General features: G+C 36.7%; 1 protein-coding gene across 2 annotated transcripts; it reads right to left on the bottom strand.

Moving 5' to 3' along the window:
- Nucleotides 1-20356: 20356 nt before the first annotated feature.
- Nucleotides 20357-109281, bottom strand: LOC131052609 (actin-related protein 2/3 complex subunit 4). Of its 2 annotated transcripts, none has more exons than XM_057987207.2 (8): nt 109083-109281; nt 106434-106499; nt 103611-103663; nt 73034-73061; nt 32706-32780; nt 32381-32485; nt 21700-21789; nt 20357-20671 (listed from the first exon to the last, which is right to left on the bottom strand). In XM_057987207.2, exons 1-8 carry the CDS (start codon nt 109083-109085, stop codon nt 20582-20584), a joined length of 510 nt encoding a protein of 169 aa, XP_057843190.1. In that variant the 5' UTR covers nt 109086-109281; the 3' UTR covers nt 20357-20581. The 2 variants fall into 2 exon arrangements, with proteins under 2 accessions (XP_057843190.1, XP_057843191.1); XM_057987208.2 differs by lacking the exon at nt 109083-109281 and adding an exon at nt 108968-109002.
- Nucleotides 109282-144179: the final 34898 nt, after the last annotated feature.

Raw genomic sequence — 144179 nt, forward strand, 5'->3', positions numbered from 1 at the left:
AAATGGGTAAGTTTATTGTGAATGAATAGGATGTGAGTGTGTGCAAAGTGAAAGGATGAAATTGAATCCTGAAGGAGGGAGGAGCAATGTCTCTACGCATGGCGCTGGTGACCCAGTTTTCACCATGGTACTTGCCCAGGGCGCCACCGAAGTGGTTTTCACCATTGGATGAAATTATTTCTCTTTACTTTTTTCGATTTTTCAATGTTTTTGGTGTCACAAGGCGCCTGTTTGCCAGGTTTTCACCAAGTGACGATTTTTTTTTTGTTTTTAAATTTTTTTTTTTGTATTTTTTGATTTTTTTTGATTTTTTTTTTTTGTGTTTTCGAATTAGGATACTCTGATGAGCTATGTGTAGAACCTGCGAAGGTGCATGTTGTTGATAGGATCCTCCAAGGGTTCACCTTCTGTAGTTGAGAGCTGATATGCCCCAGATCCATATACCGCTGTGATGATGTAAGGACCAAGCCAGTTTGGTTCGAACTTGCCCTTCTTATCTCTGTCTTGCTGATTCTTGGGGTTCTCTCTGAGGACTAAGTCACCTACCTCAAATGCGTGAGGCTTGACTTTGTGATTGTAGCTGCGACTCATTCTTTGTTGGTAAGCCGTGAGATGATTAAAAGCAGTGTGTCTTCGTTCCTCCAGCAGTTCTAGTTTTTGTAAGCGAGAGACCCTGTAGTCTTCATCGTTGATTATGTTTCTCAAGGAGACCCGTAGAGAAGGTAACTCGACCTCAATAGGCAAGATGGCTTCAGCGCCGTAGACAAGTGAGTAGGGTGTAGCTCCTGTAGGTGTGCGGACACTTGTGCGGTAGGCCCAAAGTGCAGGATTAAGTTGGATATGCCAGTTACGGCCAGCGTCATCGACTGTCTTTTTAAGGATTTTAAGAATTGTTTTGTTAGACGCCTCAGCTTGGCCATTACCTTGGGGGTAATATGGTGTGGAGAAACGATGAGAGATATGGAAGCAGTCACAGAGTTCACGAACATCCTGATTTTTGAAGGGATGCCCGTTATCAGTAATAATGGAAGTAGGAATCCCGTATCGGCAAATGATGTAGTTCAAAATGAAGGTAGCGATTTGTTTCCCAGTAACTTGTGTGAGAGGCACGGCTTCAATCCACTTTGTGAAATACTCTGTGGCTGTGATAATGAATTTATGACCGTTGGAAGAAGAAGGGTGAATCTTGCCTATGAGATCGAGTCCCCACTGACAAAAGGGCCAAGGAGATGCAAGTGGTTGTAGTTCTTGTGCTGGTGCATGTATGAGGTCTCCATGAATTTGACACTGCTTACATTTCTTGACAAACTGATATGAGTCTTTTTCCATAGTAGGCCAGTAGTATCCAGTCCTGACGAGTTTCTTGGCCAAGGTAGGACCACTAGTATGCGGACCACATATCCCTTCATGCACTTCTCGTAACGCAATCTGAGCTTCGTCACTCTCTAAACATCTAAGAAGGGTGCCATCTAGACCTCGTTGGTATAGGATATCAGCTAAAATGACGTATCGAGAGGATTGGCGAATGAAAGTACGGCGTTGATTGTTCGATAGATCAGGAGGTAAGATATTGTCGCGAAGGTATGTGAATATGGAACCATATAACTGGGATTCAGGACCAACAACGCATATCATTTCTGTAGGAGTGATCTCATATGAGGGAACCAACAGGTTGTCTACCAGGAACTCATAGCAGGTCTCATTTTGTGGTAGATCAATGAGCGAAGCAATTGTAGCCATGGCATCTGCAGCATGATTCTGTTCTCTAGGTATCTGCTCAAACTCTATCTTTGCGAAGTGTTGTTTCAGATCATCTACCAGTTGTTTGTAAGGCATTAATTTTTCATCTTTTGTTTGGTAATCATCAGTTGCTTGACGGATGACAAGTTGAGAGTCCCCAAAAACGCGAAGTTCCTGGATCTTCCATTGAACTGCAATTCTTAATCCAGTTGTTAATGCCTCATATTCCGCTATATTGTTGGTGCAAGGAAATGATAAGCGGTATGATTTTGGTATAGAATCGCCTTGAGGAGTTATAAAGAGTATACCCGCTCCTGCCCCATGCTGTGTGTAAGAGCCGTCAAAGTATAATTGCCATGGCTTTGCAGGTGATATTGTTAGAATGGACTCATCTGGAAATTCTGACTGTAGAGGAACATCATCTATCATGGGAGCATCTGCCAATTGATCTGCAATTGCTTGTCCTTTGATTGCTTTTCTATCTACATATTCGATGTCAAATTCACTCAAATTCATTACCCACTTCGCCAGCCGTCCAGTAAGTGTAGCTTTGTTGAGAAGATATTTTAGTGGATCAATTCTGGCAATCAACTTAGTCTTGTGAGTGAGCATATAATGTCGTAATTTCTATGAAGCAAAGACCACAGCGAGACATGCACGTTTGATTGGTGTGTAGTTTAGCTCATATCCCACCAATGTGCGACTGATATAGTATACTGCTTTTTCCTTGCCGTCAGGTATTTGCTGTGCTAGGAGTACCCCCAGTGTCGTTGGAGTAGCTGATATGTAAAGTAGCAACGGTTGATCTGGAATTGGTGGCATCAAAACTGGTGGGTTCAAAAGATAGTCTTTGAGCGCCTGAAAAGCCTGTTGACAGTTCTCATCCCATTTGAACTTGATGTTTTTGTGTAGTAGGTGCTGGAAAGGATTACACTTATCTGCAAGTTGTGCTATGAATCTTCATATGGACTGGAGTCTCCCTTGTAAGGATCAAAGTTGACTGATATTCTTGGGTGGCGGCATGTCCAAGATAGCCTTGACCTTTGCTGGATCGGCTTCTATTCCTCTTTTAGACACAATGAATCCTAGGAGCTTCCGGAGGTTACTCCAAAGACACATTTCTTTGGATTTAGTCTTACCTTGTATTTTTCTAGCCGATCAAAGACAACTGAAAGTATGTCCAAGTGTGTATCTCTGTCTATTGATTTTCCCAAAAGATCGTCAACATAATCTTCTACGGTTATGTGCATGAGATCATGAAAGATAGTAGTCATCGCTCTTTGATAAGTAGCACCTGCATTTTTCAGCCCAAAGGGCATGACATTCCAACAGAAGGTTCCCCATGGACAAGTGAATGATGTTTTATGTTGATCCTCAGGTGCAATCCTGATTTGATTATATCCAGAAAATTTGTCCATTAAAGATAACATTTCATGACCTGTTGTAAGATCAACGATCAAGTCAATGTTTGGTAATGGGAAATCGTCCTTTGGACAAGCCTTGTTGATATCTCTGAAGTCTGTACATATTCGAATACTGCGATCTGGTTTGCTGACAGGTACTAAATTGGAAATCCATTCGGGATAATCAATAGGGCGTATGAATCCGACATCCAATAATTTCTCTAGCTCTGCCTTGACTAGTAATGCCACTTGTGGATGCATTTTCCTCAATTTCTGTTTTACGGGTTTTGCCCCCGGTTTGACTGTCAAATGATGCATTACCAAATCCGGATCTAGTCCAGGCATATCAGCGTATGACCATGCAAAGTTGATTTGTCGTTCCTTAAAGAAGCTTATGAATTTTGCCCTTTCCGACTCTGTCAATGATTGAGCCAAGAATATGTTGTGTGGAACCTCTTCTGTACCAATGTTTGTCTTTATAGTCTCCTCTACCAACATGGATGATTTTTCCTCATATGATGCTGGGAGAATGTCGAGCCTTCCATCTTCGGGTGCCTCAGAGAGGTTTTCGCCCTCAGATACGTCCTTTCTTTTTACTTTTTTAGAATCAGATAGTGCCACAATGTGGTTTTCGCCATAAGACCCTTGTTTTGTCTTTATTTTCACATTTTTGCGACTGGAAGGTCCGACACCCTCACCAAAGTATGCCATGTTGTTGAGTTCTATGGTGTATCCTGCCTTATGGTCTCCAGGGGGAAGATCATCTCGAATGCCAAGATAGTCGACAATAGCTTCGTCATTTTGAAATGTATCAAATTGTGCTGGTCCTTCATGATCCCAGTCAATGAGTTGGGGGTGAACAAGGGGAAGGTCTTTAGTGCTTTCAGGGTTTGCAGGACTAATAGTGAAGATGTGGTTATACTCGGGTATGTCAAGGCAATCGTCGAGGTCATCGATGGCACTCTCCTCATCAGTTTCGATCGTGAGCGAATCCAAATTGTCATCACTAGTAGCGCCTTCTGGGACAGGTGTCCTCATCCTATGCGATTTCAACCTAGGACCTTGAAACAAAGACTGTACGGGATCCTTATGGGTTGGTTCTTGACCAACTCTGAACTTTTTGTAAAATTCCTCCTCCTCTGTAGGTTCATCTGGCTCTCTGAATGTCTCGGTGAGCTCATAGTCACTGAAGGATTTGTCTGAACCCCATTCCCATTCATTGGAATCTGTAGAATAATAATCCTCTTGTTGAACTTCGGCCACTTTGATTCGCCATGCCTCTTTTGTTCTTTTATTGTGAATCTTGGAATTCAGAAAACCAAGTCCCTTTGAGCGTTCCCTTCTTGTAGTTAGCTCAGGTTGTAAGGGCTCCATGACACCTTCTTTGCGTAACCCGAGAGGGCTTTTTCCATCATACCCGAATCTTTGTAACATTTTGAAACCTTTGCCATAGTTCTCACAGAGTATAATAATCTGATCATGTGTGTCCTCTTCAATGTCTTTATAGAGCATTTTATATAAATTTTCCTCTTCTAGTTCACCCCACCTTTGAAAGATGGTAGGATCCCATTTGAGTATCATGATGGAGATTTGCTTGTTAGGATGTGGCCTCCCATATTCTTTTGGAGAGCTCATGACTTGTCGTAAAAACATCGTCTGATTCAAAGTGTATTCTCCCATGCCTTTGTCTTGAAACTTGCCTCTAAGTTCACCTTGTTTGGATGTCGAGGGTTTTAATGACTCAGGGTCAATGTATGTCGAAGAAGGAGTAGCCTCACGGTTACTGGGAATGATAGTCTCAGTATGTGATCTCAAGTTATTGCAATATATAAATGGATTTGGATCACCATTTACTGTTACCTCGACTCCATTATGAGGAAACTTAATGCATTGATGATATGTTGATGGGACTGCCCTCATTTCATGAATCCAAGGACGTCCTAGCAATATGTTATATGTGAGATCTAGATCTAGGACTTGACAAACCACATCCTTTGTGACTGGCCCGATTCTTAGTGGTAAGGTAACTGTGCCCTTGGATGAGCGCTCTTCATCATCATAAGCCTTGATGGTGATTTGGTTTGTATAATTCACAGCTTTATCAGAATATCCCAATTGTCTAATTGTGCTCAATGTACAAATGTTTAGACCTGCTCCTCCATCTATCAGGACTCGTTTGATTCTATGTTTGTGTATGAAGGCTTCAATGTGTAATGGTGCATTATGTGGCTGACTTATGGAGGCGTCATCAGCTTCTGTGAAGGTAAGGGAATGCGGAATGGATAGGTATCCCACCATGGCTTGGAACTGGTCCACGTTCAGATCAGTAGGGACAGCAGTGTCTCTCAAGATTTTGTCAAGGATGGCTTTATGTGCAGGGGATATACGTAAGAGCTCAAGAATGGAGATGAGAGCGGGTGTCTTCCCTAATTGTTCTACAAGGTCGTACTCAGGCTTGATTGATAAAGGATTGGTATTCTTAGTGGAGGCACCTGGCAACGTGATCTTACCTCGACGGGTTGTAACATGACACTCAGAGGTAGATCCAGACGAAGATCCAACACCCCTTAGGACAATCCTAGGTCGCTGAGGAGGATTCTCAGGATTTTTGTTTTTGATAGTAATAGTAGAAATATGATTGTCCATCGAGATGTGATTGATAGTAGAATCATAATTGTAAGGTGCTCTAGTGTAATTGGCTTGATCATCTGTGACTTTTCCTTTTCCTTTGTCATGTTTTGGGAATGGTTCCTTAAACATCTCATGCTCTTGATTAGATGAATGTCCCTCAATCTCGATGTCGCCTCTATCAATGAGATCTTGCACAATGTTTTTCAATCGATGGCAATTACTTGTCTTATGACCCTTGCTCTTATGAAACTCACAATACTCATCATCATTCCACCAATTTGGTTTGACCTTTGGTTCATATGGAGGAAAATCTGGAACTGTGATCACTTTGTTTGCCACAAGCTTTTTGAAGACTGATTCAAGTGGTTCTCCCAATGGGGTGTACTTCCTTCATGATCTGGAAGTTGTTTGAGTATATACTTGATTGTTTGTAGAACTTGATCCTAAAAAGACGAATTTGGATCTCACTGTGTTGGCATCAACAACACCATCATTAACTGTATTCTTGTTCTTATTCCAAAATCTTGGCTTGTCTTTTCCTTTAAAGTCATCTTTGTTTTCCTTGAATATCTTAATGACTCCTTGTTCAATTAAGACCTTTTCTGTTGCTAGGCCCTTTTCAATAACATCCTTGAATGTACACAAACAAGCTTTCCTGAGATCATATCCAATAGCCTTGTTAACATTTTGAGTGAACATTTCTACCATTTGTCTCTGTGGGATTTCGCAAGAGCATCTGCTAGCTAGATTTCTCCATCTTTGTAAAAATGTTGCGAAAGATTCTCCTTCCTTTTGTTTCGTATTGCACAAGGTAGTAACTGAGACATCTGTTTCTATGTTGTAAGAGAAATGCTGAATGAATGCCTCTGCTAAGTCGCCCCATGACTTAATACCAGGAGGTAGTTGAGAAAACCATTCCATAGCTTGATCGCCTAAGCTCTGCAAAACAACCTCATCAAGTATGTCTCTTCTGCGGCTACCTCAATGCATGTTGTGAAGAATTGTCTTATATGTGCCTTGGGGTCTCCTCTCCCTCTATATTTGTCAAATTTTGGCGTCACAAAGTGTGCAGGAAATGGGGGCATTGGAATGCTCTTATCAAAGGGATAAGGACATATATCTCTCATAGTGTATGTAGGTTTTGATGTACTCATGTCCTCCATTTTCTTTTGTAGATCCCTAATTTGTTGCTCCAAATTATTCTTGGGAGGAGATTGATTTCTTGTAGCATACCCCATGTTTGAAATGCCCATTTGAGGAGGAGCTTGTTGCATGTATGGATGATACTAATCGTAGACATGTCCATATGGAGGTCTATATTGTTGCGGTATATATGGAGCACTTGGCATAACTTCTTGTTGAGGGACCCCATATCTATTTTGTGTATATATACCATATTCAATAGGCCTTTCACTTTCCATTGTGTTGCCCCCAATTTTGACATGAGGTCTCCTTGTGTCAAAATTATGAGGATGTCCTTGAGTGTCCACTTGTTTTGATTGATCCATACCTTGAGCATGTGATTGAGCATATCTATCCACATAAGGCCTCCATGATGGTCTTTGAGTGTAAGTATCATATGTTTGAGCTTGTGTATGTGGGATCTCTGGTTTTTGAAGCAAAACTGATGGTGACTCAGGCATCATATTCGGTCCTCTATTTCCTCCACTATTTGGTCTCCTTTGATCCATGTTGGATTGAGTTTGTTGTGAGGGTCAACTTTCCATAAGTTGAGACATGTCAAAGTCATGAGGTATTTTAGCTCCACTTTGTGCCATCATGTGTAAAAAGTACTGTCGATCTCTCCTCATTATCTCTTCAACCAATCTATTGAAATGGGGATTCATTATGGATTCTTCTATGTCTGCTGATAGTATTGAAGAGTTGTCAACATTGTCATTGTGTGTAGCATTGTTGTTTATAGTATTTGCACTTTCCACATTTGGATTGTGTCTATAAACATTCATGTCTAGTAACGTAGTGTGCTCAGGATTGTAGAATAGATCATTGTCATACTCATAAGAACTCATGTTTGCGGATTTTTGAGCTTCTTTAGCTATTCTCCTAGATTTTTGAAGACGGGTTTCAACCATGAACTAGGTGTTTGACCAAGATGTGAGAGACTAGATGAAAAGTGAAAAGAGTATGGAAGACCAAGAGTTGTATGGAATGTAAATGAATCTTGAGGTGTACTTGCAATGCCCAAAGTGTAAGACCAAGTATGTAAGTAGTAGAGTAGGTGTGACTTCCAAAGAGAGGATAGTTTCTCTTGATGAGGTAAGTTGACCTTGACTCTAAGTAAGACCAAATGAGACCCAAAGGTAAGAAACCTTGATGAGGGACCACTTAGCAAAGTGTAGTTGTATGTAGTGTGTTGACAAAGTATGATGAGGACAAGCAAGTGACCTTTTGACTCAAGTTTAGACAATTGTGAATGTAATGAGAGATGTAAAGCAATGATGGACTGCGTGAAACCTTAGAACAGGTTGAATGCTAGATGAAACCTGAAGAGACAACCTAGGAAGCTCAAGTATGTCGAAACTGATTTTCTTTGTTTGCTGGACTGTTAAAGTTTTCAATTCCTGACACAGACGCCTCTGTATACTTCACAGACGCGATTCCCAGACACAGACGCTTCTCTGTTTTACACAGACGCTGTTAAAAGCACGGACGCTATTCTGCCCTTCACAGAAGTGATTATATGATGCAGACGCGGTTAAAACAGACACAGACGCGACCTTAATGCAATTTTTCCAATATGTGAAGTTGTTTTGTTGTGACCAAATCCGACTGTTTGACTGTTTTTCGTGACAAGAGGACACAATGTTGATGAGGACTCAATGTTTGCAAGTGTTTAGACTCCAAAATGACTCCAAGAAAAGCGTGTTGTTTGATGTAAAATTGTTTTGCATACACTTGAAAACACAAAAGACACAATGTTTTGTTGTTTTTTCTTGAATGTTTTGAATGTTTAACATAAGTCAAGCACAATTCTTATGGCTGGCCAAGACAATAGTTGTTGATCCCACATAGGGTTTTACCCCCGAGGCTACGCTATTCAGAGCGGATACTTAGATGCTTGACCTCACTGGCTCCACCCTCGGCACTCACTTCTTGGGTCAGCCAAGCATCAGTCCCCATGAAAACTCCCCATGGCGAACTTTGTATCTCTACTAAGAACCGTATGTGTGTGGGCCGCTACTAGAGGTCCGACCTCCTGCCCCAACAACTAGAAGGATTTGGGCCTCTAAAACAAAATGGTGCTAGTAAGGGCATCCGCTCGTGTGGCCATACATGCGGCACTTTCAGCTCTGTAAATACAGAAGGCTCCCAGCCGATAGGGGTTACGCCCTACAAATGATCAAATAAATTTGATCAAACGGGTTTATGGGGAGACATAGTGTCGGTATGAACTAATCAGCACACGTTATTCATAGTTTTCACCATGAATACATTTGATTATAGTGGTTCGGATGAGGTGGGTTTTCCTCGCTACCACTTGGGTCATCCTCTTCTCACTAGTAGTCCTAATGACCACACGGGAAGACAGGCCCTCTAAAGATTAAACAAAAAGAGCCTATTGCTCAAGACACAAAAGACAATGATTCAATTTTAGTGCACCAATGGAAGTGTTTGCTAATCTATGAAAACAAGGCACACAACAAAACCACAAAACCCTAGCTAAGGCCCTGCAACAAAATTGTTAGTAGTTTGGGTTGTTTCAAATGATAACCCCTTCCTGCAAGCACATAAGTTAGGTAAATTTTAGAAAACCCAAAAGACTTTGTGAAAAGGGGCCTTCAACAAAAACGTTTTTTTTTTTTTTTTTTTGCCTCCAAAGCAAGCTGCACAAACTTGGTTAGCTAGATCTGCAAGGGTTAGCCGAAAATAAACCAAATCTGAAACCCTAAGTACAAAATCCGAAAACCCGAATTAAAGAAAATTGAAAAATTTGCAAAACAGAAAACACAGACGCAGTTATACCAGACACAGACGCGTCTGTGCGACACAGACGCGGTTCTGTAATGCACAGATGCGCTTGGATACCGCAAACGCGTTTCCCGAACACAGACGCGATAAGATCAATCACAGACGCGGTTTAAATTCACAGACGCGGTTCCAGAAACCTGCAAAAATAAAATCTGGCAAAGACACAGACGTGATTCACGATATTGCAGACGCTTCTGAAACACAAAAACGCGATCCGAACGCTCGCAAACACGGAAAAACTTAAAATGTCATCGAAAATTGTCCGATCTGCAACTTCAAAACTGCGAAATCTACAACAAAAATGTTAAATGCAAAGGGACAAGAGTCCCACCGGGCGTGCCAAAATGTTTATGGTGAAAATGGATACAATAATAACAATATTGAAAGGCTAAATGAATTCAACCACAAAATCCTAGCCTAACAACAACAAAGATCCACCATAACATATGAAGATTACCTAAGACAATGCAAATCAAATGAAATCACAAAGATTATACCATCACATGTCCAATAGGGTTTGGATCTCCATTCTTCCTATCTCCATTGATCTTGCTTGATATATATTTGCTCTCAGATTTTTATATGCACAAGAGCTCAACAAAGAACGGAATGTGGTTGCAAGTAGGATCGTAGTGTAGTCGAGTCTTCCAAATTGTCGATTAGGCTGAGTGATTAGAATGCATAAAATGATTAGGATCATTAGGGTTTGATAATGAAGAAAGCATCTTCTTAAATAGAAGACACAATATGAAATGGAGGGTTAAGATTGAGAGGTGTAAAAAGAGAGGTCGGCTAGGATTAGAGGGTAGGTAAAAGAAATAATAAAATAATGAAAGGGGTAGGTAGTGTATGAATTAAGAGATGAATGATATGTGTCATGGGTAGAAAAGGTTATTGAATTAATTAAATAAATAAAGATTTATTTAATTAATAGAAGAAGTAAGATAATTAAATAAATAAGATATTTATTTAATTTAGGAAAAGGATAATTTAAATAAATAAATGTATTTATTTAAATGAGAAATAAGGCTAGAAGAGGATAAATGAATTAATTAAATAAATAAAGATTTATTTAATTAATAGAAGAATTAGGCTTAGATAATTAAATAAATAAAATATTTATTTAATTAGACATGACAATTTTGAGTGTCTACAGATACATATGATTGTATAAATTTCCTCTTGTTCAAGTATGTGATCCCCTCTTCTTCTCTCAGTACACTATCATCTAGGGTTTTTTGTTAGGGCTTAGAAACTTCATAGGGTTTTCCTTTCCTAAAAAACAACGCTATATTAAGGTTGTAAAGAGGACATATTTGGAACTTGTATCATTGATAAAATCCAATTACTTTATTAGAAAATGACTATACCATTTGATATTGATAGTAAAATAACTAGCTACAATATAAAGAATGAAAAAAAAAATGATAATGCATATTTCATTTGTTAGAGAAAAACCCTATTGAGGGCTTTCATTGTTAATAATCCCTTTGATTTGACCTTATCCGATAATTGTTTTCCCCATTGAGCCTCTAGAAAGCTTGTTGACTCAAATGAATGGCTCAAGAAATTTTTGAGATCATAGTATAGTGGCTATAGAAAATGGGGATTTCAATAAGATGTATATTATCTTTCCAATGATTTCATGTCTCTTACAAAGTTTACTATTGCTTCATGAACATTATTTATGTGTTTTGAAAACCTCAAACAAAATTTTATTGTAGACACTATCCCTCAATCTTTGTACAAATCAAGATGAAGCCTTCCTACGAGCCACAAGAATCTCCATACCACCCTTTCATTATGCAAACCTCATGAAAATACTCATAGGTACTTGTCTAGTAGATGTTAGGTAATATCATCATTCTAAAAGTATTATACATTAATAACTATGAACAAATCTTCACATTAATGGAATGATGTCAACAAATAAAAAATCTACTCATTACTTTGACTCTAACATGCATGTATTTACATGGTTGGAAGATGGTGTTTCCTTAAGATTCATACAACCATTTTTCAGCCTTATCTACTTTATTATTGATGTATTCTCATGTTACTTTTCCCTATATGATAACTTCCATGGCACTGCACTTGAAAAATGATGAAGAAAATATTGTATACATTATTCACTATTGAAACCGAATGTAAGGGTGTTAGATCCAACATGTTATCCCTTGCAAACCCTCCATTGCAACATTGATAATCTTGTATGTACCATAAAAAACTTGCAAATATTATGAAAAGAGACCCAAATGTGGAGAGAACCATAAAAATATTGACCTAATTATATTGAAACTCAAACTCCTCTCAAAACAAAAATCCCTCTAATATTCATGTATGTGAGACTTTACAAACGAAATAAGATTTCTTGGACACCTTTGTAAATGCTAAACCTATAGAAGGAATGTGTGAATCTTTTAAAAATAAAAATCCAAAACATCAAGATAAACCTATACCTTTGAAGATACTTTCAACCTCTTTTAAAACCTAGGACTAGACACAAGACTCCTGAAATTTCAAAAACACCTTGATAATGATCATTTAATCATGAGAGTAGACATACACTAACACCAACATAAGTAGATAAGGGACCTACACCCCATTAATAACTAGAAGTGTAAAATCCTCTAAAGCAAAATCATTTATGTTTGTTTACATAGTAAGGTGTTCATGAAGAGCATTCTTGAACCACCATAATAAATGTTGGGATTAAGGTGTCATCAACCAATTAAATCTTATGTTATTAAATTATTCCTAATATTATTTATAAAGCATTCACAAAAGATGGAAATTTTGACCAATAATGACATTTTTTTAAGTAGTATATCATAATTATTTTTTTTACTAGCTCCTAATAATTAAATTATTTATCAACAAGTTGTTATTAAGTTACTTTTATTTGTTATTAAGTTACTTTTATTTGTCAGACATCATGGTGAAGTTAGAATATCTAGGCATTTACTTTGAGAATATGACTTTTTTGTTATGACAATCTTCATGTTTTAAAAGCATCTGTGATAGCTATTACACTTTTCATAAGATTCTATAACTGCTATAATAGAATGTTGGCTATTTTGAAGTCTTAGGTGCTCATCCATGAGAGATGCCTTATGAGAGATGCCTAAAGGGGTCTATAAGAGGTAATTATGGGATGCATGTGGTGATACCAAGATGGTTTTATTGGTATTTGACCAATTTAGGCACCATTATTTTGGTAACTCATTTTTTATATTGTTAGTGCTTGAAAGTGAAATTTGAATAAGTTTTGTATAAAATTTATTTTATATGTACATAGATGTTCTTGGATTTGAATACAAGAATAGGGGAACTCCTTGGTGGAGGTTTTTACCTAAAAGGTTTTCTCTATGTTAATAAATATTTTATGTTTATGTCTTTTGAGTTGTGTTATTTCTTTGTAGTTTAAATTATTTCTACATTATTACTTTATAGTCTATAATTTATATTTAAAATTTAATAGCTTTACATATGGTATTCATTATCTTCATTAATAAAATGTGATGTCAAAGCTTGAGCAATGTTGTTTATCAAGTCTAGAAGTGTGAGGGTGTGTACTATGGTGGGAGTTCTATTTTGCATATTTTTGTATGTAACAATTATGGTTGCATCTGTATCTTGGTTGGGAATTGATAAGTTTGATGGATCTAACTATGAGTTATGGAAGCTAAAAATTTAGGATCTCCTTAAAGAAAGATGTCAATGGGTGGTTAAAAAAAAGGAATCTAATGTAATTGATCAAGATGACTGGAAGAATATTTACAAAACAACATGAAGTACTATTATATATTATATCCTCCTAAAAGTGTCTAAAAATTGAATGGATTTTAGTTGTAGAAATGAATGGATGATATTTATAAAGCCATGAGCCTCGTAAACAAATTGTACTTGAAAATATTTTTTTCACTTAAAATAAAGGAAGGTGAATCCATTTTCAAAAAATTAAATTCATTTGATTTGATTTTTAGTCAACTAGCATCTAGAGATGTTAAACTTGAAGAAGATGGAAAATTTATTATGACTTTTTTCTTTACCTGAGTCATGGGAAAATTTAATTCTTTCTATAATTTCTAATCTCGAAGACCCTAAGATGGATGCACTTGTAAATTTGTTTTCATAGGACGTGAGGAAGAAGGATATGGATAGCTTAGTGGATGCTCTCAATGTTAGGGTAGGCCTAAAGAAGGAGGACCAAAAGGATATCAAGGGAATACAAAAAAGTATAAGGGCCATTCTAAGACTCTTGGAAAGAAGAATAGAATAAAGTGTTGGAAATATGGGGGAAGTGGACATGTGAAGGAGTGTGGGAAAAAAAAAGAAACAATATAATTCCACCACAAAAATATACTCCAATGTAGGTGATTGTTTTTTACTTTTCTAATGTAATGTTATTGATAACGAAAATTGGTTGGTTGGTTTAGGATGCTCATATCACATGGATCCTCATAAGGAGAGGTTTTCCACATATAAGACATATGATAGAGGTAATGTCTACCTTGGATACAACACTGCATATCTAATTGTTGTATGAGGAAATGGATTGTTGTGTTTTAATCATGGGTGAAAACCTCCCTAGTGTTTATATAATATTTAAGAAGAATGATTGTAGCAAGGGGAACTTAGATGGGAAGTCTATTTAAATCAGATGTTACTACTATTTGGAAGTCCACCTTATGGCTGGAAATATTCAAAAATTGCATGCCCATTGTAGTACCATATATTGGGCCACAAAAGTAAAAATATTTTGAAAATTTTATAAATAAATATTGTTGTGTTGGAAACTTGACTTGTCGAGTTATTTTTTTATTATTAATGTGAACCTGCCTAGTGTTGTCATTGATGTCACTATGTGTTGTAGATGGTTTGAAAGTGAGTGTTTTGATATTGCTGAGTAGTTTGGTGGTGATGTTGAGGTGTTTCTAAACATCTGGTGTAGTGGAAGCTCCAATATGCAGGAAAGAGTATTTAATGTCCTAGTGGAAGAATGCTTTGCATTCCTCCAAATTGTGAAGATTATGGTTTGTGGTTCTAAATATAATTTTTATGATCTATGTATATTACACTATCAGGTTTTTAGGTCCTTTGTTGCTCAAATAGTAGAGTTGGTTGTTTTTTTCTAATAGTGAGATGTTTGTCAAAACTGTTTTGGAGAATTCTTGGTAGTTTTCTAGTATGTGGATTCAAGTGTTGTGTATTAAAGAACATGTCCGTTTGGTTTGTGCAGTGTTCTAGTACATTTTTCTAGTGTTGATTTGATTGAAAAGTGAATTTATGTTGTTCTATGTTCATTGTTGTTAGTCGGTTTATTTTTCGATTGATTTAGGTGGTGTATCTTATGTGGGTCATGTCTTTTTGGTTTGCGTATGCTTTGGAGGTTGTGTTTGGATGTTGATATCGGTCTTGTTGAGGTTTGTTTTGGCACTCTCATCAACATGTAGGTAGAACATCAAATTCACCACCTCTCCTGGAAGGAAACCAACCTCAAGAGATTGATAACCCCAAGGTCCCTTTGCATCAGGTCATGACAATGATGGATAATTCAGCGGCTTATGTATTTGTACCTATATCAGGGGTTGTTGGTAATCAAGTAAAGGACTAGTTAAATACACAAGGAGATTGGCAAATAAAATAAACAATGTATGAATAGGCTACTCCAATTATCTATTGCACAAAACTAAACACTTTCAGAACTATAACAACAATAGGAAAACTTGAAAACATGAAAAAATATGATTTATAATAGAAAGTTGTTGAAAAAATCCACTCCTAAACTAGTTAAATCTCCCAAAAAAAAAAAAAAAGATGAGGGTTTAGAGAAAAATAAACTGAAAATAAAATAGAACAACTTGCATTTGATTCACTATCATTTATCTTGGAAGATTCAATGCAATTTAATTAACCTACAATGTTATGACTAGTATTACACAATCATAAACATCATAGATGCAAGTCCTAAGGAATTTTATGAAAATGGTAGAGTAATTGCATAAACTACCATATTGCATGCACAAGTATTACACAAATTTTCTAACTTCACCATAAAAGATGTAAACATTCAACATTTATTGAATTCCATCAAATAATCTCAATTTCAAAACATAGCAAATATAAATGCATCATTATCCAAGGTGAAGAACCAACAAGTTATGGATATGTGATAGACTTTCAGCAAACGTGCGCACGAAAAATCCTCAATATCCTTGTCTTTATGATTTGAAAATTCTCTCTTACGTCCTACCTCTTCAAAATGATTAACATCTCTCCTTTTAAAGAAATGATCTTACACCTTGTTCCTTGATTAACTCAACCTAATCTCAAATTTAGATCCATCTTTTTAAAGTGGTCCCTAATTAAAATTTTAGTTACAATGAGATGAGGTGAGTCCTATTAGAACTTCCTATGAGTGAATTACAACTCAAATTCCAGCTCGCATTCTCTTTATTCTCCCCATGCAACTCTAGTTCTCCATCCATCAAGCAAAAGTGAACTTGGTATTAAAGAAGATCCATTTGTGCAAGTGTAGTATGCCTTCCTCACATCTTGATATATCTCCATATTGTTTTTTAGTATCATACTCCAACAAAAAAAAGAGCATAAAATTATTCTTCATAAAATCAAATCAATACAATCATTAAGTCAATGAATTCCAAATTCTGGGTAGACTTGTTGTAATTGGCAACTTCAAAAAATTCTTATAATCCAAGGTCTTCATCCTTGGAAATTCATCTTAAACTCATATTATCATTAATCCTGTTATTCATCCAAATCAAGTTTTTATAATAATGCAACTAAAACTCAAAAGATGGCTATGGCTGACCTAGAGTTTTTAAGCATGTCAATATGCATCTCTAGGATAAAAGTATGAAGATTTTGAGGAAATAATAATTGTTCCCTACACTCAAACCAAAATTTAATATCATTTTGTACCTCCAATATTGTACCTTCAATATTGAATCTACAATTCTTTTGTACAATAATATAGAATTATTTGGCTATTATAGAGCATACAATCTTAGCTTGATCTCTTTTCTGTGATAGGTGTTTTGTTTGCAGACGATTCTTGGCTCTTGTGGTTGATCATCAACTCCTACACCCTTTGCCTTGGAAAGTGATACTTTTTGAGAGACAATCGGAGTTGTGCTTATGCAAAGAAAGCACCCCATGTCCTTGAGAATAAAAAACGTAAGGACATGGAAATGAATCTCTCAATCTACAATAAAGAGATACTTGCCATAATGCATATATTCACAAAGTTTAGGCAATAACTAGTTGGGGGTATATTCAACTATGGTCAAGTTGAATCACAACAATTTGAAAAAATCCTTAGACAAAGGGACTTGAATGAGAGATACCAAAAATAGGTGAGCAAACTTCATAAATTTGATTTTGATATTGATAAAGTTAATGGAAAAAGAAAGATAATTGTTGATGCCTAATCTAAATAGCCCACCTTGAACTAATGATTGACATCTTCATAGCTTATAAGATCGATAGCATAACAAATTACATCAAGAATGCCTTCACTCCTAATTAATTGATAAGAAAGCACTGAGATGGTCAATACTCGGTATCCAATGAACTCATTCTCTTTAAGGGCAAGATTTATTTAGTACTAAGATCCAAGATGAAGGCAAAAAAATTTAGGGCAAAGCATGACTTACCATTGGTGAACCACTAGGGGTATTTCTCTTCACTTGAAAAGGGCTCAAAGGTAATGTACATGAAAATGTTGAGGAATGTACCATTTGCCAATGAAACAATAGAGACCGATCTTTCCCAATAGGCCTATTACAAACCATACCAATCCCTAAGTAGAAATGGGACAATATCTTGATGGACTCATCATGGGGCTCCCTAACAAGGCAAGAACTATATATACATGGTTAGGGATTGTCTCACCAGTATGCACACTTGTTGACCATTCCCACCAATAAAGTGCCAAGTTGTTGAGGTGTCCTTTTAAGGAAGTGTTTAGGCTTCATAGATTGCCTAAAAGCATTATGAGCAACAAGGGTCATTGTTTCTTGAGCTTGTTCTAGTAAGAATTCTTCCAACAAGCAAGAATCAAAATCACACCCAACACAATTTATCAACCCCAAACAAATGGACAAATGGAAATGGTAAATAAATGGGTGGAAGGCTACCTAAAGAAACTATAGCAAACCAACAAAAGCCATGGAACAAAAGGATTCACCTAGGAAAGAATCGCTACAACCCTCATCGCATCTCCATTGACATGACTCCCTTCATGCCATTGTATGGATATGAAGCAAATACAGTGTTTGACCTACTCTATTCCAAAAAAAGGGTTCCAGAGGTGAGTGACCTAATCCAACAAGGTCAAAAGATCTTGAAATTGCTCAAAAACAACATCCAATAGGCACAAAATCATAAAAAGATGTATGTTAATAGCCATCAAATGGAGCAGACTTTTGGAGTGTTGTTGTTTGTCCAATTGCAACCTTACAAGAAATCCTCTCTAAAGGGAAGCATATTTGAAAAATTCAAACCTCATTTTTACAAGCTCTACAAGGTTCTTAAACATATGAGTTGGAACTACTAGACGAAAAAAAAATCCATAGCATTTTCCATGTCTCTTGCTTTAAGGCATTGAGAAAACACATCAAACCATCCCCAAAGCTACCTCCCCTAAACAATGAAGAAAAAGTCATCTTGATACCTAAGACAATCATAAAACTAGATTGAGGAAATTGAGGGGAAGAAGCATAACTAAGTACTAATTAGATTGAAGAATCTTCCTACTAAGGATGTGCCTTGGGAAGGCCTAGAAATTCTAAAACACCCAAGTTTGAGGTTGCTTGAGGGCAAGCAAATCTAGCCGCAACGGATTTGTCATGTCACTTTTCCATGTAATTCATGCCATGAACCATAATGCCCTAAATTATGACTTGTGCTTTTTTGTAATCCCATTCCACATGCAAGCCCTCCCCTTCATCTCTCAAACATTGACTTAAATCCTCCATGGATTCAAAAAGTGAAAGTACAACAAGGCTAATGAGTCTATATAAGTGGTTGAAGTAGTTAGGTTATCCTTTGGCAAGACTCCTTTCTCAAGTCTGCCTCTCTACCAATTCTCATTGGGATTTAAGACTTACCTCCACTCTCACACCACCTAACCATTTCTTGCTTCCACTATCCGATACTTTGGAGTTCTACATACCACCATGCCCCATTCCCAACCTTAACCTTCAAAATCATGCATTACCACATATTTTCATTGTCCTCCTTCTCTGCCTACCACCCTATCTAATGAGAGTACCATTAATGCACAGAATGCTGACATGGCTCCTCGTCATTGCCATTCATCCTAGGATAGTTGAAATGAACCACATTGACTTCCATCAAACCAGCAACAAGAGAGCCAACAATTGCCATTAATATGGCAGATAGGGTTTAAACCCCAACAGGTTTCCTTGCCATGCTAAAGGATAATTGCAGGTTGCAAGGGACCCTCTTTCACACCTATCAACCTCATTTTCCCACAAAAAGAGAAAATGGCTAGCTTGAGGCAAAGGAAAACAATGACCAATGAGTATGAGAAGCCATTCCCAAGTACTAGACACAACAAGGAGAGCATTGTGAGGATTTCAACATTATCTAGCTGTCTTAAGGTTGCAAAGATGGCAAAAAAAAAGGCATCTTTGAACAAAGATCCAAAACCCCAATACAAAATCACTACAATTGTTGGTCCAGCATTCAGGTCTAAGAATGAAAAACTTGTGAATTTGGTAGGTCATGTGTCAATGACGAAACCCTTTCAGTGGGTAGTGTGTGCTCACACAAAGGATGCATTCAACCTTTCATGGTGGCTGATAATAGTGATAGTGACTCCACATGGCACTTCCAATTGTTGTAAGTTTTATATTGTAACTGCCATCAAGGCAATAACCAGTCAGTGTAATACTAAATAACTTTGTTCTAATTAAGGGGTATTTTATAATCAAAGCTTTCCTATACTTAGGGCTGGTGATTATCACTATTAACAGCCTCTGTTAATAACATTTTGGAAGGATATCTCAAGCTTGTTAAGAAATACTATAATGCGCCCCTCCTTTCTCACGCGATTCCCTTAAGGACTATAAAAGGGAGAATATTTTGTATTAGAAAAAAAAAAAAAAACTGAAATTTAAAGAAGTTTAGTTTTAATGAAAAGTCAAAAAGGCATGTAGATGAAGAGTAACGTCCATTAAAGAAAAAGGGTATATAAGGAAGATCGATAAGGAGATGGGAACAGCAATTCGCGAAGACATTATATATATTTTCCCCAGTAAATTATTCAGTAATCCGAGCACAAAAACCATTCAAAAATAAAAAAATGAAGGACAAAAACCCTTAATTTCTCCTGTCAAATTGTGGACAGAACCCCTATTTTAGGCAGAATTATAAACACATCAAGACATTCATAAAAGTGAGGAAGCTGCAAATTGGAAGAAAGATTACAGCAGAATATAGGCTTAATATTTTCAAATTTGTACTAAAGCTTTAAATCCAAAGTTTATTACTATTCATATATCCATCGACATATTTTCAACCTTTGACCAATATTTTCAAGGTTATGTAAACAAGATTTTCATTGTCTTCTCTTATAAATTTTGTAAATGAATGCTTAAAAACTGTCTTCTTTGGATTTACAGTTAAATGCAGCATAAGAAGTGTTATCCTTTAAACTATTACAGGCATATTTTTCATAATTCCAAAAAATATACCAGTTGTACAGAAAATCGCCCATTTTTTTATCTTTCAGAAAAATATTCAATAGGTTCTCCAATATAACATATTTAGGTGAATTGTTTCAAAAACTCTGTTGCCACAAGCCGCCCACGAGTGTTCACAGAGAGCTTCAATTCACTTATCTCTTTGTCAATATCCTGCAAGATTGCCAACCAGAGTCAAAATACCATCCCCAAGCCAAAGAAAATGCTGAATGCTCTAGGCAACATATAGCTGTTTCTTTGAGTAATGAAATGGCCCTATAACGTCATAAGCATCTACTACTACTGTTCAGTTTTTGGCACAATAATCTATACAATTTTCTAGCTCGATTTACAATATAGATTTATGCAAACGTTAAATAAGGCAAACAGAAGTTCAGGGACAATTATCTTTACATATAAGATGAATTGTAACATCAACATTCATATATTTTAAAGTTTTATTAGAAAAAAGTAACTTCTTATTAGACTCATCTCCAATAGATCTTGTTCGTTGGATACAATCATAAAAATGCAAGTGACTATATACTCAGTGGTCAAGTAAAATGGCACTAGCTAGTAAGATATTTTAGCTCAATTTGTTGCGGGGAAGAAAAATAATACTTTTTTGTACTTAGTTTGTGTGGGGTGGAATGATTCTATTTTCCTTTTAATTTTAAATTCATTACAAGCAGACAGATCCCACAAAATGAGTCAATAATAAAAGCATTGCATAACTACATTGTTGAACTGCAATAAGCATAGCCTTAAGTGCAAACAGCTCTACACAGAAGAAAAAAGTATTCGCAAGACGATAAAACTAAAAAGCATTTATGGAGGATGGAAATATATGCAAGGTTGAGAAGGACAAAATCAGGAACACATTATAAATTGTACAGAGACGTAGTTAAAACTTGATTTCACAAGTACTTCAAATTCAATAAAAAAACTTAATGAAAAGAAAAATAGAATTTGTAGTTTCATGTATGACTGGAAATCTAATAGTTTTGGCTCCATATATAAAGTTTACAAAAAGCATTTCTCAAAGTTAACAGTATTCTCGCATGAATACACTGGAATTTACCAAGTACATCTATTTTATTCTCTTTGACATAAACTGTAAACACATGAAGGCATCGTAAAAGATCTTGCATGACAAGATAACATATAGATGTAATGTTGAAACGGAGTTAACAAATACTTACTTCCATAAATTGGACGATGAAATCTATAAGCTTGTGTTTATACATTTCTTCACAATGATAGTTTGTAATCAAAAAGCTGATATCATAACCCTGCAAATTCCAGACAAGGAGACTTTATGAAAGCTGTTGGAAATGGTAGGCTTGAAACAAGAAGTAAATAGTCTAGACTCTAGAGCACCTACAAGTTTCATGCTTTAAGTGAATGGATAGAAAAAGAGATGTTATTAATACATTGGAAACCAGAATATAAGACAAAATGGAAACACTATAAACTCAAAAAAGTATTGAGAAACAAGGATAAAAATATTAATAAAAATGTTTGTCTACATGCAGGAAAACGGAACTCCATTAATCAATTGAGTTGCAAAGTAAATCCATTGTTTGGTGCTAGAAAAGATACCGGTGATGAAAAATGATTCTAAAAGAACAATGTAACTTTGTTTCAATTTAAACTTGATTGAAGCTTTTGTATGGGTGGATGCTATAACTTCATCCCGGAGTGCAGCTTTTAAATATGGTTCCACTCATTCAAAATACAGATAAAAAGGTAAAGCTATGAAATTTCTGAAACAATTGCCATTTATTACTAGTGTTCTCGCATTTAGATTTTGTGTCTTTCTTTCATACCATAATTAAAAAACTTGTACTTGGCAACTTAAAAAATTGCTTAAATTTCTTTAGAAACACATTTTTTTTGCAAAATTCAATGAGATAGAGGAAGAGTGATAGGGAGAGAGATAGGTCTAGAATTCAGGACAAATAAAATGAGTGAGATAGAGAACGAGAGAATGCTGCTAGGAGCCTACTGATTACTAAAATTTGACTAATTCTGAAAATTTATAAGATTTTCTAAAACTAGAATTTGCATTATAACTCCTAGAGATCTTAAACTACTCTCAAACTTCCTGCAATATATACATGAGATATAACTTAAAGATACTTAGAAGTTATATTTCATGTATATATTCTGATAAAGAGAATGATATTGGATTGAAGAAAAAAATTACATAATATTTTGACACATCTGGGCCTCTTTTTTAATGCAGCCGAGTTTTTGCCAGAGACTTGCCGAGTTTTTGTGAAGAACTTGCCAAAAACTTGGTAATTTTTCTCTACGAGTTTTTACCTGAAAAACTTGGCAGAGTACTCTGTGAGTCTTGCAACAATGTTCCAAACATTAACAAGAATAGAAAACTGCAAAATCCTTGCCAAACCTCACAAACATGACCATTCATATACCATAAGCTAAAGTCCGTTTGAAAGCAAGCTTTCCTCTTAACTTGAATGTTACTAATGAAATCATTTGTAGCAAAGCCTTTCCTCTGACAAAATTTTCCACTGCCAAATCTGGTTTTGATATTACAATATCTCAATAAAAAAATCCTCTCTTTATGGATTCTTCTGGATTTATATAGGTTATGATGCCCAATGTTATAGATCTTGTGTGTAAAAAATAGGAGCAGGTGTTTGCATGATGAAAATTTTCAGCATACCATTGGTAGGCCTGCATCTAGAGAACAAGCATATAAACAATGCGTGCAAGTCTGGACCTAAACATACAAACATTCATCACATCTATATACATTTAAATTAGTTACTAGGTATGTGTTGTGACGTTTTCACACATCGCCCCATTGCAAATGGGGACCCATGTTTTTTGCTTTTTAGGGTTTGTTCTTTAGGTTTTTTAGGGTTTTGTCGGTTAGCCTTTGCATTTTGAACGTCGCCCAGGGGATCACATGGATAAGCAAGTCCGGCTTGAGTGAGGCCCTGATCCTGAAATTTGGCTAAGTCTGGAATGTCCTGATCCTGAAATTTGACTAAGTCTGGAAACTGAAAAAACCTCAAAAACTAGATTTTGCAATATAACTCCTGGAGGTCTGAAACCACTCTCAAACATCCTGAAAGTATATATGGAATATAACTTAAAGTATAAGTTTCTTATACTTAAATGTTATATTCCATAAAAATTATCCTGATAGAGAGTGCGAAAAGTCAAATTTCGCTCATGTCCTTCACTGAGGATCCAGAGCGAAAATACTTATTTGAGCTATTCCTGACCGTGTTTGGACGAATTGAGACATCAAAGGCATGGTGAAGGACGAAATGAGCATGATAGAGCATCCAAACTTGATCAAAAACAATGAAATGATGAAGTTTTTGCCTAGAGGGTCAAATTCGCCCCTGTCCCTCACTGAAGGACCAGAGCGAAATTCTTCATAAGGTACGATCTGGGCAAAGATCAAGCAAGTTTTATGTTTGAAGGCAAGAAAGGAGATGAATTGAACCCATTGAAGACAAATTGAAGATTATCAAATGTCAACAAGGGACCCAAATGCCCAAGTTCGCTCCTGTCCCTCTCCAAGGGACCAGAGCGATTTTTGTCTTAGATGATTTTCTTGCCAAGTTACAATGAATCCCAAGGCATGGATAAGTGAAAAGGTACATTACGAAGCCGTTGAAGATAATTTTCGAGGTTGGCAAAGTGAAATGAAGCCTACAGGATCAGGATCGCTCCTGTCCCTCTCCAAGGGACCAGGGCGATATAATGATTATATTGCCTTTTCCTCCAAGTTCAATCACTCTAAGTCAAGGTGAAGGGTGGCGTGGACATTTTAAGGCATCTCATTGAAGAACAAAGCATCAAAAATTGCCAAAGATGAAGGATTTGCACCAAGACATCTAATTCGCTCCTGTCCCTCAGGCAGGGACCAGAGCGAAATTCCTATAAAGGCCAAGATTTTGAAAGTTTATCAAGTGTTAAGTGATTAAGGAGAATCAAGGGACTTCATTTTACGCATCGAAAGCAATGGCAAGTTGAAGAACGCAAGGACAAGCTCAAAAACTTGAAGTTCGCTCCTGTCCCTCAGGAAGGGACCAGAGCGATATTGATTATATTGGCCAAATCTCTCAAAAATCACGTTAAGTCAAGGTTTTGCAAGGTGGTAAAAGGTCTAAGGCGTCCTTCGAAGGTGATATACCAAAGGCTTCAAACGTCAAACGATCACCAATTTGTATAAAGAGCCTATATCGCTCCTGTCCTTTGGACAAGGACCAAAGCGATTTTTATTAAAACACTCATGTCCCGTCAAAACCAAGACGAGGCAAGGATAGGCAAGGTCAAGGACGTCCTTTGGAAGGCAATGAACGAAGAACGAAGATCAAAAGTTTGCAAATTTGAGCCAGGACACTAAGATCGCTCCTGTCCCTCAGGAAGGGACCAGGGCGATATTTGCCAAAGCACTCATTTTCCTTCGAAGATCATGACAAAACAAACTTGCAAAGGGTTCAAAGCGTTGTTTGAAAGGTAATAAAGGAGAAGTTGATATCAAGAACGGAGAACTTCAAGTGAAAAGATCTAGATCGCTCCTGTCCCTCTCCAAGGGACCAGGGCGATATCACCACAAAAGGACATTCATTTGCAAGAACAAGACAATCAAGCTCAAAGATCCTAGCAAAAATGTCTAATTCAACGTGGAAATAAATACTTTGGACGTCAAAATTGCACGAATCAAGACCAAGAAGGTAGATCGCTCCTGTCCCTCAGTCAGGGACCAGGGCGATGAGGTACGTATTTTCATCTTCAAAATTTGGCGCTCAAGCAAATATTTTTGAATTTATCTTAAATGCTAAAAAAAAAATCGATATTTAATTGAAAGCATTTAAAAATTGCGTTTGGTATTAATTAATTATTTTGCCTTGTAAGAAAAACCGAATTTATTAATTTAAATGACTAAGGCATTTAATTAATTGTTTATTAATTAATAAAAAAACAAAAGGAGCGCTAAGGTTATGAGGTCGGCCTTGTTATTGATGTAAAAATTGTTTTAATTGCTTAATTTTTCCAAAGTCGGCCTATATGGTAATTGTGGTGAGAGCGCTTATAAAGGAGAAGTGAAAATCATTATTTTCACATTATCATTTCACCATCTTACATGCGATCTTGGAAGGAGAAGTGCGAGGAGGTGTGAAATTGTCATTCAAGAGGAGGGCGCAGACATCATCAAAGGAGTGCGAGCTTAGTCTCAAGTTGGGCGAACTTGCCAAAGACCACGTCAAAGATATCCTCAAGGGTGATGAATTGATAAAGGGATCGTTCATTTAAAGGAGATCACGTTGAAGCCATCTAATTTTGATTTTGCCTAGGCAAATTCCTTGTTTTGCATTCTAGAGTTAGCTCTCTACTGAGGTATGGCGATATTTGTTTTATTGTTTTAGTTTTTGATCGTCATAGCCTTAAATTTTGAATTTTTGAAATTTTGAATTTCAATAAGTTCAATCTTTTTTAGGAAATGATTAATAAAGGACTTATCATTAAGTTTCCTAAAATTTGCTCTTTAATTTATGTTATGTATTGCAAAATCATGTTGCTAATTTTGAAATGTTGTGTAGGCATCAAATGGAGATCTCTTCAAGGAAAATCAAGCCGGATCCAGGACGGTCTTCGCCAGGACGGTCTTCGCCGGAACGATCAAGCCAGGACAGGGGCGACCTCTTTCAATCCAGCGTTCCAAGGCGAGGTACATCATCATCTTGCAAATCAAGGACAAAAGGAGTTAGAACAAGAGTTAATTAAAGCAAGCCTCTCAACGACATCAAATTGAATATCTAGCAAGCTACAAGTGTCAGATGAGGTGGCATCCTAGTCATCACTCCTCCAGTCAGTGTGGTCCACCTCAGCATGTCCAGATTCAATGTACTTAACTCATGGAAGGTGGCACAAACTCCGATGTACCTACCCCGGCTATCCATTGGTCGATTTTTCTAGAAGGGACATGTGTCCAAGCAATACAATTTTATCATTGGTCAAGCATTAAATGTTATGTAATGGTTGTAACAAACCCTAATTAGGGTTTTCATTGTTGAATCTTGGCCATTGATCTTGAATTGATTTAAGCCATCAAATTGTATTGTGGGCACTATATAAGCCCAAGCATTTCATTTGTAAAGGCTAATTAGCAATTGTTAGAGATAGTATGTAAATAGTTAAGATAGTTAGAGAATAGTTGGAAGCAATTAGAGTAGAATAGGAGGACAAGGCAAGAAATTGTTGCCATTGATTGTAAACAAACTCCATTTTCATTGAAGTAATGGTGAAGTGTGTCGTTTCTTGCAATTTGCATGGTTTCTTGTTGAGTCTTCAATCTTAGATGGTAGATGATTAGATGAATGGAGGAAATGTGATTGATTGATGGTGGAATTCGTATATCCATACTATTAGCAGTTTGTTGATTGCAGACTTGCCTTGTGTAGTCAACTGGAATCGTTCAGCTTAAGCTCAATTTCAATTTGTTGCCTCTTCATTGATATGCATCAACTTGGATGGTATCTATGCCTGCGGTGATGATTTGAACATCATAAAGCTTCCCTTAGAAGATCGCACTAGTCTTGTGTAGATGTTCCATTGATGTCAAAACAAGACCTAGTTAGAGTTTCATCAAAAATCAAGTCATTGCTCCTACATTCTTAGTATTAGGATTAGATCCTCTCTTCGCCCTTATCCTTTTTTCTTTTTTTTTCAAATCTAAGTTAGTCAGAGCCTGTGTCCAGCAAAGCAGATCGGAAGTTCAATCATCACATGTAAGTCCCCTTGTGATCCCAGCAAATCACATCATACCACTGGAGCTTGTCCACACGTAGAGACCCTACATCAAAGAACCTTGGAGTCTACCTAACTGATCCTTTACGCGAATCTTCAGCAGTTAGAGACTATTTTCTCAAGAGAGGATAAGATGCCTATTGGTATTTTATTCTGTGTATGATGGTGTACAAAATACACGTCAACAGTATGTAACTTTAAATAGAAGTTCATCCCAGCATAATATCCTCAAATAAATCATTGCATGAATATCCATTGATTTAACGAGGAGCTCCTTAATTTTAATATGAGAACTTGTGATGTTGCCTCTCACAAAAGATGCACATTAAGTAGCAATCTTTTTCTATAGGAGTTGAGAAAATACAACACCACAGGAGCCCAAATAATCTCTGCAAGCTGAAAAACCTGTTACAAGGAGAAGCAATAAAGCAAATCACAGAAGGAAAGAATACACAGGAAAAATATGCTCCAAAAGATGAGAGCTCAATAATCTCCAAAATGTATTGTCAATAATAATCCTTCTTCATACAATGAAAAGAAAGAACTCAACCTTTAATAGGTCAAGAAACCTTAAAAGGGAAAACCTAGGTTTGCAAATAATAATTAATTAAAATAATTAATTATATGCACCTAAAGTTAGCTTAAGTGTAAAAGAGATAAAGGGAACTTAAATAATTAAATAAATAATGTTTAATTAATCAAGCAAATTCCCGAATACTCTAACACCCCCCCTTAAGATAGACTTAAGGAGAAGCTAAAACCTAGAACAGCTACTGAAAGCAATAAAGATGGGTCCCGGCAACAAGCCCTGATCAGGTACCCAAATACAATGAAATCTCTATGACCTGGAGAAATAGAGAAAACCATGTGTGAACAAAACTATACTCCAAAAAGAGATAAAAAGAACACCACTGAAGCATGAAGAACCTGCAAACTCTGTCGAAGAATAACTATTGCTCTGAAGAACCTCCACTGAAATAGAACATGACCAGGTAGAGAAGACTGTAATCTGCATGAGTGCCCTCAAATGACACTACTCGAATCAGGAGGCAAACAAGGCAAAAACAACTGAAATCGAAGATACAAATGGCATGAGAAACCAAAGCCTGAAGAGTTGATCAATCAAACCATGGAAGCAGTAGAACCAACAGAATAAACCTCCCCATAATGCGGAAGTGGGAGAGGGACAGGAACATTGAAAAGGACAGCCAAAAACAACTGCATGACAAAGAACCAAGAACATCACTGGTGCTGAGACACATCATCATGAGGTGAATGTCGTGGAAGGAACACTCACTAGACAAAGGAAGATGGCAAACAACAGGCAAACATCAACCCCCTCATGGCACTTGATCAATAGTGCATGTACAACAAGACACAAAATATGCAAGATTCCAAGTAAACAATGCATGATGGCACTTTATCTCAGTGCGTTTGCAATAAATACAAGCTACAATGATAAGAAGACTGGAAAAAGAAACGAGAATCAAAACAGAGACACCCTACTCAGAAAAGAGATCCCAAGATCTAAAACAACCACGATATCCACCAAAGTGCTGAAAAGCAAAAAACTGAATAAAATATGCATGGAGCAGAATCTGGAAATAAAACTCATATTTCTGGAAAGTACACAGCACAAGCTTTCCGAAAAATATAAAGTTTTCGAAAAACGGAGGTCGGATGCTCATTCTACGTCTCTTGGAGTGCAAAAAAGAGACCTCACTTTTGACTGCAAAAAAAGACAGTCAAACGGCAAAATTGGAAAAAAATTACTACCACCATGAGGTCGGCCTCGGAACCAACTTTCCGACGCCTATTCGTTTTGGAAAAAACGACTCCGTATGCCCAAGATAGGGCCAAAAAACCAAACCGCCCCTAAAAAAGCCAAAAAAGGGAGTCTGGTGGCCAATGGGTGGTTCGATGGCCAGGGAGTGGCGCTCCGGTGGCGGCCTGGCGGAGCTCCGGTGGCTAGCGACTGAGCTTGGTGGTCGGGCGGCGCAGGGAAGCTGTGGGCGGCGTCAGGGGGCCGGGCGGAGCAGGGGCAGGAGAGCGGAGCGAAGGCCGGGCATGGGCGGCGAGCCAGGGAGCTGAGCGGCGGTCGGGGAGAGGAGCAGCGGCCGGGGCTTGGCGGTGGTGAGCTGCGGCGGTGGAGGTGCTACAGCAGCGGTCGAGAAGCGGCGGCGGGGAAGCGGACGATGGCCGGGGAGCTGGGGGCCGTAGGCGGAGGCCGGGGGCTACAGGCGGCAGCAAGCCGATGGGGCGGCGGGGCCAGCAATTGCGGCGGTCGAAGCCGGCGAGGGCCGGGAAGCCGGTGGCTAGAAGTGAGCCAGAGGCCAGTGCCGACGAAGGGGGCTGGAGGCCGAAGCGCAGGGGGTCGGAAAGAGCCGGTGGCGTGGGGCCCGAGGCTAACAGGGGGCCGGACGGCAGAGCCTGCAACAAGGCAGGGGTCCCACGGTACCCTGCGTACCATGAGGACCCCCAGAAAAACCTTTTTTTTTTATGAAAAACAAAAATTTCTTGTGCCCTATTTTGATTTTTTAATTTTTCTTTTGAAGATTTTTTTTTTAAAAATCAAAATTCCGACCTGCATGCTGTAAAAAGGCAAAAAAAAAAAAAAAAATTTGAATTTTTTTTCGATTTGCGTGCCAGACCGTACAATCTGGATCTGAGAAAAAATGCTCCCAGAGGCTCAAGAACCAAAATAGGTTGAATTTTATATGACCATAGGGGTTTTCGGGCCTTCTGAGCACGATGGTGAGGTCTGTTTAGGCCCAAAGTGCTCAGAAAAAAAGGTCAAACCCTAGGTACATAAAAAATTCCTGAAACCCCAGATCTGCTTCCAAAGCCAAAAATTCTCAAAACAAAAATAGGTAGCTGCAGATCTGAAGCTCTGATACCATATAGGAGTTGAGAAAATACAACACCACAGGAGCTCAATAGTCTCCAAAATGTATTGTCAATAATAATCCTTCTTCATACAATGAAAAGAAAGAACTCAACCTTTAATAGGTCAAGAAACCCTAAAAGGGAAAACCTAGGTTTGCACATAATAATTAATTAAAATAATTAATTATATGCACCTAAAGTTAGCTTAAGTGTAAAAGAGATGAAAGGAACTTAAATAATTAAACAAATTATGTTTAATTAATCAAGTAAATACCCGAATACTCTAACATTTTCATGCTACATCAGTAACTAACTAATTTTATGCAATGTTTCTTAACTAGGCACATGCATGACCAAGGTAGACAATTATGGTCCAAAAAGATCATATTTAGGTTTAGCACAAAAAATGTATTTCTGCAATAACAGATTATGAATTATGATCGTCTATGAATTAAAATGAAAAGCTTATGAATGCCTGCAAATAATTAACAATAAATCAACAGAACTATAGATGTAGGAAATCGGTAGTGAGATCAATGGAAGCTCACAAGACTCGACACAATAAGAATGGTCTAGGCATTAGGTACAAGGAAATGGAAAACAATAAGGAAATAAGATGAATAAGAACTTTCAAAATCATTCTAAACTACTAACGGCCTTAATGAGGTGGAAATCTTATACAAGAACAGAAGGCTGAGAATTGGGTGCAGGCCAATATTATCTCACTAACATCCAAAGCCAGTGAGAATATTTAAAGACATTATGATGCTAGTACTGCGTTGATCCGATGATGGATTGAGACTTTGATGGAGTTAATCATAAGGGCATTTCTGACAAGTCTCTTCTATGACTGAAAGAAGGATGCCAAGAGGTCGCTGTGGATCTATGATTCTATAAGTATATCCTCTATTGAGAAAACTTCCATATTAAATTAACCTTCAGAAATGAAGGCACGCACAATTCTGATGCTTGGTCAGCACTGACAGGGACCCTTTGAGCCAAATCACAATTTTTTTAATAATCAACTTAAGATATGTCATATGAACATAAATTATCCTTCATTTCTAATTGTGTTAAAAAGTACACACATTCATTGTTGTCTAGGAATTTAATAAGCTGTCTTTATCTATAACCTGTTATAAAATACTGATGCCCAGCCTACAGGGCATCTCAGTCTATATGTCATGCCCCTGCCATGGAGACTTAGAAAAGCAAACCATAGCAGTATTAACAATCTAAAACTAAGTGATGCTTTGCATATATCAGGGCCGACCTAGGGCAGTAATGTAAGACAGATCACAGATTAGGCAATAAATAGAGTAGGGCCAACTTGAACAAAGGCTACATATTTAGGGCTGATCCCCTTGTTAGGTTCGCCCCTCTTAGGGAATGATGAATTAGAAATAAAATTAAATAAACCAAACTTGTCTTGGGCCAATCTCATAAAGATGAGCGCCCACCTTGGTGAAGGGAAATAAAAAAAGAAATAAAATGATATCCTGGATGACCTGTACAAGGGGTTGCATCCCTTGGATTAAGGGGTGCATTTACATGTATTTAAGAGAGATCATTTGGAAATATTTCAGGAAGAATATCATTGATCATTGAATATCATTCCAATTCAGAACAGAATTAGAAGGAGCAGAATTCATCAAATACAGTCTGCACTTAATCCTATAAGCAGCGAACGACACAGAAATAAATACTTAAAACAGCATCAAAGAAGAGAAGATAAAAAGGCATTCGATCAAGGAATAAACTTGCAGCCTACAGTACATTAAACTGGGCAGCAGACTTGCATATATATTTGAGCAAAAACTAGGGCATTTAGAAAAAGGGGCATTACACTATATGATAATCCAATGTATCTTGAAATCATATAATGGCCATTTTCAGCAGGGTACAGAAGATCAGTATTAGAGAAGTGAAAGAGCCCACGTGATTAAATCTAAGTGGTCTAGAATGGTTGTTCCAAAAGAAAGAAATAAATTAAATAAGAAAATGCCAGTGTCATCTTGATGTAACCGTGTCCCTTTTTAGATGATGTATTATTTCAATGTCTCTTCCAAGTAGATATTACATATATTTCACCTGCAGTTACAATAATGAGAAAAATCCAACTTCAGCTGTCTGGATATATATTGTAGAGACAAATCTATTACCACTATCAGTACTGGCATGCATATTTAATACTACCTGCACTGGCTTTCGCCTAAGGACCTCAAAAGCTTCAGCACGCATTGACAAGAATCTGAGAAATTTCTTTGCAAGAATATTTTCCAATTCGTCTGCTTGCTTAACCTGCATCATTTCATTCATATTAGAGAAACATATCAAATTTTCTCTTTATTTTCTCTATTTCACAACCTTATTGCAACCTTGTTTCTAAAATTTCAAATTGTTAACTTGGTCAGCCATTACTCTATGGCCTTTTCATTTGCATAAATAGAATTCTATTAACAAAAAAATATTAATGAAGCACAAATAACACAAATAGACCAAATATATATAAATAAATCACCTTAATACTAATTCGAAGGGAATTGATGGATGTTTCTATTAAACACTTCTCTGCCTCATTTCGACATATAAGAACCTGCCCAAGTAGTTAATAGAAAGTAAGAAAAGGAAATAAGAAAACCTAAAACCAGTTTCAATACATAATCAAACAAGTAATTGACATATTATAAAGTGACCCTCTCTTTTTCCACAATAGGAAAGCATCAAATGTTTGATTCTTTCTGCTGGAAATTTTGCATGTCAAAATACCTAGGCTGATTGAAATCATGCAAGGTAAAGAGCATTCATGAAGTATCTAATATTTATGGACAAAATCAGACAGCTCATTGTGAAAAATTGATTAACCATCCAAAATACATATACAATCAACTACCCAAATGTATTAAGTTATGACCAACCTGAGCAAACACACCACTTAATTTTTTCTACCACCAAGCAAAGGCATCTCTATGCTCCTTGAAAAGTTGCATCTCGTTTTGACAGCTAAACCCAGAATCTAGCACAATAGGACCGTCATGCAATGTGTATCTTCACAATAAACTTAAGAAATGCATTTTTAGCCATAATCATGATATATGATGTAGATACATATTCATAAAGGAAAATTGACACTGACCTAAACAAAAAGAGCTAATTATTCAATAGTTCTTGGTCAAGAAGATCACAGAATTCTTCTCAAGACAAATTAACAAAAGAGTAAATAGAATCTGTCATTTATTTTTTTTCAAAAATTAATGCCTGGTAAACTTTTAACGTGACCGGCAATGCTGGCATGACACACCCTCTGGCTCCATGTGAAACACTTTTGACCCGAAGCTACCGGTGAGACCACAAACGGGAGACCTCATCCCCACACTTCACTTGTTCAAACCCGTGAGCACAATGGCCCAGTAAAGACACAAGGCCTTGAACTTTCATGGCCACTTCACCAATGAATGTTTTAATTGCGACACTACACGTTGCGACACTACACGTCCAAAGACAATTTGTCATTTTTCAGTATACATGTATTCCAGGAAAAGAACACAATTGAAGAGCAAGAATGTTTGCATGATGATTTAGTTGTATGAGATGTAGTAATAAATAATATCTTAACCATATCAGAGGATTAACTATTAAGTATTGCTGGTAAAAGAAGTAGACACCCTGTGTGTTGAGTGATTTGACACTTAGAGAGGTGTTTTTTGAAGAGCACACAGAAAATACTGAGAAGGGGGGGTGAATCAGTATTTTGAACTTTTAAACACATAAAACCACATAAACAAAGAGATGGAATAGAGAGAAAAAATCAACAAGGAGAACACCAATTTTCATGTGGAAAACCCTTTCGAGAAAAAAACCACGGCAGATCAATAGCTTTCATTCACAAAATGGGCACCAACATAGATTACATAAGTTAACACCAATTCTCCTCGAAGCACCAACTTCAGTTTTCATACAAACACGAATGCACTGAAACTTATTAACACTTTCATAATACACTAAGCACTTCTCACCATAGAAAAATTACACAAATCCCGCTAAAATAGTTCTTGACTTCTTATTTGCAACAAGTTGAAAAGACAAACAAAATACATCCCAAACGAAAAATGAAGACAGCGATTAACAACAGAAAAATAATCTTGAAAAGCTTAACATGCAGCTTCCATGCTTGTCTCCATAAACTCTAAACAAGGAACAGTTGAGTTATTTATCAACTACTTTTTGATTCAAAATGATTCCCTTTTTAATGCTGACGTTACACGGTCATCATCAGGAATAAATCGCCCCACTCGCAATCAAATGAAGAATCTGTCGTCGCTCAAGAAGGATAAATAAATTAATGTGCTACCAAGAATCAAAGTCTTAAGACTGTCAAAGTATACAAACACCTAGAGTTGTAATACACTAAGAATAATACCATATTGCCTCACTAAATTACCACATCCAACAAATGATATTAATTTCACCAGACAATAGCACAGATACAATATAATTGCCACTAATTAAGAAAATAGTTGACTAGCTTTGACATCAATGACAAAAGATTCAACAATCTCCCCCTTTGTCATTGATGGCAACTCCATCTGAAACCAAACTAAAACCAAAACTGCTCTGAAAAAAAAATGTTGCTCCCCCTAACTTACTACTCCCCCTTTGACACCAATGACTGAAACCAACTTGCATAACTAAAATGGGGCTGATAGAACATGACAATGAAAACCCCCCCAAGTCAAAACAGCAATTCAAAGATGGAGTGGAATCACTCCCAACTTCTCACTTCTGATATCATCAAAAACATACAAATTGTTAGCAACCCTACTTGCATCAGCAATATGTTTACCGTCTTTATTGATTTCACAACAATCTAAATTGAAAACTAAAATGTGTTCTTGATCACACAATTGACTCACACTTAATAGATTGTGTTTCAAACCTTTTACATATAAAACATTTTCAATTTTGGTCTCACCATCATCTAAAACAAGTGTACCTTTATCTTTGAGTGTTGCAAATGTATCACCATCAAATCTTACCTTACCTCTATTAGTCCTTTTGAGAGTGATAAACTTGCTCTTGCCTCCAGTTATATGCCTAGAACAACCACTATCTATATACCATATGTCTTTTTCATTTTGTGCATGAAAGGTTGTTCACACAATCAGGGATTCCACTAAAACGTCTTTCTCCTTCTTCCTCCAAACTTTAGTAACCTCCTTTGCTTTGTCCTCATTTTCAACCTTCTTGTTCTGCTTAGAGAAATCTACCATACCACTCACTACAAACTTTTGCAGTGTGACCAAAGTTATTACATTTATAGCATATTTCTGAAATCATTTCTTGCAAACACTCTACAGTTGATTGCCTTGTGTCCAAAATAATTGCAAGAGAAACAATAACCATAAAAGAAAGAAATGTTAAACCTTTTCATAAGTGCTTGCCTTGAAATAGGAGGCCTTTTCAAAGCATCATTTCTGATTTTTGATGGTGAATCCTTTGTGTTGTCCATGTTGGTCTTTTGTTGTTGTTCTTTTGTAAACTTAAAACTTTGACCTTCTTCAAGACCAACTCCACCTTTATCAACAGACAATTTTTGTGAACCAATGACATTATCCAAAGACATGAAACTTTTTTTATTTATCTTCTCATGATTCAGTTGTGTCAAAGATTTATCTTTCTAAGTGAAACAATTTCATCTTCAAGTCTCACAAATTTCTTCCTTGAGCTTAAGCTGATTTATAATTTATTCTTTTCTTTTCCTTGCTTCTTCAACCTGAACCTTCAAATCAACTATCATTTTTTCTGCTTCTTCAAGAGCATTAAATATCTTGGTTTTTGTCTCATTCTCTTCTTGTAGCAACAACTTCAAATTTTGATTTTTCTTTCTTAAGTCTCTTGATTCCACTTGGAGCACTTATTAGCTCTTCTTCAAAATCCACTTCTCCTTCTTCATCAATATGATCTTCATGAGAACCCATGTATGCAATCAAGATCAACCTCCAAACGTTTAAGCTCTTTTTTTCCGAAAGAACCTAGCTCTGAGATGGGGGTGAAGCAGTATTTTGAACTTTTAAACATATGAAACCACATGAGCAAAGAGATAGAATAGAGAGAGAGAAAACATCAACAAGGAGAGCACCAAATTTCACGTGGAAAACCCTTTTGGGAAAAAAAACATGACAAATCGATAGCTTTCATTCACGAAATGGGCACCAACCAGATTACATAAGTGAGCACCAACTTTGTTCAGCTGAAGCACCAACTTCAGTTTGCACACAAAATCGAATGCACTAAAACTTATTAACACTTTTCATAATAGTGCATGAGCACCTGGAATCTAGTAAATAGGTTTTGAGTCTTGGGAGTTACAAGTCATGTCATTCTGATTCAATAAGGTCTATGGAGACCATTTGTAATGTCATTTCATGTTTTCAGATCTGTATGTCAAATTTGGAGTCACAATTTGCAAGTCTATAAAGTTGTTCAAAAGTTGTCATTTATGTTGTCATCGGGATAAGTTATACCAATGAAGTGTCATTGCTGTAAAAAAAGTCGTCAATACTGTCATCGGGATAGTTATCCCGATAAAGGGTCTCTATTGTGAAAGGTTCTCAAAGTTTTCCATCGGGATAGTTAACCTGACAAGTGTCATCGAGATAGTTTCTCTTATCGAGATTGGCAGATTTTGTTTAGCCAACTATGGAGGGTTATTCCGATAGTTGTCCAATTGTCTTGTTCGGTATAGCTATGCCGAAATGGGCAAAATCGGGATAAGTTTGTTCTATCAGAATAACGTGGAATGGTTATTCCACCTTGAAGAGTTATTCTGATGAGTGATTAAGAAGTCATGATCAAAGTTGCTATTCCCACATCAATACCCAACATTGATTTAGCAGATTGGTATTGTTATTCCGATATCTATGTCCGACAAGGATTTTTCAAATGTGGATGTCAAACAATCAGGGAACCCAAGGGTCTGTTGTGACCGTGGGAATGCATAAATTTGGTATTAATTGTATAGCAGCAAGGGGATTCTATAATGTACAACTGATTTTCGAACTTTGAAATCATTTCACCAAATCTGGAAGTTTATTTTTTGTTGTTGATGCATGATAGCCTCAATAAGATAAATGATTGAATGAGAGATAAATGAAGTCTCTCATTCAATCATCTATCTTATCGATAGACTATGATAAAGACTTCAGTTATCATTCCTTCATTTGATGATTATTCTTCGACTTATATATATACAACCTTGCTTGCAAATTCCGATCAACATCAGATTCTTAACCAATGTCTAACTACCAATAATTATCGGTTGTAAATCATAAAGCACAGAATACCGATTGGTATCGGTTTACCTTGTTAATCGTATACACACCGATTAGTATCGGTCAAACATGTTAACTATATAAACACCGATTGTTATCGGGTTTAGTAAATGACTACATACATACCGATTAGTATCAGTTCACTTGTTAATGATATACACACCGGTTAGTATCGAGTAACTTGTTAAGTTTTATATATACCGATTGGTATAAAGATAAATGCGATTATGATTGAAGAGGTGAGATCAAGTAATATCTTGATCGGTCATGTCTAATAGACATGACCGGTCAAGGTATTGCTTGATCCTCCTTGTTGACATATATATATCAATCGGTAATTATGAGGACATCAAAATTCATAAATGCTCCTTCTCCATCTGCATCATACCAGATAATAATCAGATCTATTATATTAAGAAATAATATATACCAGAGAGAAGAAAATAACCTTGAATATAACTTGCATCTTGAATTGAAAATCGAATATCATTTACATCTGCAACTCGCTTTGTCTCTGCAATTTGTTCTGTTTTCTATTTTTGAATAATGTTGTATGGATTCAAATTTCAAACTCTTTATGTGAGCACATAAGGGTATAGAGTTGTGGGTTATCTTCCATTTGTCGATGGTTAAAATTCTAAACAGTTAAGACCTTGTAGATTTCTTCATGAGATTGCCTGATAACTAGGGTTCTAATAGATAATTGATAATTTTCCTCTGATCCGATTGTCATAACACCCTATGTTGCTAATGTGATGAGCATATAACTGTAAGTGTGAAGTAGGGGATTTCCGTATTGCATCAAATTGGTATCAGAGCTACAGGGATTAGATCTGTTGAAAGGTGAAAGGACATCATGGCAATCAAAGGATCCATGGAGGAAAAGATGTTACAAAGGAATGCCATCTTCAAGACCAGATGTTTCTGTCAAGGCAAGGTATGCAACGTGATGGTTGATTCATGCAATTTAGATAATCTGGTATCTCAGGAAATGGTGGATAAGTTGCACTTTAAATGTTTTCCTCATGAAGCACCTTACTCTATTTCCTAGTTGAATGGTGAGCATACTTAGATTGTGAAGGAACAAACTTGAGTTGAGTTTGCAATAGGCCCATATAAGAACAAGATTTTGTGTGATGTTATACCTATGAATATATGTCATTTGCTGTTGGGATTGCCATGGGTATGTGATAGGTATACTTTGTATGATGGGAGACACAATAGTTATAAGAATAAGAAAGATGGAATTTGTTTTGATTTGACTCTATTGGTAGAAAAAAATCAAGGACAAGATCGGGTTAGAAGAGTACTTATGCAGGGCAAAAGGGAAGCTATAAGGCAAGAAGAGAGTCATTGTAATGATGAGGCAGCCATTGCCGTGGAGAAGAAGGCAAGAGCAATGCCTAATGAAAGGCAAGAAAGACATAGCCAGGCCACAAAGGAGGAAGAGTATTGTCCACTGATTGGGTAAAAACATGAAAGGCAGCATATGAAAGTTGACAGAGGGAATGAGGAAACAGATAATAAAGAGGTCTCCAAAGTTGAGAAATAAAAAAGGAAGAGGAAAACCAAGATGGGCTTGAAAAATTCATGATGGGAACAAAGATGTGTTCCTTGAAGGGAAGTGAAGTTGTAGGGCAGTCAAGCACTGCTAAAACAAAAGTTTATCAGTCTGAAGATGCAGAGATCAAAGAGGAAGAACACCATGTGCAAGGTGTAGTGCAATGTGAGCAACAACACAAAGAAATGGTAAACCCAGGACCATGGCAAGGATCAGTCACCCCAAGAGATGAAGAAGGTGAGAAGAAGAAGAGTTTGCAGAGAGTCCCAAAGGTGGAAGGGACTAAGCAAGTGGCAGGCCAAGAGAAGGCCAAAGACACTATGTATGTGAAGTCTCCAAGGGAAGTGGAGAAAAGAGTTAGTTCTGTGGTTAGGACAATAGGATGTCCTTGGTTGCTAGATCTGATAAGGAGCCATTTAAATACTAGTATGACACTGGTTCTACGCATAAGGAACCTAAAGGTGATAGTGAAGAAAAGACTTCAGAGATAGAGAGAAGGAAGTGCCCTATTATTCCATTATTGTGGTGAACAAGTTAGTGGAGGCCAAGCCAAAGGTTGAAATGAAAGAACAAGGATTGATTATTATCTGTTTAGAGATGAATGAGACCAAGAGATCTGTTGGCAGCAGTTGGATGAAGAAAGTACGGTCAAGACAAAGCATGGAAGTACAGATCCAAGGTGACCGGTCAAGAGGAGCGCTAAGTTGCTTGGGAAAAGCCAAGCCCAAGGTGAAGATGAAGACAAATGGAAGCAGTTGCATGCTCGAGGAGGATCATCAGAGTATTGAAATTCAAGACAATATTGCAAACCTCATTTCATCATGAGCATGAGATTTTCCTCTCCGGGTGTTTGGTGCAGAAGCACTTGGAATCTAGTAAATAGATTTTAAGTCTTAGGAGTTAGGGGTCATGTCATTCTGATTCAATAAGGTCTATGGAGACCATTTGTAATGTCATTTCATGTTTTCAGGTCTGTATGTCAAATTTGAGTCACAATTTGCAAGTCTATAAAGTTGTTCAAAAGTTGTCATTTATGTTGTCATCGGGATAAGTTATACGGATGAAGTGTCATTGCTGTAAAAAAAGTCGTCAATACTGTCATTGGGATAGTTATCCCGATAAAGGGTCTCTGTTGTGAAAAGTTGGCAAAGTTTGCCATCGGGATAGTGTTGATGTGTCTTTTGTACATGACCAACACAGAATAAAATACCTAAAGGTACCTTATCCTCTCATGAACAAAGTTTCCCGACTGCTGAAGATCTCACCGAAGGATCAATCGGAGTAACTCCAAGGTTCTGATATGTAGGTTCTCTACATGTGGATAAGCTCTTTGCGGTACGATGTGATTTTGGTGGAATCACAAGGGACCTTACTTTTGACGACCTGAACGTCTGATTTGCTTTGGATATTACTGGAACGTGCAATTTCACCGGCCCTTGATTTTGAAAAAAGGAAAAAAGGATAAGGGTTGGAACGGGATCTATTTCTAACAGTAAGAACGTAAGAGCAATGAATGACCTTTGATGAAATTCTAACTAAGTCTTGCTTTGACATCCTAGGACCATCTTGAGATTAGTGCGATCTTCTGAGGAATGCTTTATGATGTTTAGATCACCACTACAAGCATGGACACCGTCAGGTTGATGCATATCAATGAAGAAGCGATAATTGAAGTTAAGCTTAAGCTGAATGATTCCAGTTGACTATGCAAGGCAAGTCTGCAATCAACAAACCGCTAGTAGTATGGATATACAAATTTCACCGTTGATCATACAAATTTATTCCATTGACCTAATAACATGAAATCAAATTTGAGAAGTATAGAGACCATGCAAATTCTTGAATCGACCCATAGAATTCACCATTTCTTCAATGAAGTTTACAAGTCTTTTGCAACAATATCTTGGCAACAATTTTTGCCTTCTCTTTCTACTCTACTCTAACTATTTCCTACTCTCTAACTATTCACTATTAACCCACTATTAACTATTCTCTATAAACCTTTACAAATGAGGAGCCAAAGCTTTATATAGAGAACCCTTTACAAACAGACGGCTCTGATTGACTTAGAATCAATGGCTAGGATTACAAGATAGAAACCCTAATTAGGGTTTGTTACAACAAACTTCCTTAGCCAATTAGAAAATTACATTCCCGGAGCGAAGACCAATAGGAAGCAAGGGTAGGTACACCGAAGTTTGTGCCGCCTCCAATGAGTCAGGTACATTGAATCTGGACATGCTGAGGTGGACCAATCCGACCAGAGGAATGATGACTGGGATGCCACCTTGCCTAATACTTGTGACTTGGTTGATCCTCCTCTGTCTTTGATATGATGAATGATGTACTTCCTTTGCTTGACCAGGCTTCCTTATTGTCAAGTCATCCTTCTCTAATAGCATATCTCGCCCTGAAGTGCTAGCAAAGCCTTTCTTTGTCATCTCGTGGTAGAATGAGGTCTTGAGGCTAACTTGAACTCCTTGAGCACCCCTAGTCTTCCAATGCTTCAAAGCACCTTGAGTCCTCCCTTTTTGCATGTGGAACGTCCTTGATGATGATGGACTGGAAGAGGTCATCCTTGCCCTGGCTTGGTCTTCTTCCATCTACAAAACCAACCAAAAGGTGATTAAGGACACATAATGAATTCATTCTAACATAGCATTTCCTACCTTAAATCATCAACAAGAAGACATTAAAATGAAGTTTGCTCAAGATTCTCCCCAGGGACAAGCCCTATAAGAATTTCGCTCTAGACCCTTTGGAAGGGTCAAGAGCAAAATTTGCATTCCTGGCCTAAATTCTTCTCACTTTGTGACCATGCTTGCTTAGATGCATGCTTAAGGATCCCTTTCATCTCAACCAATACCAAGTTTGAGGCAAAATTGGAGCAAGATGGAGTCTTTAAGGATTTCGCTCTGGACCCTCTTGAAGGGTCAGGAGCGAAATTCTTGTTTAGCCTCAAGTTCTATCACTTCTCCACTCCAAAATGTCTTCCAAGGCAAGCATACACTAGTCTTCTCTCCACCAAGGCCTAGGAATCCATCTCTTGACCTTCATCATAAGCAAATTAGGTGAAATTGAGAATTTCGCTCTAGACCCTTTGGAAGGGTCAAGAGCAAAATTCTTGACTTCCTTGTTTTCCTTCACCAAGGTCTATCCTTTTCACTCTCTATACTTGGACTCTCATCTTTGAATCCCTCTCCCATACATGCAACACTTGCTTGACCCTCAAAATGGCTAGAAAGGAAAATTTCGCTAAGAATCATGGCCAAGGACAGGACCTATTAAGAATTTTGCTCTGGACCCTTTGGAAGGGTCAGGAGCGAAATTTGCATTCTTGGCTCAAATCTTCGTTTTTGGTAGTCAAAATCCATCCAAGGGCAATCCTAGGGGCATCTCCCAACTTCTCTCACCTTTGGTCTAGGCTTGGCTGGGCACAAATTTTGGAAGATAGAATAGGTTTTAGGATTTTCGCTTTGGACCCTTTGGAAGGGTCAGGAGTGAAATCCTTGCTCTTGAGCTTATTCCTTCATTCTTCCATTTCAATTCACCTCAAAGGCCAAGAAAACATTACTCCATTCCTATCTAGGCCATAAGAACCAAAAGTTTGATTTGTTTTGAAGGGGAAATAGGTGATCTTAGGAATTTTGCTCTAGACCCTTTGGAAGGATCAGGAGCGAAATCCTAGTTTTTGCTTAATTCCTTTATATTTGTTGATTATTAGCAACCCAAAGTAATGCCCAAGGACATCTCCAATCCTAATTCACCTTGACCCACACTAGACGTGGCACAAAACTGAGAGAAAAGAGTGGTTTTGTGAAATTTCGCTCTAGACCCTTTGGAAGGGTCAGGAGCGAAATTCCAACTCTAGGCTTGACTCTTCATCTTTTCAACTCCAATCTTCTCTTAAGGCAAAAATACATCACTCTTTACCCAAGGAACAAGGTTTGTAGCCTAAGCAAGGGAGCAAATGAGGTTTATAAAGAATTTCGCTCTGGACCCTTTGGAAGGGTCAGGAGCAAAATTCATCCTTTAGGCAAAATCTTCATCTTTCAATGCTTTCAACCACTTCTCAAGGCAAGAACATATCAATCCACCTTCCAACATGCCTTAGAAACCAACACTTGGCCAAAACTAGGAAGGAAATGAGAGCTATGGGGATTTTCGCTCTGGACCCTTTGGAAGGGTCAAGAGCGAAATCCTCATTCTTGGTTAATTTTCCACTTCATTCATCCAATTCTTCCTCCAATGTGATCAATTCAACTTCCTTCCACCCTAATCAAGGCAATCCACCATCAAACTAGCTCCAGACAAGGCCAACCTAGGGCTTAAGGCAAAAAAGAAGGTCAAATGGAGGATTTTGCTCTGGACCCTTTGGAAGGGTCAAGAGCGAAATTCTCCTTCCAAGTTGATTTCCATCATTTTATTGCTTCAAACCTTCTCTCCAAGGCAAATATGCATCCAAGTCCCCCAAATCATTCCTTAGAAGCTCCAAACTCGGTCAAGTTAAAGAGCAAAATAGAGAAAAAATGAATTTCACTCTAGACCCTTTGGAAGGGTCAGGAGCGAAGTTTTCCTTCTAGGCTCATTTTCACTTTTTTCCTCCCTTCTTTGGCTTGGATATAACTCGTTAGGCTTCTCCTGATCATCCTCCAGTCCAAGTTAGCATTCACTTCAAGTTTTTATGAAGAAAAGGGGTCTTGTATGAATTTCGCTCTTGTTAAGATATAGCCCTCGTGAATCTAACTGATGGTAAATCGGTTATTATCTGGAGAGTGATATATTAACAGAGCATATAGTTCAGAAATTAAACATAAACAAACTAATTGTTATGAACGGTTGCCTCCGTAGGGGCATGTCCATATGGCATGTCCCTACGTAGGCAACCTTTCCTCTTGTATTTAAACCGGATTCAATGATGGAGACGATCAATAACTCACGGCAATCAGTCTTCCAGAAACTGCCACGTATGGACATGTCCCTACGTAGGCAACCTTTCCTCTTGTATTTAAACCGGATTCAATGATGGAGACGATCAATAACTCACGGCAATCAGTCTTCCAGAATCGCTGTCATTATTCTTCGATCCATATTTCACAACATGGTATCAGAGCCAGGTCCAAGCTAGGAGCCCCAAGCTCACGAGAGGTGTGGCTTAAAGGGGGGTGTTGGTGTTGGAAATAAGCCACACCCGGACCGACGATGGACTGGTCCAAGAGGGGCCAGTAGCTCAGTGGTAGAGCACTCCAGCAACGTATGGAAGGTCCTAGGTTCGAGTCCTAGCTGGTCCATGTCTCAACATGGTATCAGAGCCAGCATATTAAGAGAATAAATTAGACAGCCATATTACTCATAAGCATTTATCGGAAGTAAACAACAAATAGACGCAGAGGATATATCCGACTAAGAAAATATTCAAAATGTCAAGTAATATGAGAGTGGAAGATAGACTCAAAGGAGCCTCCAACTTTGTTTCTTGGAAGATACGAATCATTGCCATTCTTGAAGAACTAGAATTAGAGTCTTACATAGAAGAAAATCTAGACATGCCAAATGATGAACCAGAGAAATCTACCTGGAAAAGGTGTAATAATAAAGCAAAGAAAATAATTATTGACTCAGTCAAAGATCATATTCTTCCATCTATAGCCACACTGCCTAAAGTATATGAAGTATTTAAAACCATTAAAAATACATATGAAGTTAACAATGCGAGCAGAATGTTAACCTTGAAAACAACAACTTTTAAACATAAAGATGAATAAAGATGATACAATATCTACATACTTTTCAAGGATATCTGAAGTAAAAGACCAATTACAAACTATTGGAAATGAGGTAGATGATCAAGAAATCTCTCTCATAGCCCTAAGAGGATTACCAATTTCATGGGAATCCTACATTCAATGTATTAGCAGAACACCCCCCTTACCCAAGTTTGAACAACTTAAGAATGAGTGCATTCAAGAGGAATCTTGACTAATCTCAAGAGGATTAGGGCCAAATAAAGAAGGAGAAATCCAAGCACTTAATACAAATACCTTCAACAAAAAGAAAAAGTTCTCCAAACAGAAGAGAGGAAATAAAAACCATCAGAAAAGAGATATGTCTAAAATTCAGTGTTACAAATGCGACAAATATGAGCACACTCATAGGAATTGTCCAGAAAGGAAGAAAACACAAGCTACGCTAGCCGAAGTCAAAGGAGAAAACTCACTTTTCTTCTTAGCCCTATCAAGCGAAATAAATACAAATAAAAACACTTGGATCGTAGACAGTGGAGCATCAAGGCATATAACTGGATTCAGAAATCAGTTTGAAACACTTAACGGGCACTCAAGTGAAGAGGTTACTATTGGAGATAACTCCACATATCCTGTGAAAGGAATTGGGACCTATACTATCAAACTAAGAAATGGAGTATCTCTACAATTAAAGGATGTTCTGTTTGTACCTGGAATAAAAAGAAATCTAGTCTCAATCTCAAGCCTAGCTGATCAAGGATATCGGGTTACCTTCAATGAAGATAAAGTTCTACTTTGGCCTAAAAATACAAATATGAAAAATGCCATAACAGTAGGTTCAAGAGATGGTAGCCTATACAAACTATGCAGTGATCAAAAGGAAGCACTAAATCTTGAAGTTTCAAATAATAATGAATTATGGCACAAAAGATTAGGACACCTAAGATATAGTGCTCTATCCAACATAAAGAAGATTACTTCAAGACTGCCCCAACTAAAATCTGAACACACAAGCATTTGCAAAGGATGTGCCTTGGGAAAGAATGTGAAAGTTTCTTTTCCCTCAAGCGAGCACAAATCAAAAGTTATTTTAGAACTAATTCACTCAGACCTATGCGGTCCCATGTCAACACCATCCCTAACCGGATCCTTATACTACATAATCTTTGTTGACGACTACTCTCGAAAAAAATGGATATATTTTCTAAAGTGCAAAGACTCAAATGAAGTACTATCTAAGTTCAAAGAATTCAAGGCACTTGTAGAAAACCAGTCAGGGAAGAAAATTAAGGTTAAAAGATCCGACAATGGAGGAGAATATACATCTGACAACTTCAAAGACTTGTAATTCTGTTGGGATTAAGAGGGAGTATACTGTACCATATAATCCACAACAGAATGGAGTAGCAGAAAGAAAGAACAGAACCATAATTGAAGCAGCAAAAGCCATGATGCATGACCAAAACTTACACACTTCATTATGGGCAGAAGCTTCAAATACAGCAGTCTACATTCAAAACAGATATCCGCACTCAGTTCTAGAAAACATAACTCTTGAAGAAGCTTTTACAGGGAACAAACCAGACTTAAGTCATTTAAGGATATTTGGCTGTCCCGTATATATACATGTTCCTAAAGAAAAGAGGACAAAACTAGAACCATCCAAAAAAAGAGGTATCTTCATTGGCTATAGTGAAAATACTAAAGGATATCGCATTTACATTCCAGGAAAAAAAACATGTTGAGATAAGTAGAGATGTAAAGTTTGAAGAAAACACTACACTCAAAGACCCTGAGGATGATAACATTACTAAAGAAGAAGAAGATCACATAACTGAGATTGAGAGGGAGAATATCATAGAAAATTCTGAACCTTCAGACACTGAGAGGGAGGACATTATAAGAGCTTCTGAACCTCTTGTTGATGAAAATATTGAAACACTCAATAACAAGAAAAGACCTCTATGGGCAAGGAAAATGATTGAAGAGAATAATGTAGAACCAAATAAAATTTCCAAAGAAAATAAGAGAACAAGAACTCTAAAATGTTATGCTACACTTCTAACCGAACTCACAAATTCTGAACCAACAAATGTCAAAGAAGCCTTATCAAAACAGGCTTGGAAAGATTCTATGGTTGAAGAATATCAATCTATACTAAAGAATGATGTTTAGGATATAGTGCCTAGACCAAAAGACAAATCAGTTGTCTTATCCAAGTGGTTATTCAAGATCAAATATGCATCTGATGGCAGCATTGAAAAACATAAAGCTCGCTTTGTGGCTAGGGGATTCTCTCAGAAAGCAGGAATTAATTATGAAGAGACATTTGCCCCAGTTGCCCAGTATACGTCAGTAAGAACAATCATTGCAATTGTAGCATCCAAAGGATGGAAAATTCACCAAATGGACGTAAAGACTGCCTTCCTAAATGGTTCAATTGAAGAAGGAGTATATATAGAACAACCAGAAGGATTCACCATACGTGATAAAAATTGCTATGTTTGTAAATTAAAGAAAGCTCTCTATGGGTTAAAACAAGCACCTAGGGCCTGGTATGCAAGAATAGACAACTATCTCTCCAAACTAGGGTACTCCAAGAACCTAGCAGATCCCAACATCTAACTCCAAGGCTTCAAATGGCAATATGATTATATTGGTCCTCTACGTGGATGATCTTTTGATAACAGGAGAGGATAATCTCATTGTGAAATGTAAGCAGGATCTGGCAGCAGAATTCGATATGAAGGATCTAGGGCTTCTATATTATTTTCTGGGATTAGAAGTATGGCAGAAGAAAAACTACATCTTCCTAAATCAAGGAAAGTACACCACAGATATTCTAACTAGATTTGGGATGATGGAGTGTAAGCCATTAGCTACACCAATGGAAACTAATTTGCACAAGCTGAAAATTGAGGCAGAAGATTCAGAACCTACAGATCCCACACTCTACAGACAAATCGTCGGTTCACTCATGTATTTGGTAAATACTCGTCTTGATATCTGCTATGATACAAATGTATTAAGTCACTTCATGTGTGAACCTAAGAAGATACATCTAATGGCTGCTAAACACATTCTAAGATATTTACGAGGCACAATCGGACTTGGCTTGAAGTATGAAAATGTTGAGATTCAACTTGAAGGATATTCTGATTCTGATTGGGCCGGAAGTACCACTGACCGTAAAAGTACTACAGGGTGTTGCTTCAATCTTGGTTCTGCTATTCAATCTTGGTTCTGCAGAAAACAGTCAACAGTTACACAAAGCTCCACTGAAGCAGAATATATGGCAGCCTCCATGGGAGCTCGTGAAGCAGTATGGCTAAGAAAGTTATTATTTGGATTATTTGGAAAAACTCTGAATTCAACAATAATTCACTATGATAATCAGAGCTGTATCAAGCTCTCAGTAAATCTAGTTTTTCACAATCGATCCAAACATATTGAGATCCCTTATCGCTACATAAGAGATATGGTAGATCGAAACGTCATAAAACTAGTGTACATCAGTACTGAAGAACAAAATGCTGATATCTTCACCAAGCCACTTACAAGATTGAAGATAGAATACTTCAGAAGTAAACTTGGTATGACTAGATTATAATTGAGATTATTAGGATGAAATTCCTACCATGTGTAATTTGTTCATGAATAAATAAATAAAATGTATATTGCAATATTCTAACTATGTTCAAGAAGATGACGATCTTCTTATGTTTAAGGTTATTATTTCAAGGTGACGATCTTGACAATAGTTGACCTAGTGTGAAGATTGACTACATTAAGTTGTTGTCCCGAACTATGCCGGATATCTTGATCCTAAAGCATGTGATCATCTTATGATTGACTTCTTAAGTGATTGTCCCAGACTGAGCCGGATATCACGATATTGAGTTTATTGTCATGACAAGACTATATTAAATGTTGTCCTGAATTGTGTCGGAAGTCATGACAGAATATGCTCCCAAGACAATTACTTAGATCCACTCCTGCTAAGAGGAAGTGTTAAGATATAGCCCTCGTGAATCTAACTGATGGTAAATCGGTTATTATCTGGAGAGCGATATATTAACAGAGCATACAGTTTGGAAATTAAACATAAACAAACTAATTGTTATGAACGGTTGCCTCCGTAGGGGCATGTCCATACGTGGCAACTGCCACGTATGGACATGTCCCTACGTAGGCAACCTTTCCTCTTGTATTTAAACCGGATTCAATGATGGAGACGATCAATAACTCACGGCAATCAGTCTTCCAGAATCACTGTCATTATTCTTCAATCCATATTTCACAACAGCTCTGGACCCTTTGGAAGGGTCAGGAGCAAAATTCCTCCTTATGCTCAAATCCTGACTTCATTTTCATATTTCTTTACTCCAAATAAGTGTTTTGCCCTCAATAATGCCTGGGAATGAGTAAGTTCTAAGTTTGGATCAAAGTAGAATGTCCTGTAGAGGAATTCACTTTGGACCCTTTGGAAGGGTCAAGAGCGAAATTTGACATTTTGGTCTCTCTGTCAGGATTCATATATGGAATATAACATTTAACTATATACTTTAAGTTATATTCCATATATACTGTCAAGATGTTTGAGAGTGGTTTCGGACCTCCAGGAGTTATAATGCAAAATCTAGTTTTTGGAGGATTCTTCAATTTTCTAGACTTTAGTCAAATTTCAGGATCAGGATGACATTCAAGACTTAACCAAATTTCAAGACATTTGAAGATCAGGATGATATTCCAGACTTCATCACTCACCAATTTGACCTAACTTAGATCTTCAAAGATGATATTCACTCACCAAGCTTCATTGAAATCCTAAAACTCAAACAAGACATTATTAGCAACAAGAGCAAAACTAGGCCTAAGGGAGACTTTCAAAGAACCCTAACCTGGAGCACCTGCTGACTCCCCCTGGCTCAAGCAGAGCCTGCCATCCTAGTGATCCCCCTGGCGACACTCAAAATGCAAAGGCTAACAGACAAAACCCTAAAAACCTAGAAAGCAAACCCCAGAAAGCAAAAAAAGTATGGGTCCCCATTTGCAATGGGGCGATGTGTGAATACGTCACAACAGATAGTTAACCCAACAAGTGTCATCGGGATAGTTTCTCTTATCGGGATTGGCAGATGCTGTTTAGCTGACTATGGAGGGTTATTCCAATAGTTGTCCAATTGTCTTGTTCAGTATAGTTATGCTGAAATGGGTGACATCGGGATAAGTTTGTTCTATTGAAATTATGTGGAATGGTTATTCTGCCTTGAAGAGTTATTCCAATGAGTGATTAAGAAGTCATGATCGGAGTTGCTATTCCAACATCGATACCCAACATCGATTTAGCAAATTGGTATTCTTATTCCGATATCTGTATCCGACAAGAATTTTTCAAATGTGGAAGTTGAACAGTCAGGGAACCTGTTGACGTGTATTTTGTACACAGCCTAACACAGAATAAAATACCCAAGGGTACCTTATCCTCTCTTGAATAAAGTTTCCGAATGCTGAAGATATCGCGAAAAGGATCAATCGGAGAAACTTCAAGGTTCTCTTATGTAGGATCTCTACGTGTGGATAAGCTCTCTGTGGTATGATGTGATTTGCTGGAATCACAAGGGGACTTACATTTGATGATTGAACTTCTGATTTGCCTTTGAATATTGCTGGAACACAGGATCTTACTGCCTTAGACTTGAAAAATGGAAAAAAGATGAGGGCGAAGAGAGGATCTAATCCTAATACTAAGAATGTAGGAGCAATGATTGATCTTTGATGAAACTCTAACTAGGTCTTGTTTTGACATCTCAGGACCATCTCCACAAGGCTAGTGCGATCTTCGAAGGAAAGCTTTATGATGTTCAAATCATCACTGCAAGCATCGACACCATCAAGTTGATGCATATCAATGAAGAAGCGACAAATTGAAATTGAGCTTAAGCTGAACGATTCCAGTTGACTACACAAGGCAAGTCTGCAATCAACAAACTGCTAGTAGTATGGATATACGAAGTCCACCATCAATCAATCACATTTCTTCCATTCATCTAATCATCTACCATCTAAGATTGAAGATTCAACAAGAAACCATGCATATTGCAAGAAACGACACACTTCACCATTACTTCAATGAAAATGGAGTTTGTTTACAATCAATGGCAACAATTTCTTGCCTTGTCCTCCTATTCTACTCTAATTGCTATTCTATCAACTTCTAACTACTTAACTGCTTTCAACTATTTCTATACTATCTCTAACTGCCTTTACAAAATGAAATGTCAGGGCTTATATAGTGCCCTCAATACAATTCGATGGCTTAGATCAATTCGAGATCAATGGCCAAGATTTTACAATGAAAACCCTAATTAGGGTTTGTTACAACCATTACATAACATTTAATGCTTGACCAATGATAAAATTGTATTGCTTGGACACATGTCCTCTCTAGAAAAATCGACCAATGGATAGTCGGGGTAGGTACATCGGAGTTTGTGCCACCTTCCATGAGTTAGGTACATTGAATCTGGTCGTGCTGAGGTGGACCACACTGACTGGAGAAGTGATGACTAGGATGCCACCTCATTTGACACTTGGAACTTGGTAGATATTCAACTTGATGTTGTTGAGAAGCTAGCTTTAATTAATTCTTCTGGAACTATCTACTTCTTCAACGAACCCTTGCTCTGACTTCTTGTGTCCTTGATTTGCAGGATGATGATGTACCTCGCCTTGTAATACTGGATTGGAGAAGGTCGCCCTTGATGACGTTAGTCCAAAGAAGGCCGTCCTTGTCGATGCTAGGCTGGAGGAGGTCGCCATTGTCCTTGCTTGATCGTCCTTGATCTGGCTTGATTTTCCTTGAGAAGAGTCTTCCGACTTGTGGATCCTTCGAATTTGGGAGTCGCCATCTTGATACCTCCACTTGAGGACTAAATCTAAGAAAAGATGCAAAATAGATGAATTTTGCTAGGCCAAGTGTGGATCGAAGTCTTCAAAATGTGCTTCTTCTATCAACTTCACCACTTCTAGCCTTCAATGTCTTGAGGAAAATTCGCTCCTTTAGTCTTCAACTCAATTCGCTCCTCCTTAGGCCAGATTTCGCACCTTGTAGCTCTTCTCCAAATCGCACTTGGACAAATGATTGAAAGATGGATTAACATGCACAACACACCCCTCCTATATAGGCGCTCATCTTGATAATTGCCCCTAGGACGACTTGGAAAATAGGCCCAAAAAACAAATAAAATTTAATAAAAGAGGGGGCCGACCTTGCAAAATAATACCCCATGCACTCCCTTTTTTAAAATTTAATTTAATAATAATTAATTAAATGCCTTTGTAATTAAAAACTTCGATTTTTTAAAGGCTTTAAATTAATTATTGAATGTCCATGCGCTATTTTTAAATACCAATTTAATTAAATCTTTCACATTTTTAACGAATTTGGCATTTTAATGCAATTCAAAAAATATTGTCGCCTAAGCATGGGAGGACTAAGGGACACTAATCACATCGCTCTGGTCCCTGGGAGAGGGACAGGAGCGCTCCTTCATTTTGGCCTTGTTTTTCTTGTTTTTCACGTTCAGAGTCTTGTCTTAGACGTCCAAAATAGAATTTTAATTGGGAATCTTGAGCTTAATTCGTCCCTTTTGTGGAAGGAGTGTGCTTTAAAGTACTTTCGCCCTAGTCCCTTGGTGAGGGACAGGAGCGAACTTGCCTTTTTTCCTTGGGTCTTTGTCTCTTTAATCACCAATTTATATCGCAAGGCAAGTAACAATGTTATCCATCCATTCCATGCATACTTTACTCGTCCTTTACAATGCAAATTTGATATTTGAGTGAATATCGCCCTGGTCCCTTGGTGAGGGACAGGAGCGAACCTTTGTTCCTTGTACTCATCCTTGTTTATATCAACTTGCAACTGTCTTCACGGTGTAAAATGATGTTCCTTACTCCCTTTTGAACACTTGAAATGTGAGTGGCAACTTAAATTTGGACACACTTGAACATTTCGCTCTGGTCCCTGGGAGAGGGACAGGAGCGAACTTGGGCATTTCCATCACCTTTGCAGTCTTTGATACTTTACTTTCTCTCCGAGGCGTTCCAAACATCATTGCCCCTTTGTGTCTTAGCTTGGAGTGATTTAAGCTTGGAGGGAATATTAAATAACCTTGATTTCGCCCTGGTCCCTGGCTGAGGGACAGGAGCGAACTTTCACTTGTAGGCTCAATCATGCTTTGCCAACTTTTAAAACCATCTTCAGTGGATCCGCTATGCTCCCCTTCACTCATCCTTGACATGTAATTTGTTTCATCTTGGCGAGAGATTTGTCTAAGGAAGAAATCGCTCTGGTCCCTGGGAGAGGGACAGGAGCGCCTAGGACAATATAGGCTTCACTTGGCGTTTTTACAATCTTCAAATTATCTTCAACGGACTCGTTACGCCTCCTTTGCTTGCCTCAAACTTAACACTTACTTGATCTTCGCCCAAAACCTGTCTTATGAGGAAAATCGCTCTGGTCCCTGAGGGAGGGACGGGAGCTATCACTTAAATTCGCCCTGGTCCCTGGCAGAGGGACAGGAGCGATTTTGCTTCTAGGGTCAATTTTCCTCATGATTGCACTTTCAAGTTATATTCAACTGATAAAATGTATCTCCTTTGATCTTCTCAATTCGCGAAATCGTTCAAATCTTTCAAGGACAAGGCAATTTTGGATTTCAAGCTCCGGTCCTTCAGTGAGGGACAGGAGAGATTTTTGTCCTCCAGGCCCAAATGCTTCACTTTTCACCATGAAATGTCTTTGGTAGGGAAGATATCATCCTGCTTCAGGCTATGAATAAAAGTTAATGTCCAAAAAAGGTCTAAAAATGTGCATATAAGGAAAAGCGCTCTGGTCCTTCAGTGAGGGACAGGAGCGAATTTGACCTTCTAGGCAAAAACTTCATCATTTCATTGCTTTTGATCAAGTCTGGATGCTCTATCATGCTCATTTTGTCCTTCACCATGCCTTTGATGTCTCAATTCGTCCAAACAAGGCCAGGAATGGCTCAAATAAGTATTTTCGCCCTGGTCACTTGGTGAGGGACAGGAGCGCTTTGCCTTGGTCCCTTGGAGAAGGACAGGAGCGAAATTCGCTCTAGATCCTCAGTGAAGGACAGGAGCGAAATTTGACTTTTCGAACTCTCTATCAGGATAACTTTTATGGAATATAACATTTAAGTATAAGAAGGGAAATGTCACTTATACTTTAAGTTATATTCCATATATACTTTCAGGATGTTTGAGAGTGGTTTCAGACCTCCAGGAGTTATATTGCAAAATCTAGTTTTTGGAGGTTTTTCAGTTTCCAGACTTAGTCAAATTTCAAGATCAGGACATTCCAGACTTAGCCAAATTTCAGGATCAGGACCTCACTCAAGCCGGACTTGCTTATCCATGTGATCCCCTGGGCGACACTCAAAATGCAAAGGCTAGCTAACAAAACCCTAAAAAACCTAAAAAAACAAGCCCTAAAAAGCAAAAAAGCAAGGGTCCCCATTTGCAATGGGGCAATGTGTGAAAACGTCACAACAGAACCCAAGGGTGTGTTGTGACCGCGGGAATGCATAAATTTGGTATGAATTGTATAGAAGTGGGGGGATTCTGTAATGTACAACTGATTTTCGAATTTTGAAATCATTGGCACCAAAATTGGAAGTTTATTTTCTGCAACTTGCTTTGTCTTTGCAATTTGTTCTGTTTTTTTGTTTTTGAATATTGGTGTATGGATTCAAACTGTTTATGTGAGCACGTGAGGGTATAGAGTTCTAGGTTTTCTTCCATTTGCCGATGGTTAAAATTCTGAACAGTTAAGACCTTGAAGATTTCTTCATGAGATTGCCTGATAACTAGGGTTCTAATAGAAAATTGATGATTTTCCCATGATCCGATTGTCATAACACCCTGTGTTGCTAATGTGATGAGCATATAACCGTAAGTGTGAAGGAGGGGATTTCCGTATTGCATCACATAATACACTAATCACATCAATCACCATGCAAAAATTACACACATCTGGCTGAAACAGTTCTTATCTGCAGCAAGAAAAGAAAACCAAAATACATCCCACACCAAAAATGAAGACGACTATTAACAACAAAAAAATAATCTTGAAAAGCTTAACATGCAGCATGCATGCCCATAAACTCTAAACAAGGAAGGAACAGCTGATTTATTTATCAATTACTTCAAAAATTCAAAATGATTCCATTTTTAATGTTGACGTTACACAAATGTCATCAGGAATAAGCCACCCCACTCACAGTCAAATGAAGAATCTGACATCGCTCAAGAAGGATAAATAAATTAATGCGCCACCAAGAATCAAAGTCTGAAATTGTCAAAGTATACAAACCCCTGCTGCTGTCATACACTAAGAATAATACCATATCGCCTCACTAAATTGTTAAAATATGTTCGTTCGTGTTTACGAAAATGACATAAAACTATATATATATATATATAATGAGTTATAGTATATATATACTAATATAATATAATATATCAATCATTAATTATGTTATACATATATATATATATATATAACACTAAATATTAATCGAATGGTATAATCTACAATTCATAAGTTAACTATGTATCACGATACTATCGTGATTGTTATACATAAACAGTCATGGTATTATCGTGACTGTTCATGTATAACAGTCACGATAACTATCGTGACAGTCCTATTACAATTAGTTAATGCCGACAGGTTATAAAACAGCGACTATATTATTATTATGTCGTTTGTTAGGAAATAGTCGGTATTCAAAAGACGTGACTGTTGACATTTACATCGATTCAACTTATATATATAGTTGATCTTCGTTGGTCAATCAATCAATCACAACGGCAATTGCATTGATCAGCGAATATCAACTATACATAATATATTTATATATTAGTATCTTCTGATCCAATTTTCTTAACATGGTATCAGAGCTGTAAGGAATATAAAGAAGAAAATATATATATAAAACCTAACATATAGCTGAGAATATTTTAAATTATAAATTAAATTATGGCTCACTGTATGAGAATGGAAGATAGATTAGAAGGTCCTTCAAACTTTGTATCTTGGAGGACAAGACTTACTTCTCTTCTAATGGAACTTGAACTAGAGGAATATATTGAGAAGGATATGAAAATGCCGGAAGAAGAAACTGAGAAAACTACATGGAAAAGGAGAAACAACAAAGCCAGGAAATTGATTATAGATTCCGTGAAAGATTCTATCCTCCCGAGCATATCGAGAATTACCAGTGCCTTTGAAATGTTTAAAATCATTCAAGACACATTCGAGATAAACAATGCTAGTAGAATCTTAACATTGAAGAGTCAACTTCTCAACATGAAAATGAACAAAGGGGAAACAATCACCTCCTATTTCCTAAGGATATCTGAAATAAGAGATCAACTTCTCTGTATTGGAAATACTATAGAAGATACTAAACTTACACTTATCGCCCTAAAGGGTTTACCCATCTCTTGGGAAACCTTCATTCAGTGCATAAGTACAAGACCACCTTTACCTAGGTTCGAACAATTAAAGAACGATTGTACTCAAGAAGAATCGAGATTAGCATCCAGAGGAATAGGGTCGAAAAATGAAAATGAAGTACAAGCCCTTCATACTAAAACTTCTCAGAAAAAGAAGAGAAAATTCAACAATTCAAGTAATGGAAAACATCACTTCAAAAGGGATCTCTCCAAAATAAAATGTCATAAATGTGACAAATTTGGACATATTCACAAATACTGTCCAGAAAAACAGAAAATTCAAGCAACCTTAGCAGAAACTAAAGGAACAGAAAATTCTCTTTTTTATCTAGCCTTAGCAAGTGAATTAAATTCCAATAAAAATACTTGGATAATAGATAGCGGTGCATCAAGACATATCACTGGATTCAGAGATCAGTTCGAAACCCTTTCTGGAAACTCTACAGAAGAAGTAACCATTGGTGACAACTCCACTTATCCGGTACAAGGAATTGGGACCTGTTTGATACAGATAAGAGATGGAGTCACTCTACAGTTAAAAGAAGTATTATATGTGCCCGGAATAAAGAGAAACCTAATCTCAATATCAGGGTTAGCTGATCAAGGATATAGGGTAACATTTAATGAAGAAAAAGTTCTTCTCTGGACCAAAAACACAAACATCAAAAATGCAATGTACATAGGGTCCAGAGATGGAAGCTTATACAAACTATGTAATGAACAAAAAGTAGCCCTAAATCACAATGTTCAACAGAATAATGAAATTTGGCACAAAAGACTAGGACACATTGGATATAGTGCTCTTCCTACTTTGCATAAAATCACCTCTGGGGTACCCTCTCTAAAATCTGAACACTTGAGCATTTGTAAGGGATGTGCATTAGGAAAGAACATTAAAGGATCTTTTCCAACAAGTGAACACAAGACGAATAGTGTTTTAGAACTCATTCACACTGATATGTGTGGCCCCATGTCCACTCCTTTTTCAGGTGCCCTATATTATCTAATCTTTGTGGATGACTATTCAAGGAAAACATGGATATATTTTTTAAAACTTAAAGAGTCAAGTGAAGTATTAGCCAAATTTCAAGAATTCAAAACATTGGTAGAAAATCAAACCAATAAGAAAATCAAAACTCTTAGGTCAGACAATGGTGGGGAATTCACATCTGACAACTTCAAAAACTATTGTAAATCTGTTGGGATTAAGAGGGAGTATACTGTACCTTATAACCCTCAACAGAATGGAGTAGCAGAAAGGAAGAACAGAACCATCATTGAAGCAGCAAAAGCTATGATGCATGATCATAATATTCATATATCATACTGGGCAGAAGCTGCCAACACTGCAGTTTATATTCAAAACAGATGTCCACATGCAATACTTGAAAATACCACACCAGAAGAAGTATTTACAGGAGTTAAACCTGATCTCCGTCATTTAAGAGTATTTGGATGTCCAGTATATATACATGTACCAAAAGAGAAAAGAACCAAATTAGAACCTTCTGGTAAGAAAGGTATTTTTCTAGGCTACAGTGAAGACTCTAAAGGATATCGAATCTATATCCCTAATCAAAAATCAGTAGAAATAAGCAGAGATGTCAAATTTGAAGAAAACTTCTCATCCACTAATAATGAAGACAACAGTTTGTTTGATCTTGAGAAAGATTTATCACTTGAGGAAGAAAGCGAGAATAACAATTCAAATATGAATTCAACACTATCAAATAACGAAAACGCAATCCTTGATCCTGAACCTTCTTGTGTAGAAAATGTAAACAACAAAAAGAGACCATTATGGGCTAGGAAAATGCTTGAAGAAAACAATATGGAACCAGCACAAATCTCCAGAGAAAACAAAAGAACTAGAACGCAAAAATGTTACACTGCACTTCTAACTGAACTATCAGAATCAGAACCGGTCAGTGTTGAGAAAGCATTATCAAAACAAGCCTGGAGAGAAGCAATGGTTGAAGAATATCAGTCCATCATGAAAAATGATGTATGGGATATTGTCCCTAGACCTAAACATAAGTCAGTTGTATCATCAAAATGGCTATTCAAAATCAAGTATGCTCCAGATGGTAGTATTGATAAACATAAAGCCCGATTTGTTGCTAGAGGATTTTCACAGAAAGAAGGCATTGACTATGAGGAAACATTCGCTCCAGTAGCTCGTTACACATCTGTCAGAACCATACTTGCAATTGCAGCCTCTAAAGGATGGAAAGTACATCAAATGGATGTCAAAACTGCATTTCTAAATGGTAAGATTGAGGAAGAAGTCTACATTGAACAACCAGAAGGATTTCTCACTCATGACAAAAATAAATTCGTATGCAAGTTAAAGAAAGCACTCTATGGACTCAAACAAGCTCCCAGAGCATGGTATGAAAGAATAGATCAATATTTGAGCAAATTGGGGTACTCCAAAAATATTGCAGATCCTAATATATATTTCAAAATTGAAAAAGGAGACATGATAATCCTTGTTCTCTATGTTGATGACTTACTCATTACAGGAGAAGACAATCTAATAGATAAATGTAAAAAGGACCTAGTAGCTGAATTTGATATGAAGGATATGGGCCTACTACACTACTTTCTAGGTCTTGAAATTATTCAAAACAAAGATCATATTCTCCTCAGTCAAAAGAAATATATTTCTGATATTCTGAACAGATTTGGTATGGTAGATTGTAAACCTCTTGCTACTCCTATGGAGACAAATCTTCAGAAATTAAAGGATGAAGCAGAAAACTCAGAACCTGCAGATGTGACACTCTTCAGACAGATAACTGGATCCCTCATGTATCTGGTGAATACACGTCCTGACATTTGCTATGCCACAAATGTACTAAGTCACTTCATGTGTGAACCAAAACATATTCATCTAGTGGCAGCTAAACACATCTTGAGATATTTAAAAGGAACAAGTGATCTTGGACTAAAATATGACAAGACTGAAATTCAACTTCAAGGTTATTCAGACTCAGATTGGGCAGGAAGTACCACTGATCGGAAGAGTACCACAGGAGTTTGTTTCAGTTTGGGTTCCGCAGTAATATCTTGGTTTAGTCGGAAGCAATCAGCTGTAGCTCAGAGTTCGACAGAGGCAGAATACATGGCTGCATCTATGGGAGCTAGAGAAGCAGTATGGTTAAGAAAATTACTTTTTGACTTATTTGGTAAACCTCTATTACCTACCATTATTCATTGTGATAATCAGAGTTGCATCAAGCTCTCTGTAAATCCTGTTTTTCACAATCGGTCAAAGCACATAGAGATTCCATATCACTATGTGAGAGATATGGTAGAGAGGAAAATTATTAAACTAGTCTACATCAGCACTGAGGAACAAAATGCTGATATCTTCACTAAATCCCTTGCAAGGGTGAAGATAGAATTCTTCAGGAACAAAATTGGTTTGATCAAAATATGAACTACTAATGTACATTTCATTCATAAATATATATATATATAATCTTTGAAATATTTCAAACTTGTGCGAAGATGACGATCTTCTGTTTATCGTTTCTATTTCAGGGTGACGATCCTGACAATAGAAACCAGGTCTCAAGATAGACTCCCGAAAGGGGTTGAGCCGGATTGGTCCTGACATCTTGTTACCAAAATCATCACTTGTTTAACAATTATTTAAGATAGACTCCCGAAAGGGGTTGAGCCGGATTGGTCCGGACATCTCAAATATGTATATTGTTATAAGTGATAAATTATATGACATTTTGAATTGAGTCATATATTTTGATGTGAAAATTCTACAAACTTGGTAAACTCTCTCTCAAGAGGGAGTGTTAAAATATGTTCGTTCGTGTTTACGAAAATGACGTAAAACTATATATATATATATATATAATGAGTTATAGTATATATATACTAATATAATATAATATATCAATCATTAATTATGTTATACACATATATATATATATATATATATATATCATAATATATATAAAACACTAAATATTAATCGAATGGTATAATCTACAATTCATAAGTTAACTATGTATCACGATACTATCGTGATTGTTATACATAAACAGTCACGGTATTATCGTGACTGTTCATGTATAACAGTCACGATAACTATCGTGACAGTCCTATTACAATTAGTTAATGCCGACAGGTTATAAAACAGCGACTATATTATTATTATGTCGTTTGTTAGGAAATAGTCGGTATTCAAAAGACGTGACTGTTGACATTTACATCGATTCAACTTATATATATAGTTGATCTTCGTTGGTCAATCAATCAATCACAACGGCAATTGCATTGATCAGCGAATATCAACTATACATAATATATTTATATATTAGTATCTTCTGATCCAATTTTCTTAACATAAATTACCATGCCCAACAGATGATATTAATTTCACCAATCAATAGAACGGATAAAATATAATTGCCACTAATTGAGAAAATCGCTGACTAGCTTTGACATCAATGACAAAATAATAAAATATTCAACATTTTCCTATAATAATTTGATTAAACAGATTTAGTTATATCGAGTTACAAGAATATCATAAAGGTGCCCTATCACTGAAATCCGATACCTTAAATATTGTTTTTCATTAAGTGTGGAGAAAACCAATACATTAGCCATCAAGAAGTTTTAAGGTAAAGATTTTCACACTTGGCAAGTCAAGCTCTAGTTGATCCTTATTGAAAAGGATCTATGGGATGTTGTGAATGGGACTACATCAAAGCCATCTATATATGCATACATATATATACATACATACATATATATACACACATACATATATACACATAGATATGTATATATATATATGTATATGAAGAAAACCAATACCCTAGCCATCGAGAAGTTTGAAGGTAAAGATTTTCACATTTGGCAAGTCAAGCTCTAGATGATTCTTGTTGAAAAGGATCTGTGGGATATTGTGAATGGAACTACACCAAGCCATCTAATGCTCACAAGATCTCAAAGAAGATGACGAAAGATCAAAGGGTGACAACTTTGACTAGTCTTGGACTTTCAAATGCATACCTACACCACATTGATTATTCAACGACCTCAAAGCAAATGTGTGATGAATCCAAGGACTTTTGTTTGAATCACAAGTATCAAGTGCAAAGATGGCCTTGAAACAAAAAATATTTGGGCTAAATATGATGGAAGGGGACAATATTGTTCAACACATCAATAAGTCTTGTTCCTTGATGAATCAACTAGTAGGGATAAAAGCCAAGATAGATGATGATGATGATGATGATGATGATGCAAAAGCTATTTTGTTGAAAAGCATCCTCCTAGCTGTAATAAAGAATTGTGTTCACATTGAACAATATAGATTTCACCCTAGCAGATATAATCCCTACCTTGATTGACAAGAGGCTAAGTAAAATGATTCAACTATGACAAAATTGCAATGTTTGTCAAAAACAAGTTGACCATTCCGCCAAATCAAATTCTTCCACTTCAAAGAGAAATCAGTTTTCAAAGGATATAATTTTGAACTACAATTGTAAGAAAAAAGGGCATATTATTATGAATTGTATTAAACATGCCAAGGATCTCATCGACAACAAGCTAAATATATGGTATTATTTGCTTACAATGATGAAGAATGGCTTTTGAATCCATTGTTGAAGACCTCCACACAAGAACAATGAGAAATACATTTTCTAAACAAAATTAAGAATTTGTATCTATGATTGGACCTGAAATGATGGTAATTGCATTATTTATTAAAAGAATATGAATGTAAATATAGGCAATCACGCTAAGGATGTTTCCTAAAGAAACATTCAATAACTTGAAGCAAAATCTAATCTACCTATAATACATTATTGACAATTAAAGAATAAGATATGCTAAAATTATTCCAATACCCTCCCTTAATGGTCAATCTATCAACTACACCAAGTTGGCCCCTACATTTTACAAACTTGTTCGAGCTCAGAGACTTGGTGAGGATATATGTAGTCTAATCCTTGGTTGGAACATACTGCAAATGAACTGATCTGTCTTCTACAAGTTGGCGAATGAAATGACAATGAAGTTCCACATGGTTGGTTCGTTCATGGAAGACAAGATTTTTGGCAAATTTGAGCACCCCTTGATTGTCACACAAGAGGGCGGAAGGCCCTTCGAGACATTTGCATGTCAGAAAACATCCTTCAAAACCAAACTGCCTCACAAGATGCTTTAGCAATTCCTCGATGTTTTGATTCGGTCGAGGAAAGAGCTACCGCCTGCTGCTTCTTGCCGGTCCATGTGACTGCACCTGTTCCCAAACTAAAGACATACCCAGATGTAGACTTCCTGTCATCAACAGAACCTACCCAATTTGAGTTTGTGAAACCAATAAGTCTAGGATCTTTGCTTCTACCAAACAGAATGTCAAAGTCAGAAGTGCCCTTTACATTTCTCAACACACGCTTTGCTCCAACCCAGTGTTCAACTTTAGGAGCTTTCAGAAAGCAAGATATGTAGCTCACTGCATAACTGAGGTCAAGTCTAGTGGCGGTGAGATAGATGAGACTGCCTGCTAGTTGCTTGAACGAGGATTCATCCACCACAAGTGAATTTGAATTGGCTGACAACTTCTGCCCTTTTTCCATATGTGTAGAGGTAGGTTTGCAATCCTACATTCAAAACTTATCAAGGAGACTCCTAGCATACTTCGACTGAGAGATAAAGATACTGCCATCAGTTTGCCAAACCTCAACACCTAAGCAGTAATGCAGAAGTCCCAAGTAGAATAATATCACCACCAATAGTTTTGACATACAGATTGGAATCAGAAGTACTCCTTTGAAAGCCTTGATCACTGAGCTACTTATCAAGTTTTATGTACCAAGCCCGAGGAGCATGTTTCAAGCCATAGAGTGCTTTCACAAGTCTGCATACCTGGTGTTCTTTACCGGCAACCTTGAATCCTACAGGTTGCGTCTTGTAGACTTCTTCCTGCAACTCACCATTGAGGAATGCACTCTTGACATCCATCTAATGGACTTTCCAATCAAACTAGGCCGGCATGGCAAGGACGAGTCAAATTGTACTCATTTTGGCTGTAGGGGCAAAAGTCTCCTCATAGTCAATCCCTTCTTTCTGTGAGAACCCTCGAGCAACTAATCAAGCCTTGTACTTATCAAGCCTTATACTTAACTTTTATACACCCATTTGCAGCCAATGGGCTTCTTCCAGGTGGAAGATCAGAGAGGACCCAAGTGTTGTTCATCAGAAGACTACAATGTTCAACTTCCATAGCCTATTCCCACTCAGGTATACCTTTAGCCTTTGAATATGTCTGAGGCTCATAAACACTATGAATATCGGCCATGAGACCAAAATTAACTGTATGTTTTTGTTTGCTCTTGTTTCTAGACAATCTACCTTCAAGGAGCTCATCATCATGAAGATCACCAATAGGCTTGGCCCACCACTTAGGTCGGATAGTAGAAGTGCCAACATCTAAAACAGGTGGATCAACATCACCAAGAATGTCAATAACAAAGTCATCAGGATGCTACTCAGGATTCTCCAGTGGAAAGTCAAGTGGTGCAACATGTCAGGGAGACTCCACAACTTCAGAATCAGAGTTTGTTGAATCCCTCCCATCAGGTGGACCTAAGGGAAGACGAACACCCAAATCCTTAGCCTTCAAAGGTTGATCTTCACGGCTCAAAACAAGAGAAGAGAGTTGAAAAGGCCCTTGCTCTTCATCAAAAAACCACAAACTAAGAATACATACAGAAGAAAACGTGGCTCTATAAAACACTTTGGGCTTGGAGACACAAAAGAAAACCACATAGAAATGAAGACACAAAGACACTTGTCACAAGCGCAGACTCACGTCACGAACAAAAACCCTCACGAATCAATATACAAATTGCTAATTACAAACGCAGAAGAACTTATCGAAAAAATAAACAAGGAACTCAATAGGAGATAGAAAAAAAAATTAAAAATTTAGAATTATAAAATTTTCAAAAAAAATTTAAGCTTGCTCTAATGCCATGAAATGATGGTAATTGCATGACTTATTAAAAGAATATGAATGTACATATAGGCAATTACGCTGAGGATGTTTCCTAAAGAAACATTCGATGACTGGAAACAAAATTAGAAAGAATCTAATCTACCTATAATACATTATTGACCATTAAATAATAAGATATCCTAATATTATTCTAATAGGATGTGTGTGTCCCCAATCACAATTGTTACTTAATTGTGATTGGGTGTGTTTGTAGCCAATCACATTTGTTAGTGATAGTGGTTGTATGTGTTCGTCTCTAATCACAGTTGGGAATCATGATTGGACATGTTTGTCCCTAGTCATAATTGTTGTGAAAAAAATGTGTCCCTATTCATAACTGATGACAAATAGATGTGTTTGTCTGTATCCTTCATTTCATGGGTAGATGTGTATGTCCCTACTCATACATTGTGTTTTTTATTTATCAAGAGTTGTTAGTCTACCTATCCCTACTTGGAGAATGATGTAATAATGGTGGTGTTAGGAATATTACATTACTAGTTATTTGTCCAAATCTAATCATGGATCCCTTGTGATAGGTATGTTAGTATGAACATTGTAATATCATGTGTATACGACAATATAATATTGTAACATTGGTTGTATGAGTATCTGTAGGCACAGTATTTCAATTTTTTACAGCTCCTCTATGTAAAGGAGTGGTTATAGGAGCTATCCTGTAGTATAGGATATGAACACCTAGAAATTTGTCTAATAGAATTGCATTGCATTTGCTAATAGTTTTGGCAAAGATTTTGCTGGTTGGTGCCACAAAAACTCTATTTGCAAAGACTCTCTGGTACAATCTAATCCCTTTTACAAGCCCAAGTATGCCAAAGAATCTCTTTGTTCTCATCCTCATCTCCCATGTTCACCATCTGTCTCTTTTTTTGCCATTGAAACTAACTGTGAGCATCATGGTCTTCCAACAATGTGCAGATAGCATAAGAGGTGATCTTGCTTCTGTCTCCCTCTGTCCAGCCAAACATACGCTTCAACCTCTCTCCAATCAAATGTACACCATCTCTTGAATTGATCATACACTTCAGTCTCTCCAACCAACAGTACCCTTCACTCTCTAGCAAACCATACACTTCACTCTTCAACAGATCATACCTTCACTCTTTATTTCTGCAAGGGTTGTGTCTGTCAACATTTATGCAAGAGTCTGCTCCATGCACAGATAGCAGCCATTCTCTTTCTTAGTTGGGAAGGTCTTTTCGAGTTTCATTCAATGATATTGTATGCACTGTAACAGATCCTTTTTAGTGACCTAATTTGATTTGTGAAATTAGTTGCTCTAATATCTGTGGCCTGAAATTGTCCAGGTGGCAGCTGGGAGGAGCTCATGACCTTCTTAAGAGGGATTTACTTTTATTCCACCCAGCCTTTAGCCACAACAGAGAAACCTGTCATGTCCCCTCCTTGAACCTTATATATATCTCAAATGAAGCGATTATTATTATTAATTATTATTAATTACCAATAAATGAGTATTTAAAATTTATTTATTAAACATTATTATTTAATCAATATTTATTACTAATGATATTCTTGAAAATAAAACCAATTAATATCATATTATTATAAATATAATCTATACATTATAAATTACAAACATAATTTACATATTCTTAATTGTAAACACAATTTATATATTTAAAACAATTAATATATAATTTATATATTTGTGAAAGACAAAGAATTAATCCGTAATAACAATATATTAAATATTTCAATATATTATATAACAATAATGTGTCGGAAATTCCCTAAGCGACCATGAGCATTACAACTGCTGAAGAAAGCCGACTCTCCTCATTTTAGCCACTTACAAACATGGTTCGCTCTTAACAACGATTGGGTGAGTGCCAATAACATATTAAGGATACAGCATCGAGTATAATCCATTAAGTCAATGGATTATTCATCCAAACGATTCATTAAAACAAAGGGAAAGACAGTGGTTAAGGCTCAGGAGAAGACGCCACCTTTCAAGGAAAAAGTCTACCCGAAGGACACGACCTCCCAGCAAGAAAAGAAGTCTATAAAAATGCGGGAAGAGAAATGGCTGGAGGACATATACCTAATATAACCATATAATCATATAAGGATATCATCTGCAATCATCGAATAGATGGGAAATGATTAAATATAGTCTATGCTCATAAAAGGAGGAGAAATGACTTTTTTTATTTTATTCCAGCAGATCGCTCAAAAGGAGAATATGGCAATAACAGGCAGTAACATCCTAATTCTCGGAGATATGCATAGGAGAGGTATTTAGTATGTATGCTTAATATAAGAAGCTTGATAATATTCTTATGCAGAATTTAGTAGTAATATTAATAATATTAGTATAGACTGCAATATGTAATGACAGTCATTCTTAATTCTGTATACAATGGCAGACCAGATCCGACACATGTCAGATCTGTCTGCTCTTACAGCCACTAAATATAGTTAGTGCTTTTAGGCAGTGGTAGAATTAATAGGTTATTAGATAACACATAAATTATTGGTAATATTGTTTAACTCGTCTACTTATTTATGTATATATCTACTCAAATCTAAATAAGGAATAATATAAGGATTGTAAATATAGATATTGATAATAATAAATATTAATATAATAATAATTAATACAGTACTTCTAGAAATTAGTGATAATCATATATGATATAACTAGTAATTAATAAATATGAAAATGATTTATAAATGAATCAGAATAGGATTAATTATTTAGTATGGTAAGTTAGCAAGTACTTGATAGACTAAAGAAAGATAGAACATCACAGATTGGATTCATGTTAAGATAGACTTGACTATTAATCAAGTTAGTATAAGTCATAAGTACTTTGAAAATAGATTAGTTATGGTTAAAATCGACCAAACCCTACATTACAAAACCCTTGCTGGTTTGGGTTGGAGAAATGGGTTCAAATGGAGGGGAAGAGATCATGACAGAGGTGATGTGTTCAAGGGAAGCAACATAGAGTAAGATTTTAGTTTAAGCGACAAAAATAAATCGTCCACAAATTGTGGTAATATAAAGAAGAATCCTATAAGACAACCTAATACATGAGATAACATTGAGTGCAAATGGAAAGCTAAATATTAAGTTTTGGATACAAAACATTAGCCACAACCTTACCAAACTGGCAAATGATTGTTATGAGAACATTCAACAAGGACCTTTTAAAATGTCAGGGTTCAAGGAAGAAATAACTTCAAATTATTAGTATCATCGAAGATCAAAAGCCTTAATGATGAAACATTTGAACAAAGAAGCCAATAGAGTAAAAGAAGAACTGTTATTTAAGTAGCAGAATAAGAATAAGCCAGTCACTCCCTAGTTAGCATTTTCGAGTTGGATAGTTGTAGCATACCTGCAAGCCCAAGAGGAACGATTACACAAAAGATAGAATGGGTACCTGCTGATCCATAAAGTATTGGGGGAACACTTCTTTAAATAATCTGATAAAACACATAGTTTTGTATTGATGTGAACGTAGGACACAAAGAGTGTGCAACCCCTTTTCAGTAACTTCCATCACAAGCTACCACATAACCACAATGACTGGATACAATAAGTTTCTTAATCTGTTTTCTAGTAGCTTCTCACACAAGCTACCTACATGACCACATCAAAGGAGGTGATAGGCTGGTATTATTTATCTACCAAAAAATATTATCTATCGCAACCCATACATGTAACAAAATACCTCATTTACGATATAAAATATGATGACAAAATGAATTGTGTCTAGGCACTCAATCACGTGGGCTCATTGCACATGGCTTTATACTTAAATGTAGCGCGTGTCTTGTGCATAAGTACTTGCCACTTGATCAACATAGAACAACTCCAAGCATATAATGTTTCTAGAGAATATTCAATATAGTGTAAAGCAGCAAATGGATGAAAAGACTCAGTCTATGTTTAAGGGCTTCAGCCAGTAAATCGGTACTAATTAATATGATGACAAAATGAATTGTGTCTAGGCACTCAATCACGTGGGCTCATTGCACATGGCTTTATACTTAAATGTAGCGCTTGTCTTGTGCATAAGTACTTGCCACTTGATCAACATAAAACAACTCCAAGCATATAATGTTTCTAGAGAATATTCAATATAGTGTAAAGCAGCAAATGGATGAAAAGACTCGGTCTATGTTTAAGGGCTTCAGCCAGTAAATCAGTACTAATCAAGGTTGCATGGATACGGGGGTTCTTGGAGATGTCGAGTACTGGTACTGGTACTGGTACGGCTATTTTTTCAAAATAGGAGACGTGGGTACTTGGAGACGCCAATTTTTTTTTTTTTATATAATTTAATAATTTATAGAAAATCTGAAAATCTAATGACATTGGACTTTCAAAACAAGAAATAACATTAAGTATTAACTATTAACTATGAAGTTTAGGATCAAAATGCAATACAATCATTGTGTCATAGTTTCAAACTGATTAGTGATACTGATTACATATTGAAGATAGCTTGATAAACAGCAAGCTGATACGCAAACCAAAAACTGAAAGCAAAAATCAGAAATTTTATATTTATAATCTACTCTTCTTCGCCATGATCATCCATATCAAGGTCATCAGCTATGAGGCTCTCCAAATAGTCATCACTCTCGAATTCAGGTTCCTCTGATGGTAGAATAACAGGGGGTAAATCAGCTAGTCCATCTGATTCAGCCACTTCATCTACAATGGCTGCAACGTCTCCATCAGGTGAAATTTGATCCCATTTTGCCGAAGGACCCTCATTGTATCCAGGATCTACACGAGAGAGAAGACGAAGTGAGCTATGAATGTACACCAGGTTCTCTGCTTTCTTTGATCCTAATCGGTTCCTCTTCAGTGAATGAATGAACCCATAAGTGCTCCAATTTCTCTCACAAGATGAAGAGCTAGCCACTTGTGAGAGTAATCGTATTGCAAATGATTGCAATTCAGGGGCTTCACTTCCATGATTCCACCACCACTCTATAGGGTCTTTCTTTACTTTCATATCATATATAGCTTCCACAGAAGCAAAATCACCTTGCCCACGTGAAAACTTATTCCATTGAGTCCTCATAACTGAAGCTTCCTCACCTCGGCCATAAATCTTTTTAACCGCAGCCCAAAAGCCCTTCATTACCTCTCTATCCTGATGTGGAGCTCTCTTTTTGGTCACTTCTATATCATACCATTTAGGATTAAGGGCATAGGCAGCACAATGAAGAGGTGTGTTAAGTTTGTTCCACCTTCCATGTAACTTTGCTTCTATCAAAGGATATAAAGAAATACCTTTTGCATCAGTTATCTTCTTTACTCTTTCACACATGGAATCTATTGCTTCATAAACCTCTCCCAAACATGCCTTATCTGAATCTGCAAATTTGATCACCTCACATATGGGCTTAATAAAGTCCACAACAAACTTAACATCAGCCCAAAAATGCTCATCAAGGACCATAGCTCTCACCTCAACTGCAATATCTGATGTAGATTGTTTCCAAGCTGCCCATGCATCACTAACAACCGTGGAACACAAAGCTCCTTTGACTTCACAAAGGCGGTCAAGAAGAATGAGGTAAGAAGCAAAACGTGTGTCAGCAGGTTTGAGAAGTTCCACCTTGGCAAATTTACGATAAATGGCTTGTGTGTGGTGATGGTTACATATGAACATTTGTATCTTTCTGCCCTTCTCTATGAGATCTGAAATCTATTGGAACTTGCCAATATCCTTGAGAGCATTATTTAATGAATGCACACAACATGGTGTCCAAAATATCTGCCTGTACCTCTTTTGCACCAACATGCCTGCTGCTTTACAAACAGGAGCAGCATTAGTAACAACTTGGACTACATGTGATGCCCCCACCTCCTCAATGCTATCACATAGCTGGCTATGAAGAAATTCTGCATTTTTTTCTTGCCCTGAACAATCTATTGCCTTCAAAAAATAAGGCCCTTTGCTACATGTTACCATGATATTAAGTAGTGGACGATTCCTAGCATCTGTCCACCCATCCATCACAATACTACATCCTTCTTGAGCCCACACTCTTTTCAATGGTGCAGTTTGTTCCTCTAATCGACTATTTTCTTTATCAACAAGAGTAGTGCGAAGCTTCTCATACCCAGGTGGTTTATAGCCTGCTGGTGCATTATTGATAGCACGAACCATCTCTTCATAGAATGGAGAGCGAGCCACATTGAATGATATTCCATTTGCATAAAAGAATCGTCCAATGGCTGCATCAACTGCTTCTCGTCCTTGCACATCAAACAATCTTCCAATGGGGTTTGCGCTGCCAATGTGTGGTCTTTTGGGAGTCGGTTCAGTTGCTAAACCTCTAGAAGTCACATCCACCTCTGACTCTATATCATGACTGTAAGTTGTAGTAGCTGCCCCTGTTGTTGAAGCATGAGAGCTTCGCATAACAACTTTCCCATCAGCCCTTTCCTATTCTCTCACAGCATCATATCTTTCACACTCATTTGGACAACCTTCAACACCATTACATGGCAAGTGGAGGAAATGAGCCTTCACCCTCGTGTAGGTACCTTTCCATCCCAAATTACAAAGTTTGCATTTGATAGTGGTTGTTCCACCTGATCCTTTCGGCCCCGGAACACGATCAACATACTTCCATAGTGGGTACAACCCTTGTCTTCCTCCACCCGACATTTTGAATGCTCAATCTGAATAGAAAATTAAAGTTTAAAATTAAAACAAAAGAATAATATGATTATAATTTTTTTTCTTACTGCTCAATGTTCATACTTAATATACTTGAAAATAAAAAATGAAAAATATTATTATTGCACTAAAAAATGAAAACAAAATTGCACTCACAGTATATACTTGAAAATAAAAAATGAAAAATAATAAAATAATAAAATATGCAGCATCCAATGGCGACTCACATTCACATTCAGTAAAATTGAAAACAAAATTGCACTCACAGTATATTAAGATTGGACATTCATAGTTAATAAATTAATAATATTAACTGTGAATGTTCGATACAGATACAAATACACTCACATTCATAGCATATAAATTTATAATACATTAATAATTTAATAATTTAATATTATAAATATAAATGTAATTGATATAATTAATAATATATTAATAATTTAATAATAAATAATAAATATTAAATATATTATATTATAAAATAAAAATATAAAGTTTAAAAATGGCAAAAACATAGACTGAAACCAGAAAAATAAAATTCGAAATTTTTTAGCCTATATTGTGAAAAATATAAAATCGACGAAACCCAGCAAAATGCCAAAAATGCAGACGAAACACACAAAAAAGGGTAAAAAATTGAATGTTTTAACGCCGAAATGGAAGGCAAAATGAAAAAAACCTGTTGTTTTTGTGGTAAACACTAAACCCTGCCTGCAAATCGATGAAACCCGTGGATGCAAACCGACGAAATCGGAAATATGTTCGCGCGACGCTACAAACCGACGAAAATCTGTTCGCGTTAGGTTTTCTCTGTTTTCTTTGACTTTTTGGTTGTCGTATGTGTTATGATGCGTGACTTTTAGGGTTTTTTTTTAGTTTTTTTTTTGCGTTTTTTGATTTTTTTATTATTTTCGGCCTGGAGACGTCGGGAGACGCCTTGCCGACTCCCACCCACGTCTCCTGTAACCGGAAACGCCTCCAATGGCGACTCCCACACGGGATACACAAACCAGTATCCGGTTCGAGTCTCCAAGGGTCTAGGGTACGTTTCCCTGCAACCCTGGTACTAATTAATATGTGAACACAAGCAGAATATGAATAACTACTAAATAGTATAGAAATGTGATATTCAAAAATGGTACCTCTTCAGCAATGAACAAACATCAACAAACCATACAAATATATGCACTAGCATGAGCCAAGAAGACATCTTATTTCCTGGGTTAATTTGTACCAAACAGAGCAAATTCTACTTAGGGAGTAAATACAAGCATAGAAGTTTATTAGGGTGCGAATCTCATATTATTTCTGAACTGATGATCCATCCATGAGCATTGCTAGGAAGATAGAACTATCACAAATTTGCATACTTAGAAAGATTTACCCTCTGTAGCTTCAAATTAACATAAAGCCAGTGGTCTCCGAGTTTCTTGGATACAGGAAGAAGGGACATAGGGCTGCAACTTCTTAGACAACAAAAAATTTGCCAATTTTGCAGGACAGCAGGAGGTCTGGTATCAAAATAACTTAAACAAACTAGAACCAGATAAAACATAAGTAAATACACTAGCTAAATTTGCAATGACAATTTTCCCCCTTTTAGCTTTTTAGGGATTTTAGCATTACTTTTTCTAAATTTTCATGCACCAAATGGAGCAGGCTGCCAGTCCTAAAAAGAGAGGATGTCCCCTCCAAGTCCCCATGTCCACAGGACATAAGGGACATCGCCCGGACCCTCATAGACACATCCCTATGGAATGCTATTAAGAACCAGTATAGAAAACTATATACATGTTACTTACCACTAACACCCTTGTCAAAATAAATTTTTTGGATGCACATATAGTCTCAAAACACAATCAAATAACACTCAAAAGTTTTCTCCATTTCTAATGCTTAGTAGAAGAAAGGTAGAACTTACAGGATTTAACAAAAGCTCTGTACTGGTCCTGCAAAAACGAAAAACAAAATGGATATTACTCTTCTCAAATAATAACCCTGCAAATGGTTTATTTTGATCTTATTCTGCAAATAGTCATCAATGCAAATTTTAGGCAAGAATATCTGTGACAAATTCAGAAGTCGTTAAAGCACACTCCTTAAACTGAACCATATTAGACCAGAGAGCAAATTTAGCTTTCAAAACAACTATAAAGAAAGATTTAGTCGTCTAAAAAGAATCATGTGTTTATTCCCTGACAATGGAAACAAAATATAGAATGTCATTATATCTCCATGATGTGATGTGATTTGAGTTATGAGTTCAACAATTTTTGAGTTGTTAGGCAATTGATGTTTTGACCACCATACCCAAAAATCACACCCATGCCCTTTCTTTCTATTGTCTACAACTTGCTATGAGTTGATTGGGAATTGTAGACGTCCAAAATTAATTGAATTAAATATTTAATTATTTTTATCCTCTCTACATAATTAATTAATTTAATTATGTTGTCCTTTTATTTCTTCTCAAAATTAATTAAATTTATTTTAATTAATCCTGTCACTATAGTCCAATAATTGATTCATTAAATAAATCAATTATTCCCTATTCTTCTAAAGTCCTCAAAATTAATTAATTCTTCTAAATTCCCTTTAGTTAGTTAATTCAAATTAATTAACTAAATCATGTGATTCCTACAAATCACTTTTCCCAATCCACACTTAGCCTAATTAATTCTTCTAGAAACCCACTTAGCATTATCTCCTAGTTTTTAATTCCTCCACTCATTCTCTCTCCTCTTGTCAAATTCTCATACAAATCCCATTTGTCTTCTAATCTTCAATTATCCCACCTAATCACCTCCATTAATCATTTGCTAGTGGCTAATCCCCATGATTAGCCACCAAGTCAAGTCGTAATGTCCCTTACCTAATCTATTTCAATATATTAAAATTGATTGATATTCTTCAATTAGTTATTATCAAGTGCTTATCTATTTTCCTCATTAGATGATTAATTTCATTATTCATAGTTCTTAATATAGATATCAGACCTTGCTACTACTTCAGTTTTACAAGAGAAGGGTTTGCGTTTGTTACCAAAGCGCTTAGAGACCAACTACAATAGGTTCCCTCAAAGTTTACAGATCTAAGCCCTTACCTATCTTGGGTCTATACCCTCAAGGCTTATGGGTCACTAATCCCCACCCTGTCTTAGGACTTGACCTATTGCTTGGATTTAGACTGCCCCTCTTTGGAACATCTCATTCCCATCTTCTTAAATACGGACAGTAATAACATGATTTAGACTATAAGTAATTAAGTATAAATATTTCTTATGTATCATGAATATATATGTGAAATTATATATGACTGTCATACATATTGCAGTCCATATTGATGTTACTATCAATTCCACATAAGAACATTATTGGGCTTCATAAATTAAGCATACTCATTAAACACTTCCCATGCATACCACCAAGAACAAGGATGTTACTGCCTGTGACGTAATAACAGTTCTGATCTGATCTGATCCATGGTGATGTTACTGGATGCTTTGATTCCTTTTTCTTTATATCTCTCAATGTGAGAGAGAGGTCATACATCTTCATCATGTATGCCCTTTGGCAAGAGACACACCCTTTCACCATTAACACCCTTTGAAAGTGTGCAACTCTTCATTATTTCTGCCCTTTGAATGGGACACAACCTTTCACAATCAGAGCTGCACTTCTTATTTAAATCAGATCTACACTTCTGATTTCCAAGTTATCCCCTCCTCTCAAATGAGGTTTTCTTCTCCCTTTTTATATCTCATTGTTGAGGGAGTCACAACTTTTCCTTTCATGTCTTTTGACTTTTCATTAACTTAATTAATTTTTAATTAATCATATTTAATTATATTATTTTATATATTAATTTAATTTTTAATGTTTTAATTTTATTATTATCATTTATTATTAAATTATAAATTTCAAAGTGGGGACATTACAGTCCACCCCTGCCAAATTTGTTTGTCCTCAAGCAATGTCGATTTTAACTTTCTCAAACTAAGTCATCTACCAATATGAATAAAAAACACAAAGCATACACATGAAAAACACAAAGCATACACATGGATAATTGCAAACACAAAGCATACATGAGAATGCACGTATTGTCAGATTTCTTCTTATTGACTAGAATGATTCGATGATTCATCTTTACCCTGCAAGATGGCAGGATCATATAGCTCTGATACCATTTGTAATGTCCCTTACCTGATCTATTTCAATATATTAAAATTGATTGATATTCTTCAATTAGTTATTATCAAGTGCTTATTTATTTTCCTCATTAGATGATTAATTTCATTATTCATAGTTCTTAATATAGTTATCAGACCTTGCTACTACTTCAGTTTTAAGGAAGAAGAGCTTACGTATGTTACCAAAGCGCTTAGAGACCAACTACAATAGGTTCCCTCAAAGTTTACATATCCAAGCCCTTACCTATCTTGGGTTTATACCCTCAAGGCTTATGGGTCGGTAATCCCCACCCTATCTTGGGACTTAACCTATTGCTTGGATTTAGATTGCCCCTCTTTGGAACATCTAATTCCCATCTTCTTAAATACGGACAGTAATAACGTGATTTAGACTATAAGTAATTAAGTATAAATATTTCTTATGTATCATGAATATATATGTGAAATTACGTATGAAGATTTCCATTCAACCATGTGTATATGCAATATGGTATAGGTATGTCAATATGGAATATTATTGTGGGCGATATGTCGTTGTCTCATATCTTGACCTCTAAGCCTGGAACTTCAAATATGATGTCTAAATGTTCCCTTTTATACATGGAATCCTGATATGTACTACTCCTTGTTGGCAGCTATGTCTGATTTGCTATTACTATAAGCAGATTGTAATCCTTATATTCCTTGCTGGTGATATATTCTCCTCTAACGATATTTTACTATCTACTCACCTCTTTATTGACGTCTATTACCATCTATTTATTCTGATCCATAACGATGAATAGTAATCCCTTAATGTATGCAATGTGAGGTATGACCCTATTTGTTTATAACGATAGGATTGCTGTCTCCGAGTTGGAGATATACACTTCTAGTGATGAGTGACGGTGTTGTTTCTCTTCTTATTAACTCCTAATACGTCTTATGGTCTGCAAGGTAGATTCACCCACTTTTCTCACTTTCCTTGTGCAATCTGCTATATAAAAAATATAATAATGATCCTCCATAACCAACTCACATCCAATTTGACTTTGAATTTATATTCTCATCTTCCCAGCGTTGTGTCCTTTTAAGTGTTTATTTGAAGAGGCATGTCTCAATTAATAACTAAAATATTTCTAATAACAAATCAATCTTAGGAATATAGTTATTTGTTTATATTCCATCCACTGTGTCTCTTCATATAAAAAATCATTCTCTTTAGAGACTATCACACCTTTTTGTTAATGAGAGGAAACACAAGTTAATAATTATTTATTAACATTGTCCTCCAAGCAATCATTCTATACAATAATCATTGATTATAAATAACATATTGAAGAAGTTGAGAAAATACAACTTCAAATCCCAAGAACACCTGCAAGCAAAATCCCTGTCACGAGAAGAATGGAGGCAAAAAACAATCATGGCTCTGAAGAAAAAGATTATCATTCAGAGAGGGAATCAATTAATGAAAAAGTACAATACAATCCTTATAAAAGGATATTTGCAACCCTAAAGGTGTGCAACCCTAAATATGGGCAACCCTAATGAAACCTTAAAGGGATAATGTATATTTAATAATTAAAATAATTATTAAATACCTACAATATTATTAAATGCCTAAGTTTAGCTTAAGCATAGAGTATAATAGACTAATAATTAAATAAATAATTATTAGCTAATACAAGATAACTCTAACACCCCCCCTTAAGATGAACTTAGGGAGTAGCTAAAAAACTAAATGCATGAAGCAAAAAAAATGCAATTACATGAGAAGGCAAAAAATTTGGGTCCCGGCAACAAAACCTGATGAGGTACCCAATCACAACCAAATCTCTATGAACCGGAGAAATAGAGAAAACCACGTGGGAAAAAAAACTCTACTCCAAAAAGAGATGGAATACAAGAGAATCACTGAAGCATGAAGAACCTGCAAACACTGTCGAAGAATAACTATCGATCTGAAGAATCTCCACTGAAATAGAAGATGATCAGGTAGAGAAGACTGTAATCTGCATCAGTGCCCTCAAATAACACTACTCGAATCAGATGGCAAACAAAGGCAAACAACTGAACTCGAAGATACAAATGGCATAAAACACCAAAGCCTGAAGAGTTGATCCAACGAACCAAGAAAGCATTAGAACAACAAGAGAACCCCCCCCCCATAATGCTAACAAGGGAGAGGGACAGGTACACTAAAAAGAACGGCCAACAAGAACTACATGACGAAGAACCAGGAGCATCGAAGGTGCAGATAAAAGTACATAGTGTCGTGGAAGGAACACTCACTTGACACACATCATGAGGCTAATGTCTTAGAAGGAACACTCACGTGACAAAGGTAGATGGCAAACAAAAACAAACATCAACCCCCCCATGGCACTTTATAATGTAGTGCATGTACAATAAGGCACAAGATGTGCAAGATCCCAAGTATACAATGCATGGTGGCACTTTATCTCAGTGCGTTTGCATAAATAAAATGATACAATGATCAAAAGAGACAAAAGACTGAAAACAGAAAGAACAACCAAAGACGAGACATCTGACTCAAAGAAAGAGATCCCAGGACCTGAAACATCCAAGATATCCACCAAAGTGCTGAAAAGCAAAAAACTAAATAAAATATACCTAGAGCAGAATCTGGAAAGAAAACTCATATGAATGGAAAGAACACAAAACAAGCTTTCCAACGATATAAAGTTTTCGAAAAACAGAGTTTGGATGCTCAAGTTATGTCTCCCAAAGTGCAAAAAGGAACTTCTGGCTTTGACAGCAAAAAACACCATCAAAAAAGAAAAATCAAAAGATCAAACCTCCAGATCTGAAGAGAGCTCGACAAGAGCTTTCCGACGATATAAAGTTTTCGAAAAAACGCCTCCATATAACCAAGTTACGGCAAAAAGAAAAAAAACCCTCTTTTAGGGCATAAAGAGGGTAAAAAAAATAATAATTATTATTATTTTTTTGTTTTTTTATTTAAGAAATTTTTTGAAGCATTTGCAAGTACAGTTGTACGGATTTGTGTGCCTCGTAAAGCATGCCATTGAAAAAATCATAGCCTAGATGCCCTTGTCACTGAAATAGGTCGAATTATATATCAAAATGACTGGAAACGCTTTTCAGAAGCCAACAATGAGGTCTTTTTTTGTCCCAAACTGCTCTAAAAAAAATTAATGATTTTTCTGACGAATTTCTTGAAATTCGTGCCAAATAAATGTCCAGAACTCAAATTTGTCGAAATTTGACAAATTTTATATGGAAATGGAGGGTTTTTTAGTGTTCTAAGCTCAACAGTGAGATCCGTTTGAGCCCAAAATGATCAAAAACAAAACAGCTACCCCAGATCCAATAAAAAAACTCTGAAAAAACTTGAAACCCTCCTCCAAAAAATCTTCTGAAAAATCAAGAACAAGCAGCAATAGATGTAAGGTCTGATACCATGAAGAAGTTGAGAAAATACAACTTCAGAGATCCCAAGAACACCTACAAGCAAAATACCTATCACAAGAGAAGAATGGAGGCAAAAAAACAATAAAGATTATCATTCAGAAAGGGAATCAATTAATGAAAAAGTACAATACAATCCTTATAAAAGGATATTTGCAACCCTAAAGGTGTGCAACCCTAAAGATGAGCAACCCTAAAGGGATAATGTGTATTTAATAATTATTAAATACCTACAATATTATTAAATGCCTAAGTTTAGCTTAAGCGTAGAGTATAATAGACTAATAATTAAATAAATAATTATTAGCTAATACAAGATAACTCTAACACATACTATAGTGATCGTTCTTATAAGTTTTTAATAAAAACCATAGTTAATATGTATTCTGATAGTGGGTCTCTGTTTTTCTATCACATCAATCAGCATATTAGACTGTCTGTCATGTAGGATCTACTATGTAGAGGTCCATTGCTGTTTATTAACTTTAATTTTATAATATCAATCCTTAAGTCAAATTTGATTAGTTTTAATTATATTACTGAATATCACTGTCTATTGTGAGGGGACAATCTCTGACACCAACAGTTTAATAATTAACTTTATTTATTGTTAGGACGATTGCTATTCTATTATATATTGTTTTTATTGAATAGTTGTTTTTCTGAATTAATTTATTATTATATTCATTTCTAATTACTTTGTTATTTTGTCAATAATATAATATTGTAAAATTGATATTATTATTTAATAAATTGAAATTAATTTTTATAAATATAATTTATATATTAAATCTTGTTTATAATTATCATTAGGATTATATTTAGTTAATTCTATTCATTTATTTGGTTATATATATATACACACACACATTTTAATTGAATTGTTATTTATTATTAAATTCTATTTTAGAGCGGGCATCGTCATGTTTTGATTGTTTAGATGGGGACATCACAGAATTCGCTGAATTTCAAACTTGATGCATAAAAACAGCAAACCCTGTGACATAGCTGCCTTCAATGCCACTCTTCCTCCACATCTACATTTTTCAGCTTTGCCTCCTTGAATTCAATTGGCAAGATGAATTGCATTAGCCATAATCTCCGTTTTGCATCCAGTAGGTAGTAAGCCAGCTTGGTGAGAAAATCTGCATGAATGATCACCTCCCTAAAGCCATACCCTACTTCCCAAGGATGTCATTAACAAACGCTATGGTTGTCAATGTATCACAGGCAAACATTATTTGTAGGTGCTTACCCAATATCTTACCTTGTGGCTTTGACTGTAAGCTGGAAATTAATGCATTACAACAACCAAACTGGAAAATAAACTTTTTTGATGATTTTCAGTACATGAACAGCAGGTCAACCAGCATATAAGTATACTTCAAAACATCAGGAATTGCAGAAACTTCTCCCAACTCACTCCAAACTCCTTCCAGCTACCAAGGAATTCTCCAAACTCCAACACCTTAACCAAGGCCAAAACCCAACACCAAAATGCAGATTAAAGTCACCAGAAAATTCCCACGTGCCAAGAGGAAAGTGGTGCCCAGACCTAGAGGGCCAATTTGGTTTCAAAATTCATTCCTTCATAATTATTGCAAGTGACATACTGATTTGAGTCATTCAAGAGCTAGGCATTTAATTCTTCAATACCCCAAATGATATAACTGTGAGTTATGAGCAAAAACATGAACTTATGTATTTCTGAAAATGAAGGCCACCACTCAGAAAAATCCTCCAAAAACAACAAAACTCGAACGGCACTCTCAAAATGAACACACCACACTAAAAACAGGAAACCCACATCAAAATACTTTGAAGAACTTCATTATTTTCAAACCCATATCAACAAATGGAAGCCAAAATCACTGAAAACTATATCTATGCACTCCAATCAGCTAGGGTGAATACTTCACCACCGAAACCAGCACCACTAAACAGCATTTATGTCCTCAACCAAAAACAAGAGAACTCTATGAATTCATTCCAGCAGCATCTCCTTAAGTTGCCATTTCTGAAAACTCAAAAAGAGAGGCACAACTCATATTTATAATGTGAAGGGAGTATTAGGGCAACACACTTTTAAATTTAAATTATTTTTCCCTCACTTTTATCTTTTAAAACACTATAATATTCCTCTCTCCTTGGCATCCACTGTTGTCACCATAAAAAGTGTTTTTTACAATTTAAGTTTTGACCCCCTTCCCTAGGTGTAGCTTTTTATGGTCACTTTAACACTTTATCACTTAAGTTATGAAGTTACATTATAAAACATTTAACTGAAATCATGAAATATTATTCAACCTTGAAAACTCAACAAGCACTAAAATCGAAAACACTTCACTTTGAAGCTAAGAGGAAATAGAGGCTGCAACTAAGTGCCCAAAATAGCACTTACTAAAATGGCACCTACTAAAAATAGCATATGCTAAAAATAAAAACTCTGTTGGAACATAATTAAATCACCTTCTCGAGCTCCACACAGAAACTAAGTCAACTAACCAGCTCCACTAAGACTACAGGAACCTAGGAATAGGCTAATGGTAAGCAAAACTGACTAGGTCCAAGAAGGGGACAGTACAATCTCACTGCATCAAGGAGCCCCAATGTGACTCAAATTTGCAAGTTCGAAGATTTTAACTTATCGCAGTTAGCTGTCTAGCTGGCAGTTTAATGAAAATAATTAAATTTAGAAAATTGTGAGGGCTGGAGAAAAATCTATTTATAAGGATTTTGGTGGACATATTTTGCTTAATGTCGCAAATTTTCATGGCCAGATTCTTCACCAAGTGAGAAAATTTATAATTATTTATTTTTTCCACAGTTTATATAAAATATTATTTCTGGATATTTTTGAAAGCTGGAACGAAATGGTTTTGCAGGGGTCTTCAAGAGGTCATTCCACACATTCTGGCCTGCTTTCGGGTGAAATTGAGCATCCAGTGAAAATTTGTGCAAAAAGTCATTTTAAGGCCACAGGCGTAATTTTTTAGCTTTAAAAAATGTAATTTTCTTTCCACAAAAAAAAATCATGAAATTAAAAAGTTGGAGCAGCAATTGGAAGTAATAAATCCTCAAAAGAGGTGAAATGATTAATAAAAATACATTAATCTCTTGATGGTTTCAAAACAACATTCAAGATGCCTATTTATGGAGGCAAAGAATCTTTTGTTTTGATTTCAATACTATTTTTCTCTTTATGGGAGGCATTCAAAATCACGATGGCATCCTCTTTGTGAGAAAATTGAAAATCATTTATGAAATACTGATTATAATCTGTGTGGGTAAAGAGGGAAAAAGTGGCCTAGACAAAAGGGATGGTAGAGGGGGCAAATCTGCCCGTTATTTAAGTTTAAAAACAGCAAACAAAAGAAAGAAGGCTGTGTCCCATCTTTGGGATAGATGAGAAAAGCAAATAAAAGTTTGAGAAGAGGGACTTAGTGCTTGGAAAATGATGGAAAAAAAGAGGGGAGAAAGGTCTTTGGTAATTTTTGAGACAACAAATTTATATTTAAAAGGTGCAGCATTAAGTTGGGAATGGATTTGGAAAGAGAAGTTGCAGTATTTTCGGGCTTTATTCACAAAGGACTCTCTCCCAGCTCATGAAGAGGAAAGATATGTTTTAGCTTGCATCCCATCCATGGTTTCTTTGGAGATGAATGATGCTCTCATCCGACCCATCACGCTCCAAGAACTTGAGCTTGTTCTGTTCCATATGAAAAAAGGTAAGGCCCCAAGCCCAAATGGTTTTCCTATTGAATTTTTTCAAGAATTTTGGGAGATCATTAAATTTGATTTCTTAGAGGTGGTTGAGGAGTCTCACAGAAACAAACAAATGTTGAGAGCTTTGAATTCTACTTTTCTTGCTCTCATTCCTAAAAAAGAGGGTGCTAATAAACTTGACCAGTTTCGTCCCATTGCCCTTTCCAATGTTGTTTATAAAATTGCCACTAAATTGATTGCAGACCGTCTGAAGGTGTATCTCAATGCTCTGATTTTTGCTGAACAAGGGGGGGATTTGTTGTTGGTCGGCAAATTTTTTATGGTATTGTGTGTTGATTGTAATTAGGTAGGAATGGCGGATTCCAATTGCCTTAGGCAACATTGGAATCCGCCCAAAGGGCTGGCCCCTTCTTCAACATGCAGGGCTGGGCCCTCTCCCTCACGGCACTCCATAAATCCTCATGCCACACTCAAACGTGCTCCCATAAATAGGGCCGACCCTATATTAACAAGGCAATTCGCTCAAGGAGAAATTAATAAATAAAAGTTATTAATTAAGCAAAAGTCGACCTAACTAGATCTTGCACCACATATAAATAAATGACAACTTCACCTCATTAATCATTCAATACAAGATCTTTCTATGCGAATTATACATCTGCTTAAAGCGAAGTTTGAAGAAAGAATATTTGCGAATTATATCTGCTATTGAAGGTGCTAACATCAAGTGCAAATACCATCATAAAGGAGGGCGAACTGTTCTAGGTTCAAGGCGCTAAGGTTGCAGTCCAGTCTCAAGCAAAGGTGCAGACTTCAGATGCACTAAAAGTGCAGATCTAGGGTATGAACCTAATTGCTAGTTGGTGTGTTAAAGGGGCGGACTTGATGCTTATGAAAGTGCAGACTTGTTGAAGATTTCATCAGCCCTAAAAGCAAACATCTCAGACATCTTCAAGTACTTGAGATAAGTGTTGTAATCATTATATGAATGTAATCCATAATCAGATCTGAGGATCTTTTCTGGCTGGGTTTTTCCTCCTAGGAGGTTTTCCCAGGGTAATCATGTCTTGTTCTTATTTCTTGTTCATTTCTATGTTATGCCTAAATCTAGAAATCTCTAAATCTTTCAGCTAACAATCTAGTTAGATACTAAATTCTGATTTCTAAGTTTTATATTAATCTGAAAGTATAAAAATCAACATTGTGATTGTTGCGGAGGCTATTCACTCTATGGCAACCTCTAAAGATAAGGCCATGTTCATTAAACTTGATATGGCAAAAGCCTGTGACAGAGTTAAATGGTCATTCCTCCAAACGATCTTATTGGCTTGTGGCTTCTATACGGAATGGGTTGACTAGATCATTAGCTATGTTTCCACTACCTCTTTCTCTGTTTTAATCAATGGTGAGCCATCTGATCTATTTAGTGCTTCAAGGGGTCTCAAGCAGGGAGACCCTCTATCCCCTTCCTTGTTTATTATCATGGTTGAGGGACTTGGTAGATTTATTCATCCTCGGTTTCAGCGAGGTCTCATGCTAGGTTGGAGATGGTCAAATAGTTTACCTCCTATTTCCCACCTCCAATTTGTGGATATTGCGCTAATGGGTGCAGCTAGAATTAATGAAGCTGCTAACTTCAAGAGAACTTTGGATACTTATTCGGCTGCCTTTGGTCAAAAAATTAATGAGGACAAGTCTTCTATATTTTTCTTTAATACTCCTCCACCTAATCCAACTTAGAATTGCCCGTATTCTTTGATTTCAAGTTAGTCTATGTTGGTGTATGTTTTATCATTCACCAAAAATTAGAATAAGATGTCAAGGACACTCTACCCTCTCTTGAACAAAATCACTACATGTGCCAAGATTGCAAAGAAAGACCACACGGATACTCCAAGGTTTATATGTGCGAACGGGCGACTTTATGTTGGGTAGCTTCCTTGGTTATGTATGTTGAAATACAAGGGGGACTTACGCTTGGCTCGTTCAATTCACAATGAAGGTCTAGACAACAAAGCTCTATCAAATGGGTCTTGGATCATGGACTTCAAGAAAACTGAAAAGGAGATGAGGATTTAAGAGATCTAATCTATTCCTAAGAAGTCAAGAGACAATATTGACTAGGTGAAACCAATAACCACACTTTGCTACGCCACGCTAGGACAACTACACAAAGTGGGTGCAATCTTCAAGGGATGTGCTTATGATTTTCGCGTCATGAATAACTACCATCAAATCGAACAATATTCATCCAGACAGAAGTTAAGCATCCACAAAATAAGCTCAGACTAACTTTACACAATGAACAAAAATCATTTGTTCATCAAAAGTATGAGCAGAGGATTCACCGTAAATCAATACTTATCAGATCTTGCATTCGTCTAACATACATGAAATAAAATCTAAACTATGATGAGGGATAAGAACCATGTAAACTCCAAAATAATATTAGTAATCACCATCAATTTGAACAATGCATTACTTATAACTTTGGCAATCATAAACAACAATTTGCTTATCTTAACATGTTTTGCAACATGCTCCCATGTATTACAAACGAGGGGCGAGCTCAATTTATAGGCTCTTCAATTACAATTCAATGGCCAGGATTGATTTCAAATCAATGGCCGAGATTACAAAATAAAACCCTAATTAGGGTTTGTTACAACTAACTACCCCTCGACCAATGAGAATCACATTTAAGGACACTTGTCTTTCTACTAAATATAAACCAATAATGAAATAGAATGTTGCTGCATTGTGATGTATGCATTCTAGAAGCGTTTGTGGATAAGTCAAGTTCATTGACCCTGGACGTGTTGACTTGGAACAATCTGACTGGTTGGAAGATGACGAGACGCCACCTCAGCGTGTTGGATGCCTTCCTTGGTCACTTTGTTCTTCCTCTACATACTTGCCTTAGAATATCTTTCCTTGCTGACAACTCTATCCTTTGTGCTTGCTTCTTCCTAGCTTTGATCTTTGGATTCTTTTTGAGATTTTGATCTCTTCTTCTCACCTGCATTGAGATCTTTGAGGTCTGGAAGTTTTCCCTTGGAGCAAATGTCCGGACTTGAAGTTATTAAATTTTTCTTTCTTGATTACTTTGAAATTCTTTCAAGTGCCTTGAATTTGGAGAAGAACTCCCTTGTGCCTTCGCCACAATAGAGGAAATTGGAACTTTCTTTGCGAAGTATTTCCAGCAAAATTTTGGCTATTCAATTTCATTTTGTAACACCTTCATGCGGATTTTTCAAGACTTAGCCAAGACTTTGGCCATCTCTATGCCCGAATGAACTTTGCCTATGGATTTGCCTTCACTTCTGAATTTGGCTTGTGCTAAGTAGGACAGACTCCATTCTTGGACAAGGATTTACTTTTCCTCTTCATTCTTCTTGTTTCCTTTCCAACACTTAGTCAAAATTTGACTCTTTGTTGTGGAAAACTCCACACTTAGTCATTTTTTGTTTCCTTTTGGCAAATTTGACATCTTTGTTATGCCATTTAACTTCTCTTTTATGGCGAACTTCATGTTTGATTGGACATTTTCTTGTTTTACCTAGGCGGACTTCAACTTTGTCATGCCAATCTCACCTATTGCTTGGGTGGACTTTGGAGACTTTCATGTCATTTTGACATAGGACTTTAAGCATTGTTTAGCCATTATGCATGTGCTAGGGCAGAGTTTACCTTCTGCATGCCATTCTCTACCATATGCTAGGACGGACTTGGAGGATTTTATGCCATTCTAGCCTTTGCAAGCCTTGGGCGGAGTTTAAGTGTGTTAAGACAATTTGAGTTTAGCCTCTCCAACCTCGGGCGGACCTTGTAGATGTCTTGCCACTTTCTTTGTGCTAGGTCAGACTTCATTGCTGGCTCACCACTTTTAAGGTGGACTTGGCAGTTGTGTGGACAATATGCATGGTGGACTTCATCTTCCTCAAGCCATTCATCTTGATCTTTCCATGGCGGACTTGGTAGTTGGCAAGAAAAACTCATAAGGTGTTGGCGGAGTTTATGATACTTAGGCCACTTTTCTTGTTGGCTGGGGGGACTTTATCTTCATCATGTCATGTTTTCTAAGTGTTGGCGAACTTGGTGCTTGGAGAAACATTCTTTGGTGGAGTTCATGATTTTTGTGCCATATTTGACCAAGGCAAACTTTGTAGTTGTCAAGCCATTATGCATTGTGGACTTCATGGATGTTGTGCCATTTTTGCTTTGACCCTTAGGCGGATTTGAACATTTGCAAGCCAACTTCACCTTCTTTCTAGGGTGGACTTGGTGAATTCCATGCCATGGCAGACTTCATCTTTGCCTTGCCATTATGCATATGCTAGGGCGGACTTTGAGGTTGTCTTGCCATTGTGCAAGGTGGACTTAACACTTACCTTGCAATGTCCCTTGTATCTTGGCATGGCGGACCTTGAAGTTGTCTTGCCATCTAACCTTGGCGGACTTCAACTTTTGTATGCCACTCCATGGCGGACTTTGCACACGATCTGCCATCTTCACCTTTGGCATGGCGAACTTCATGTTTGGCCAGACACTACGAATTTCTTCCATTGTTATCTCCATTTGAACTTGTCCTTGGCGGACTTCATGGTTTGCTTTTCATTATGCATGTTTATCTGGAACATTTAACCGAACATTTTATTTGGAGATTTCACCCTTCTTTTTACACTTGGAGACACAAATTTTTTATTTTGAAGATAGGAATGTTGTTTCCATGTCCTAAGGGACCCAATCCTAGGTCAACTTTCAAAAAAGCTGAAAAAAAAAGCAAAAAGCAAGCCAAAAAAGTTGCTTCCCAAATTGGTCCCAAAGTGCCAAAAAGCAAAAAAGCAGAATCCCACAAAAATAGGAAGGTGTCAGAATTGACCCTAAGCAATTGCATTTTCCGTCCTTCGGACCTTCTAAGGGCTTTAATGGTGTACACACACTGTTCCGGGCATGACTGCCCTATTTGACCTTGACGACCATCTAAAAACTCTAACTCCTCATTGAAAAAGACTGGTGATTACCAGTTGCGACACCAAGGCAAAAACCCTAAAAAGCAAAAAAAGGGGGTCCCCATTTGCAATGGGGCGATGTGTGAAAAAGGTCACAATAGTTCGCTCCCTCTGATTTGCCTTGGGATCCCCCTTGGCCTGAGTGTCCATTAGAGAGGGCATTGGCAAGAGATTTTGGGCAAATTTCGCAAAAAGGTCAACCATTGGACCTATAGATGGCTTTCCACTACTAGTAGGTTTACTCTATTGAAGGCTATGGTGCAGGCTATGCCCCTCTACAAGTTCTTTGTTTAGGCGGCTCCTTCTACTTTTATCAAAGATCTTGATGCACTCTCCCACCAGCTTTTATGGTCTAGTAGTCTTCTTTCCTCCAAGTGGAGCTTGGTTCGTTGGGACTTTGTTTGTAGGCCAACACAAGAAGGGGGTCTCGGGCTCCGATCAACTAGGTTGGTTAGAAGGCCTTATTTGCTAAGCTGTACTGGACGTGGTGCACCTATCAGGATCAATTTTAGGCCAAAATCCTCACTCGTAAGTACCTTCCAAGAATTAGTGGATCTAATGTGCCTCATTGCAACTTGGTGGGGAAGGGTTCTATGATTTGGGATACCCTTAAAAGAGGAGCTAAACTCATCAAAGATGGCCTATTCTAGATTTGCAATAGGGGATCTTCTGCTCTATTTTGGTTGGATTCTTCGGATGGCCATCCTTTAATCATCTATGAATTCCCTCATCTTCAAGATCTTTGCAACATTATGACAGCTGTTGGATGGAGTAAGGTGAAGGATTTTAAGACTATGAAAGTTAAGGGTCAAATTGAGGTGACTTGTTGGAAGGACCCACAGATGTGGCCATTGGGAGGTGTTGTGGAAGATCCTCTTGAGTTGGCTAGGATCTTAGAGGGAAGACCATGCAGTTATTTACAGGTTGGGGATATTCTTGCTTGGGGCCCAAATCCAAAAGGCAAGTTCTCGGTAGCTTCTAGATACCTAGAGCTGGATAGGCAGCTGCATGGTACTAATGGTGTTTCTTGGTGGAAGCAGGTGCAGAATAGATTCTCTTGGCCTAAGTGTGATTTTTTCATTTGGATGATGATCCAAAGTAAGTGTCTCACTTGAGAGAACTTGCGCAAGCGTGGTTTCCAGGGTCCTATTTGTGTTTTGTAAGAACAGTGAAGAGTGCATTTCTCATCTCTTCTTTCAGTGTCAGTATTCAAGGGAGGTTTTTGGCATCTTTGGTGGGCAGCATGGAATCATGCTTATGTCCATGCTACCTCTCTTGTTGAGTTTTGGGAAAGAGTTGGTAGACCATCAGCCAAGACCGTTTTCCTCCAGGTTGCTTGGGATATTAGTCCTACTCTCATCATCTGGAACATTTGGTTGGAGAGGAATTGTCGGATTTTTCAGGAGTCTCACTTAGACAGTAGTTACTTGTGGAGAAAGATTGTTAGCAGGCTCCAGGAGACCATTTCTACAAAGTGTGATCTTTCAAATGCACTGGATTCTAATGATTTGGATGTGTCTAAGAATTTGTTGTTGGTAGGCAATGGGCTAGTCCACTCAGCTACTAGGAGACAAAGGCGAGCAAAGTAGAAGATTCATAGGGAGGGGCAATGACTCCCTCCTCCTAAAGGGGTTTTGGAAGTAAACACGGATGGTTCATCCAGGGGTAACCCTAGGCATGCAGGAATTGGGGGGATTGGGCATGATAGCGGTGTTGGTGTTGTGTTCTTCTTTTCCACCTATACGGGCCAGCATTCTAATAATCTTATGGAGGCTCTAGCCCTTCTTCATGAGATTGTTAAAGCTTGCTCTTTAGGCTGGCAAAGAATTGTCTATGAATCTAACTCAGATTGTGATTGATTTGCTTAATGACCAACATTTGGAAGGTGTTAGCTGGCAATTAGCTTCAATTGTCAAGCAGATCTTGATTTTACATAGTTTGGTTGATCATATCTATTTTCTTCATATTCCCTGTGAGTGGAAAAAGGTGGTTGATTGTTTGGCTAAATGGGCTTTTGAGGGCCTAGATAAGTGGTTGAGAATTGGGAGTTATTTCCCCCTGAATACTTTGAGACTCTAGAAAGGTTAATTATGGGGGACATGCTTGTTTAGGTTTCCTTTTTTGGGATTTCTTTGGTTGGGCCTAAGGCCCTTCGTTTTGTACTCTTTGTTTCCTTTATGAATGAATTTGTACCCCTTTTAGAGAATTATATACTTACACATAGTATCGAAATTTCATTATATAAATATTGAATAATATAATGGTATAAACATATATACATGACATAATAATAGTTGCAGAATAGACAGCACCCACAGAAGAAATAATAGGTCTACAAATGAAAACACAGAGCCAAATTTTGTCAATCAAGATAGTAACAGTAAATGAAATTTTGTCAATCATTGCAAGAATGAAAATCAATACAAGAGCAGCAGTTGCAGTCTTTTAAGATACAAACATTATTGCTGAAACAGATGCAGAAAGAGCAACCCTCACGACTGGACACCTTGTTGAAGCTTTTCCTGGTGCTGCCTTTGTTCACAATCCGAACAGCAAACTTTGTGCAAAAGTTGTAAGGAGTTACTTTTGGGGTATGCATTGGGTATTGCATGATATCTTGGAAAGGGGTTTTTTTTAAAAGCATGTTGAATGGTTGAATGGTCTGAAATACTGAGAGAGGGGGTGAATCAATACTCTCACACTAATAAAACTTTTACTGATATTTTAACTTTAGCAATCAATCTCATCACTATGAATCAGCAAATGCAAATTAACTGAAAAGTATAATCACAAGATAGACACCATATTTTTATACATTGAAACCCCAAATGGGAAAAACCACAAAGAGGGTTAACTCTCAAGATAATATAACTAGTTATATGGTGTTTACAAAAAGGGGTGCCTGAATACAATTCGGCTCAATGCCGAAATGCTCACTACAATAGAAATAAGTGAACTGAGGAAAATTGCATCTCCAAATGCATGACGTCAATTCCAAGATAAGCTCAAATATCAAAACAGCAACTCACCAGAATAACTGAAAAGCATAATCACAAGATAGACACCAGATTTTTATACGTTGAAAACCCAAATGGGAAAAACCACGAAGAGGGTTAACTCTCAAGGTAATATAACTAGTTATATGGTGTTTACAAAAAGGGGCAGGCTTGCAAAACTCGGCGAGCAATTCAAAAACTCGCGAGTAATCGCAATCCATAATGCCGCGCGAGTTAATCGCGGAAATACTCGGGCCGATTTTTTTATATACTCGCCGTGATTTTTTTGGCAAATAATCGCCGTTAATGGCCAAAACCCGCTCGAAACGCGGCACAAAATGCGAGAAAAACGCGACTTAAGTCGCAGGCAAAAAAAAAAACCGAAGTCTTTATTCCATTTTGCGACTCGCGCGACTCCGGAAGGCAAAAAACGCCACGCGATTTGCATAGGGTTTGCATTTGCACGCACGACCAGGTATCTTTTTGTATTGTTTTATTTCGAATACACAGTCATTTTGACTGTGTAATACACAGTCATTTGAAATGACTGTGTATTACACAGTCAAAATGACTGTATTGTTTGCATTTGCACGCACGACCAGGTATCTTTTTGTATTGTTTTATTTCGAATACACAGTCATTTTGACTGTGTATTACACAGTCAAAATGACTGTATTGTTTGCATTTGCACGCACGACCAGGTATTTTGACTGTGTAATACACAGTCATTTTGACTGTGTAATACACAGTCATTTGAAATGACTGTGTAATACACAGTCAAAATGACTGTATTGTTTGCATTTGCACGCACGACCAGGTATCTTTTTGTATTGTTTTATTTCAAATGACTAAGACTGTGTAATACACAGTCATTTGAAAATGACTGTGTATTACACAGTCTTAGTCATTTCAAATGACTGTGTATTACACAGTCACAGTCATTTCAAATGACTGTGTAATACACAATCATTAGTAATTACAATTTACAGTCATTTCAAATGACTGTGTATTACACAGTCATCAGTCATTTGAAATGACTGTGTATTACACAGTCACAGTCATTTCAAAATGACTGTGTATTACACAGTCACAGTCATTTCAAATTTTCAAATGACTGTGTATTACACAGTCATCATTACACAATCATAGTCATTTCAATTTTCAAATGACTGTGTAATACACAGTCATTTCAAATTTTCAAATGACTGTGTATTACACAGTCATCATTACACAGTCACAGTCATTTCAAATGACTGTGTATTACACAGTCACAGTCATTTCAATTTTCAAATGACTGTGTAATACACAGTCATTTCAAATTTTCAAATGACTGTGTATTACACAGTCATCATTACACAGTCACAATCATTTCAAATGACTGTGTATTACACAGTCATCATTACACAGTCACAGTCATTTCAAATGACTGTGTAATACACATTCATTTTCAAATGACTATGTATTACACAGTCATCAGTCATTTGAAATGACTGTGTAATACACAGTCATTATAGTCATTTCAAATGAGAAATGACTGTGTATTACACAGTCATTTTCAAATGACTGTGTAATACACAGTCATTACAGTCATTTCAAAATTTCAAATGACTGATGACTGTGTAATACACAGTCATTTTCAAATGACTGATGACTATGTAATACAGAGTCATTTTCAAATTTTGAAATGACTGTGTAATACATAGTCATTTTCAAATGACTGATGACTGTGTAATACATTAATCATTAATGTACATTGTAATTAATGACTGTGTATTACACAGTCAATTGTGAAATACTCATAGTCATTTGAAATGACTGTCAACTGTGTAATGTCAATGTGTATTAAAGTATTTCATTTAAATTTAAATTTGAAGTTAAAAACTTAAAAAAATACACAACCAATTAAAAATTTTAATTTTAGAGAGTCATCTATTAATAGATGACTGTAAATAAAATACAGTTATACAGTCATTGTAATTTTTGGATGTTTGTGATTTTTTTTGGTAACAATGTTATTTATCTCTAAATGTTGCCTCTCTTTTGCTAGGTTCTTTTCCACATCTTTTTGAAAGAAAATGGATTCAGCTTCTACAGTTAAAGTTGGTGGCAAAAAGAGAGACCCTTGTTGGAAACATGGGAGACCAGGTCCAAAACGAGATGTTTTTTGCAACCATTGCAAAAAAATTGTAAAAGGTGGCATTAATAGGTTCAAATATCACCTTGCAAAAATTCAATGCCGAGATACCACAAGCTGTACGGAATGTACTGAAGAGGCTACGAGAGATGCAATAGCAACGCTTGAAGCATATGATCAAAGGAAGGCAACAAAAAAGAGAACAGCAGAGGCAATGGCAGCCCCAAGGGCAGATTTGAGTTCCATGGGGTCACATACAGATGTGGGGACATCTGGTTCTTCCCTTGGGCCACGGATACGAGCAAAGGGAACTTTGGACAGCAACATGGAAAACTTCTTTATTCCACGTAACACTCCTGGTGCACAACCTGGATTGCTTGGCACTGCATGGAATAAAGAGGCTCACCAACAAGCCAAGGTGGCGTGTGCTAGATTTTTTATCTACAACGATGTTCCGTTCAATGCTATTTCTAGTCCATCTTGGGACCAATTGGTCACCGCGTTGACTGTGGCAGGTAAGGGGTTCAAATCCCCAAGCCGTTACGAGGTAAGTGGACCGTTATTGCAGGATGAGGTCCAAAACACTCATGCATTAGTGGAAGAGCAAAGGACTATTTGGGAAAAGAATGGCTGCACCATTCTTTCTGATGGATGGACAGATGGTAGGAACAGGACACTCATCAACTTTCTAGTTGCTTCAGGAGGACAGTTAGTATTTTTAAAATCAATTGATGCCTCCAATGAAGTGAAGAATGCGGAGACCTTGTGCAACATGTTGGATGAAGTGGTGATGGATGTGGGAGTGCAGAATGTCATCCAAGTTGTGACTGATAATGCAGCTGCATATGTGGCAGCCGGCAAACTTCTAATGGCTAGACATCCGACATTATTTTGGAGCCCTTGTGCTGCCCATTGTCTTGACTTGCTCCTTGAGGACATAGGGAAACTAAGTTGGGTAAAGAAAGTGGTTGAAGATGGAAGGAATATCACCAAATACATCTACAATCACACATGGGTCCTGAATCTTATAAGAGAGCACACTGAAGGTAAGGATCTTATGCGGTCGGGGGTCACACGCTTTGCTACCAATTTCCTCACCTTGCAGAGCATACTTGCTACATTGCCCAACCTGAAGCGGATGTTCGTGAGTGAAAGATGGTTGGGGAGTCCTTATGCTACAAAGCCTGAAGCAGAGAAGGTTGTGATTGCCATTTTTGATACTAATTTTGCCAAGATAGTGGAGGAGATCATCAATGTAAGTTTTGAAACTTTAATTGATGATTTATTATTTAATTTTCTAATATTTCAATCTGCTGATTTTGTTAGATTTTTTATATCTAGGTGTCGGAACCGTTGGTGAGGGTGCTACGAATGGTGGATGGGGATCATAACTCCATGGGGTATCTATATGAGGCCATGGATAAGGCCAAAGAGGCGATTCAACACTTGTATGGGTCAAACAAGACCAAGTATGAACCCATATGGCGCATAATTGATCGAAGGTGGAACCATCAACTCCACCAACATATTCATGCTGCTGCCTACTTCTTGAATCCCAAGTTTTTTTACTCTCCGAGTTTCAGAGCAGATGCAGAGGTTAGAATTGGCCTTGACACATGCATTCGGAGATTAGTTGATGATGAGATCCTTCGAGACCTGATACTTGATGAGTTGCAGAGTTATAAGAAGGCCTTAGGGGAATTGTTTTCTTCACCTGATTGCAAACGTAGGAGAGCCACCTTACGACCAGGTAAAAAAAAACATATGTTTAATTTTTACCATTTATTTCTCTCTTTAAGATTATTGAAATCTTTACAAGTTATAAATCACATTTTGTATCCTTGCAGATTTGTGGTGGGAAGATTATGGTGCCACAACGCCTAATCTTCAAAAGCTTGCCATCCGCATATTATCACAGCCTTGTAGTGCTTCTGGTTGTGAGCACAACTGGAGTGTTTTTGAGAACATCCACACAAAAAAGCGCAATAGGTTGACTCAACAACGCTTGAATGATCTTGTCTATGTGCGGTACAACATTCGATTACATGAGAAGAAGGTGCTAGGGCAAGATTCACATGAAGCACTTGACTTGGATGACATTGATCCATATGCAGCAGAATGGGTTGCTTCTCCTGATGATGTTGATAATGATTTGGATCCATTCCTTACTAATGAGCCGCTGAGTGAGTTGGAGAGGGCAGGAGAGGAATGGGATGCGGAAGTGGCAGCACGTGAGGAGGAGCAGGAGGTTGATCATGCAGCAGAGGCACCTGTTAGTGTTGAGAATGTTGCCACTACTTCAGCACCACCCATCCAGCGGCCACAATCTGTTTTGAGCTTTAGTCATAGACGCAATTTATGATTTCTTATTTTCATTGATACCAAACTTTGAACTTGATATGTAATCAGAATTTCAGAGGTTCTTGTTTTGTGGTCTATGACTCTATAACTCTATGAGACTGTCACTATGATACGTTGATATGTATTGAACTCTTATACATATGTTGCACTTGGTTTTTGGTTTATGCTATGATACTTGCATTTGTTGCTATGTATTACCAAAAAAATTTGATTTATATATCATGGAAATCATATATGTTATACAAATTTGGTGTAAATGTGTGTTTTTGAATTATATATAAAAAAAAAATGTATTTTCAAATGTTCGATAAAGTTGCCGAGTTTTGCCGAGTTTTGGCGAGTCCCGAGTTTTTAAAATTTTTTGGCCTTGCCGAGTTATTGCAAAATCCGAGTTTTTCATCTATGAAAAGGGGTGCCTCACTGCCAGTTGGCTCACTGCCTAAATACAATTCGGCTCAATGCCGAAATGCTCACTACAATAGAAATAAGTGAATTGAGAAAAATTGCATCTCCAAATGCATGAGGTCAATTCCAAGATAAGCTCAAATATCAAAACAGCAACTCACAGCAGATCCGGTAAGGGATCTCTCCAACCTGTTCACAACTGCTTGAAGCAAGTCCAGGAGGGAAGACTGCAATACTATCTTCTATCTATCAATCCAAGTACTTGCAGCAGATTCGGTAAGGGATTACTGCAACATTGTAACTGCACTCGCACTTTCCAAATACACCTTTGCTCTTACACATACATCATACTCCACTATTCACACCGCACACTACTCAAAAACACTTTGTTCCACGGTCTTCTCAATTTGCTTGAATACCACGTTCTCTTCTACTCTCTATCACATTCACACATCCACATGCATACATATATACATATACATATACATATACATACATATACATACATATATATATATACCGGTAAGCACATACACCGAGATAGTATGTCGGCCAAACACAAAAGATATACAATAAAACATTGCTCGGATCAACACGCTAACAAAATATGCCTTGATCAAAACAAGGTAACCATATTGTTGAAATAACACATCAAATTCACCATAGCTTCACTGAAATCATATGCTCTTTACAACAAAGTCTTGGCAACAACCTTTGCCTTCTCCTAATCTAACTTCTATCCTAGTGATCTAACTATTAATTGCTATCTATGAGCTATTATGTATTACTCTACTCTTGTTTTCAATTGTTAACCCCTTACAAATGAGAGATTTGAGCCTTTTATAGTGCTCTTAATACAATTCAATGGTTCGGATTGATTCACAATCAATGGCCAAGATTACAAGATGGAAACCCTAATTATGGTTTGTTAAAACAACTCCCTCTAACCAATGAGAAAATTACACTTAGGTTCAATATTGAATGTGAAACAATGAAATATGAGGGTAGGTAGCTTAAAGTTTGTGCCTCCATATGATGAGTCAAGTGCATTTTATCCAGACATGTTGATGTGGAACTCCTCTAATTGGTGAAACGATGACTAGGATGACATCTCAACTTGCATTTGTAAACTTGACACGTCATCACGAAGGAGTGTTGAGCAATGTCTCTTGATACTCGACATTATTCAATTTGCTCAATGTGATGATGATGGTTGATCTTCCCTTATTCATGATCTTAATCTTGTCATTCCCAGGTGTCGTTCTTGACTTCAGATTGTGGAATCCTTGATTTTTCATCACCTCCTTGTAGTGTGAACCTTGATCTTGATGTTGTCTTGTTGCTGAACCTAAGTCCATGCTGATGTTGTTCATCTCCATCTTGACTTTTGATGTTGATCCTTGACATTTGATGAACCCTTGAATGTGATGAACTCTTCACAAATGCTGATTTGCTTCGGTGTAATTGTACGGTCTTTCCTTTATACTTTAGAGTCTTGACTTCTTTATGTTGTATCAATCCTGCAAGAAAAAATAAGTTTCTTTAAGAATAACTACAAACGAGGAGCAATACTTGAAAACTTCTAAAGAATGCATGTATAATAACCCTTGCTCACTTATTACTAATCCTAGAAATGACTATCTTAAGTCTGATTTTAGACTTGCATCTCTGATTTTCAAGCCATTTCAGGTCTACTGATATGTGAATTTTCACATAATACTGCCTTTCAAAGTGGATAAAAATGTCTTCTTTCCAGCTTGTCTTCCAAAATTGCCTTCCTTGATCAAGAAATTATTGTTCCCTGGGATGAAGAAGCGCTGGTCTGATGAAAATCATCTCCTTTATATACATTTTGATCAAATGCAATGATCAAAATAGCTGTCAAATTGTTGCCTTGTAATATAATTCGCCTATTCTGGAAGTGCAGATCTGATTTGAAATTATTTAATTGTTTTGAATGATGATTAAATGAATTGGAAAGCATCTTTATTTATAAGCACTTGATGAAAGGATGTGTCCTTTCCTCATACAGGCCGACTTGTATCATAAATAAATTGTTTTATTGTTATTTGCTGGGTGCTTCCTTCATAGTAGCTGACCTGTATCATTTCAAAAATGTTTTATTTGCTGGGTGCTTCCTTTATATTAGCCGACTTGCATCTTTGTTTGCACAATTAGGTTTTAATTCAATCAAATATCAACCACTTAAGCAAATCGGTATTTTGCCTTTCATTCGTACCAAGTTGATTTTGCATTTCATTCGTACCACTTTCATTTTGTGAAATCTAAACTTGAAGTGGTGGTATTTCAAGGTTCACTCATACCTTGTTGATTTTTCATTTTGTTCGTAACACTTTCATTTTGTGAAATCTAAACGTGAAGTGGCGGTATTTCAAGGTTCATCCATACCTCGTTGATTTTTCATTTTGTTCGTACCACTTTCATTTTGTGAAATCTAAATTTGAAGTGACGGTATTTCAAGGTTCATTCATGCCTCATTGATTTTTTATTCCATTCGTACCACTTTCATTTTACCAAACCCAAACTTGAAGTGGCGGAATTTCAAGGTTCATTCATACCAAGTTCATTTTGCATTTCATTCATACCACTTTCATTTTAGGAAATCTCAACTTGAAAGGGCGGAAATTTTGCCTCCATACGTACCAAGTTGATTTCGTGTTTTGTTTGCACCATTTTTATTTTATGAAATCCAAACTTGGAGGGGCGGAATTTTCACCTTCATTCGAACCAAATTTGTTTTGCATTTCATTCATACCACTTTCATTTGGAAGATTGAATTTCATTTGCCTTCATCCACCAAAACAAATCGGACTTTTAAGCTTTGATTGCACATGATAGAAATTGACTAGCATGTTTTCATCTCTCCTTAGCATCAATTCTCACATTGCCAATCATTGATTTTGTCTTCATTTGTACAAAATTGATGATTTGAAACCCTCTCACTTAATTGAAATTGCCCAATTTTGATACTTGTTGGATTGATCAAATTTTGATCATTTTATTGATCTATTAATTGCATGAATTATTCTTTGATCTGCTCAGTGCTTCCTTATATGTTGTTATCTTGACACATCACACCTTGTTTTTGACTTCTTCCCTGAATGGGCTACTGGTATTTATTTTACATACTTCTGATCTGATCCTTTTTCTTCTTTGAAAGTTGATCCCATTGAATAGATTCGGCCTATATGATATGAATTCACACCTGATCTTTATTTAGATCTGGACTGAGTTAAATCTGTGATTGATTTGTATGGATATCCACCACTCCTTGGTAAAATTTGCATTTCTGTTTTGATTTTCACTTCTCCAGGTCTGATTTCAAAGCCTGCTCCTGATAAGAATTTGTTTACAAACTTCGAGAACTCATCTTGAAATCTGATTGAAATTTCCCTCTTTACTGGAGTCAGACCTAACCTGCTACAGTTCACTGATTCTCTGATCTCAATTTGCCTTGGATCTGATTTAATTTGTCTCTTATTCACTTTTTTTCACCAAGCTTTAAATGAAAAATGAACCTTGATTTCCCTTTTAGGAAACTCAGACAACCTTGAGTCCTTTGGAAGTCACACTTTCAGACCTACAAATGATAACAGATCTGGACCTGCACAAAATCAGGGAGGAAAACACCCAGATTTGAATATGAACAACTTGTTTGTCCTCACGAATTGCTCCTTTTATGATCTGATTTTGAATTTAAATCCTCAATTTTTGTTTAAGTGACATGTTTTTTATTTCAAAGGCTAGCTTCCTTATCATTAGCTCCACACCTTGCAAGGAAATGGTGAGGTGGATATTTTCTTTTTAAAATGCCTTAAAACTTTTACCTTCTTTCCAAAGTTTTGATGGGCCCAAGCGATGCGTGGCAAGGAGAGGGAGAAGAACGTGAGGTACTGTGGCTTGAAAGTGAATAGTGGTAAGAAAAGGTGCCACATGAGGAAGGTAAGTAGAGGATGTTGGGGGAAAGGGAGACATAAGTGATAAGGATGGGGGGGATGCAGGGAAGGGTAGGACATACCGTGGGTAAGGTAGATGTGTTATGAATTGCATGCAGAAAAAATCAATTATATGCATGTAAATATTAAACAAAGGAATGAAAAAACACAAAAATAATAACAGAGAGGAGATAATTTTAACGTGGTTCACCCAAACTCGAGCTACGTCCACCAAACAGAGAGTCCAATATTATTATCCAGTAAATCGAACTGATTACAACCAGCAATCCCTTGCAACTCAATACCGCTGCAAAATGCTACAAAAATTTCTACAGAAATCCCTAATCCTTAGCCGTTTTATCAAGACTTATGTCAGTTACAAAATTAGGGTTAGAACATGTCAACCAATAGAAAATTAACTCCTGACGCCTTTATAAAATAATAAAAGTCCATTGAGCTTTTGAGGGCACTGCCCCTCGACCCTGCCCTAAACTGCAACAGGGAACACGACAAAGACACTGCCCCCAAACCCCCATTTAATAACTTGGGGGGGGGGAATTGCACCGATAAAAGTGTGAAAAATTAACCTCCAAGACTGATTAGGCTCCATATAACAACAAGATGGAGGATGTGGGAGGTAAAAGGAGTTAGGATATATTGGGGAGTGAAGTGGAAAGGGAGGTATATGGGGTAGTGAAGGGTAGGCTAGGACGGGATGGGAGTTATACTAAGGAAAGGAAGGTGAGTTAGGATAGGTAAGCTTAGGGGAATACAGGGGTAAAGGGTATGAAGTGTGGAGTAAAAAGTATGAGATATAGGTCAAGAAATGTAGGGAATGGAGGGTATGAGAGGTAGAAGAAAGGTAGGAAGTGGGCATGAAGGTTAGAGGAAGGTAGCGTGAATGGAAGATATGAGGTTTAGGGAAGGGAGGTTAGGAAATGGAAAGAAATGGGAGAAGGTGAATGGTAGGAAGTAGAAGGGATGAATGATGGAGTGAGATGGAAAGATGGAAGGAAGGGAGAAGGGAGATGGATGAGAAGTGATTGAGGTTGGGCATCCAATGGTAATGTCGGGAAACGTAGATCAGAAGCTTTGTAGGGTAGAGGAGGTGTTGTACCTCACTTCATCCTAAAGAGAGAGAATTTAATCAGCTCCTGAGCAAATACAAGAGTAGGCTAAAGGGAGTAAAAAGTATGAGATATAGGTCAAAAAATGTAGGGAATGGAGGGTATGAGAGGTAGAAGAAAGGTAGGAAGTGGGCATGAAGGTTAGAGGAAGGTAGCGTGAATGGAAGATATGAGGTTTAGGGAAGGGAGGTTAGGAAATGGAAAGAAATGGGAGAAGGTGAATGGTAGGAAGTAGAAGGGATGAATGATGGAGTGAGATGGAAAGATGGAAGGAAGGGAGAAGGGAGATGGATGAGAAGTGATTGAGGTTGGGCATCCAATGGTAATGTCGGGAAACGTAGATCAGAAGCTTTGTAGGGTAGAGGAGGTGTTGTACCTCACTTCATCCTAAAGAGAGAGAATTTAATCAGCTCCTGAGCAAATACATGTCTTATTTATGAAAGGCTAATAGCAAAGATTGGACAACTACCAACGGCTAAGCTGAGACAACTAACCTAGAAAGCGAAAAAAGTGGGGGTCCTCATTTGCAATGGGGCGATGTGTGAAAACGTCACAACACACTGTTGCTCAACATCACATACATACCTATCTTCCACTATTGCTCAACACACCACATCCAATCCTAACCGGATCACCAGTTTTGACATCGATGACAACATTCACACAAATCTATCAGAGCAATTATCTATTTTTGCAGATGAATATTGTGCAATTGTAGAACATTTCACCATTCCAAAAGTCACAACCTTTAAAAAACTTACAGACTTTAACTGTCTTTTAAAATACATTTTTTTGGGGCTCAGGTTCACTCCTTGTATGCACAGGGTTCATACCAAGCATAACCATTGGCTCAAGTACAAACCCTAAGCATACACAGAGCAAACCAAGGCAATAATGACCAATACTTGGACCCCTTTGGTATGTGAATGGCCCCCAAACCAGGTATACCCAATGACATAGGGTTTCAACCAATGTCACAAGGTTCAAATTCGGGTTCAAGTTCGACAACAATAAAATCTGGATGAAGTTCAGTAAAGGAAAAAAATTCAGAAAAAAAATTGGCATTAAATTCACCTTACATATATTAAATTTTTAAGAAATATAAAAGAATATACTCAATAAGTTAAACAATTGGTTTAACTATTATTTTCAAAAGAAGAAAGATTTTAAATTTAAATTTATTATAATTAATATTAGTCTTTTACAAAAAAATTAATATAAGTAACATAATATTTAAAGTTTTTTGATGTTAAAAGTCGATATTTAAATTAAAAATACAAATTTTAGCAACATATTTTTAAATTTTTATAGAATTAAAAAAAATAAGACCAAAAAAACTAAAGAAAAAAGCGTTTTAAAATTTTCCTTGATAATATAAATACTTAATTACGAATCAAAAAAATAAAAAATCATAGAATATCAATACAAAAACATTGACAAAAAAACCTTAAAAAAATTTAAAGGTTTTTCGAGTAGGAGTCGCGCAAGTGTTGCAAGCACATTCGACTCGCTGGACCATGTTAAGACTTGCTAGACCACATCAAACATGCTAGGATCACTTGTGCAAGTTTGTTCGCCCTTTATTCGCACATCTAAAAAGTGAATCCACCCTTTGTGCATGTCCATGGCATTGTGTCTGTAGACTAAAATTGTGTTTCATCAAGTTGTATATAAGAAAACCTATCGAAAACCCTAGGAAAAAGCACCTAACTAAAAGAAAAATTAATAAAAAATTAACACGTTTTTTTAATGCAAATTTGTTCACGAATTTTAATGATTTTTTTCTGATTGTTGAATGTTCAATGGATTTTGAACTTCATGTTTGAAGTTCGCCAAATGTTGTGACATAGGTTTCAACTATCACATTATGTTTCTCCTGAAGATGACCTTTGAGACCTATTTATCATAGTTACCAGGACACCCATCTCCTACCCTTGGAGACACATACCGAAGACGAAGACACCTCTCCGATATCGGAGACGTCTCCGGAAAGTTCTTGATGCATAGGGTACTTTTGGCTGCCGTCTCCGAAGTCTCCTGACCAAAAATTGACGTCTCCTGCTAGAAAACTTAGGGCAAAATGCAATAAAAAGGCAAAAAAAATAAAGCAAATAAATAAGATAAACTTGCAGCAAAGCAATGTCATAGGGAAATGACTAATAAGGAAACCGTTTCACAGGAAGACAAAAATCCATGCAAAGTTATAGTGATCGGATCTATTGACAATGTAGACTTTTTGAGAGGACCGATTTCTTATAATTGTAATAGTGTAAAGAGAAATTGCCTTTACTATTTAGCTGACAATATTGAGTGTGCTCAACATCTATATTACCATACTCTCACTAAACAATTTAGACTGGCTATGGTATCAGTAGTGTAAGCAATTTTAATTTCAATTTTAAAGTTAATGTTAAACTTTACCACTGTTCTTGTTTTCAAAGTTCTCTGTCATGATATCTTTTGGAACTTATTAAATTATAATTTTTTTAAATTGGCATCTCCAATTACCCCCATCTCCTATTTTTGAAAATTAGTCGTACCAGTACCGGTACCAATCTCCAAGTACCCCCATCTCCTCGTAACCTTGCTATTTATCTAAAGACATTTCATACTTTCTATCATCAAGTTTTATGCAATCATATATTTTTCTGCACCATATCTCTCAAGTGGTTCTGCTTATTAGTTACTGCTGTATGCATGAGCGTGATCACTGAAATAATGTGCATATATCAGTCCATAGATTCAATCCAGCTGCTCAGTTTGACAGTTTAGGCCTTGAATGGCTGTACGCTCTATAACATTCATCAAACATACATTTACGATAATGCCATTGTTTCCACATAAATCAATCATCAAAATCTTACTCAGTTTGAACTTTGTTTACTGAGACTGCATATCATTTACACAACATATGATGAACAAAGAAAATAATAAAGAAAGATAACTAGTTTAAGAGTTGAGAAATAGAACGTCAACAATTTACATAAACTACCTTCTAGAGTCATTAAGTGCTAAATTTGGCTGAAAATATGCTAACAAACAACTGATAATTTGTATGTTGAACCAGGAGGAATTGAGAAACATGCACACATAAGCAGTAACCTCATTCTACATGATACATTGTGCAACAGGTCTAAGTTTGCTAATAACTTACTTGAACTCAACTTCTGGTTTATTATGCCTTTCAACTTCTTGGCAAGGGAAGTTCTGCAATATCATGTAGATTCAATTCATAAAATTGATCAAAAGTTCCAGACTAAGGAAATTTAGCAACAATAAATAGAAAGTGGAATGTATAACAGCCTAAGAATTTCTAGAAAGCGCAGTGATATGCATTGAACAGTTCCAAGTACAATCTTACTGAAAAAATTCCCGGTACCAAACTTGTTAAGAACCATGTAAGAAAAATAAAACAAACCAAATGAGATTTTTTATATTGAATATGATTCACAACTAATCTGCCCATACGAGCATCAACATGAGACAAATACAAACACAATAGAAAAGGCGAATGGAAGATCAAGAGTCACTACTTAGAAATCCATTTTATTTTAGAAACCACATTCACATCAGAAGCCAACTATGGGAAACCAAAAGTCACAGCTTAGAATTCCACCTTAGATATCCCCTAAGTCACAAGGTTCGAATTCGAATTCAAATTCAAATTCGACAGCCATGAAATTCGGATGAAATTCAACAAGGGAAAAGATCGAAAAAAAAATCGGATTAAATTCGTTTTATATAATTTAGTTTATTTTTAAATATATGTAATAATTTTAATAAATTATAACTAATATAACTAATAATACAACTAACGCATTAAAAAATATAACTAATAATGTATATCGAATGCATTTGAAAATATACATAATAACTTATTACTGTATATTTTTTAATGCATTCGATATAACTTTTACCTAATTACTAATTTATTACAATAAAAAAATAAAACTACAAACTACATCCGACAATATCGAATACCTAATTACTAATTTATTACAATAAAAAAATAAAACTACATTAGACAATATCGAATGCACACAAACAAATGAAAGGCAAATGAAAAAAATTGAGAGCTCGGGAGTGATGGCGACGGCAGCGACAGCGACTACGGCAAGTGGCAGCGATGGCAGCCACAGGAGTGAATAGGAAGAATCGCAGCCCAGCAGACACAAGATCACCCAGCTGCAATCTACAGAAGGTTCTCCTGTTCGCAAATCTGCAGAAAATCTTCAGAAAACCATAAATGCTTTTCTGAGTTGTGTGTTTACAGAGGCAGAGCAGCGTTTTATAAAGAAAATCCGCCGAAAATATTCAGAAAATCCTAAACGCTTTTCAAAAATCCCGTACGAATTTATGGCCGAATTTGATCGCATTTTTTATAAAAGTTTGAAATTTGATTAAATTCAAACTTCATCCATGAAATTCACCGTATTTTGTGACTTAGGATATCCCTATGGGGATTTGAACTTGGGTCTCCACAATGGAAACCCAACGTTTTAACCTATTAAGCTCGATCCCTTCGGAAAAAAGGAATCATTGATACAAGACAAATAATAGCAATACCTACTTTCTCAGTTAATATTTAAAGAACTTCCATATGATTCATTAACTAATCACATATAGCAGTGCCTAGCCTCAGCGAAAATTGGAGTGCCATTAAATGAAAACAGAAATTTCATAGATGCAGCATGCCTCTTCACAAATCAAGCAGCATTCGTAGCTTCCAATGAGAAAACTAAATGGCCATACTGATGTAACTGGAAAAGGATCGAAAATATCTCACTTGCCATTTTTTATTAGAGGGAAGTGCAGATTAAGAGTGGTTTCATTTCCTTGTTTCCAACCTAATATCAAAATACTTCCTAAAACATTTTTGTCAATTTAAAGCTTTCCGTGGTGAACTTTCTCATAAGGTGGAAAGCTAATACTACTTCAAGACACTAACTTCTCAGATTTACCTGTGAAGCCTCAAATTGCACAAAAATAATATTAAAGCCTCAAATGAATGTCAGAGATACTGATAACAAAGATAACACTATAGTGTGCTCCACTACTACCTTGGGCCTTCTTAAAGAAATCAGAGATTGGTAAAAAGCTTCTGGTAAAATTGTGTAAGCAGTGCTCCACTACTGCTTTGGGCCTTCTTGAAGAAATCAGAGATTGGCAAAAAGCTTCAAGTAAAACCGTGTAAGCAGTGATACTCATAACGGAGATGACACTACAGCACATGCTCCACTACTGCATCTGGACTTCCTGAGACAAGTAAAAAGCTTCTGGTAAAATTGCATGATAAACTTACACAGTTTCACTTACACTATTCTTATGGACTCTGAACATCTCATGCTCATAATCAGAGATTGAGTTAATAATGTCATTGTACACTAAAGAACAAAAAAGTTGTTGATTGTCTGGGAATTGACATTGCAAAGGAATTTTGGAGGTCATTCTTGCCAAGATCAGATGAAACCAATGACTGGGCAGGCAGTCTGAGAGAAACTTCGAAATAGAAATTTTGTTTCCTTGTTTTTGCTTTGTCAGTTCAGATAATGACTTTTTGTTTCTATGACTATTTGTAATAACATGCTGTTAGCATATTGAAGGAAATTAGCTCAAATATCCAGAATTTTAGGCATTGTGATCAATTCAATCCTCCATGGTAATTCAGAGAGGTTGTAAAAAGTGAATAACATAGTCAATTAGTCAGGTAGTATAGGAGTTCAGAAGTTCTTAGTCTGCATTAGTTTGATGACTGGTATGGCAGAATTCTGATTAAGTGACAGTATATATCTCATCTGAAGTGGCAAGTATAGCCTTTTTTCCTGATTGAGTTGAGGCCAAAGAGATGCCTTAGAACTTCCGACAACAATTAAAAAAATCACAATAACAAACTATAATAAGATCATAATTAAAACAAAGCTTCTTTAGAAATAAAGGACCTAATCACAAAATGGTTAAATTATAAGACATATGTCACCTGTAAACACATAGCAGCTGCCAGTGTATTTCGTATACACGTCAAGTAAGGCCTCAATGTATTTGCCTGCAGTATATAAGACACAGCAAAACACTCTGAATATGAATCATTCCTTTCAAAATCCAGTATTTAAATACAGTAAAAGCATGACTCTGATGTAATCACATAAAGAACCATTTCACTAATTGACTTGTTGACAATCATTGAAAAGATCATAATGCTGAATTCCAATTCTCTTGTTATACCACAAGCAATTTTCTTTAACTTTTTGAATTTGAAAACATGATTTCAAGTGTAAATTATTTCGCATTTATCACAGGAAGCAATCCTCATTCTATTTGAAATATGTTGTTTTTCCTTGAACTTTCTGATGTATTATTGTAAATATTTCTAAAATAAAATAATGCGGTCCATAACTCAAAAGGATACCTCGTGAGTTATGGAGGTTCTGTTGTAGTAGAATACATATAAGTGATGTTATAGTTGAAATCTGAGTAGGTGAGGTTGTTGAGTATTGAAATGCATGTGGTTATGGAAAATTAACATTAAAGAACCCTATAAATATGCGACTCTGTGGAGATATGGAAAAAAGTTGTAAAGCATTGAAAATGGGATATATTCATATTAAATAAGTGAGGTTGCGAAGCATTCAAAAAGAATATATTGATTGATGTACACTCAGGTGAAGCATTCAGTTATCGGTGGTTGAAGTTGTGGAGAATTGAAAATGAGGTACATTTGAAAAATTAAAACCCATGGTGTACTGAAAAAAGTGCAAATGAAGTTAGCTCACAGGATACGGCGATTTTCATGGATGAGGTTCGAATTTAATCGAATTTCAAACTTCTATAAAAAGAATCGAATTTAATCGAATTTCCTCTATAAAGCACTGCTATCCACCTCTAAACACAACTCAGCTGGTCATGGGTATTCTTTGTATATGCTTTGTATCTATTGGGTCATGGGTGTCTGCAACTGCTGGGTTGCCCTGAGATTTTCTCCAACAAGGGTCGCTATTCTGATAATTTATTAGAAGTATACATATATTTGAAAATAAACAAAATTATAGAAGGCGAATTTTATCCGAATTTTTTTTTGGATTTTTCCCTTGTCAAATTTCATCCGAATTTCATGGCTGTCAAATTCGAATTCAAATTCGAACCTTGTGACTTAGTTAAATATGGAGTATAGAAAATGAGATGCTTTCATAAACATGTGGGTGTGGGCCGACAAAGCATTGAAATATAGCTCATCTTGCAGAGAAAAAATCCTTCATAAACATACCCTCAGCTAGAGGTTTGAATTGGGGATATGTGAGCTTATGAAAAATTGATAACAGAGATTAATCCTTCATAAACATACACTCGGCTAGAGTTTTGAATTGAGGTTATGTGAGCTTATGGAAAATTGACAACAGGGTGTAATTGGAGATGTTTGACCCAATGGAGTATTGAACTATTGGAAATGACTTTATAACTTTATGTAGTATTTATATATATATGCAAGTGGCGCTGTGGAGATTTGGGAAATGGTAAATCCGTTAAGTCCATCCCCACGGAGTATTGAAATATTGGTAAATGACGTTCTAGAAAATTGAAAATGGGTAAATTTGATAATGAACAGCTCATGAGGTATTTAGATACGATTCAATGAGATGTTGAGGTACCAAAAATGGGGTGCGTTATGAGCAACCAAGTTCAACCCAACTCCAATAATGCAGCACATGATCTCACCCTACACACCTAAGACGGCCCATGGTCTCATGCCTACAGAAAAGCCTCCGCTTCAAATGACAGCTCCAGGGAGAAGGAAATGGGGTTTGGTTTCATGTGGAAACTTTTGAAGGCCTTTATGTGGGTAATGAATAGAATTTCATTTTATATATAGAACTATCAAATTCAAATTAATCATTCGAGGCACTCAATTAAGAACACTTCCTACCAACATTCAAAAATTCACTTCGACAGAAAAGAATAATTTCTGCTTTTGAAACTCAAATTCCATTTTATATATAAAATATCAAATTCAAATTGATGATCCGAGGCAATACACTAAAGAACACTTCCTACCAGCATTCAAAAAATCACTTCGAGAAGCATTTTTGTTTATTTTTTAAATAAATAGATCTAAGATAAGGTTATGGATCACCTTTAACTAGGTGTGGGTGTGAATTAAGCTCAAGTCACATTCATAAAGATTATCGCAGAATGTTGTGCGATAAGTGGTACAGAGTAAGCTTAGAGCACATTCTTGTATGGTATAAGCTTGAGTCACGTTTTTAAGATAAATTCCCAATGTACCCCATTAAACCTAGGTCACAGTAGATAGTGTCCAATATTTGTTATACACTTGAAATAATGTCCGCCATTACATTTAACCCGTGAACCCTAAAGACATTTTCCTCACAAATTGCATAAGAAAAAAATATAATGTTCTTAAGCAGAAAGAAAAGAAAACCATTCGTAAAATTCAGCTCCTATATTTCCAAATCTGAATTAAATTAATTAGCAGCGAAAAAGAGGGAAAAAAATTACAGAAGAGTCCCGCTGTAAATCTTCTCACCCGAAATTAAAACGAAAAGTATGGTTTGCATGAGAAGACTGAAAAAACATTTCAAATCGTACACTAAAATGAAATTGAAATGCCTACCATTGATAGAGAGATTTGATTACGCTGCCAGAATCAGTAACATTGCATTAGGGAGGATCGTATATGATTGTTTAAAGCAACTCTGGGCAGCTGTCGTGCATTTCTGTGCCTTCAAAAACAATCTCTGAGTACGAATTACTCGACTAATTAAGAACGAAATCATTGTCCTCGTCGATCAAAGTTAAAGTCGCCGTAATTGTAAAAGGGCAAAAGGAAATAACCTTCCAAAGTTTAATCTATGCTAATTTACGGTCGTGGGATTCAATTTTTTTAACGAGAGATTATGGCAATTAAACGGTAATAATAATTAGAATTTAATTTTGTTAATGAGTTTGTAGATGTTAAGAATAATTGAGGAGAGGAAAAATGAAAAATTTAATTTTGGAGTTTTTCATGATAATCTTAATCTTGCGGGTGTTGTAAGTGCTTTTGTGTTTGGAAAATCCAGTAATTTGTGAATTCTAACAAAAATGAAGTTGTATGGGAGGTGCTCGTGGCAAGTATGATTTTTGGGCATTCTAAAAACAATTTGCAATATTAAGGTGAAGGGGATTAAATAATTGTTATCATTTTTTTTTTTTTTTTTTTTTTCTTCTTTTTTTTTTATATTGATGAGAAAATGCATTTATCTAATTGGAAGCTATTTTCTATTACGAAAGAAGGTTTAATTTGTAAAAATAGATTTGTTTTACTTGAGGTGATATATTATAATATGAAGAAAAAAAAAGTGGCTAATATGTTAGCTAATAAAGGAGTGGATCTTTTTAATGTTTTGGGACTTATGAAGTTATAAGGCATCAAATTGGGATGGTTTTTAAATTTTATTAAAGGAGAACAACACATTAAATTGAAAGGAAATACATGATTACATAACATTATATGTTAGCTAATAAAGGAGTGGATCTTTTTAATGTTTTGGGACTTATGAAGTTATAAGGCATCAAATTGGGATGGTTTTTAAATTTTATTAAAGGAGAACAACACATTAAATTGAAAGGAAATACATGATTACATAACATTAAAGCACAAGTGGAAATAAACTCCTAATTACTAATTTATATCCTCTACGATTTCCCAACGTCATTACTGATTAAGCAACAACTAAAAAGATACATGAAACATTCCCTACTTAAACTAATAACTTATATTTACAAATAGCATAAGATAGTACTAATTTTAACCATAGGAATAATAACCATGAAATGTAACATATTTAACACTTCAAAGATACTACATTCATTTTGAACACCAATACCAAATATTCCTATGCTATTAAATCTTGCAATCATAATGGATCTATCCATTCCTAAAATATTGTTGGTGTAAATAAATATCCATCATGGATATTATTACACTTTACTTAAGTTAACTTAGGATAATGTATCTCTTCGTAGTCTAGATATGAGACACTTAGGGAAGTGTGCACATAGGGATAAAGCTTGTAGGATAAATTCCACCTTTTGTGTTCTTATTTTGTTGTTACACTCCACATTCGGTGGACACTCCACCTCTTGTGGAATATTATATTATTTCTCCTACCTACCCCTAGTATTTCTTACCTACCCTTGTTTCTCATTGAGCCACATGTCATGATTGTGTGCTCGTATATCCATATGGCCTTGCCTATATAAGTAGGCTCATATTCATTGTATTGGTTAATCCAGTTGATCATTTGCATATTGATGAGAATACAGTTTGTTCTTGTCATTCTTTTGTCTCTCTTTTATACTTTACATTGTGCCCTTGATCTTGGCAAAATCTCAACATGGTATGAGAGCCAAGTCCAGGCTAGGAACCCCAAGCACATGAGAGGTGTGGCTTAAGGGGGGGTGTTGGTGTTGGAAATGAGCCACACCCAGACCGACGATGGACTGGTCAAAGAGGGGCCAGTAGCTCAGTGGTAGACCACTCCAATAGCGTATGGAAGGTCCTAGGTTCGAGTCCTAGCCGGTCCATGTTTGCATTCATTAAACATATGATAACATCATTACATTACATCTTACAATCTATTCATAGTTTCATTACAGATTTACACCAATCTTTCCAATGAGAGTGTCATGATACATTATCCACATAAATGATATCCATTTACAAAGTACATAGATAAATCTTTATATACATTAGAGAATACAAATGCATCCTAAAACATAGCACTAGAACTAAAGAGAAGAAGAACTACCCACCAAGCTCATGAAACATCCACCAAATATCTCAATGGAAGAAGGCATCAACCACCCAACAATGTGGAACTAAAAAGGTCCACCCCCATGCTCCAGAAAATGACATAAGGCCCCACACACATCACTAGACCTAGGTTGACAACTATACATCCAAGGGAACATAAACATTCACAAAAATGGAAACATACTGAAAGACTAAAATATCATAAGGCATAGGCTCAACCATAAAGCACAAATTCACCAAAGGCTTTCACAACTCCACATAGGATAGGGTATCAGGGTACAACTAGGGAAGAATGTCATCACATGGCATCAACATGATTTTCCCTAGGGTCTGACACTCTCCAAACTCTAGACCCTGATGCCCATTTGACTACACATGTGCAACTGAACAATCCTTCCATGGAGCCAAGGAAGTTCAATCTACCATATAGGCCTTCCCAATCTCGTCCTAAGCCTAAAGGAGCATTTCGAGCCATGAGTGGGGCACCAACAATTATCTTATTAATGTGTGTTTAAGCCATCCCTTAATTCATTTAATTTTAATGAATCACTTGATTAATCCAACTCTCAATGATTATTATATATATCCTGAATGAAGCAATTATTATTATTAATTAATATGATAATTAGCAAGGAGTAGTTATTTGGAATTTATTTATTCATTAAATATTATTATTTAATTAATACTTATTTATTACTAATAATATTCTTGAAATATGCAAATAACAATAAATTAATGTTATATGATTAATATTAGCCACCATACAGAATTAATCAGTATAAAGTTGATATCAGCATCACCCAAACAAAGCAACACCAAAGATAAGATTGGGATTCCAATTTGTTTATAAAAGATCAACCATTCATTATAAGATGTGATTAGTAAATGAGCTATTAATACAATAGTGATTGATATAAGTCATCAATAATTCTTTAGTTGATCGAGGAAGATGTATACATCAGTAACCATCGATAAGACAAACATTAACTAGTGCCACACGTCGATAACATAGACAAGCAATGATCCATTATTCTAGCGATTCAAAAAGAAATGAGACTATTGTAAAGTGGAAAATCGCGATCGAACCCTAAGTGTTCCCCCCACCACTCCAAGGAGAGAGAAAGGAGGTCACTAGGGTTGACAGTTTTCACTTAGGAGAGACTTTACATTCAAAAGAGGGGTTGAAACCCACAAGATCCAATCCCACACAATGCAAGATTGGATTCTAAATGAGTTTCAAGGGTTGTGACAACAAGGCTACCCTCTTTTGTAAAGAATGTAGATAGAAGGATTAAGCTAGGAATGCATGTAAAGTGAGAAAGATTCACTTATAAACAGAGATAGGAATATGGGATGAAGCTGCGGACCTGGAATTAGCAGTAAAATGTCGAGACGATACTGTCCTGCAAATTTGAGTGAAAGTTGACAGGACAATGGCACCCGGCGTGCACGCGGTCCTCCGAAAAATTCACAAAACGAAGGGGGAACTGTTCGTCTCTGCACAAGGATTCCAGATCTTCAATTATAGCCGCGTACCTGCAACCTACACACAGAAAAGAGAGGACAATTGGGGGGTTAGGGATTAGGGGTTTGCCCTTAGGTCAAACCCCGGTTTTGGAATTAACCAAGAAATCAGAATGCTGTAAATGTAAATGTTTGTAATGTAAACAAGTACTGATACCTTGTTGTAAGAATGTTTGTATTCCTACATGTGAAGGTGTAAATGTTGTTGTATGTTGTATGTTGTAAGTGATCTCCTCTTCAATGGTTGAATCCTTATCTTGAATGCAACACTTAGCCTTGAATGGAGACTTAGAATGCTCAATTGCTTGAAGGAATGCTTGAATGCTTGAATGCTTGAATGTTTTAGTATCGCTTCCGTCTTTTTTTCATCTACCCTTTTTGAGAGGGGAAATGTAGTTTATATACTTGCCAATTAGGGTTGAAAGACTGATTTTTCTGACCTTGGGCCGACATAGCAACCTTATTTTCCAATTTGCAAACTTAAAGACCCGAAGCCCCATAAGAGACCGGGCCCAAAATAGGGCCAGGGACCAGGGCGCTGGGCGCCATGGTCCCACCTCCGGGGACAGCAGGGTGCAAGGAGGATCAAGCCAGGGTGCAGAAAAATGTAGTTTTTGGTGTCATAAACAAGTTTCGGGGTCTCCATTCAGGTTCAGTGTTGTGTCGCCATCGTGAAGACCCAAATGCAGTCGAAATTGCAAGTGTCGCAATTTTAGGACATTACAACTATTAGGGGAACACTGGTCAACATTCTCTAAGGAACCACGATTCTCTTAATTCGTGATAAGTGAAGGATCCAAATTAAGGAACAACGACTTGTACAAGTTTAATAATATCCATTTAAGAATGCTAACTATTACAATATCAATTAAGACAGAGATGCTAACCATCCAATAATCGATATCGGCTATAAAGAGGCATGATAATATAAATTCATCAGACAATTATTCATGATAATCAGACATCGATCTTAAAGAAGGTTAGGGACAAGGATCTATGATCATGAAGACAATGAATAGTAAGAAGGCTAATCGATGGCAATGAGCATATCGTTCAGTTGATGCAAACATTATTTAGTCAATAAGGACTATTAGTAAATAATAGTTAAGTTTGATTTAATTTCAGTCAAATCATTGAAAGGAATGTGAATGGAAGGGGTATGACCCTTCGTTTCACACCCACTCAGTTGTTATAAGGGAAGGATTGTGGGCTATCCCAAGGACGGGAAGGAGGATATAAAAAAAAGAGGAAATATATATTATAGAGTCATCGATCAAATCAGATCATAACTGTTATTAAGTTACAAGCAACAACATCCTTGTTTTGGGTGGTATGTATGAGGATATGCTTAATATGAATACTTAATATAACAAGCCCGATAATGTTTTTAGGCAAAATTTAATATTAACATAGAGTGCAATATGTATTGTAGTTATACATAATTTCATAAGTGGCGGACCAGATCTGACATGTGTCAGATCTGTTTGCCTTTATCAGTTGCTAATATATTAATAATTGATGTCTTTTAAGCAGTGGTAAGATATGTTTGCCTTTATCAGCTGCTAATATATTAATAATTGATGTCTTTTAAGCAGTGGTAGCAGTAGTAGTATTAATGATTTATATAAAAGGTAATAAGTCAAATACTTAATAATTGGTAATATATGTGTGTGTGTGTGTGTGTACCCATAAAATTGCCTGAGTAAATAAATAAATATTTTATATTTATTTAATAATTATTCTTCTATTAAATAGTTAATTTGATTAATTTATTTAATTTATTTCATATTCTTCTATTAATTAATTTAATTGAAATATTTTATTAATTAATTCATTATATCCCTTTCTTCTAACCCAATTATTAAATATCTAGTATTTAATTATACCTCTATCCACTATTTTATAGTCTCATCAATTAAATAATTTCTTAATTATTTAATCTTCCTTTTCCAACTCACCCTCATCTCTACATCACCTCTTCTTTGCCAACTCATCAATCATGTGGCTAAGATATTAATATTTTTAATATTAATATGCATCGTTATCTTCAACTTCCAAATTTATTCTTCAAATAATGTGTACGTACACACATTCCTCAACCTCCCTATATTCTCTCCAACCTTCCTACATCTTTGGAGGGAGTTGAGTCCACTTGTCCTTTTATCCCTAAATACTCTTCATCTATCCTATATTCTCTCAAGTCTTCTTCTCAGTCAAGGTGAGATGAATGACATTTGGCTTCTCCTTCCACCTTTTCCTCCATCTTGTAGTTGTAGGAGGAACATCTTCCACCTTTCTCTCTCACATCTCAACCTCTTTCTCATAGCCATCCAATTTGCAAGATTTAATCAGGACCGTTGATCTCTGCCACCTAAGCTTATGCACTCAAAAATCTATAAATAGAGGTCTCCTAGACCATTTTTTAAACTAATAACTAATCTTATAGTCAATTAGGAGTCTTTATCTTTGCATCCGTGAGTTCATTTTTTTATCATTTTTAGAGTTGTTTTTGAGAAATTTAGCATAAATCATTATCATAGTTTAGCTTTGCATATCATATCAATTATCAGTCCATTCCACACTTGCCATCTTGGAAGCTACCAGTGCTTGTCTGAGAGCAAAATCATCTACAACCAAGAACAATGGGGTCAGGACACAATGAGAAATAAATCATGAAGGAATAATCTTTTATTTGCTTTTTCATTTCATGTTGTTTCATTGGTTGAAGCTTGAGTTATATTTGCATGATACACTAATGAGTTTGCAAGTTTAATCTTTGAGGTGAAACTTAAGTTGATACATTTTTTGTGCCCACCGTGGGGCTCGAGGCCTTGCACTTCATTTTTTCTAATATCTTGTCTAATTCTCACTAATACAATGAATGAATGCTTTTGTAAACCTATTTCATGCCTGTGTGAAACAAGGTAGCACTTTTACAGCTTAGTATAGTGTTTTCATTGCATAGGTTAGCGTTTTTGTCTTACATGTTAGCGCTTTTGTTTCCTAGGTTAGCGCTTTTGCTTGAGAAATCACACTTTTACTTAGAATTTTAGCACTTTCATTGCACAGGTTAGAGCTTTTGTCTTGCAGGTTAGCACTTTTGCTCCATAGGATAGCGCTTTTGTTGTTTTAGCGTTTTCATTTCACTCTGCTGCAAAAATTTGGAATTTCATAATCTGTCTGCTAACGATCTTTGCAGGTTCGATTGTCCAAGACCAATTTTTGCATATTACTGACTTGTGTGCTTGCAAGTTTCATTTTGAGCAACTTTAATGCATTTTCTCATTTAGTTTAATTATGAGTATTTTGGGAAGTAAAAAATCATACATGTTTCACCTAGCTTAACTAAGGGCTAAATGAACAACATGCAACTTGCATCATGTGTTTTCAGTAAGGTGGTTGCACATAGGTAATCTAAAGGGTGAAAGAATCATTGTCTATTGTGGTAGTTTAAAAGTAGTAGGTGAGTATGCTCTCACTCTAATACGGTGATTAGAAAGCTAGACCTACTTTTATTTTATGTTTTACCTTTAGAGGGCATGTCTTCCCAAGCTACCTTAAGGGGGCCAGTGAGAGGGGAACGACCCAAGTGGAAATGGGCTACTACTAAGTCCTTCTGATCCACTCTAAATAAATCGTGTCTATGATGAAAGTCATGGATAACATGTGTTGATTAGTTCATACTGACACTATGTTTCCCCATAAACCCTATGGAGCACAACCTCTATAGGTTAGGAACCTTTTGTATTTACAGAGTGTAAAGTGTCGCATGTTTGGCCACATGACCAAAAGCCCTTACTAAAAACCATTTGTATAGTTGCCAAAAATCCTTCTAATTATTGGCGTAGGAGGTCAGACCTCTGAAGCAGCTCACACACATACGATTCTTAGTAGAGATATGCAGTTTGCCATAGGGAGTTTTCATGGAAACCGGTGCTTAGCTACCCCAGAGAAGTGAGTGTTGAGGGTGGAGCCAGTGGGGTCAAGCACCTAAATATCCACTCTGAATAGCGTAGCCTCAAGGGAAACCCTTGTGAGATTCAACAATTATTGTCTCAACCTACCATAGGACTTGTGCTTGCTTGTGCATTTTAATTTCCAAACATTGTGTCTTTTGTGTCTGCAAAATGTTAAAATGGTCAAAAACTTGAAAAATCATCATTCTAAAATGAGTCAAAAATCTGACAACTTGCTAGAAAACTGAAAAATTCATTTGGCACAGTAAGAATCACGCTTTTGTAACACAGAACAACGCATTTACAGCATAGAACAATGCATTTGTTGCGCAGAACAACGCTTTTGATCAACAGTACAACGCTTTTGAAACTTAGGATACCAAAACAACATTTTTACAACTAAAACAACGCTTTTGCATGTTAGGTTCATGCTTTTATTGTGCAGTACAGTGCTTTTATTTAACAAAGCAACGCATTTGTTGTGCAAAACATCGCTTTTGATCAATAGGTTAGTGCATTTGTTTTCCCGCATCTACAACAATGAGCATTTCCACATATCAGATCAAAATTTCAACATCACTTTCAGATACCCTTTTTCAAGGATGTTCATCTTAAATTATCAGAAATCTTTAAACTAGTCAAACGATTAGGTTATCAACCAAATAAGCTTTTTCCAGAGGTTTTCATAAGCATAAACATCCAACAAGTTAGTGATTCAACCATCTCAAGTGAAAATCAACATCACTATCAATTTATTATCAGGATATATCAAATCCTTTATCACGAAACTTGATCATATCAGCCTTTGTTCATTATCTTGGATATATCGTTCCTTTGTAGACCTAGGTTTTATCAAAATCAAGATTGCACTCATATTGGAATCAAAGAACTTGTAAATCATTAGATCCTTATATGACTTTTAGATATCGCCTCAAGAAAAGAAAACCAAGTTGGAAGGCTATCTTGAAGAAGAGGAAATTCTTATATATAAATCACAAAATCTTGCTAAAACATAGAACATTCCTACACCGTTTTCGTCACTATTTACGTGGTTACAGAACAGAGTTTGACGGAGAGATTTTGCAGGCATGTGCTTTTCAACAAAAAGATGCCTTATCACAACGCACTACTAACGGTGGTAAAATCAACAAAGCTTATCTTCCTAAACCAGTGATCACCTATTGAGTTGCATTTAGAAAATCAAAAACTTGGGAAGTTTTCAAATCAATCACATGTCAGTTTGGACTAGAGCTCAATACGAGTAGTTGAGAAGACAAAAACAAATGGACGAAGATGATTCACTATTTCAAACATTTGGGTACACAGATGTTGATGAAGAAGCAATCAATAACACCATTAGAGGCCTTGAACAAGATTCTAGATTTGACAAAATAATGGAAAAACTATTGGAAAAACAAAATCAAAAGTACATCCTAATGTTGGCAAATTAAGGAGCTAAATTGCCACAAGATTTTAATGTGGAAAGTTTGAAATAAGATGCGGGAACAAGTAATAATCAAAACACATGATCCCAATGACGATGATCTAAATCAAGTAAATCATGAGGAAACAAGAGGAGATAGAACAAGAACATACCATGATGATGCAAGGAACCAAGATGAAGCAAGAAGAGAGCATAATGACAAAAGAACTTATGAGGATGCAAGGAGAACCCATGTTGATAATCCTTTGTTAACTCTCACTCAACAAATGCAAACATTACACAACAAATATAGGATATGCAGAATGGAACAAGTTCCAAGAAATATTCATTAGAGGATATCTATCCATATCTTTTTGATAAAAATTTAAACATGATACCATTCCCACAACATTGTGAAATCCCTAAATACGATAAATATGATGGGAAATCTAATCCTCAAGATCACATTAGGGAACTTTGCACCATGAGTATGGAGTTTGCACATGGCGAAACTTACCCTATGCATCTATTTCCTAGATTCTTAAGCAGACAATCAATGGAATGGTTTTCAAGATTACCATCTAGGATTAAATCTTTTGAAGAACTTGTGAACAGATTTATCTCATAGTACTCCTACAACATACAAAATGAGATAACAATGCCTAGATCTATGCAATATCAAGCAAAAGAATGGTGAACCTTTCATGGCCTTTTTACAGTGATGGAGACGAATGTTCAATAGATATCCAAGAGATGTACCAGATCAAGAGATAATGGACATATTCATTGACAACCTTACCAGTGAAATGAGTTATCGTCTCAAATTGCAATGTCCTCCTTTTGCGAAAATGATTGAGAATGGTCTAAAGATAGAGGGTGCAATGGTAAAGAAGGGAGAGTTAAAACTCTACAACAGTTCCTACAACAACAACAACAACAATGGTAATAATAACAATGACAAACCTAAATTTTGGTAAAAAAATAGGAATGTTACCAATGTTGGAAATGATGATAACAATGCTACCAAACAACAACCATTCTTCAACTTATCAAGTCAAGTATGAAACAAAAACAATCACATGAGAACAGTAAACCCAAGTCTTTCTTCTCCAATCCCCACAGGAAATTCACAAACATTGGTGAACCATTGGAATCAACTTTGAAGACTCTTCAAGCGAATAAATTGATTACCTTACCAAAAGCAAGAAATTATGAGCCTCAAGTCAAACCAAATTGGTGGAATGACAATCATTTTTGCAACTATCATCGAAACAAAACACACCAAACCAATGATTATCAAAGATTGAAGCACCTTATTCAAGATTTAATTGATAATAGAACTATCACAGTGGATGGTCATAAAATGAATGAATCGCATCTAGCATTCAAAACTCCACTCCCAAATTATGAAAAAGGTGGACAATCCAACCCAAAAGATGACAAGGGCAAAGCTAAGGTAAATTATACTTACACATATGATGATGTGGTAAATGTCATCATTGTCAAAGACAAAACACCTTTAGAACCAATCAACGTCATTACAAGAACCAAAGTGAAGGTTACATTTATGGGTATAATAAAATCAACATCCACTTCACGACAATGCAACTTAGTGGAACAATTAAAAAAGATACCCACTCAAATATCAATTTTGGAGCTCCTAAAAGTTTCACCTCTACATAAGGAAATATTGGAGAGAGCTCTAGCAGAAACAACATTCTCAAAAGACTTGGATGTGGATCAATTCCAGAACATAGTGGGACACCTCATAACCCCACATAGCTTATCCTTTTCTAAAAATGATGATGCATCCTTACAACACCCTCACAATACTCCCCTACATATTGAAGTCAACATTCATACAACCCATGTCAAATGCGTACTCATAGATGGTGGAGCTGGCTTGAACATTTGTGCATTAAGTTTAATAAAGGCTTTGGGATATTCAGAGAATACAATGGATCCAAAGAAGAAAATAATTGTCAAGGCCTATTATGAGGGACCGTGGTGTTGCCAATCAAAATAGGACCCGTGGAAAGAGATACATTGTGCCAGGTTCTAGATTTGAATTTATCTTATAGCATTCTTCTGGGAAGATCATGAATTCATGACATGCAAGTAGTTCCTTCTACATACCATCAGTGTGTTAATTTTCCTCATAATGAACAAGAAATCACCATATCAGCAGATTCCAGTCAATATTGCAATAATCTGAAAGCAACACAAGATGCAAGAGTTCCATATAACAGAGAAGTCGTCTATCCCATTAAGGAAACACAAGAAAAAATATGGGAAAACTTTGAGAAAAAACTCAAATTAAATGATGAAGGAATGGGAAAGTATTATTTGCATAACTTACCACTTTCACCTAAATCATATGAAAAACCTATAGATGCTCAACTACGGATCCCACAGAGATCAGTTGAAATGTTTGATGAAACGTTTGTTAGATCTGGAATACTTTCAGAGGAAATTGAAGACAAGGACATTCTTAGCTGGTTGTACAAAGATAAAATGAAACTATAGCAACAGCTGCAGAAGTCAGTATTCCCATAGAGCAATATGGCAATGGTTACAAAATCATGCAAGGGATGGGATATGAAGGAAAAGGACGAATTGGCAAGTGACAAGAAGGTATCTCAGAACCCATTTGTCCTCGCACACAATCTAAGGAAGATAAATCAAGACTTGGGTATCCTAAACCAAAACAAAAGCATCACAATTATCAAAACCCAAAGTGGAGAAAGAAAGAAATTCTTAAAGAAGAACCATGGCAAGAAAGGCTACATCGAGTAGCAGAAACAAGAAGAACATGAGAGGCAACAGGATGAGCTTGCTATCAAAAGAGAAGAAGAATATTGAAAATAAGTCCAATGCATAGAAGCAACCATGGAACCTGGTCAAGATATTCCAGAGATAGTGAAAGAACAAATGGCCAAAATCAGAGAACTATTCTCATCGTATAACATTTCTTTCAGGTATAGTGGTGTGATTCTAGACAATGATTCTGAAACAGATTCAAGTGAATATGGATGGGGTCTAGATCCATCATCCAATGCATCAAATGAAGAACATGATGAGGAACAAGCCATTGGTACAAGTGATTACACACTATTCACAAAACAGAGAATAGAGATGGAAAGAAGACAAGAAGAAATTAGGATTAAGAGAAAAGAAGCATATGCAAGGCAACAAAGAAAAGAGAATGAGAAAGATCAAGAAGTGACACCACAGGAAACACAAGCAGTCCCTACTCAACCATTAGAATATCAACAAAAAATCATATCTATATCAAACGTTGAGCAAGATACACCAAGGTATGGAAGAACTATAGAATAACTAATAGAAAGTCAAGCAGAAATGACTATTACTCTAGAAGAAGTTGAGATCAAGAGGAGGCAGAAGTTAGCAAAGAAAACATAATCCTCTATGCCATGTACACAAGTATGTCAACTTCAAGCTACAAATGAATCTTATGAAATTTACCCAAAAGGAACCTATAGTATCAAAGATGTATGTGTTGATATAATCCATTTGTTCAAGGGACAAATGTCAGATGATGAGTCACTTGTGAGCGAATCGCAAAATACTAATCTTGACTTCGTTAGAGATAATTAGAGAGCGCTTGGGAGAGATTATCCTCGAGAGAGTTCTATCTATGACATTACCTACTCTACACCAAACTATGACTATTATGTCATGAACTTTGAAATACCTAATGATGACCATGACCATGACCTACCCCTACTTCATCCAGAACTGATTGATTGGGATAACTTAGAAAACCCTAAATTGGATGTCTTTTCCAATGATCATGATTTAGTCGTATATCTTAATGTTGTTGAACCAATCACACCAAAGGTATCTTCCATGGGTGAATCGAGTAACGCTTCTTATAGTCAGGAGAGTGCCCAACTTTCCAGTTGCAAAATTGAAATAAAACAAGGAAAAAGACCTACTGCTGAAAACCATTTCATGGCAACACTAGATCAATAAAGAGGAAAAATAAAGGATGTATCTGATGGTGAAAACCTCCTTGAGGTGCGAGGAGATGGAAAATTTGACACCCTCCCTGCATATTTTCAAGAGAGATCTGCTATATTGATAGAACCAACGGAAGCAATAAACATCAGTACACCAAAGGATCCCAAGGTTATTCATCCTGATGTATCATTATCAGATGAAGAAAAGAAAGACTACATAAAATTCTTCAAACAAAGGCAGATAAATTTTGCTTGGTCCTATGCAGACATGCCAGGAATTGATCCAGATCTTATCATGCACCATCTCAATGTGGATCCAAAAGCAAAACCAGTTAAGCAAAAGTTAAGAAATATGCATCCACATATCTCTCTACTGGTCAAAACGGAGCTAAAGAAACTATTAGATGTGGGTTTCATATGACCTATCGCTTATCCAGAGTGGGTCTCAAGCATTGTGCCAATGTCCAAACCGAATAAAAGCATAAGACTTTGCACCGACTTCAGAGATTTGAATAAAGCATGTCCCAAAGATGATTTCCCACTACCCAACATTGATATAATCATAGACTTATCAGCAAGACATGAGATGTTTTCCTTAATGGATGGATTCTTAGGGTACAATCAAATAAGAATCACCCCTGAAGATCAAGAAAATACAACATTCACTTGTGCATGGGGTACTTACTGCTAGAATGGCATGCCATTCGAGCTTAAAAATGCAGGAGCTACTTATCAGAGGCCCATGACAACAATTTTCCATGACATGATGCACACAATAATGGGAGATTATGTAGATGACATACTTGCAAAATCTCATACAAGGAAACAACACTTGAATATCTTGGGTAAGATCTTTGATAGGCTTGAACAATATCAGTTAAGATTGAATCCAAAGAAATGTGTATTTGGAGTTACCTCTGGAAAACTTCTTCGGTACATTATATCAGCTCGTGGAATTGAAGTAGACCCTAAAAAAGTTAAAGCTATCATGGAGATTGGGTCACCTAAGAACATAAGCCAATTGCGTTCTCTTCAAGGGAGATTGCAATCAATCAAATGATTCATCTCTTAATTAGCACATAGATGTCACCCCTTCACTCACCTATTACACAAGAATGTTCCATTCAAGTGAGATCATAAGTGTGAGGAATCCTTTATGAAAATCAAGGAATATCTAGCGAATCTTCTAGTACTAGTATCACCAATCAAAGGGAAACCATTATTGCTACATTTCAGCAACAAATGTATCACTAGGAGCTCTCTTAGTGCAACATGATGAAGAAGGAAAAGAAAGAGCAATGTATTACATCAGCATGACACTTGTAGGTTATGAATTGAACTACACATTAGTTGAGAAGACATGCCTAGCAATTGTATTTGGAACTCAGAAATTGCGACACTATATGATGACTCATTCTATGAAATTTATAGCAAAAATGTCCACTGAAGTATTTTCTAAGAAATCCAACTTTGATAGGCAGATTGCCTAAATGGGTCATGATACTAAGTGAGTTTGATATAGAATATGTTGATCAAAAAGCTATCAAAGGACAGGTCATTGTTGACCAATTGGTTGAATTACCCCTGCAAGACGACATACCATTGCACATCGAATTTCCTGATGCAAACATTCTAACAGTTAGCACAAATTTTTGGGAGTTGTACTTTGATGGCTCCTATACACAACAAGGATCAAGTGCTGGAATTTGTTCATCACACCTCAAGGTCATACAATTCCAAAATCATATAGAATGTGATTTCCATGCACAAACAATACTACAGAATATGAGGCATTGGTTATTAGGATCAAAATGGCCATTAAATGGAACATCAAAGAATGCATGTTTATGGAGATTCACAGCTCATAATCAACCAGATACATGATGATTATCAAACTAAGGATGACAAGCTCATGCCCTATAAACAGTTGGTTGAAGATTTTAAAGAACACTTTGAATAAATATCATTTACTCATATCCCAAGAAATGAGAACAAAGCAGTAGATGCAATGGCTACAATAACATCTCTTTTGTAGAATCAAGAGAATAAACAACATTATGAATTCCTAGTGGAAGATATCTTACATCCTATTGTTGAATCCTAGAACACCCATATGATTTGTCATATGTCCGGAACCAATCAATCCTTATATAGCCAAACTTATCAATACTTAAAAGAGACTATCCTTCCTCCTGACCTATCCCACAATCAGAAGAGAAATTTTATATGTCAGTCATCCCGCTATACTATCATTGTTGATACCTTATATAGACGAGGACTAGATAACACTCTACTGAGATGTCTTGAACAAGAAGAATCTGAGAAAGTTCTTAATGAAGTCCATGCAGGTATTTGTGGCATGCACTCAAGTGGTTTAATGCTGGTTAAGAAACTTATTCGATTGGGTTACTATCGGCCTACTCTGGAGAGAGATTCATTTACATATGCAAAGAAATGCAAACAATGTCAGATCCATGGGAATCTCATCCATGCACTAGCACAAGAACTACATCCTATGACAAGATCATGGCCATTCTCTCAATGGGGTCTTGACCTAGTGGGTATGATAAATCCTTCATCTTCTAATGGACATAAGTTCATTTTGACTGCTACTGGGTATTTCACTAAATGGATTGAAGCAGTACCTTTGACAAAGGTGATAGGAAAGCAAATATCATCATTCATTCTTAATTATATAATCTGTCGCTATGGAGTCCCTATGACCATCATCACTAATAATGGGAGGCCATTTAAGAATCGAGATGTAAAGGAACTATGTGAGCGATTCCATATCCAGAATAGGCTTTCAACACCATATTATCCATAGGAAAATGATCAAGCTGAGGCGTCAAACAAGACAATCCTAAAGATCATGAAGAAAATAGTTAATGAGGCTGGTAAAGACTAGCATATTTAGCTAAATCCTGCTCTATGCGCATATCGAACTAGCATCCGCACACCAACGGGGGCAACTCCATATTGCTTAGTCTATATATCAAAAGCCATATTACCAGTAGAAGTAGAGATACCTTCTCTACGAGTATCCTTGAAAGGTCTTATCCCAGAAGAAGAAGAACAAGTCTCTACACTTCAAGAACTTGAGCTGATTCAGGAGCGTTGCCAAAATGCTTCAGATCATTTGAAAGCATACCAACAAATAATGATGAGAAGTTACAATCACAGAGTTAAGCCACACATTTTTTAGATTGGAGATCTAGTTCTAAGAGAAAATCCACGAAATCAACAAGATCTAGAAAAGAAAGGTAAATTTGAGCCAAACTGGTTAGGTCCCTTTATCGTGGTAGCAACATATAGTTTAGGAGCATATAGATTATCTACACCAGAAGGAGATCGACTCAATGAGCCTATCAGTACTATGCATCTAAAGAAATTCTATGCTTTAAAAGTATCAACAGAAAGAGAAAATACCACAGAAACAGTGAAAAAGCATAAAAAGCCTAAAAATCAGAAAAGCAGCAAAAATCCCTTAAAAGCATAAAAATAAAAATACAAAAAATAGTATAAAACAATAAAAATAAATAAATATGAAATAAATAAATAAATATGCAATTAATTTAGATGGTGAAAACCTAGTAAACAGACGCTATCTAAAAGTGAGTTTCTCCATCTATGAGATCACTTTGCCCATCTATCCATCCTAGCCCATTTACCTATCCTTGCATATCAATTCTATCTTTCGTATCCATTGCTTTGAACCATTAGCAGGAAATATGCAGCTTAACAAGAGTTATCAATCTTTGATATACTTAGCGTAGTCACTGTCTTGGATTTTCTCAGAATCAATCATATATGCATTTGTATCCCACCATGGTTTGGGTCATTCTTTGCACATCCATAATAAAGAGTGTTTCCGTTGGGGGCAAAATCCTAAACTCTTTTTGCTAAGGGCATTTTTAAAAGCTTCAAAAATCCCCAAAAGATTAAAAAAAATTAGAAAAACAAAAACACCTAGGGTTTTGAAACAGACGACAAACAACAAAAGCAACGAAGATCAAGACATTTGTAACAACTGGATTGTCAAACTCAAAATGCAAAGATTCAACCAGCAAGTGATGCAGGATTATCAATGATCATTCATCAAGATGATTATATCAGTCAGTGACCATGAGAACACATGTATGACACACATGATTCGATATTTATATCTTGATTTTTTCTAATCATTTACCCTATGCAACTCAATGATGTCCATGACTAGAGGAGCTATGATGGCACATGATTATTTTCATTGTTTGTTGTCTGCAGTTTATCTCTTAGTAAGGTATTGTAGCGTCCTAAAATTGTGACACTTGCAATTTCGACTGTATTTAGGTCTTCACGATGGCGACGCAACACTAAACCTGAATGGAGACACTGAAACTTGTCCACGACATCAAAAACTGCATTTTTCCAGCACCCTGGCCTGATCCTCCTTGCACCCTGCTGTCCCGGGAGGTGGGACCAGAGCGCCCAGCGCCCTGGTCCTTTAGGAACAGGGCACCCAGCGCCCTGGTCCCCCAGGACCATGGCGCCCAGCGCCCTGGTCCCTGGCTCTATTTTGGGCCCAGTCTCTTATGGGGCTTCGGGTCTTTTAGTTTGCAAATTGGAAAATATTGTTTCCTGGTTGGCCTAAGGTCGGGAAAATCAGTCTATCAACCCTAATTGACAAGTATATAAACTACATTTCCTCTCCCATTTTGGAAGATGAAAAGATGGAAAAAAGGCGTGGAAACGATACTCAAACATTCAAGCATTCAAGCATTCCTTCAAGCAATTGATCATTCTAAGTCTCCATTCAAGGCTAAGTGTTGCATTCAAGGCAAGGATTCAACCATTGAAGAGGAGATCACTTACAACTTACAACATACAACATACAACAACATCTACACCTTCGCATGTAAGAATACAAACATTCTTACAACAAGGTACTAGTACTTGTTTTACATTACAATCATTTACATTTACAACATTTCTCATTTCTTGGTTAATTCCAAAACTGGGGTTTGACCTAAGGGCAAACCCCTAATCCCTAACCCCCCAATCATCTTCGCTTTTCTGTGTGTAGGTTGCAGGTACGTGGCTGAAATTGAAGATCTGGAATCCTTATGCAGAGACGAACAGATCCCCCTTCGTTTCGCGGATTTTTCGGAGGACCGTGTGCACTCCGGGCGCCATCGTCCCGTCAACTTTTGCTCAAATTTGCAGGACAACACTGTCTCGATATTTTACTGCTAATTCCAGGTCCGCAGCTTCATCCTATATCCCTATCTCAGTTTATAAGCGAATCTTTCTCACTTTTCATGCATTCCTAGTTCAATCTTTCTATCTACATTCTTTACAAAAGAGGGTAGCCTTGTTGTCTTAACCCTTGAAAATCATTTAGAATCCAATCTTGCATTGTGTGGGATTGGATCTTGTGGGTTTCAACCCCTCTTTTGAATGTAAAGTCTCCCCTAAGTGAAAACCGTCAATCCTAGTAACCTCCCTTCTCTCTCCTTGGAGTTGGAAGAGGGGAGAGCAACTAGGGTTCAATTTTCCACTTTACATTTTGGTGAACCCGACGTGAACATCCTTTCTGATTATTCATGGTTAGATCTGAAAATTGGATTCCTTGATTACATTTCCATGTTTGATCTTTTGCAAATTTTAGAGGTTAATTGCATAAAAACCCTAAATTTTCTTTTTAGTAATTAAGCTTGCGAAATGTTTAATTGTTAATGCTTGTTTCAGATCTACCCTTCTACTGCAAATTGTCAATTCATATCTGTGCTTTAATTCTGAAAATTAAGTGGTTAATCGTCAAAACCCTAATTTTTAAAACCCTCTTGATTCAACCTTTGACCGACAATTTCACTGATCAAAACATCTCCAAATCGGCTGTAACTTTGGATTCCACAACAAAATCATAATATCTTTCATCCCTGAAAATTTGGAAAAAAGTTGCGAGGACCGTGTGCACCCCGAGCGCCATTGTCCCCGACATTTTTTTTGAAATTTCGGGAGCTAGATCTTACTGTATTTTTCTGCTAAAATCCAGAATTTTGGCTGATTTTATCAATTACAACACTTTCAAAATTAAGGTCAAAGTTGGTCTAGGCATTGCTTGGATTAAGGCTTCTAATCGTTCAAAAATTGTTGAAATTGAAATTTTGTGTCAAAATTGTGTTCTTACTATCCTAAATCTGAAAAGTGTGTCGGCATTCATTCAAAATTTCAGTGCTTTATTCAAATTCTTGCAATTTGTGACTTTTGAAATTAAGTGTTTAATTACAACAACTTTGATTTCCGCTTTCAAAATTGAATTTTGCATGAAATTGAGTCAACTTTTAAATTTCAAAACTTGCATTGCTCTTAACATTCCCTCTAAAATCATAAAATTCAAAATTTCAGTTTCCCTCTCTTTTTCAAAATTCAAATTTTGCATTTTCCAACAATCTGGGTAGGGTTCAATTTTGAGATTGCAACTTTAATTTGGCCTATCTACAGATCATAAAATCACTCAATTTTTTCAGATTAGCTTTAAAATCATCCTAACTTTCATCCTTGAAAATTTCGAAAAAAGTTGCGAGGATCGTGTGCACTCCGAGCGCCACGGTCCCTGACATTTTTTCCAAAATTTTGGGAGATTGTCGTGATTGCATTTAATAGCTTAAATCTAGGAGATTGGCTGATTTTATTGAAATTTTCTACCTCTAAATTCAAAATCTTCTCTCCCTCTCTAGTGCATGAGTTTTACAACAATAAGCCCTACTTACACTATTCCCGTTAGACGAAGCCGTAGAATTAAGTCTTTTCGAGGTTTAATTACCGAGGAGATGGAACCTAATTTGAATAGCCTTTTTAACGAGGACATGGGTAATTCCTCTAATCCTCCTAATGATGAAGAAGCTCTCCATGAGGTTTCTGTAGAACAACTTTCGAAATTGGATAACCAATTTGACGATTTTCGACAATGGATGTCTCAAGAATACCCCGATAGTCAAGCTCTTCCTTTAATTGAGGGTCTAAAACATATGCTTCAAAGTGATAAGAATGGAATTGATATTTTGCATGGTATTGCACACATTGTGGATTCGAATGTGATGCCTATTGTAGCGTCCTAAAATTGCGACACTTGCAATTTCGACTGCATTTCGGTCTTCACGATGGCGACGCAACACGGAACCTGAATGGAGACCCCGAAACATGCTCACGACACTGAAAACTGCAGTTTTCAAGCACCCTGGCCTGAACCTCCTTGCACCCTGCTGTCCCGGGAGGTGGGACCAGGGCGCCCAGCGCCCTGGTCCCTGGGCCTATTTTGGGCCTGGTCTCCTAAGGGGTCTCGGGTCTTTTTGTTTGCAATTTGGAAATTAACTTTCCTGGTCGGCCTAAGGTCGGGAAAATCAGTCTATCAGCCCTAAATGACAAGTATATAAACTACATTTTCCTCTCTCATTTGGATAGAGACACACATGAGGGAAAATGCGTGGAAATTATACTCAAGCATTCAAGCATTCGAGCATTCCTTCAAGCAATTGATCATTTCAAGTCTCCATTCAAGGCTAAGTGTTGCATTCAAGACAAGGATTCAACCATTGAAGAGGAGATCACATACTACATGCTACATACAACATACAACATACAACAAACAACGACATCTATACCTTCGCACATAAGGATACAAACATCCTTAGAACAAGGTATTAGTACTTGTTTTACATACATTTACATTTACAGCACTTGCTCATTTCTTGGTTAATTCCAAAACCGGGGTTTGACCTAAAGGCAAACCCCTAATCCCTAACCCCCCAATCGTCTTCACTTTTCTGTGTGTAGGTTCCAGGTACGCGGCTGAAATTGAAGATTTGGAATCCTTGTGCAGAGACGAACAGATCCCCCTTCGTTTCGCGGATTTTTCGGAGGACCGTGGCGCTCGGGCGCCATCGTCCCGGCAACTTTCGCTCAAATTTGCAGGACAGCGCCGTATCGACATTTTACTGCTAATTCCAGGTCCGCAGCTTCATCCTATATCCCTATCTCAGTTTATAAGCGAATCTTTGTCACTTTCTATGCATTCCTAGCTTAATTCTTCTATGCACATTCTTTACAAAAGAGGGTAGCCTTGCTTTCTTAACCCTTGAAACACATTTAGCATCCAATCTTGCATTGTGTGGGATTGGATCTTGTGGGTTTCAACCCCTCTTTTGAATGTAAAGTCTCTCCCCTAAGTGAAAACCATCAACCCTGGTGAATCTCCCTTCTCTCTCCTTGGAGTTGGAAGAGGGGAGAGCAACTAGGGTTCGATCGCGATTTTCCGCTTTACACCTATGAAAAGTTGTGCTGGAACTTTAGGTTATACACAACCTCCCACTCAAGTCAATCATTCTATTCCTTTGACAACTTCTATTGCTAGCATACCTACCTTTACATCAAACATAATGACTACTTCTATACAAGACATCCCGCCTATGATCACCAGTCATGGGGGCAATCCTTCCTCTTCAATTAACCCTCTTCCTTCATTCAATCCAACTTCTTCATATATTCCTTCACTAAGTGTCCCTATTACATCTCCACAAATGAACATGACACAAGGGGGCAATTCATTTAACCATTTCATTCCTCCTTGTAGTGTTCCTCCTTTCCAATCATCTCCTATGACTAACTATCATAGTGTCCCACCACCTTACTCTCAATCAATACCCTCTTTCGATAACATAATACCTCCATCTCAATCTAACACATCTAATATGAACTCTTCGACTGAAGCGACCATTAACAATCTTGCACAAACTGTCTCTTCTTTACAGCAACAAATTGCCTCTATGAATCAATCTAAGTTTAGTGTGCCCACATTTGATGTTGCGAGCCCACTTTCTCTTGACATTGTTTGAGCTATCCCTCCTAAACATGTTGAAATCCCGCATTTGGAGCTTTATAATGGTAAAGGTGATCCTCTAACACATGTTAAGACTTTTCAAACGATATGTACCGATTTTGCTTATGACCAAAGGTTGCTTGCAAAACTGTTTACTAGAACATTAAGAGATAAAGCCCTACAATGGTATTGCTCGTTGCCTTCTTATTCTATTACTTCTTTCGAACAACTTGCAAATGCTTTTATTCAACAATTTCAAAACAATATAAGTCCTAAAGTTACTTTGATTGATTTAATGCATTGTAAACAAGGTGTTAAAGAAAAAGTGACTGATTTCATTGGTAGATATAAGCATTTGTATGCCCAAATTTCTTTTCCAGTACCTGACAATGATATTCAAAGAATCTTTATTCCTAATCTACAAAAAGATATTCGAGATAAACTTCTGTTTTCTGAGTTTACTTCTTTCCAACAGTTGTGTGCAACTCTTCACAATTATCAACTGACTGTGAGTCAAATGGAACAAGCAAATCCTATGGCTCCGAGTGATAAGGGTGATAGTAGTCAACAACCATTTGGAAAGGTTAAACCGAACAGAGAGTCCATTAAATTCAATGAAAACATCATCAACAACAATGTGAATGCAGCATCAGGTGTGCCTCCTATTTCTAAGTTTTTCAAGAAAGAAAGAAAGTTTACTCCTTTGAATGAATCATTGCATAGTATTATGAATAAGTTATTGGAACAAAATGTGCTTACGCTCCCTCCTATAAGGCAAATTGATCCCGCAAAGATTAATTCACCCTATTTTGATAACAAATCTTTTTGTCAATTTCATCGTCAACCTGGGCATGATATTGAAAAATGTTTTGCTTTAAAGGGTAAAATTCAAGATTTGATTGATAATAATACTATCTCTGTTTCAGGAGTGAATGATAAAGGCAATACATCTGTAGCTCCTCCTAACCAAAATCTTCAGATTTTTACTAATCCATTACCTTCTCATACCTCTAATGCGATTGAGGCTAATGATTCCTCTTTCTCATCTGATGGTCTTGTGTCTATGACTCCGAATGTGATTAACTTTGTAGAGCAGCAAGAAAACCCTAAAGAACCTTCCATCACATTTGATTCTAGTGAAACTATCAGGGCACCTAATGGTCCTTTATACATAGTTGCAAAAGTCAAGAATACACCTTGCCGTGGAGTGCTTATTGATCCTTCTTGCATGGTTAATATTATTACTGAGGAATTTCTTTTTACTTTGCAATTGAATCAAGTGATCTATGACAAAACAAATGTGATTGTGAAATTATTTGATGCATTTTCTTCTCCTGCAATTGGTTCTATTACATTACCTATTGAAGTCCATAACAAATCCCTTGATGTGAACTTTGCTATTATTCCTTCTTCCGAACAATTTCGTGTGAAGCTTGGCTATCCTTGGCTATCTTCCATGAAAGCTATTGCTTCTCCTATACATAAGTGTTTGAAATTTCCCCATAGTGGTGAAGTTGTTACTGTTAATCATAGTCTCTTTAAACCAGCTGAAAGAACTTCTAGTGTTCCTATTGATTATTTTTGGCCTAAACAATTCCAATCTCTTCCTCCGCAAAGTGATCATCTTTTCAAATCTTATCAAAAATGGAAAATGGATATGATCCTATCTTTAAGTGAACCTAGAACACCCAAACTTGATATTCCTATCATTCTTGAGAAGGAAGTTCTTCCTTTGAAAGATAAAACTAATGTCTTTCCTCAAGAAGATTCCCAACCCATTCCTATGGATGTAACTATGTCTATGTCTAATAAACTTTCTAAAAGTAGACCTATACCTCCTCGTCATGATGGACTTGGTCTCCTTCCTAAACCAAATATTCCTCCTTTTTATGGAGTAGTTCCTCCTCCTTCCTCTTATGGAGAGAAGAGACCTTCCTCTTCTCCTATTATCCAGCCTAAGAGATCACAACCTAAAAACCCAAGTGATAAGGATGAGAACATTCCTCCTCCTCAATCTTCTCAACTTCCTGCTAAGACTAGATGAAATCGTTCTGCGCGTGAACGTCGACGAAAGCGTCGTCTTAGAGCTCAGGCAACTGCTTCTCAAACTTTGCAATCTCCAAAAACACCTTCAACAAGCATTATTCCATTTTCTACTCAGCCGGAAATTGAGCCGAAATCTCCTAAACATAAGATGCATGATGGTCTTGATCCTGTGCGAGTTAAAGATCCTATTTTTATAAATCTTGATGATGATATAGATGAAAATGTTATTCATGATGAAAATGTTACTTTTCTTGCTTCTGATAATGAATATGAATATGTTGATGTTGATAACCATTTATCTAACGCATTTTCTAAAGCACTTATCCTAGCTCCTAGACAAGAACAACGTGGCTTGGAACATGAACATAGCCCTTGTTTGGATCTTGTGATAGCTCCATCTGCTGTGTTGGATGTTCCTCCTCTAGCGTGTTCCCTACCTTCCCGAAACATTGATCAGCAAGATCGAGGGGTAGATGACGTGCTAGACTAGTTTCATTAGCATAACAGATTCTCTCCTCCTCTCTTTCGTTACTTCTTCTATGTGTTATTCTCATTCTTCTATTTGTTGTCCTTAGTGTTGTTTACTTGAGGATGATGCAAAGCTTTGAGATCTCTTTTGGTCTCTCTCATGTTGACTCAAAAGACACATGTGTTCCCTTCTTCCAGGTGACCTTCCTTGATTGGGGAATGAAGAACAATTATGCATACATACATATGATATACATGAATTATCATACAGCATACTGACCCCAAGGAAAGCGAAGTCACCTCGTGCTTTCTATTTTGTGTCTATTATCCTTGGGTTTATCTCACACTTGAGGGCTAAATCTTTGTGATAACGTGCTCCTTTCCCTTCTCATTTCTTATGTGTAACACTACCTTAAAGCAATCACCCCCGTTGAGGCATGTGCGATCGCTTTAATGTAGGGGGGCATACACCCCGTCTATCCCTTCAGGATACTTGAAAATTTCTTGGCGAACTTAGCTTTGCCTTGAAAATTTTTGGTGTTTCTCTGGCATGACTCATAGTGAGGGAACCTTACTACTGACAGTCATGGTTCTCCCTCGTGATCTTCCCTTTTACTTTGTCAATCGAAATCGTAAGATCCTTAGTCCACTAGGGGCTTGGTGTGTCTTGCCTCCTTGACGTGGTAAAAGTTTTTCAATGTTGTTTCCTTGTACTTTACCGGAAGTATGAGCGTATGCTTATACTCCCGCTAAAGTGGGGGCTAAATGTAGCGTCCTAAAATTGCGACACTTGCAATTTCGACTGCATTTAGGTCTTCACGATGGCGACGCAACACGGAACCTGAATGGAGACCCTGAAACTTGTCCACGACATCAAAAACTGCATTTTTCCAGCACCCTGGCCTGATCCTCCTTGCACCCTGCTGTCCCGGGAGGTGGGACCAGAGTACCTAGCGCCCTGGTCCCCTAGGACCATGGCGCCCAGCGCCCTGGTCCTGGCTCTATTTTGGGCCCAGTCTCTTATGGGGCTTCGGGTCTTTTAGTTTGCAAATTGGAAAATATTGTTTCCTGGTCGGCCTAAGGTCGGGAAAATCAATCTATCAACCCTAATTGACAAGTATATAAACTACATTTCCTCTCCCATTTTGGAAGATGAAAAGATGGAAAAAAGGCGTGGAAACGATACTCAAACATTCAAGCATTCAAGCATTCCTTCAAGCAATTGATCATTCTAAGTCTCCATTCAAGGCTAAGTGTTGCATTCAAGGTAAGGATTCAACCATTAAAGAGGAGATCACTTACAACTTACAACATACAACATACAACAACATCTACACCTTCGCATGTAAGAATACAAACATTCTTACAACAAGGTACTAGTACTTGTTTTACATTACAATCATTTACATTTACAACATTTCTCATTTCTTGGTTAATTCCAAAACCGGGGTTTGACCTAAGGGCAAACCCCTAATCCCTAACCCCCCAATCGTCTTCACTTTTCTGTGTGTAGGTTGCAGGTACGCGGCTGAAATTGAAGATCTGGAATCCTTGTGCAGAGACGAACAAATCCCCCTTCGTTTCGCGGATTTTTCGGAGGACCGTGTGCACTCCGGGCGCCATCGTCCCGTCAACTTTTGCTCAAATTTGCAGGATAGCGCCGTCTTGATATTTTACTGCTAATTCCAGGTCCGCAACTTCATCCTATATCCCTATCTCAGTTTATAAGCGAATCTTTCTCACTTTTCATGCATTCCTAATTCAATCCTTCTATCTACATTCTTTACAAAAGAGGGTAGCCTTGCTGTCTTAACCCTTGAAACTCGTTTAGAATCCAATCTTGCATTGTGTGGGATTGGATCTTGTGGGTTTCAACCCCTCTTTTGAATGTAAAGTCTCCCCTAAGTGAAAACCGTCAATCCTAGTAACCTCCCTTCTCTCTCCTTGGAGTTGGAAGAGGGGAGAGCAACTAGGGTTCGATTTTCCGCTTTACAGGTATGTGCTCGTCTAATGATATGATCGGCAAAAGATCAAGGAGGATGTTCCAAGTCATGCATGAAAAGGGATAATCCTTGTATGTTCTGCAAGAAGTACTCAGGTCGGCTTGATTCATTATATCAAGTTTGCTTGTGTAGACACCTAAAATTGTTCAGTCTAATTAAATAAATATCTTTATTTATTTAATTATCTTAGTCTAATTCTTCTATTAATTAAATAAATCTTTATTTATTTAATTAACTCATTAATCCTCTTCTAAGCCTTTTCTCATTTAAATAAATACTTTTATTTATTTAAATTATCTTTTTCCTAAATTAAATAAATATTTTATTTATTTAAGTGATCCCCACTTCCTCTATTAATTAAATGAATATTTATTTATTTAATTAATTCATTAACCTTTTCTACCCATGACACATGTCATTCATCTCTTAATTCATACATTACCTACCCTTTCATTATTTTTTTATTTTCTATACCTACCCTCTAATCATAGCCGACCATTTATCTTTTACACCTCTTAATCTTATCCTTCTTATAGTGTCTTCTATATAAGGAGATGCTTCCTTCATTATCAACCCCTCAACTACGCATTCAGACCCGACTACTCTACGCTTTCGAACTTTCATATTCAATCAAGCCTAAATGCAACCACATTTCCGTTCTTTGTTGAGCTCTTGTGCACACATAAAATCCGAGAGCAAATATATCAAGCAAGATCAATGGAGATATGAAGAATGGAGATCCAAACCCTATTGGATAGGTGATGGTATAATCTTTGTGATTTCATTTGATTTACATTGTCTTAGGTAATCTTCATATGTTATAGTGGATCTTTATTGATTGTTAGGCTAGGATTTTGTGGTTGAATTTATTTAGTCTTTCAATATTATTGTTGTTTCCACTTTTCACCATATACATTTTAATGCGACAATCTGCATTGTCTCAAAGAGGGGCAAAATGTAGACACCTAAAATTGTCCAGTCTAATTAAATAAATATCTTTATTTATTTAATTATCTTAGCCTAATTCTTCTATTTATTAAATAAATCATTATTTATTTAATTAATTCATTAATCCTCTTCTAAGCCTTTTCTCATTTAAATAAATATTTTTATTTATTTAAATTATCCTTTTCATAAATTAAATAAATATTTTATTTATTTAAGTGATCCCCACTTCCTCTATTAATTTAATGAATCTTTATTTATTTAATTAATTCGTTAACCTTTTCTACCCATGACACATGTCATTCATCTTTTAATTCATACATTACCTACCCTTTCATTATTTTCTTATTTTCTATACCTACCCTCTAATCATAGCCGACCATTTATCTTTTCCACCTCTTAATCTTATCCCTCCATTTTTTACAGTGTCTTCTATATAAGGAGATGCTTCCTTCTTTATCAACCCCTCAACTACGCATTCGGACCCAACTACTCTACGCTTTCAAACTTTCATGTGCGATCAAGCCTACTTGCAACCACATTTCCGTTCTTTGTTAAGCTCTTCTGCACATATAAAATCTGAGAGCAAATATATCAAGCAAGATCAATGGAGATAGGAAGAATGGAGATCCAAACCCTATTGAACATGTGATGGTATAATCTTTGTGATTTCATTTGATTTTCATTGTCTTAGGTAACCTTCATATGTTATGGTAGATCTTTGTTGATTGTTAGGCTAGGGTTTTGTGGTTGAATTCATTTAGTCTTTCAATATTATTGTTGTTTCCATTTTCACCATATACATTTTGGCACGCCCGGTGGGACTCTTGTCCCTTTTGCATTTAACATCTTTTGTTGCAGATTTTGTGTTTTTGAAGTTGCAGATTTGACATTTCCGACAACATTTCGACAATTTCCGCATCTGCGCATTTTGAGATCGCGTTTTTGATTTTTTGTCGCGTCTGTGAACCTCTTAATCGTGTCTGCGTTTCTGACAGTATTTTTCATTTTCCAGATTGTAGGTTTTCATTACAGGCACGTCTGTGGGTGATTTAATCGTGTTTGCGAGATTTAGACGCGTCTGTGATCATTATAATCGCGGTTGTGTTTTGCAGATTTTACTGTTTTAAATTATTTTTTGCGGAAACGCGTCTGTGGGGTGTTCACACGCCTCTATGTTCTAGAATCGTGTTTGTGTTCCAAAATCGTGTCTGTGTAGGGTAAAATCACATCTGTGTTTCAGCTTTTGCATTTCGATCTTTTATCCAGTTTTAGGGTTTTACTTCGTTATTCGGATTTCAGATCTGGTTTATATTGAGCTAACATCTTCTGATCTAGCTAACATCTTCTGATCTAGATAACGAAATCAGTGCAACTTGTCTTGAAAGCCAAATCATTTTATCGAAGGCCCTTGTTTCACAAAGTCTTTTGGATCTAAAATTTACCTAACTTGTGTGCTTCAGGAAGGGGTGATCATTTGAGACAATTCAAACTACTAACAGATCTTTGTTGCAGGACCTTGGCAAGGGTTTTTGATCTTTATTGTGTACCCTGTTTTCATAGACTAGAAAACACTTCAATTGGTGCACTAAAATTGAACCAGTGTCTTTTATGTCTTGAGCAATAGGCTATTTTTGTTTAATCTCTAGAGGGCTTGTCTCCCCATGTGGTCATTAGGACTACTTGTGAGGAGAGGATGACCCAAGTGGTAGTGAGGAAAACCCACCTCTTCTGAACCACTATAAACAATTGTATTCATGGTGAAAACTATGGATAACGTGTGCTAATTAGTTCATATCGACACTATGTCTCCCCATAAACCCGTTTGATCAAATTTATTTGATCATTTGTAGGGCGTAACCCCTACTGGTTGAGAGCCTTCTATATTTATAGAGCTAAAAGTGCTGTATGTATGGCCACACAAGCGGATACCCTTACTAGCACCTTTTTGTTTTAGAAGCCAAAATCCTTCTAGTTGTTGGGTTAGGAGGTTTGACCTCTGGAGCGACCCACACACATACGGTTCTTAATAGAGATACAAAGTTCACCACAAGGACTTTTCGTGGGGACTGATGCTTGGCTGCCCTGAGAAGTGAGTGCCGAGGGTAGAGCCAGTGGTGTCAAGCATCTAAATATCTGCTCTGAATAGCGTAGCCTCGAGGAAAATCCCATGTGGGATCAACAACTATTGTCCTGGCCAACCATAAGAATTGTGCTTGTCTTATTTTGAACATTCAAACATTCGAGACCAAACATCAAAACATTGTGTCTTTTGTGTCTTCAAGTGTATGCAAAACAATTTTACATCAAACAAAACACTTTTCTTTGAGTCATTTTTGAGTCTAAACACTTGCAAAAAATGAGTCTTCACCAACATTGTGTCCTCTTGTCATGAAAAATAGTCAAAATTTCAGATTGGGTCACAACAAACAACTTCACGAATTGGAAAAATTGCACTGAGTTTTCAGAAATGCGTCTATGTCTAACAGAGTCGCGTCTGTGTCATATAAACGTGTCTATGAAGGGAAAAAACGCGTCTATGTTCTCTTGAGCAACATTCATTTACAAAATCCCAGAAACACGTCTGTGTCTTATAGAACCACATCTGTGTCATTAAATCACGTCTGTGAAGTATACAGGCATGTCTGTGTTCAGAATTAAAAAACTCACAGTCCAGTAAACAAGAACAATCAGTTTTAGAATTCTTGAGCTTCCTAGGTTATTTATGCAGGTTTTCATCTAGCATTCAACCTATCTTTGGGTCTCACAAAGTCCATCATTATTTTACATCTTCCATTATATTCACATTTGTCTAAACTTGAGTCAAAAGGTCACTCGCTTTTCCTCATCTTACTTTGTCAACACATTACATACAACAACATTTTGCTAAGTGATCCCTCATCAAGGTCTATCACCTTTGGGTCTCATTTGGTCTTACTTAGAGTCAAGGTCAACTTACCTCATCAAGAGAAACTATCATCTCTTTGGAAGCCACACCTACTCTACTACATACATACTTGGTCTTACACTCTGGACATTGCAAGTACACCTCAGATTCATTTACATTCCATCCAACTCTTGGTCTTCTATACTCTTTTCCATTTTCATCTAGTCTCACACATCTTGGTCAATACCTAGTTCATGGTTGAAACCTATTCCCAAAAATCTAGGAGAGAAGTTAAAGAGGCTCAAGAGTCCGCAAACATGAGTGCCTATGAGTATGATAATGATGTCTTTTTCAATTCCGATCATACCACATTACCTGACATGGACATCTATAGAAACATTCGAAATATTGAGAACATGGACACTACAAACAACAATGATACACACAATGACAATATGGACAACATTTCAGTAAGACTCCATTATGGATCTTCGTTTCAATCGATTGGCTGAGGAAACAATGAGAAGAGATAGACAATACTTCTTACAAGTGATGGCACAAAGTGGAACCAAGATCCCTCATGATTTTGACATGTCTCAAATAATGGAAAATCGACCTTTGCAACAACCTCACCTCAACATGGATCAAAGGAGGCCTAATAGTGGAGGCAATAGAGGACCACATATGGTGCCTGAATCACCATAATCTTTGTTTCAAAAACCAGAGGTCCCATACACACATGGTCAACCATATGATACTCACCTTTGCAGACCATTGTGGAAGTTTTATACCAAAAAAAATACTCAATCACATACAAATGCTAAGGATCAACCACCAAAGCATTTGGATATCCAAAGGCATGTTCAAAATTTGGACACGAGGAAACCCCACATCAAATTTAGGGGCAACACGTTAGAACAAACTCATGACATTCCTGTAGAGTATGGTAGACATTCCTGTAGAGTATGTTATACATTGACAAAACAGATATTACATTCCTCATCATGACTCTATACCAAGTGGTCCATATACACAACATCATTATAGACCTCCTCCATATGAACATGTGTATGATCAATATCATCCATATATGCAGCATGCTCCTCCTCCACCCAGTGGCTTAGGCATGGGATATGGTCCAAGAAGTCTGTCTCCACCTAAGAACAATTTGGAACAACAAATTAAGGACTTACAAAAGAAAATGGAGGACATAAATACACAGAAGCCAACTTACACAGTGAGAGACATATGTCCCTATCCATTTGACAAAAGCATTCCAATGCCTCTTTTTCCTACACATTTCGTGACACCTAAGTTCGATAAGTATAGAGGCAAAGGAGATCCTAAGGCACATATAAGACAGTTTTTCACAACTTGCATTGAGGTAATAGGAGAAGAGACATATTTGATGAGATTATTCCCACAAAGCTTAGGTGATCAAGCTATGGAATGGTTCTCCCAACTCCCACCTGGAATTAAGTCATGGGGTGACTTAGTAGAGGCATTTATCCAACATTTCTCATACAACATAGAGACAGACATATCAGTCACTACCTTGTGTAACACCAAGCAAAAGGATGGAGAATCTTTTTTATCGTTTTTACAAAGATGGAGAAATCTAGCCAGCAGATGCTCTTGTGAAATTCCACGGAAACAAATGGTAGAAATGTTCACTCAAAATGTTAACAAAGACATTGGTTATGACTTATGAAAAGATTGTTTGTCCACCTTCAAAGACGTCATTGAAAAAGGCTTAGCAATAGAGAAGGTCCTAATTGAACAAGGAGTCATCAAAATATTCAAAGAAAACAAAGAGGACTTTAAAGGAAAAGACAAGCCAAGATTTTGGAATAAAAACAAGAACACAGTCAATGATGGTGTTGTTGATGCCAATACAGTACGACCCAAAATTGTTTTTTTCGGATCAAGCTCTACAAACAATCAGGTGAATACTCAAACAACTTCAAAGTCACGAAGGAAGTACACCCCATTGGGAGAACCACTAGAATTAGTTTTCAAGAATCTAGTGGCAAACAAAATAATAGCAATTCCAGATTTGTCTCCATATGAGCCAAAGGTTAAACCAAATTGGTGGAATGATGATGAATATTGTGAATTTCATAAGAGCAAAGGCCATAAAATAGGAAATTGTCATCGACTGAAGAACATCATACAAGATCTTATTGATAGAGGTGACATCGAGATTGAGGGACACTCATCCAATCAAGAACATGAGATGTTTAAAGAACCATTCCCAAAACATGACAAGGGAAAAGCTAAAGCCACATATGACCAAACCAACTATACCAAAGCATCCTATAACTATGATTCAACTATCAATCACATTTCGATGGACAATTATGTCTCTACCATTATCATCAAGGGCAAAACACCTGAGAATTCTACCCAAAGACCCAAGATTGTCCTAAAAGGCATTGGATCTTCTTTCGAACCAACCTCTGAATGTAATGTCACAACTCGTCGAGGTAAATTCACCTTGCAAGGTGCCCCAGCTAAAAACACCACTTCCTCATCAACCAAACCTGAGTATGACCTTGTAGAACAGTTAGGGAAGACACCTGCGCTCATCTCCATCCTTGAGCTCTTACGCATATCCCCCGCACATAAAGCCATTCTTGACAAAATTTTGAGAGACACTTCTGTCCCTACTAATCTGAACGTGGACCAGTTTCAAGCCATGGTGGGATACCTTCCGTTCCACACTCCCTCACATTTACAAAAGTTGACGACACCTCCGTGAGCCAACCACATAATGCACCTTTACACATTGAATCCTTCCTACACAAACATCAAATAAAATGAGTCCTGATAGATGGAGGAGCAGGTCTAAACATTTGTACATTGAGCACTATTAAACAATTGGGATATTCTGATAAAGCTATGAATTCTACAAACAAAATTACCATCAAAGCATATGATGACAAAGAATGTTCATCCAAAGGCACAGTCACCTTACCTCTCAGAGTTGGGCCAGTTACAAAGGATGTGGTTTGGCAAGTCCTAGACCTAGATCTCACGTACAATATATTGCTAGGATGTCCTTGGATTCATGAGATGAGGGCAGTCCCATCTACATACCACCAATACATTAAGTTTCCTCACAATGGAGTTGAAATAACGGTTAATGGTGATCCTAATCCATTCATATATTGCAATAACTTGAGACCAAAAATAGAGACGATCATTCCAAGTATTAGAGAAGCTGTCCCTTCTTTTGCATACATTGATCCTGAATGGTTAAAACCTTCGACATCAAAACAAGGGGAGCTTAAAGGGAAATATCAAGACAAAGGCATGGGTGAATACACTTTGAATCAAACCATGTGCTTACAACAAGTTATGAGCTCACCAAAAGAATATGGATGACCACATCCTTCTAAACGAGTATCCATCATTACACTCAAATGGGATTCTACTATCTTCCAAAAGTGGGGTGAAGTGGAGGAAGAATATTTATACAAAATGCTTTATAGAGATCCTGAAAAGGATACACAAGATCACATCACCATACCATGTGAAAAATATGGCAAAGGATTCAAGATCCTACAAAAATTTGGGTATGATGGCAAAAGTCCTCTTGGCTTAAGAAAGGAAGGCATCATTGAACCTTTACAACCTGAATTGACATTAAAAAAGGAACACTCGAAAGGACTTGGTTTCATGTCTTCCAAGTTCAATGCTCGAAAGATAGGAGAAGCATTACAAATCAAAGCTGCCAAAAATCAACAAGAGAATCGTTGTTCCACAAACTCCAATGAATGGGAATGGGGTTCAGACAAATCCTTCAGTGACTATGAACTCACTGAGACATTCAGAGAACTAGGAGAACCCACAAAAGAAGAGGAATTTTACAGAAAACTCAAAGTGGATCAAGAAACAACCCCTGAGGATACCACACAATCCTTGCCTCTAGATGCTAGGGCAAAATCATGAAGAATGAAGACACCCGTCGTAGAATGCACTACTAGTGATGACAATTTGTATTCATTCATGATTGAGACAAATGAGGAGAGTGCCAATGATGAGCTCGATAACTACCTTGACATACCTGAATATAACTGTATTTTCACCCTTAGTCTTGCTAACTTTGAAAACATCAAAGGCCTTCCCCTTGTTCATCACCAACTTATTGACTGGGACCATGAAGGACTTGCACAGTTCGACACATTCCAGAATGATGAAGCTTTTATTGACTATTTAGGCATACGAGATGATCTTCCCCCTGGGGACCATAAGGCAGGATACACTATAGAACTCAACAACGTGGCATATTTTGGTGAGGGTGTTGGGCCTTCTAGTCGCAAAAACATAAAAATAAAAACAAATCAAGGGTCTTATGATGAAAACCACGTTGTGGCATTGTCTAACCCCAAAAGAGTAAAAAGAAAGGACGTATCTGAAGGTGAAAATCTCTCTGAGGCACCCGAAGATGGAAGGCTCGACATTCTCTCAACATCATATGAAGAAAAATCATCTATGTTAGTGGAGGAGACCATCAAAACAAACATTGGTACAAAAGAAACTCCACATAACATATTCCTGGCACAATCTCTGACAGAGACAAAAAGACCAAAGTTCATAAATTTCTTTATGGAGTGACAAATCAATTTTGCATGGTCATATGGTGATATGCCTGGATTAGATCCGGATTTAGTAATGCATCATTTGACAGTCAAATCGGGGACAAAACCAGTCAAACAGAAATTAAGAAAGATGCATACACAAGTGGCATTATTAGTCAAATCAGAGCTTGAAAAATTATTGGATGTCGGATTCATACACCCAATTGACTATCCT

This window comes from Cryptomeria japonica, chromosome 10 (assembly GCF_030272615.1).
Source record: "Cryptomeria japonica chromosome 10, Sugi_1.0, whole genome shotgun sequence".
Taxonomy (NCBI): Eukaryota; Viridiplantae; Streptophyta; class Pinopsida; order Cupressales; family Cupressaceae; genus Cryptomeria; species Cryptomeria japonica.

What these genes read in the sequence shown, in the direction of transcription:
- LOC131052609 (XM_057987207.2), bottom strand. An exon ending in CAGCTGCTATGTGTTTACAG is followed by an intron (nt 103,664 to 106,433) that starts GTGACATATGTC and finishes ATGATATTGCAG; the next exon opens with AACTTCCCTTGCCAAGAAGT. An exon ending in TCATCGTCCAATTTATGGAA is followed by an intron (nt 20,672 to 21,699) that starts GTAAGTATTTGT and finishes GCAATCTTGCAG; the next exon opens with GATATTGACAAAGAGATAAG.